General features: G+C 44.9%; 2 protein-coding genes across 3 annotated transcripts; both read right to left on the bottom strand.

Moving 5' to 3' along the window:
• Window positions 1–38,364: 38,364 nt before the first annotated feature.
• XXYLT1 (xyloside xylosyltransferase 1) lies at window positions 38,365–72,947 on the bottom strand. The gene is made up of 4 exons (XM_034064122.1): window positions 72,537–72,947; window positions 65,664–65,811; window positions 52,787–52,919; window positions 38,365–39,405 (listed from the first exon to the last, which is right to left on the bottom strand). The coding sequence occupies exons 1-4, from the start codon at window positions 72,945–72,947 to the stop codon at window positions 39,009–39,011; spliced, it is 1,089 nt and encodes a 362-aa protein (XP_033920013.1). The 3' UTR covers window positions 38,365–39,008.
• Window positions 72,948–73,037: 90 nt separating this feature from the next.
• ACAP2 (ArfGAP with coiled-coil, ankyrin repeat and PH domains 2) lies at window positions 73,038–141,238 on the bottom strand. Of its 2 annotated transcripts, none has more exons than XM_031047206.2 (23): window positions 141,083–141,238; window positions 123,007–123,064; window positions 120,267–120,386; window positions 119,011–119,064; window positions 115,340–115,398; window positions 114,654–114,837; window positions 112,340–112,384; window positions 111,462–111,557; window positions 106,336–106,410; window positions 99,696–99,808; window positions 93,041–93,092; window positions 91,603–91,703; window positions 90,569–90,674; window positions 89,959–90,167; window positions 89,673–89,742; window positions 88,234–88,328; window positions 86,696–86,880; window positions 85,791–85,883; window positions 84,312–84,496; window positions 83,863–83,972; window positions 82,764–82,874; window positions 82,463–82,524; window positions 73,038–77,657 (listed from the first exon to the last, which is right to left on the bottom strand). In XM_031047206.2, exons 1-23 carry the CDS (start codon window positions 141,133–141,135, stop codon window positions 77,554–77,556), a joined length of 2,340 nt encoding a protein of 779 aa, XP_030903066.1. In that variant the 5' UTR covers window positions 141,136–141,238; the 3' UTR covers window positions 73,038–77,553. The 2 variants fall into 2 exon arrangements, with proteins under 2 accessions (XP_030903066.1, XP_030903067.1); XM_031047207.2 differs by lacking the exon at window positions 141,083–141,238 and adding an exon at window positions 124,532–124,624.
• Window positions 141,239–144,179: the final 2,941 nt, after the last annotated feature.

Raw genomic sequence — 144,179 nt, 5'->3', positions numbered from 1 at the left:
TTTTTTAATTAATGAAACTAGAGTTCTATTTGCAAAGTCACAAGCTGCCTGTCCATTATCAGTTCTTGCTCATCCACAGTGTTACTCAAGTACAGGGTTCCAGATCAGCACCATGGGGACCTGAAGACCCAAGAATACAAGGCCTACCAAACTGCTCCCAGAGACAGGGCAGGCACACGCAGCTTGGCTTCTGACCCAGGCTCCAGCATCACAGCAGGGCTCCCTGCCTCAGCCTCCTGTGTGGAGAGCTGGGTTGCCACTATCCAATCCCTCCCTTCCAGACAGAATGCCTTGCTGAACTGCAGCACTCATAGGTTAACTAAAAATGATGTATCTCGTGTTGGGGGGATGTTATTTACACAACAGCTCTTGTTGTCTGACATCTGCAGTGAGATGACAGCATTGCCAGAGGCCAGCGTGGCACGTTTGGCTCACCACTGATGCTGCCTCAGTTTCCGCTTCTTGGTGTCTGAGCCAGGAGCTACCACTCACATCCCTCTGTGCTTCCCTCCATGGGAGCATAGCAAAGACTCTGCTGTTCCTGCAACTGTCCCTTTGGCTTCTGGGGCCCGTCAACCTGCCTGCAGGCAGGGAACCACAACCTGCACCAACCATGATGGCCAGAGCCAGTGGGACCTGCAGGGGTGTGCGTGGAGGCATCCCACAGCAGGCCAATGTCACCCTGCATTGCCACCCTCTGCCAGCCCTTTCCTTGACACGGCCTTGAGGCAGAGAATGCTCTGCCTGGGGCAAGATGCCTGGAGCTGGCATGCAGTGGCAGGTGGAGCTGCTTTAGGTAGCTGGCCATGGGCTGTGCTGGGCAACCAGGCTTCATGAGTTATTTATAAGCTATGGGAGGGAAGCAGCAATAAATAATACATTGGCACTCTCACATTCTGCACGTGTGTGCCTATAGATAAATATTTCATTCTCCCGGAGTACACATAGATGCTTGTTGATAAATAAAAATTGGAAAATGTTCTATTGGATGGGTTTAAATGTGACTCTCAACTTGCATCCAAAGGACAGAATGTACCTTGTGTACAGCACAAAGATGCTGATTTCCCGCAGCAGAGCCTGGCTTAAATGTATCACTGCAGTGTACTGGGCACAGTGCCCAGGGTAGCGTGCACTCACCAGAAACATAGAGCCCCAGCTTTCCCATCCACACCATTATTTTAACATCACTTCCATAACAACAGTATTCAAGCAGTTTTCTAATTATACCTTGTACTGACTGGGCTCAGGACGCAGCTGCCAGCTTTCTAAATACTAGCAGACAGAATCAGAAGGCAGCATGCTTCGTCTTCTAAGTGTCACAGGAGTTTGCAGTGTGCTTTGGCATGGCTAACAATGCTGTTTAATTAGGCAGGTGATTTTTCCCATTGGAAAAGCAGGAGATGCTGAGTGGGATGTGAGCAAATCTGTGTCCCACCAGCCCTGCCACTGGCATGGAGCTGCCATATGCTGCTCCCTGTGCCAGCTTTGGGGATGCTTGGACTCAGGGAGCTCCTGGCCTTGAGGGCAATTTGCAAGGCAATGCAGCCCTCTCCATGGAGAGGGCAGGGAGTTGCCTGCTCTTGGTACTTGCTTCTCAAACCAGGGCCAGCATCCCCACTGCAGCATCAGCCTCCACCAGCCCAGCACCGTCAGCAAGAGCAGCTGAAGGGGTTACTTTTCCCCAGAACATGGGAGGATGGGGTTCCTGGACAGATTGCTGTCAACTGGCCCTGAACACAGCATTGGAAGTGGAAGGATTTAGCGGGGTTGCTGTTGAACTTGGCCTTCACCAAGAAGGCCATGGGCTGCACAGCACCGCTGCCCCTGTGCCAGCCGGCAGCACAGCCAGGTCTGCACAGAGCAGCCAGCCCCAGCCAGCAGCATGCACACTCCCGAGTGCCAATTTGTTGTTCCTGGCCTGGTAGGCGCCGATGTAGCACACTGACATATTTGGACTTTTTCCAGTGGCTGGTTTTGGCTGCACTGACTCAGAAAACTTTTGAGTAACCATTTTTCTGTTCCATGCCCAGTTAGTTATCAATAACTGGGTGCTGTGCCACGCTGGCTCCTGTCCCAGTGGCAAGCAGACAGCTCCCACTGCTCTCTACACTGTGCTTCATGCCACCACCCAGAGCAACAGCAAGGGATTTTCCACCTGGAAATCCCAGGGACTGAGCCAGGCTGCAGCAGCAAAGCTTGGTGGGGAGACTTTGATCGTCAGCCAGAGCTCATCCCCATCAGCCATCCCAAGCAGTGGAGTGCCGCACATCAAAGGGCAAAGAGGAGTAACTCCTGCTGCGCACAGCAAGGCTCTGTGCCATGAGAGACTGCAACAGGCCCCCCAGGAAGGGCAAGGCACAAGGAGCCACTGCCCCAGGGAGGGGAAGGTCCAAGCGGCTCCAAGGGGCTGCAGGGCAGATCCAAGCTCAAGGAGAAAAAGCCAGGTAAGAAGTTCCAGGAAGCAAAGTGAAGCAGCCATGGTGGGAGAAAGCCAGGAAGGAGGCTGGCACTGCATCTCCAAGAGCTTGTCTTTTGCTCCTGCAGCCACAAGACACCAAGCCACTGGGGTCTGACTTCAGCAGCCCTTCTCATCCTCCCCATCCACATGAAGCAGGGAGGCCCTGGGGGGAGCATGACCATCCCAAGGTTTTGGAAGCTGCGCAGCCAAGGTGACACACACACCTGTCAGTATGCCAGGGGATGCACAGAGTGCCCCAGAACCTGCCCAGAACAGATGGTGGTGCAGGATCGCACCGTGCGAAACATGTCAGGCAATGGGGGAAGCACTTTGATGTTGTGTCAGCCAGCTGGAATTAGAGCGTGGTCAGCTCTTCCTTGGTGGGAATCTCTATTGGTGGGAGAAGGTTTTGGGACAGGAAGGCACCACATTGACAGTGCCAGGGGCCATGCTGCTTCCCTGCTCACCCTGCGTATGCACTGCCAGCCCCATTCATGCTGTGCCTTCATCTTCTTCTCCCCGTTGCTGCGTGGCATCACTGCCATCTGCCAGAAGAGGTTAATTTTCCCTCTCCTCCTCCTTTGCAAAACTGTTTGTTCTGCAGCACCTTTTGCTTTCCCCCCCACCTGGTACTTGCATGAAGCACACAAAGAATTTCGTTCAGCCCAAGCAGTCTGAAACCACAGTACATTTATCTCTAATGTAGGAAGTGTGGGAATTTGAGCTACTTTGCTGCAAGTCCCCACTTCTTCCAGTCCCATTAGGACATGTTCAGGCTGTATTATATGGCAAGAAATAAGTTCAGAAGGAAGATACATCACTCCCGTGCCTCATCTCATTCTTTAATACTGGTTTATCACCATGAATAAACTGGAGTAATTGTGCATAAAATTCCTCCATCCATATCATGCCCATGAGGAATTTCTGCTCCAAGTAACTGACTGTGACCAGTGGCCAGAGCCACCCCTGACAGCAGTTTCCTGGGAACATCAGGCAGTGTGAGGGTGCTGAGGGGACCAGGGGCTTTACTCCCCAGGGCAGCAGGGCAGGACCTCACAATGGGCTTGTCCTACTGCCCCAGAGCAGAACACTGGGGGCAGCCCCAACCCCAGGCAACCCCATGGTTGAGGTCAAGGTGGGAAGCCCACCTGTAGGTCTGGACCAGCGGGGCTGGTGGCTGGGCAGGAACAGCATCTGGGTGCTCTCCTGCTCCCTGCTGCTCTGGGAAGTGATGCCATCTCAGGGGTAGGGTGAGGGCAAAAGCACCGTCTCCTCAAAATACATGCCTCTTTGGGCTGGGGTTTGCAGACTGAGCAGGCAGGGCAGCCTCTGAGCTTTGCTCCCTGCAGGACACTGACCCCATGTCCTGTCCCAGTGTGCTGGGCTGGCAGGGGCAGGCACAGGCAGGGCACAAGGACAAGTAGCTGAAATGTCTTACATCACAATGCAAGGGAGGAGAGCCTCTGCCCCAAGGATATTTGTGCTGCCTGTGTCAACCAGAAAGGGAATAAAAATAGTGTCTATTGTAGTGTGCAGGCAGCAGGCTGTGTAGGGTTGTGTAACGGTGCCAGCCAGAGCAGGCTGGCTCTCTCAGGGGTGATGGGACTGCTACAGGGATGTGGGTCACCCAGACACAGCTCAACAGGGGGCCAGGCAGCAGCAGTCCCCAGTGTAGATGAGGGGTGTCATAGCCACTGTCCTTATGGATCCCAGCTGTCTGCCTCAAGCCCCAGCCTGGGGCTGACATCCCTTGCTGTCAGAGGCAGCTGGCTCCATCCTCTACCACCTGCCTGCATCCCCCCAGCCTGCCCTTCCCTGGAGCAGCCCAGCTCCCTCAGCAGCTCCTCCAGCCCTGACCAGTATGCCAGGTCTCCTCCAGATGCTCTCCGGTTCCCCTGCCTTCTCCTGAGCCAGAGAGCCCAAACCTGGCAAGAGCAGCATCGGCAGCTGCCCAAGAGAAGAGACCCTCATTCCTCACTGCATCCTGCACTGCACAGGGACATTTTCTCCTTGTGCTTGTCTGCAAAACTGAGAGAGCATGAAGGGAAAGAGCATTGAGCCCTCCCCAGCAGCCAGCATGGCACTGGCAGGAGCCAGGCAGATTGGACCTGCGGCTGTGCCAGGGCAGCTGTGCTTATGTGTTCTCCCTGCAAGCTGTTGATGTGCCCGATTTTGCAGCTGGTGTGCTGCCATGCTTTGCCAATTGGCTCGCAGATTGCTTTATGATACCATGGGCCTGTCAAGTGTTTCAGCAAAACCTGGATTCTACTTTTTCTATGGATTAAACACAACATCAGCAGGAGCTGGTCTCTGGCAAGACGTGGCTGCAGAGTAAGTGGGTCAGGGAAGTGGTTTTTCAGACACCAGCCAGAGCCAAGAGCTGTGTGCCTGTGAGAGAAAGTGCCCAGCACTCTGCTTTCCTTGCAGAGAGGCTCAGAAATCACTTGCAGACGTGGCTCAGCACAGGCAAGCAGCAACCACTTGGGTATGTGTGTTTTTTGATGTACCACTATGTCTTAACCTGACCATACACAGCCACTGGTGTCAGGCAAGTCCCGAAAAAGGTGCAAAGTAGGTTGGCATGACTGTCACATCCAGCAAGCATCTACCTGACCTGCACTAGGGGCAGTGGAGGGGTGAACACACACATCTGCAAGACAAGGGGGGCTCACCACACCACCCCCACTCTGCAAAGCACAGCTTGGCCAGACTCTCCCTTCTGGCTCCTCCGCTCAGTGGTGGGGGAAAGCAAAGAGCTGAGGTAATAAAAGCAGAAACACCAGTACATGCCTACACAGAGCATCTGAAACACACCTTGACCTGTGGCAAAGAACCCACCAAAAGCCAGCACCAGTGTGGTCAGTGCTTTGCATGTGCTCCCTCCCTAAAGCAAGCGGGGGTTTTAGTGGGAAACAGGGATTGCAGCAAGAGAAAATAAATGGCATATTCTGTGTGGGCAGTGTCCATGTTTCTCACTGCCTCATCCCACCCTTGGGTACACACAAGATCAGACCCAGCCGGAGGAGCATCACTACTTGATGGGGTGGCCATTTACCCCAGCAGCAACCTCCACCTTGCTACTCTGTGACAGCCCTGGCCACAACTTTTCTTGTAAAGCACCAGGAGAGCATCTTGCTGTAAATCCTCACTGTCCTCACCAGCACTTGAAGTTTGTCCCTTCTTAAGCTCTGTGTGGCTCTTTCCCTCCTTCTGGGGAGCATGCAAATACCTTTAGAGTTGATAAGTCCTTTCTATGTCAAGTTTTAGGTTTATTTATACAGCAAAATATCACTTCATTATAATGCAAATGGAGGTATCCCTGGGAAGCAATCAAAGCAAGCAGAGAGGTTTGTTCACACTATTTCATGTCAGACAAGCTGGGATGAAAGGACTAGCTGGCAGGAGCCACTGTCTACAAATGCCACCACGCTTTTGCTGTTCCTGTGCTGATCATGCTCATGCAGGCACAGGGCTGGAGCTCTTCTCGACGCTGGCTCTGCAGATAACCTGCCTTCCCCTTCGCCCATCTGGCTACCTGGTGCCACCAGAACAGATTCCCATCCACTGCAGCACTTTCTGCAGCAGATGCCAGCACACTGCATGCTGCCCATCCAGCTCAGCAGCTGCTGGTATCACCTGAGCACTGTGCAACCCTGTGCCCAGCAGCCACCCAGCCCATTGCCCAACACCTAATCCTGCCCCACAGCCTCATGCTCAGTCCCGTCTCCTCACCCTGCTCTGGCATCTCTATTGCCATTAGAAGAACAAAGCCAGCTGAGCAGCTCACCCTATCCCACACCAGACGAATAAGCAAGAGTACTGGAAAACAGGTCCCCATAGGGGAAGCACTGGGGGCTGTTGCTCCACTGCCTGTGCATGCAGCAGGGCAGCACAGCAGTCAGTGGGAAGGAGGGACAGCAGGAGCAGCACCACCAGTAAAGGAGCTGGCACAGGAGGGCACAATGCATGTCAAGCAGCCACCACAAGCACCAAGCCACTGCCTGTGGAAAAGGGATGGGTACCATGGCCATAATTCCCCAGTGTGGGAGTGCCCAGCTCCCCTCTGGGTGCCCCCAAGAACATACTGGGGCTTGAGGACAGCATCGCCTCCCAAGAGGCACTGTCACCATGGGGACAGCCTGCAAGGCCAGGGGTGTTAGCTGGTGTTGGTAAAGCAGGTAAGCTGGTTCTAGCTGGTAAAGCAGGGTGCAGTCCTGGGCATGGGCACACAGGAAGGGTTCTACCCTCTTTGTGAGCAGGGAGATGGACAGGATCCATGAAGGATCATTTGTGCTGGAGGCTCACAAGCCACAGACCTCATGTGCCATTTGAAGACTGAATATTTGCAGTCTAAGAGGAAAGCCTCTGGCGCAGCTTAGTTCAGCTGAAGCAATTGTGCTTAGATAAAGTCACTAGGTGCAAATGGCTCATAATGAGGGAGTTTAGCTGGATGAATATTTCTGGAGTAATTGCAGCTTTGCCTGATAAAACAGCCTAAATATGTTTGCACTGTCCCATTATACCTGGAGCAGAGAGCTCAGTGCTCAGTGAGAGTGCTCCTGGGCCGGTTTCTACCTGAAGATAAAAAGAGTGGTTTTCCTGGGATTTGATTGTCTCTGCTGTCCAGAGCCCACCACAGGAGTACCAGCCAGGTCATCATCACCTAGGTCCCCACCTGGGCAGCATCAAGCATGCAGCTAGAAAAGGTCCTGGGACACCAGGCCTTGTACCCCTGCCTGCCCTAAGGGGGCTGCACACCCTGCACATGACTGACCTGCTCCAAAGGCCTCCCCCATAGGAAGACACCAACAACCCAGAAATAATCAGCCCATTTTTAAAGGTAAGGAAGGCTCCCAGCAAATGATCCCCTGGGTTTCCTTCCCTCAAGCTTTTTCTCACCCTCTGCCTCTCCCCTGAGATAGCAAACAAAGATACCACAGGTTTAATTAATGTTTTTGACTTCCAGCACAGGGACGTGATTTCTCTTCTGTGCTTTTGCCAGAAGCCATCCTACCCTGCCAAGCAGGCAGGTAATCTGGGCAGGCAAGACTGGCTTCATACCTGCAGCTGCTAACATGGCAAAAGGTTGTGACTTTGGGATCTCTGGGAATGCTGGCAAGGCAGCAGAACCCCAGTGCTTGTGCTGAGCGTCACGTGCGGGTGATGGAAAAGCTGTGAGCTGAGGCGGGACCTCTGTGAGGAGGAGAGGAAGAGGAGGCAGCTGCTGCAGAGGGGCTGCCAAGTGGGGTTTCTCCCAGAAGATGCCCTGGTGCAGGGAGGGCAGTAAGCAAGGTGCTGGCCTTGGAAATGCACACAGGAATGCAGCACAGGGACACCCAAATAGCCCTGATGACAGCTGGCATGTTGCTGTCACCCAAAACTGTTTTGGGGCCTTTCTACTTTTGTCCAAGGTACTCAGACAGTGTAAAATTAGGTTTAGCCTTACTGCTAGAAAGAAATGCTAATAGTATTCAGCCTAAAGGCTAAAGATGGAGCGATGTCTATTAATACACTGGTGCCTTCACCCTCCGGAGTGGGATTTCCAAGCCAGCCTGCTCCAGCACAGCCGAGGACTCCCTGTTGCTCAAGAGCTGGCTTTAGCCACAATTCCCTTCTGTGCAGAGTAGCAAGAACACATGACACAGGTGGCTGCCACTAATTACAGGGAGGATTTTTTCCCTGCAGGTTGTTTAATTAGTGCTGATCAGCAGAGATGTGCCATTAAAGCCAAAGCACCCTCTGTAGGTCAGCATGGTCTGGAAGACCCCTCAGCCCTGGAAACAAGGCAGCAGTGGAGGCAGGAGTGGGTAGCTCATTGCATTGGGTGCACTCAGCAGATGCAGGGGCAGCAGAGGCTTGGACACACCAGTGTCAAGCTGGGAAGGCAACCTCTGCTGGCTGTGGCAGGGAAGGGAAGAGGATCCGATCGATGCACCATGCCATAGGTCTCCTTCCTTTGTGCAATGCATGTGCAGAGGGGAAAGGGAAAGCTCAGACCTGCTCCCTTCCCAGTGGTACTCGCCCTTTCCTAGGTGGAGCAGAGAGACACAGGGTAAGAGGAGGTGATGATCCTGTTTTTCCTGGTCCTGCCTGCATTCCATTGTTACTGCACTTTGAGGTCCAGAAAACCATCATATGGACCACAGGATTTTTTTAAGTCTATATAAAACTATACCTCTTACAGTGAATGAAGAAACTATGGACTGATCACGAATCCCAGGAGCAAAGGCCTGCCTCTTCTCAGCCATAAATCGCCTGAGTGGGCTGTGACATTTCTGCTGTGCTTGTCATCCCCATGATGTGTGGAGCTCTGCTGCAAGCACCCCTGGTTCTGTAGGCTGTGTGAGTACTGCCTCTGGGACAAGCAGGCTGCACCCTGCTTCTCTTATTTTGCTGTCCAGATCCCCAGAGTCCCTGAATTGCTACAGCCTCATGAAGCAGGAGATCAGCTAACCAGCAGTGTCTCCATGCAGAACCAAGGATGGTTTTGCTTGTTCTGCCCCAGCGTGTGTCCCATGACATAACACCTCATGCCCCACAACCACCACACCTCTTCTCCATGGACCTTCTGCTGCTGCAATGTCCACAAAAGCCCCATCTCCCATCACCCTCAGCTGCCTCCTGCCCAAAAAGTGCAGGATGGGAGGGGAGGCTGCTGGTGCCCCAGCCAGTCTGTGGGCAGAGTGGGTGAGTGCTGAGCTCCTGCCTGCCTCTGGGGCCCCCAAAATGAAATATGCCAGAAGACATCCCTGTAAGGAGAGATGATCACCTACGATTGCACAATCCTTGTTTGCTTCGGAAACCAGGACAACAGCAGCCCTATTTCTGCCAGAAGAGATGACAGCAGGGATGTGGCTTACTGGAGTTGGTGGGGAGCAGTGGCAGAGGCAGTCACCTGGTATTGCTGGGAGAGAACAGCCTGCAGTGGCTGCAGCAGCGGAGCCATGCTCTGCAGGCTTGTACTAACCAGGCTCAGCCCCTATGAACACACCTTGGGGATGGTTGTGCTGAACCACAGCCCCTGCCTGCAAGGAGGGGGCTGGCAGCTCTTCCCAGAAGCATCCAGAGCAGTAAATGCTGGGCTGTGGTGACAGCCCTGCTGCACATTCACCCATCCCCACAGTGCTGCTGGGGGTGGTGACTACAGCAAGGCAGTAACTGGAAGTGCTAAACACAGCATGTGCTGCACACCAGCCAGTTTTACACCTCTGATGAGCAAAGGGCTGGAGGGACAGCAGGTTTCTCTGTCCTACCAGCACATGGCCATGCCACACACACGATGATGGGAACCATCAGCTGGGCTGGAGGAAGCTGCAGCTGGGGCTGGGAGGTGAAAGGGAGCAATTTATTAAACACTTGCCATGAAACACTGTGGTTTCTGTGAAGCTTGTAGCAGAGACCTGCTCATTTCCAGTCACACAGCTCAAGTGATCAATGCACACCAACCTTACTGCTCATGAGGCTTTTTGAGCAGTGAGCTCAGCCTGGCTTTGGCTGTTTCCTATCAGCTACTTAACCATTTCCCTTGCAGCATTAGAGGGGCACTGCTAAAGCTGTGGCCAGCAAAGAGAGAGTCATGGACACTGGGGGCTATGCAATCTCTGGGCTGGGTCCCTGCTGCACCGGAGCTGGACTGTCTACATAAGACCAATGCAAGCCTTTAGGAGCATCCTTGGCCCCTGCTTCTGGTGGTATCCAACTCTCCCTGGGGACCTTACCCCAAAGGTAAGCTGATAGGCAGCAGCATTCATCCCCTTGCTCTCCATCCATCATCTGATGGCTGTGCCAGGGGTTTCCTGGGGGAACCTTCTCCAGCCTCCCCTCCTGGCTGGGCAGGGCAGCAGCAGAGCCAAGCCACTGAGCACAAATCCCATTAAATACTCCACATCACTGAGCAGCAGCTCCAAGCCCTGAGCCTCCCAAAGGACATAAGGCTGCTTAGGACACCCTAAGCTTTTCATGCAGATGAATACTTGGGGCCATCAAAGAGATCTTAAAAGCTTAAGGTAGGTAAATGTTTAAACTGCTCTAAGCCCTCAGTGTTGTAGCCAGGTCAGAGGGAAGTCCCCAGGACAAAGCCATCCCTGCATGGCTGCTCTCTGCCCCTGCAGATGCCCCTACATCCTCAGCAGTTTATCCAATCCCTGTCCTCACCATCTCCCCAGACCACATCCACACAGCAAAGGGTTGGGCCGCCACGTCTCTCCCAGCACGGTATTTATTTTCTGTCTAGACACTAGTGGATTTGATATGCAGCTCCCTAAACCCCAGCCATGGCTTCTGCTCCCTCTCATCAGGAGAGCAATAAAACATTTTTTTTTTCTGTGGGCACTTACACACTTAATTCAAGTTCTACCCACTGAAAAGCCTGAATGAAATTGCACAGAGCACAGTCGGTGCCCCAGGAGCATTTTCATAAATAAATCTGGAGGTTTCAGTGGGATCTTTAATACACACTAAATTGGAGTCTGTCACAAACATGTCCTCTTGCTAAGAGACAGCAGAATATATATTGTCCACAACAGCAGATCAATCCACACAGATTTTCCTCAAGTGGTTTCTCAGTGTCACTAATGACTCATTCCTTCTGGTTGCAGAGAACCATATTTGAAGTAATGGGATACCGCAAATTACTTCACTTGCTTCCAAGATGCTGAAGCTGCCCTTAAGCTTAATAATGCAAGTTATTGCAGGTATCTGTTCTTCTTTCCACTGAGGTACCATGAGAAAAGCCTTGCTACCTGCCTCCCTCCCAGATCTTGTGTTCCTACACGTTTATTTTCTGTGTGGGAACAAATCAGGTTCTTCAGTTCAGTCCATGCATCTGCTCTAGAAAGGTCACTGGGTGCAGGGTGCTCCTCAGTTGAGCTTTAGCCCTGCACTCACAGACATTTCTCTCCCCAGACTCCGTTAACTCAGTGAGTGCCACCAACGTAGTGTTTCCAGCCCTACTCACAGAGCAGGAATACCATGTCCCTTCCCAGAGCTGCCTGCCCTGGAGCAGGGCTTGCTTTCAGACTCCCTCTTTACCTTTAGGGATACTTACTCCTACAGCATTAATCTTCAGTTTGCTATTTAACTTTGCTGGGATACACACCACCTGAAGTACACGGGCATTGTAAAACCAAAGCAAAGTAAATTAATGTTTTATTTTGACACAAAGAACATCACATCCAGCCAAGTGATTAGATACCTGCATACATCCTTTTCAGCATCCTCCCCAGCCCAAGCCATCTTCCCACCATAGCATCCCATCCAGTGGACAGCACTTCTGCCACTCCTGCAGCCAGCTGGCTCCCAGTCTAAAATGACCTCATCAAGACCCCTTCTGACCTCCCCAGCTTTTGCAAGGAGATGATACTACTATCAGCTGTGACCTGTGCTTCCTGTAAACACACTGCTCCCTATGAAGTTCAGCCTGGAAAGCACCCCAGCAGCCAGGTCCCCAACACTGTACTGTGGGAGTGAGCAATGGCTGGCAGGTGATGGATCACTACTTTCAGATCTGACAGGCATGGGAATCTACTGTTGGGTCTTTCATAGGTTTTATCACCATGCAGGGCCATATAGAAAGTAGAAAAGGCAGCCAAGCACTTTGATGTGGATCTGCACAGAGAGTTCCCAGCATTCAGGCAGCCAACTCAGACTCCCCATGTTACCAGAGGACTTTTGCTTCTTCCAGACCTCTGAGAAAACCTCACTCCAGCCCCAGGAGCCTGGCATGGGTGAAAATATGTTTGGAGGGAGGAGTGGATTTCCATATGAAAGAAGGAATCGACTTGAGAAGAAATAGGAAGACTGCAGCATGATGCTAACATGAAAAGCACACTCATGAATATGGACTTGGTAGAAGAGCCTGTAAAAACCCTTTCCACACTTTGCTAATGCAGATCTATTTTGCATGTAGGACAAATGCTTGCATGCCCCAGCTCAGTACTGCACTGCCAGAGGGGCTCCAGGCCCTTCCAGCAAAGACCTGCAGCAGCATGCTCAGGATGCTCCTGTGCTGCTGCCACAAGACTCAGACCCTGTGGATATGGATACACCTGCAGGTCTTACCCCAAGAAGAGCTGCTTCTCATGACTTCTGCTGCTGGAATAGGAACTAGGGACCTGCAGCATTCTGCTTACAACACCCCTTATTCCTCCTCTTCCCCTGTCTGAGACCACACTCCCTAATTCACAGTCGCAGTCTGGGAGACCCAGGGACCCCAGCACAGCAACTACTGGGAGGCAAGAGTTCCCTAAGGCTGAAGTACCTTTTGTGCTGAAGGAATTCTTACATGACTTTCACAGTCCCTTTAAATAAAATCCAAGCCCAGGCCAGCAAAATGAATCCTTTACCATGGTGCTAAATTTCACACACATTTCTGAACCTAAAAAAAGCAACTAATTATGATGCTATAACTATGCAATTACAACATGAGGGACAGGAAAATACAGAGAGAACTTATAAAAAAAGCCAGGCTTACTCAGCTTTTAATGTAGCACAAGTGTTCACTCGGGCATCCTTGGAATGAGATTTTTGAATTAAGGTTGATAATAGCCTGCAATAACAACCTCCCTACCATCTATGAGGCTTTCATTCTATTAACTCCTGCATCTGAAGCAGGATGATAAATTCACTCTGTAGTGGTCAATTAGCACTTTTTCTTACAGCTGGTATTTTCTGCAGACACCATCTCCACAGTCCAGCCTGGGCTGGTGCCAAGAGCACTTGCAAAAGGCCTTTCTATTCAGCTACCTTGTAATGACTGAGGAGCTCTGCTGCTGGGGAAGTTCTGGTCCCTGGGATGAAAGTAAGTGGGACATGCCTTTATGTCTATGTGTGACGTGCTTTGCCAGTTTTTCTTGTACAGAAAAATAACCCAAGTGCCCAGCACATTGTTAGCCCCTGTCCTGGGTTCAGCCCCCTGGTCCCTGTGAGCTGCTTCAGCTTTGTTTCTCTTCTTTAGGGTCAGACCCCCTCACATTTTTCAGGAATATCTTGATCCCCTGAACTGTCATTTATATCTTACACCTGGCTTGTCACCAAGTTTGTACCAGCATCGCTGCAGGGGTAACAAGGACACATGCTGACAAGTGAAGCCACTGAGAGAAGGCACCATGAGGCCTTGCTTCATTGCACAACCGCCAGCATCCTGAGAACCCTCTTCTGTATGGTACCCTTGGAAGCTACTGTGAAAAAGAGAGAGAATGACTCACTGTTGAGAGCTACAACAAAATAAGAAATACTCAGCAGAGGAGCAGCTGCTCTGGGTTGCAGAAAGGGGCTGCCTTGCTCAGGACTCCATCTCTCCCAGCATCCCGGCTCCAACTGTAGCACACAGCACATTCAAAGAAGGGTGCAAGAAGAGGCCCAGTTTAATGATATGTCTCAGGATATGAAACCAGGACCAAAAGCTTGCAGTCCTGAGACTTCTTTGAATCAAGGCAGTATCTTGTCTTTATAGTCTCCAGGGGCCAGCAGTGGCAACTGCCTGCCTGGCATTCAGCCCCAGTAAGGGACATCAGCCAATGTCCTTTTGCAAATGGCACAGCTCCTCCAGGAATGCAATCCCCGTGTAAGCAAGCAGCACCATGGAGAGGCACGGAGAGGCTGAGGAAGGAAGACAGATGATTTCAGATAAGCTCTGGATGGGAGCCAAGCACAGCATGGACATCCCCAGTACACCAGTTCCTTTCTCGCAGCACAGGCCACAGCAGCACATCTGCTCCCAGTGTTCCCAGGATGCTTCTCCAACCTCATGTACTGATTTGGTAAATGATCTGGTTAGGAAAAAAGCACAAGTTCCATTTTCAGCTCATCTTCCCCAAGCAGGGACATTCTCTCCCAAAAGGGATGCAATGGAAGATGTAGCAGGGGGACCCTGCAGGGACTGAAAATTGCCTTAGCAGCAATGACTTGAAAGACCAGGGCCACAGGAGATAATAAGTGAGGAGCAGCAGAAAGCCAATGACCTCTATCTGTGGTATAGCATGGAGAGGAGGAACAGGGTAGACTGGTCCCTGGCACTGCTGTGGGAATGTAGACATGACTCAAGCAAAGCTTTGTCTAAAATACTGTGTGTCTTGTGTATGGACAAGGCAGGCAGCAGCAAAGAGCTTTTCTGATTTATACTCAGGACACAGGTACAATAAGCAATTTGGTAAATAAAATGAAATGCCAGTGGAAAGGGCTCAAGCTCTCAGGGAATTTTCCCCTTAGGAAGAGCCAATTCTTCAACAGTCAGACATCTAAGGTGTCCTAAATTCCTCAGACTAGACTCATAACTGGAGAATGCAATGGTGGCTATCATCTCTGTAGTGACAAAGCGGAAAATTGATGTCCTGATTCCCCTGGCCCCTTCCCCTGCCTGGTATTTTTCCATGGCCTGGTTACCCTTTAGACACATCCCAAGTTCCTTCCTGTGGTGGTCTCTGAAATTCATTTAAATCAGGAAATTACCCTGCCTGTTTTTCTCCGTAGATTACATGTGCCCAGGCTGACAAATCACAGCAGGACTGGATGTCAGCCATTATTTAACTCTTCATATCTAGGGCGATGAAGGACCCTGCCTTCTCAGCTCCATAGCACAAGCTATGCCAAAACCACAACTTCTAGGAGAAGCTCATCTCAGTTATACTCTTCTGGATCCTCCCTGACTCCAGTTCATCACCCCTGGGACTGCTCACATCACTCAGGATGTGGGCACATAGTGTTTCTATGTAGGTATATGCTCTACTGCATGGTGGCAGCTGATCCACAGAGCAACACATGGATGCTAATGGCATGCAGGGTCCTGCAGATAGTCCCAGGACATATGGCAGTGGGACCAACAGCACTGCTATTGCAGGCTGTAGCAGGACAGGACATATGTTAGCATGAGTGAAGCCACAAGGCTGTTCAGAGGGCAAGGCTATTTCTCAAAGAAACAAGAAGTACTGCAGGTGTTGCTACAGATCAGGACACAGCATTCTGCAGCCAACAGTCTCATGGGGGCTAACAGATCTCACCTCCCCAGTCAGCGGCTGAGCTACAAGTCTTCAGTAATTAACATCAGCTTCTTACAGCTACATCCTCCTCTCTGGTGCATCAGCTTCAGGGGGAAAACAAGTAAGTCTAGAGCATCCCTGGCAAAGATGCACCTGCAGTGAGCAGAGGTGCCACATGAGCTGCGAGCACTGCCAGCTGTGGAGGCCATGCCTACTTAGCAATGGTAATTTCTGCTTTTTAAAAGCCTTTCCCAGTCCCCACATAGGATCAGATCACATCCATGGTGGGGCACAGCAGCTGTGGCAGATAGCAGGGTACAGAATTGGGTTTGACTGTAGCCTTTAAACTCACATTGGGAATGATTTGGAGATCCAAGGGTCCTGGTGGACAGGAAGATGACCATGAGCCAGCAATGTGCCCTTGTAGCCAAGAAGGCAAATGGCATCCTAGGGTGCATTAGAAAGGGTGTGGTTAGTAGGGCAAGAGAGGTTCTCCTCCCCCTCTACTCTGCCTTGGTGAGGCCACATCTGGAATATTGCATCCAGTTCTGGGCCCCTCAGTTCAAGAAGGACAGGGAATTGCTTGAAAGAGTCCAGCGCAGAGCCAGAAAGATGATGAAGGGAGTGGAACACCTCCCTTATGAGGAGAGGCTGAGGGAGCTGGGTCTCTTTAGCTTGGAGGAGACTGAGGGGTGACCTCATCAGTGTTTACAAATATGTAAAGGGTGGGTGTCAGGATGATGGAGCTAGGCTTTTTTCAATGGTATCCAGTGATAGGACAAGGGGCAATGGGTGTAAACTGGAGCATAGGAGGTTCCACGTTAACATCAGGAAGAACTTCTTTACTGTGAGAGTGATAGAGCACTGGAACAGGTTGCCCAAGGGGGTTGGGGAGTCTCCTGCGTTGGAGATATTCAAGGCCCACCTGGACAAGTTCCTGTGTGATGTACTCTAGGTTACCCTGCTCTTGCAGGGGGGTTGGACTAGATGATCTTTTGAGGTCCCTTCCAACCCTTGGGATTCTGTGATGTTCATTCATTCGGTAAGCTCACATACATGGGAAGCCTTCTGACCTTGAAGCACATTCCAAGGAGAGCAAGTGGCTGGTGCCCAATCCTGTCACCAGCAAGCTGCCCTGATCAGTGGCACACCTCCTGCTTCACAGGATTCTATGCAGAGGACCAGGGTCAGGAGAAGGGAGCTTAATGAGCAGGTCTAGACTAAGGCTAAGCCCAGCCAAAGGTCCCATATACTCCAGCTCAAACAGCCAAGCAGAGGCTGCTGCTGGAAGACAAGAAAAGCTGGAAAAGATGATTAATAGAGGCTTGGAAAATAGCTGGCTTGATTTCTTTTGAAATGGAGAGCAGTTCCTCATACAGCAGCCTGCATGAACCTGCATGGCTTCCAGTAGGAAGGAAGATAAGCATTGGCTGGATGCAGTCCAAATCACTGCAAAAGAGAGATGCACCAAGGAAGCAAGCGTTTCACAAACCAACTTATGGCTCTCCTTCCAAGGTGCTAAGATAGGCTTCCACTTGTGGGACAGCCACATCATCACCCTGCACAAGGGCAGAGGCCTTCAGGAGACAGACCCTTCCAGGAAAGCCAGCTGGGCCAGGAGATACAGGAAGCTGGTTTACAGCCTCTGGCAGAAGCTCGAGGAGCTGTAACAGGAGCTGGCCAGGATGGAGAGCAGAGCTGCTGGCTATTTCAAAGTCTACACTGCAAAGGCCCTCTAAATCAAGTGGGGACATGTAGTAAACTCATCACAGTGGGATTAAATGGATTTCTTATTGGTACTATGCCAATGCCATAGAGCATCTCACTCTCATAGTTCATCTCACTCTCATTTCCAGGGGCTTTAAATAAAGCCTTCTTCCCTGCACTGTTTGTGATGTGAACAGAGCACCAACTCCTGACTGGAAGGATGGAGAAGGCAGCAAGGAGTACCTGTGCTGCACACGACCTTCTGTGAAATGGGGAATAGACCAGGATAAGCTACTCCATGCCAGCAGGAGGAGGGGAGCAATGGCCCCCCTCACCCAGCAGGACTTGCAGAAGACCCGGTGGCCTCCACAGGACTGCTCCAGGTTGCAGCTGAGGCAGGTAGTCCAGCCACAAACCACACAGGCCAAGGGAATGATTTCTTTAATTAGAAATAAACCCCATCTATTAAATAGCCTGCAACACTTAAAGGGCTGTTTAGAAAGAAAATGTTTTATTTCCAGGGAGATGGCTCACTTATGACAGCTGTAAAACCCCATTAATGAGAGGATAAGAGCTCTAGAGCTGTTACAAAATCCACTGGCTCATTTGTTGCTTTTACTGTTGCTTACAATTCAATTAGCACTTGGGAACATTTGTTTAGCAGATGTTAGTACAGCAAAGGTGAGCTAACTGCATCCAGCACTCCTTCAATCCCGAAAGCACACCCAAAGGGTGCAGCTGTGACACCCCTGCTAGGACAGGGCCAGGACAGGGCCAGCACAGAGTCTCTCCCCACCGCAAGCACTGGTGCTTGTGGTCCCAGCCATTATTTGCTGGTCCCTCAGCAAACCCGTGTGACACCAGGCAGCTGTCCCCCTGCAGCCACCTCCACACAGTGCTCATTGGTGCCTGGGGCAGTTCTACAGAGTCCCACCATCGTCTTTTGGGCTTTACTCCACCACCTCCACAGTGCTCAGAGCACCCTGGTTACCCAGCCCATGTGATGAGACATACCTTCTTTGCAATTCCTCTCTTGTGTGGGGCAGCAGCCTGGACTATGGTATGACAGCACTGGGGGTGGGGAGAGCGGGGCAGTGCCCCATCCTAATCCTAGTCCCTCTCCCACAAAGACAATAAAAATTGCATCTATTCCCATAGGAACACCACTCAGTTTTGCACACTGAACAGAGAATCAAACTAGGTAACCTCTCCTGGAGCTTATTCTGTATAGCATAATTAAACACTACCAACAGCTTCACAGCCCCAACTTTAGCAAGGAGGCAGGAAAACTCCACTGCAAAGACTCCCATACAAAGTTACACCAGGGCAGAGGTGCAGACCCAAGTGGTAGGAAATACGTGGGGCAGAAGGGCTGCTGAAGCCACCAGTCCCAGACACCTCCCATCATCAATGCTTTTGTGATACTGAGATTTGACTGTTGCACTGAACTGCAGTGAGCTGTCTCAATTTATTTGATTTGTATTGCCTCAAGGAAAATGCTTTTGCTGTCTTCATGCACTCTAAGCATTTGGCTTCAAAACAGAAGCTCTAGGGACCTGTCATCACACACTTTCCTTCCCATAAAGAAAGGGCAAGATGCAGTCTTTGAGCTGAATCGCAGGAAAGCCCACTGCTGCTGCTGCTTCGCCTTGCTCAGAGATGACCTTGCAAAGGTTGTTTTTGAAAGCAGCTATCTCCTCCTGCTGCAGTTTTACATTAGAGCTGTCATGTCCTGACTTCCTTGCTTTACCTTGAGGACTTCAACAGCCTTTGGAAGAGTCAGAAAAGCAGCAGCATGGCTCAGGCTCTTCCATCCTGCACAAATCCTCTCGGGACTTGATCCGACATACCCACACACATGAATGCCTCTTCCGCTGGCATCACACGGGTGCTCACATGCACAGAGCGGCACTGTGCATCTCTGTGGGATGGGGTCAGGCCATATCTGCTGCAGGTCTGGGTCATTCCCAGTGAGCTCTGGCAGGATTTCCTCCTCTCCAGTTATGCAGAAGGGCACTGGGGAGGTATGTGCTGGTGCTTCTCCTGCTCAGTGCACGTATGCATGACCCAGACTGCAGCTCCCAGGGACAATGGCATGGATGTGAATGGCTTGAGGGAGCCCAGATGAAAAGCAGAGGGCAGAGCTGCTGAGAGAGCTTGTCTCTGCTCTTGGGAATGAGTGGAAATTCAGTTCCTCCATTGCTCCCAGAGCAGGTACTGGTTTCTTCATCATCTTGGACACCTCACTTTTGTGCAATGCACTTTCTGTGGTCCATCTATCCTGAAGCACATCACAGTGGGCATCACTGCCTGCAGGGACACCAGGCAGCTGCAGTGGCCCCTGGGCTCCTCTTGTTTCCACCTTCACACCGCACCTCTACAGCCATGCACACCGAAGCACTCACCCACAGGAGCACAGCCTATAACCAGAGCCAGCCAGAGAGCTCATTCCTTACTCTTTGAGGAAGAAAAAGAAGTATTTGATTTACTTTGCAATTGACCTAGTCCCTCAGATCAGAACAAGTCGGAACAGCAAATCCAACAAATGTTTCTTTAATTCTGCATTACTCCAAAGCACTGTTTTGCTCTAAAATATTTAGCTTGCTCCAACAGCAGTGTTAGTGTTGTATCAGATCTCACTCCTCCTGTCTCTCACTTTATCCTTGCCTCTCCTCCCTCCCCCTCCTGTTTTTCCCATCTGTGTTTGGAGCAGAGGAAGCGGAGATGAAACACAGGCTGCTGACTCTTCCTGCAGGCTCCAAATCACCCAAACCAGTCGACTCAGTTCAAGCTCTGCCTTTCTTTGTCCGCTTCTGACAAGCTCTAGGATCACAATGTATTTACTCTTCTCCTGGTGCACTGAGGAAGATGAAATATGAGTGTTCAGTGTATTGTTACAGAAACCACAGAGAGGCTCTGCAAATGCCATGGTTGGAGGATCCAGAAGGGCTCAGACCTGACCCAGCACAGGGACCTGGTTAAGTAACTTCCCAAGGGGCCACACAAGCATCATGCAGGGCAGCCTGCTGCTGACTGAAGAAATTACCTGCGTATTCCTTTTGTTTGGGTGTCCCCCTAACCCTATAGGAGAGAAAAAAAAGGGTTCTTGAAAGCTCCCACCAACTGCAGTGAATGGCAGCATTAGGGATGCGGACAGAGGTGACCCACCAGACTGCGGCTCATTCAGCAGCAGCCCACTGGTGGTGCTCACTGGCGAGCAGAGCCATCCCTGGCAGCTCCCTGCCCTACTTCTCTTTCAGAATACACAGCAGTGACACTGCTTTACATAATTTATCTTGTTACATCCAGACTGGGGCCGTCCTTGTGCAGCTGATTCTGCTGGGAGTGCCAGCTGCCAGGGAGGAGAGGCAAGAAGGGTTTGCAAGGGGTTTTCTCAGCTGGAGGATTGATTTTGGGAGGCCCCGTGCTGCAGCCCTGGAAACAGCCACTTCTTTGGGAAAGGCTTTTAGAGATCAGAACAGTCTGGGAGACCCTATCCCATGGCACACAAGCAAGAGGAGCTGCACAGAGTCTCAAGTTCAGAGCAGACCTTGGCCCAGCACAAGGATGCATTCGATATCTGCACCACACACATCAGACCTCTCACAGCTCCCTGGCATGCTGCTCTAACCATGGGGTGCAAGAAAGGGCTCCAGTACATCAGCAGAGACTTCCAGCAGCATACACAGTGTTCCCCTCTGTGCTGATCAAGGACACAAGAAAGGCACAAACACTAAGGGGTAAAACCCTCCCCATCTGGGGTGCCTGCAGAGCCAAGCAAGCAGCATTTGCTGGCCCAGCATGCTCCCAGAAGGGGGTTACACACTCACAGCCACAGCCAGGCTCAAACGGCCAGAGCACATCCCTGCGGAGCAACAGGAATTATGGGCAAGGGCTCATCTCCCAGAAGCTGCCAGCACAAGCCGGGGCTCCGGACACCAGCACCTCCCGCGGGACAGGCTGCACACACGCCGTGTCCAACCACCTCCACCGGCCAGAGGACAAGGCTCAGCCTGTCCCAGGACACGCGCTGCCTGCTCCTGGGTCAGCTCTGGAGCCCTGCCGTGCTCTTCCAGGGCAGGCAGCGCAGGCCGGGCTGCAGCTCTCTGTCCTTGGCACATGGGGATTCGCAGGGACTCAGTAACCTCAGTCGGCCTGGGAGCTGCCGCTCTCACCCCACTGGCAGCAGGAGGGTTGGCTCCAGCCTGCATCCCCCCGTGCGGGGCAGCTGGCGCCTCACCTCTCCCCCAGCCTGCTGGGGTGATGAGTTTCACAGGCACAGCAGTACTTCCCGTGTCAACCCACTCAGCGCTGAGCCTGGAAATGAGTCTGTCAGCCCCAACAATGATGACACTGCCCCAGCCTCCAAGCTTCCCCGAGGCAAATCATGTCCAGCTGCAGGACCTACCCATCAGGGAGGGCAGGGCAGAGGTGCTGCTGGCAGTCATTGCTCGTGCTATTTCTTCCAAGGCCACAGCAGTTATGTGTGCACACACCATGAGTGAGCCCTGACACAGCCTTGTAACTACCACCTTACCCCCAGACCTCCTCATGAGACAGGGAGGCTCAGCAAGGCACCACCAGCGACCAATGGCAGACAACAAACAGCCCTTGTTGTCCCCAGAGGGAACTTGCTTCTCCCATTAATATCTTTAACTGACTGCCACTGATTTTTGCTGTGTGGAAGCCTGTACAGCAGAGGAGCCAATGCAGCTGCACACCCAGCACCAAACAGAACCTGGGGCCTTGGCTTGAAGACAGACAGGGCAAGAAACACTCCAGTGCCACCAGTTCCCACCTACAGCCAAACGGCTAAGGTATGGGATGGTATCCAACATAGTTATGCACCTTATCCTCTCTGCCAGCATGGCTCATGAGAGCGAGGTTCAAAGCTGTTGCCCCCTTTTCTGGGGGGTGAAGACTACAGCCCTGTCTGACAAGCTGAGATGCTGCCTTGCAATCCAGTTTCCTTGAGGGTTTTTAATGCCACCTGACATTCTGAACAAAAACATCATGTGCAAACAGATGCTCTGACCAAGTCTGAATTGCAGGAGAGAATTAGAGATGCCATTTCACTGTTACAAGCAGCTCCAAGGGGATCAGCTCCTCAGGTTGCATAATTTAATACTTAAAACAATTGACTAAATGGCTAGAAAAATCTTTCCTGGTAAGACAAGCAGGTGACACAGGCTGGTGGTGCCATAAACAACAAGGAGCTCATGCTGCTAGTGCCAGTGATCTGAATCACTCAGGGAACAGCCACAGCCCCAAATACACCTTGAAACCATGAGCACTAGGTCAGGCTTGGACCTGAGGGCACAGGCAATATGAAGGATGAGGGATTCAGTATGGGGAAGCAGTTGCTGAGGGCATGACCTGGAGGCCACAGCTGATGAAAGCAACCAGGCTGCCCTGCAGTGGTGAGACCACTGATAAATCACTGCCCCGTGCTGGGCACAGCACCCAGAGAAAAATAGAACACAGGTCAGAAAGGACCTCTGGAGGTCTCTGGTCCAACCTACTGCTCCCAGCAGGACCACTGCAAATGCTACACGAAGACATTTGAGTTTTAGAGACCTCCAAGAGCAGAGAATCCCCCCCCCAGCCACTTCTGTAGTGACCTGGTCCAACCCCACAGCAGCCTCCTGGCACAAAAAGTAGGGGAAAGCTGCCTGACCAGCAAACAAACATTCAAAGCAAATGGTATGAAGGACAAGGCATTGCAGGCACAGTTGGTGAACACAGACACAAGGGAAGGAGAACTGAGCCCTCCATCACTGCTGGGGCTACACCATCTCAGGGCTGTAGCCCATGTTGTAACATGACACTCAACAAAAGCCATCTCAAAATCATGAGCAATTTTTCTACAGTAAGATAGGTCAAACACCACCCGGCTTACCAGGAAGACTGACTGCCACTGCAGGTCTTGAGCATGACAAACAGCAAGCACTCCTCCACAAACACAGGAGTGCCAGTATCTGCCTGTATTGCTTAAATAGCCTGAACCAGGCCAGCTGGGGTGCACAAAACCCGTGGATGGCCAATAATAAAGCAAGTGAGGGTGATGCACAGGTGTTTTGTGCTGTGGGATTGTGTTTGGTGTCAGGAGAGCTGTTCATCTTACTCAGCTATCAGAGCCCTCCCAAGGTAGCTGCTGACATGCAGCTGTGAGAAGCCCCTGTACCAGTGAGATCATCATACCTTTTGTCATGCTCATGCTTACAGGCATCTGTCACTGTGGTTTCCCAGGGTGTGGGTGAGCAGGGCAGCAGCTGGGGAGCAGCACCCTGTGCTCTGGGATGCTGCCCTTCCCATGGGCATCTTCCTATTTATTTCCCCCTTCTTGTGACTGAGTCAGTCCCTGTGCAAGCCTGGCATGATGACAGTGAACCAGGCACGTGAGCTCCTGCACAGGACCTGCAGCCCTGCGGGAAGTGCCTCAGGGCTGGGATGGTTGACAAGCCTTTTTGGGGCACAAGGGAGCAAGCTGGGAAACAAGCGATGCTGGACACACAGCCTGGGGACTGCCACACAATTTGGTCCCCACTCTGTGGGTGGGCAGCCCATGCTCTCCTTCTGCATGAGGCTCTGCTTGGAGTAGTGGAAAAAAGCATTTGGGATGCCGAGCAACCCATTAATTTGCTGTGGGTGACCAAGGCAGGATCAAGGGGCTGGAGCAAGGTGGCAGCCGGGGGGGGGGTACTGCTGTTCAGCCTGGCTGAGGAGATCACCATTCCCCAGCCACCAACAACAGTTGCCACACAGCATTTTGGTGATCCACAGGCAGAAATACGTCCCAGACTCCTTCCAAGAGTATACAATTAAAAAGCAAGTTTGCAATTAGATAATTTATAGAGAAGAAATTGCTCCTTTAGAGCATCACCTCTCAGAGTGCTCACATTCCCTCTCCCCATCCCAGTGCTTTGCATGCAAGTAGGTTTTGGGTGGTGGCTCCTGTGCTTTTAAGCACATGGGGAGGTAGCAGGAAAGGCTTATCTGCCTCTCCTGGGGTGTCAGGCAGCCATCACCCCCACCCAGCAGGAACCAGCCCCACAACCCACCTCCATCTCTGCTCTGTCGGGTGCTGCCTTGGTGCGATGGCTGGACAGCCCAAGGGGAGCAGGTTGGTGCTCAACCCGGTGGAGCAGTCAGTGGGTTGGAAAGCTGCATGCGGTGAAATCTGGAAATGATGGGCCAGGAGCAGTGTGAGAGCTGAGAGCTGCCCCAGCACGTGTCAGCCAGCTCCCCAAAGCTGCGGCCTGGAGATGGTGCAGGTCTGTGCAGCACAAGCTTCTCGAGTGATAAGGCAGCTTCAGAAATAAAGACTGGGATAAAAAGACTGAGTTTATGACAAACTGCATGTACATCAGGAGCCCACAGGATTGATGAAAGAAGCAGTTAGCACATGAAGAAATCTCTGCATGTAAATCTCTGCAAATAAAAAGTCAGAGGGTGACAAATCATGTAGGCAACAAGCCAGAAAAGAGAGGTATTTGATAAATATTTCTGTTCAGCATTTGGGAGGCAAAAGCCAAACAATGCAGCTTGTTATAAAATAAAATACAATCATTATAAAACACTTTCCAACCTATGAGGGCTGCAGGAACGTGTTAAACAATAGCCACTGAGGTTAGATTTTTAAACAGCAGGTCTGACACATTGGTGAGTGTAAAGGAGCCGGGTAAGGAGCCATGTAATGAGCTCCTGAAGTTCCCTGGGACTTCCCCAGGGTCCCAGCACTGGCACGCTGCCGTACCTCCATGGAGTAAACAGGATGTCCCAGGACAGTCCAGCTGACATCAGTCCTGTGTCAGGGGGTGAAACGGCCACAGCCAGGTTCAGCCGATAGAAGTTTGAAGTGGGGAATTATCATTAGTGTCAAATAGCACTATGTTATGGGAAGGAGATCTTGGCACATCTATGTTCTTGAGATTGTCCCTATCAGCCAGGCTTGTGACAGTGCTGATGTAAGAAGCTTGCGTAAGGCTTTTGGCACTTCCAGCTGCTTGGAGCAAGCGCAAGGAGTTATTGCATTGGAAATCCAGACACTCCAGCGGTTCCTGAGCCTTGCTGCAAACACGGCACTGCTGCTTAGCCAGGGTGTGTTCAGGGGCCTTCGGCAGGGATTAATTCTCAGCCCTCCATTATTTAACACCTTCTCGGTTTCTCAGCAGAGACAGAAGATGCTCAGGCTCTGTTAAGGTGGTCCTGGCACTGGTACAGCCCCAGGAGCAGGCTATGTCCCTAGCACAGCTCCTGACACCTGAGCAAAGGGGGGCTGCACCCAGGGAGGCTGCAACCCCCCAAAACAAAGATACCTCCCTAAGGAAGGGCTCGAACACAGCCCCGCAGGAGGGGTTTTCAGCCTCCTGCAGAGCAGTGCCCAGTGTGGGTCAGCATTCCAGGAGGAGTCAGGAAGCTGGATTAAGTCCAAAGAGGAAGACAAGGAGCAATGGAGGAACGGGAAGACAGACTTTTCATGGAAAGGAGTTCCCTGGACACCATCCGTGTGGGCCAGAAAAAAAGGTTGAAGGGCTAACTTGATCCCAGCTTATTAAAGCTTTTTCTGATGTGATTAAATCTTTGGCAGTGCCTCTGTTTGGCAGACAGGGATGAAAGAAGGCTGTGGCTGGAAATAAAGCATGGATTTCAATGCATGAAGGTACCTAGCCCCTGAAATGCTCTGCCAAAGCCTGTGGTGAGTTGCCCATCCCTGGCAATGCTTTAACCAAGGTTTGGGTGGGCTCAGTCTGGGTGCCCCTGACCTGGCTGTCCTGCTGGCTCATCTCTGTGCATGAGACAGGTCTGATTGGAAACGGGGGTTGGACTTCAGAGGTCCCTTCCAACCCTCATGGTTCTGTGGGTCTGTGAAATCAGGTGTGAGTCCATTTCCAAACCCTTCTGGGAGCAGCCTGTGGTGCCTGAGCAGGCCCATCCCCCAGTGATGTCTCACTCAGTGCTAAGGCACTGCAGCTTGGATGAAAACTCTGGCCTGTTGCACTGGGGATGCAGCTATTTCTTTGGGGATATATTACATCTGTGTGCTGGGTGATGCGTCCAGAGGGCAGGACCATGGTTGATGTGGGTGCGGTCACCAACACCGGGGCACCATAAGAAGGTGAAACAACCAGATGTGCACAGTGATGAGCTCCCAGGAGATGTGACACCTCTTCCTTGCACCACAGTGGCCCCCAGCATGACTGCTGTCATGGGGCTGAGCTTCGGTTAAACTGGGATGAATGTATTTCAGGTGGGGCAAGGAGGGTGACACAGGCCTGCAGCTCTGCTATGGACAAAATCTGTGTTTACAGACCAGTGCCCTGCCCTGGGGATTGTCCCAGTGCCAGCACTGCTTGGTGGGGTGCACCAGGGCTGCAGGAATGCAGAGAAGCTATTGAGGGGCTTGCATAAGTACTGGCAGAAAGACAGCCTCAGGGAGGTCATGGATTTATGGCTGAGCCCCTCCTTCATCATTTACCTGGTGCAAAAAATCATGGTCCCTATAATTTTGTCACTTGCTGTTTTTTATGGATGCCTCTCCCAGGCAAAACCAGTTGAAAACACTTTGTTGCTCCTTTTGGGAAGATATTTTACTGCTGACAAGAAGCAGTAAAGAAAACTTGGCTGATTAATAGACTGTCTTCCTTGACATGCGTGCTAGAAATAAAGGAGTGGATAAAATGGTCATGATAAGCAGCATGATTAGAGACCCACAAGGGGAAATAAACACATACTTCAAATTGGAGACAGCAGAGCTGAACACCTGAGCCATGATTAAAGATGGATCTGGCAATCTGTCCTCATGTGGAGGTCACCAGCTTCTCTGTAATTTTGGCATTCATTTGGAGTAATTACTCAGAGCTCCCCCTTAGGAGTGTGGGGGAACACCAGGTCAGGTTGTTTCTCTGGTGATGCAGCAGCTCCTTGCAAATAGCTCTGAAGTACAGGGTGTGATGCTGAAGTTGCTGGCCGCAGGCAGGGCAGCTCCATGCCACCGGGGCCACAGCTGAGCAGGGCTGTGCTGGCCTCTGCACCCAGCCTGTGAGAATGGAGCAGGAATCCCTCAGCCCAGCGCACTGGGCAGCAGCAGTTGTGCCCAGAAATTAATTGCTCAGCAATCATTTAATCCATGCTCCTCTTTTCCCCTCAATCCTCCACACCAGCACTGCTCAGCAGGCTGCCCTGCCCATAATCCCTGCTCCGCACTCAGAGCTGCAGCTAATCTCTTCCAGCAGGCAGTCCCCAGTGCACACAAAGGGCCACAGCCCCATCCCTCAGCACAGCACCATGGGGGAATCCACACCCTAGCCAAGAGAACACAGAGAGGTTTGTTTGCCCCCTTGGGAACATCAGCTGAGGAGTGTGCTTTGCAGGAGGCTCTGGGCAGGTCTGACCACTGGCAGCTTGGAGGATGCAATGGCTGGAAGGGATGTTTCTGCCTGTTCACACTGACTGCAACTGGAGCTTTGGCCACACCATAAATCCAGTGGGACAGTGAAGCAGAAACAGAGGGACCTGGCCCAGGTCTGTTCATCCCTGCTCCAGCACAAAGAGCACCACTGACAGGATGAGGATGTGGAAGACCCCAGGAGGACAAGAGGGTGCTGTGCGTATTTTGAAACTCAAAGGGTGGAAGACTGCTCCATGAGCAACAGGGTGCTGGCCATGATCCAGTTTCAGTGGCTCCTCTTCCCAATGGAGGAGCTCTGCAGCACTGGAAATTGGTGGTGTTATGCAAGAGCTGTTCAGGGCTGCTTATCACCTCTTAGAAATACACAGCAACCCCACTCCCTGTGCCCCATGGCATAGCCTGCTGAAAAGCATGTGTGCTGCAAACCATGAGGGCTTTCCTCCCCATGGCTGCTGCTCCAGGGGGACTTGGGACATCATCCTGCAGCAGGCACAGAGTGGGCTCACAAAGTGGAGCTCACTTGGCCGGAGCTGATGGTGCTTCCCAGCACCGGATCAAGTGTAGAGCCCGTTTTCCTGGCTGTGGAGGTGCTCTGCCGGGAGGTGTTGATTAGCTTGGCTGGTTGCTAATTGCCAGGAAGGGCCTGGCGCTGAGGTCTGCACAGCCATTCTCTGGGAAGAGGGGGGCCAGGGCAGCCTCCATATGGGACCAGCTCAGTTAAGCAAGAGGGCCCTATATGGTGGGAAGGGGTCTTACCAGTGCCAGGGCTAGAAAAACCCTGCTGCTGGAGGATAGCTCCCTTCTAAACAACACGGATTGATAAAACACAGTCAAACCCTTCAAGATTTCCATCTGCATCTCACATAACATCTGCACCTCCCACGCTGGAGGAAAACAAAGCCCTCAGTATCCAAGGTGCATTGAGACAGCAGGGCCACAGCTGCGTGGGGAGCTGCTGCTTGCCCCTGTGCATAACTGTGGCTGCCACCTCCCTTCTCCATCTTATTTATTTATCTATCCTCCCCAGTCACCTGCAGCTCTGCCCTAGGGCTCCTGCCTCAGCTTCCACAGAAAAACATCTGCACAGACACAAACACCCACTGTTGTTCTGCAATGCAACCGCATGTGCCCCTGTGCAAGGAGAAGCACTGTCCCACCCTCCGCTGCCTGTGCTTTAAAGGCTGGAGGGGCTGACATCAGAATGCACTCGCCCTCCTCAGACACTCGCTCAGCTTTGCCAAGTGTCCCACAGTGCAGATAAAAGGGACACCCTGTGCCTTCAGCTGGGTGTTGAATGAAGCTGGTCTATGAGAGACGGTGAGAGCGTTTCAAGCTTTTTGCCTATGATGTCTAATAAGCCTCCTAAAAAAGATGAAAGATGCCCTTTGGTGCACTTTGGAAGCAATAATAAGGCAGGAAGGAATGCCAGCCTTAAATTACTGTGAAAGCTGACGCCACCTTTTAACACTCAATGTGCAAAAAGCCTGTGTCCCTCTTGCATTATAAGTGTGAGCAATAATGACTGGAGATACTTCATGCCTCCTCCTGGCAGGTGCAAAAGCTGCCAACAGATATTGTCTTTCATGCTACCTTTTTTCTCTCTGGAGGCATAGGTTTGCAAGGTGTGGATGTAAATCCACACAGAAAGCCTGTTTGATGTTATCCTGATGCAGAATACGCAGCAGAGAACAGAAGCCACTGCTACAGCCTGGCCTGGGAGCAAGGAACAGCCAATGTTAAGGGCTGTCACCAGACCAGGCAGAATAAAGCACCACATCTCAATTCATTTTGCTTTTTGATTTATAGCCAAGGCTCGTGCTGCAAAGTCTCCCATGCAACACACATGGGAAGTCTTTCTTCAGGGCTGAAATTGTTTACTGGACTTAATACGACCAGCAACAGCTTTTTAGCTTCCTCTTGGGTTCTCACAGCTTTAAAGACAACACTGTGGGCAGGTATTTTCACCTGGCATTGTTCTGAAAGAAGAAAAATAGCTGAGGCCTGAGGGATTAACCGCCCTTCCGCCCTGTCTGTTGGAAACATTTATCACTGTTCATATAGCTCTCCTCAATCTTTATTTCTACCAAATGCCTGTGACCAAAGATCTCTGCTCTATCTGAAAGCATTTCTTCCCCATCAAACACAGATTGTGTGGTGCTCCCTGGTGCATACAAATTTCATGTTGCTAGAAAATGACAGTTTCCAGATCAAGTGGACAAGGAGTTCTGCTGGTCCATGTACTCTGTGGAGCATGATATGCTGCTGCCACAGGGGAGGCTGAAGCAAGGGGAGGACACAGGGACAGTGAGGAGTGATGTCTCCATCCTCCTCTGCAGATCCCTGAGGGGGCTGGCTCCAGAAGGGTCCTCAGGCCTTGGGATCTCCCTGGCATTCCCTCAGCCTGGGTTTGCAGCACTCCCCAGCAAGATACATGCCATGGGCCAGGAGGGCATCGTGGGCCTTTCCAAGACATGCTCCTGGTGACCAGGAGCCTATCTGCACCCTTTGCTAGTAGCGGTTCTCGGAAGGGGGCCCACAGGCCTGGCGCTGGTGCCACAGGGCTGGGCATGAGCTGAAAGTGCTGAGATCAGATTTCCTCCTAAACCAGTAAACCACACGCTGCCTGTTCACAAGGGTAAGGGATGGCAGTGACCCATGTTCTTGCCCCGTGGTGGGATGCTGCAGAGGGAAGAGAAGCAGCCCCACAGCCTTCCCCGCACCATGGCAGCCATGGGCTGAGTAGGTGGTGGTGGGGACCCTATCCTACAAATACACCTTTTCTATAATTTGCTTTGTTTTAAGAAGGAGGAATCTGGTGTAAGCAGAGGACCCACCAGAAAGCAGTCCCAAACAGCACCAGTGGACCTCGTGCCTGGCGTGGGAGTCAGGCTGGAAACCCCAAACCCTTCCACCCAAACCCAACACAAACCCCAGCATCAGTTTTCCTTCTGTGTTTTCCTAAGAGCACCCTGAGCCACTCTCCACAGGGAGAGCCCCATGCCAGGATGCTGTGTTCAAGATTGGGCTTACTCAGTGAGGTTACCCCAGGTCTCTGCTCTTCACGCTGCCAATCCAGACAGGGAAATGGCATGGCAAAGATTTAGATTTATTCATAACTATAGGAAAAGCATATATCTGCACTCCTAAATACCCTCTTGCCTTTGTTGCAGAGGGTCATCAAGGGTATGGAAGGCAATAGTAAGCCAGGTTTTGTAGCAGCATTGGGCATGGCTGCTGGTGGCTCTGAGTTGCTGTAGGAGACACTGGAGATGAGCAGCATACACACATTACGTTGTATACAATACCTTCGTTCTTCTTTCATCTGGAAAATAAACTATTACAGATTTGCTTGAAAGGGGCATTTTCTCTGATTGCCATTGATACTTCCAGCTGTAGAAGTATCACAGTATTTCCAACAGTTGTTTGTTATGGCACTTTGAAAGGGGAAGAAATCATCATCTGATTATTTCCGAGGCAGCAATGAGACTGAATTAACAATATTTGGAAATATAAAAAGTAAACTACAAGCAAATGGCTTGAAATTCAACAATATTTGCAGCTGATAATGATAATGTTCAACTGGTGAGACACTACCCTAATGACACACTCACGGAAAACGAGGAATATTTGATTCCAGCTAATTGCTGAGCTTGTATGTTGCGTAATACCACAAAGTGCATTCTAAATAAATCATCATTTGATCTTGAAGGTTGTGCAACAAAATTCCTCAATTGCCTTCTCTCATCATCAAAAGAATTTTGGGATTACAGGGGAGATTTTGTTTTTCCAGCTTTGAGAACATGGAAATGCAGAGGCAAGCCCTGGCAGGATGGTTCTCTTTATGCCGTGCCATCTGCAATGATCTTGAGATGTTTCCCAGGTCAGGCACTTCCTCATGTGTGAAGGGGCTGCTGAGATGGTGGGGACCAGGCAGAGAAGCTGCCACTGCCTCCTCCCCAGCACAGAGCAACTCATGCAGGATGACCCCCAGACCATTGCTAACATCCCAGAACTCTCCCTGCAGCTCACAGGTGTGGGGCAGCCACAAGTGTCCTTTCCTTCAGCCCAGTCCCTGCTGCTGGCCTCAGCACTGATTTAGCTTTGGTCAGGTCCATGCCTGCTCTTGCATTACCAAGGCTGCTATTCTGCAAGCAGCTATAAAGAGCTTGGAGAGTATCAATTACGGTTTTTAGACAACTGATCTGCAGAAAGAAAAGTTATTTTGAGAAGGATAAATGTAGCTGAGACCATTACATATAATTCATGTCTGCCCACAGCATTCCTGCACTGCTGGGCGCAGTGGCACTTCAAACTCCATGTCCTGTCCCAGATGTGACTTTGAGGGCAAGGGGACTTTGCTTTAAAGTGTTGCTGCATGATGACTTCTGACTGCTTTCTCCCCAAAGCCCTCCTTGCCATCCTCCCATGCCACTCTGCATGCCCACCATACCTGGTGCTTTTACATGCACGTCCCCAGCACCCTGGCCCATGTCCTTCCCAGTGAGAATGTGATACTCTAGGTACCTGCTGAACTGGCCCGTCCCAGCCACAGCAAGGGTGGGCATTGCTTCTCTGTGAGGGATATGAAAATGAAACAGAGAAAAGGACCTGCATCACCCCAGGACACCTGGTTCCCAGGTCAGCATCCTGTCTCCTCTAGTCTGGGACATTCAGGACTGGTAGCTGAAAGGACAGGCAGAAAATCCAGCAATTCCCTTCCTATTCCATGTCAGTGGTTTCCCAGTCTCTGATCATTTTTCCCCTTTAAAACCAGGACAATATGGCTCCTTCAAAGGGAGGCTTGGCTAAACAGGGGCTGCAGGAACCCATGGGCAGGAGGAGCTGCAGAACTGCAGACTGGTAACTGGGTACTGGAGAGCACAGAGTCATTTCTCAGGATCTTGATGGGATGCTACTGCACCCACTCAGCCTGCCTGATGCTGCTGCCCAAATTCAGCTGACACATTTACTCATTAAGAACCTGGTACTCTGTTTTTATGACAAGTATATAACTGCCTTGGCACTCCCTCCTCAGCCCAGCATTGTTTAAATAGTACTCCTATTATTATTACTCAGTAATGAATCTTATTACACACAGCTCTTGAGGGAAGGAGAAGATGGAACAACTCTGTGCATTTGATATCCTCATTCTTTCCTGGAGAAACTTCATTGGAGCAATGACTGGCAAAAGAAATTCAGTAGCATCTGCTAAAAAATGTTTGAAGTTTACAAGTATATGGCTCATGGTAGAATACTTCATTACATCTGGTTTAATAGCCCTGACTTCTTGTATTTCCTATTTTTGCAACGTCTGCTGCTTTGAAAATGCAAAACTCTGGTGTGTCAGCACAGGCACATTGCACTGGCCTCCAGTTTCTCACTTTATTACCTACTGCTCCTTATCAACCACATTTTCTGCAGTTCTTCACATTGGCTCTACATTTCCCCCTCCTGAACATCAGTAGCAGGTTCTGCCATGTCACCATTATCCTCCATTTTCCAGATAATGGTTTTAGGCTGGTTTTGCCGCAGGACCATAGGGCCTGACTTTGCAGCTGAGCATTCTTCATCTGACCAGCACTCCATGCCCCTGTTCCATGGCCAAGCCTCAATATCATGTTTTCCTTACTGCTGCTCTTGTTGTTAAGCATTCCATACAAAACTCGTCTCTCTCGCAAGTTCGGCAGATCTTGCTGGAAGGGCACATCTTTTCTGTGTTCCCCAGGTAGCCAGAGCAGTTCTCCAGCATAGAAAAGAGATGAGTTTGAAAGTAAAAAGTATGATGCAGGAAAAAACAAACACATTTTCTTTCTGACACAGTGCTGAAAGCCCCATGTGCCACAGGGCATCTGCGTTTTGTTCCCTAAACTGGGACTGTCCTTAGTACTTCAAAGGGTCTGTTTATCCTGATCAGCTCCAAGGACAGGATACATTATGACAAAGACCCCAGATCTTTCAACAGCCGCAAAATGCGCTTTGAGCAAGTGGTCTATAGGTGGTAAGTGGAGATGCTTCACACAGTGCCTGCCGTGAGCAGGGCTCTGTGTGCAGCCCGTGGCTTGCACAGCTTTAGGATTGTCACCAGCAGGGTCACAAATTGCTGCTAAGCAATGGCCGAGTGGGAGTGGAAGGAGAAGCTGGTGCTGGGGCTGTGCTGGTGATGGCTGTCACCAGGGACAAGTGCCCCCCTGCCAGGGATGCAGGGGGCAAAATCCATCCAGAGTGAGCTGGGAGAGAGCTTGAAGGTACCTCTTTGGAGGGGAGCTGGAGCCACAGGGCACAGTTTCCTACCTCCCACAACAGCAGTGGGATCACGTCTGCCCCAGGAAGAACACTGTCTCTCAGGAGCACCCCTCAAACTGCTGAGCAACCCCTTCCCCAGGAGGACAACACTAAAGCCTCCTGCCAGGGCCAGGCCTAGGGCCCATTCTGGCAGCTCCAGACTGCTTTGCTTCTGCTTTTGTTTCTGACAGGCAAATTGCAGAATTAACATTGAGAATTAACACTGAGGTACAATACAGCTACAGTATTCCTGTGAAATATCTCAACAAGGTAATTTGCTCCCCATTAGCAGCCGGTTAGCCAATAAACGATTTCCAGAGGAGAACTGCACAAACCCAGCCCTAATGGTGCTGAAAGGACCAACAGGACTGGGCAGCAATTTGTTTGCAATTAGTGATTAAAGCCATGGAAGCTCATGATGGTCAGAGGCAGAGCTCCTGAAAACCTGGCTGAAACACTCACAGTTCTATGGAACGTGTCCTCAGCGGCTCTGCAAAGCTTTTGAGGGAGAGCTCACCAAACAATACAGTTGCCTAATAAAACCCTTCATTAAAAGGGAAACGCATCAGTCACTGACCCATGTCCCATGCTCACTGCTCCTCTCATGCCTCTTTTTTATTCTCTGGGGGCAGATTTCTGGGTGGTGCTGCTGCCCGCTCCGCTGCAGCCAGGACACTGCTTAGCAAGGGCAAAATCACAGGTTGGCTTTTTCTGTTGTTCTGCAAAGTCGGGAGCTCCATCTCAGCTCTTAAGGCCGTTGTTATGGTTTGTGTTATTCTTGGCATGCTGGCTGAAGCACGCTCCGAATGAATAGCAGAGAGCTGAAAAGTAAATATTGTACCCTCTGGGAGCAGCAGAGAGGGGAGGGTGGGTCTATTGCTTAATGGAGCACCCCCAGTGCCTGTTTGGGTTAGGCTTACAGTAATTGCTCCCTAGGTGAGTTTATACCAACGATTGTTTCAAATGGGAAAGAAGTACAAACGAGTAAGAGAATAAACACTGGCAGTGTTATGAAATGCAAGAGAGGAGAGCAAAAATCCCATGCAGCTCAAGCATGGGGCTGAAAGCAAAGCTGTCCAGAAAATAGGGGATACTGTTTGCTCTATGTGCAATTTCTCGTGAATGCTGAGTGATACAAGGAAAGAACTTGAATTTTCTATTTAAGCTCAAGCTACAGGAGCTACTTTCCACAGCCTGATCTTTCTTAAAGTGTTCAAGGAGACTCTCATCTCCTTCTCCATTCTGGAAAAACATGGCAAGCTGTGAGCGTGTGGTGAGAAGACAAGGAGCAGGAAGGCAACAGGCATGATAGAGCAGCTCTGGGCTGAGTAACCTCAGTGTAAAACCCACTGTCCCCGTTCATGGGCCCTAGCTGGGCCACTGCAGCTCTCCTGTGGGTGCAATGCCAGTGGGGTACAGCCCCATCCTGCAGCCAGTCTGTGCTGGTGGGGCCTTGCTCCCCCCAGCTGTGTCTCTCCCATCACAGCTGCGCACCTTTCTCCTGCTGCATTTCCAAAAGTGCTCCAACCAATCCCCATCTGGTCTCTGGAGTCTGCAAATCCCTCTGCTAGGCAGGGGACCATCACTGACCCAAGGACACGGTGCCAGCCCTGAGGACTAGGGTCTGCCTGTCCACCCCTGAGCTGCTGCCACAGAGTCACTGCAGCAAACTCAGTGGCAAACCAGTGCTGCTGAATCACAGAATAGTTAGGGTTGGAAAGGACCTTAAGATCATCTGGTTCCAACCCCCCTGCCATGGGCAGGAACACCTCACACTAAACCATATCACCCAAGGCTTCATCCAACCTGGCCTTGAACACTGCCAGGGATGGAGCATTCACAACTTCCTTGGGCAAGCTCTTCCAGTGCTTCACCATCTTCACAGTAAATAACTTCTTCCTTATACCTAACCTAAACTTCCCCTGTTTCGGTTTAAACCTATTACCCCTTGTCCTATCACTACAGTCCTTGAGGAAGAGTCCCTCTCCAGCATCCTTGTAGGCCCCCTTCACATATTGGAAAGCTATGAGTTCCCCACACAGACTTCTCCAGGCTGAACAACCCCAACTTCCTTAGCCTGTCTTCTGAGCATCTTTTGCTGCACTTGTACTAGCAGTAGCTAGTGCTGGCTGCAATGGTTCCAGGAGAGGATCCTCAGGTTTGATTTAGTGTGCCCGGCTTTGGAGTGTGAGAAGAGATGGGGATGGAAAGTCCCCATTCTTCCAGGAATTCCCAGTGAAGGAAGGGCATGGGATGGCTCAGCAGTCCCCAGCTGGCTGAGCACCCAGCGCAGGAATGCCAGCAAGCTCTGAGAAGGGTGCTCCCGGAGGCAGCACCCTTCAAAAAGGCTGAGCTGGCAGCCCCACAGCAGCCAGCCCCAGGCTGCCACAGAGGCTTCTGCAGCTGAGCTCATTAGTGCCTGCAATCAGCAGGGCATGAAGGGGAGGTAATTACACAGGCAGCACAGCCTGGGCTGCGTGCAGGGTCTATATATAACTCTGTACAGGTCTACACTGCCTGTGGTGCTTAGTCATGGCCCTGGGGACTGTGTGGGTCAGGATGGCACAGGCACTGCTGCATGGGGAGCTGCTGTGCTGGGCTGCTTGGGGTGCCTGGGGAAAACCACCCCGAGCTGAATTAAATGCTTCCCTCACTACATCTTTCCCAGCTGAAAAAGTGCTGTGAGTTTCCCAGTCGAATGCGTTTAGAACAAAAGGAAAAAGGGAATGGGTTTTTGGTGTTTGTTTGGTTGTTTCTTTTTAAAACCTAAGCAAAAGGTTTCACCCTGAGGCTACAGTGGCCATATGAAGGTGTACCCCTCACAGCCCCCACAGAAAGGGAAAGGTGCTCCCAAACCTGTGGAGAGCACCCTGCAGCCACAAGGGAAGAGTGCCCAGAGCCTGGCCCAGCTCCAGGGTGGCTGTGGGGCAGGGGGTCACCTGCCCAGGCTCCTGGGGCTAGCAGCCTTGGTGTCACCCTGTGGCAATGCCATCCCAAAACCCATCATGGTCTTTCAGGCCAGCCCCGATACCCAGAGCTATCCTAAAGCTGCTCAACTCCAGAAGAATCCACATTTGCTCATCACCCCACTGCTCCCCAGGACCAGTGACATGAGCTGCCTGGCCTGTATTTCTAGCACAGCTGTTTCCAAACTGATGGCAAGGTCCTGCCCTGGCAGGTGACATCCCGTGTGTTGCTGGTGCCACCAGTGTGCCCTGACTGGCAATCGCAGGGCTGAGTCCCCACAGCAGCATCGCTGGGCACAGCAGGGGCTGTGCATGTGGGGCAGCCCCAGGAGCCACTTGGGGCAGTCACAGGGTCCTCAGGACACACCAGGGTGGTGATGAACCACCAATACCAACCATGGGACTGTGGCACTGCACCAGGAAGCCCTGCCTCCTCTCTGTTTTCCCCAGCAGCCACACAGCATGGGGATGTCCCCTTCCAGCTCACACCTAGACCAGAGGAAGCACTGGCTGAGCAAAACCTGCCTGCCTCTGGAGTGCCAGGGCATAGCAGCAGCTCTGGCTGGTCAAGCCACTGCAAACCCTCCTTGTCCTTCAGGGTGCACCATCACTATGCATTACCCACCTTGAATCCCCCACTGCTGCAGCCTCCAGCACCCTGTCTGACTGCCTTGCCTTGCACAGCACAGCCTGGTCACCTTGGGCTTTGGTGAAAATGGGAATCTAATGCAGCAGGCTACTGCTTCTTTCACTCACCCTCTTATCACCTCTTCCTTCCCTGGGGATCTGAAAATACTTAAAACTGAGCTTTAGTGCTATTTGGAAATGGATAGGCCCAGCAAATGAAAGAAGGCAGTGTTAGGGCTGCAGCCTGTGTTGCAGCCTGACGCTCCCCCGATATCAGAGGGAAGCCTCTCCCTCAGTAAAGATAAATGTTCACGGGCACAGGGAAAGAGCCCAGGAAACTCCTGCCACACACTGAGTGCTGTTATTAGGCTAAGCCATAATTGGGTCTCTGTCCCTCTCTCTTGCATGTGCACATCACACAGATGCACACACAGACACACCTGTCTCGGTGTGAAAACAAGCAGGGCTGAAAGCGGGTTAATGTGCTTGTGCAGCTCCACTGACAGAGACCTGTACAGGAGCCTGCACCCAGCAGCGAGGCCAGCCGAGACAAGATTTACTGAGGGAGCAGAGCACTCTTGCCTGAAGCCCGCTCACTCACAGCAGAGGCACCTCCCAGTGCCTTCCAAACCAGCCCCTGATGATCTTGGTTCAAAATCCAGTTTCTGTGCTGGCCTGTTGAGTTGCATCACTCGTTGGGGACAGATATAGGATAAGTTATGTGGCACACCACATTCAACTGCCCAACAGATATACATCAGCTACTTTTTCATCATTACAAGAAGAGCATGAAACCTCCCATCGCCCAGACAGTTGTGCTGCAGAAAAGCAGCCGAGTGTGTTTCACATCTGCAGCTTTATTCTCATATGAAAGGTTAAAGGCAAAGCTAGAAAAATGAACCTATTGGTACACACTCACTGAACGCTTCTAAGGCAAGATAGGGAGGTAAAACTTTTATTGCTACAAAGAACCAATGGAAGGCTTTAAAGCACATCTAATGTTCAGTTTTTATTTGTAAGTAGCCAAATTTAAAGCAGCTTTTCAGTCTTTAAAACCCTCTCGCCTTTCTGGAATGCGTCAAAAGGAAGATAACCTGAGGATGGTGTCTTCTCTCCAGAGGGATCAGACAGATGCTCTCTATGAGGTGCAGAAATAGACCACCAAGGAATGCCAAATAAAACCCAACTGCCTGGCTGTGGGCTCCTGCTGCTCATCAGGCAAGGCAAGGCTGCACAGCACCCTGCCACATGCAAAAGCAGCAGTCACCTGATGGCCCCTTGGCTGTTCCCATGCCTGAGTGGCTGTGGCACAGATGGGCACCACATACTTGCTCCAAGCAGAGCCAGGAGCTGAGCTTCAGGCACAGTGAGTGTGAAATGTCCTGCTCCAGCTACTGGACTGCACTTCCTCCTGGAGGGGTGCAGTCACAGGCAGTGAGATACTGAACATTCTTGGGATACTAAGGGATCCCTTGGGATGCAATGGATGGGGGCTGGCCACCCTTCCCAAGGGATTGCTGGTGCAGCCACTACAGCTCTGCAGGGCTGGCTGCAGCCCGAGCTGCTCCAGGGGTGGTGGTGCCCTAATCTTCAGGGATTGGAGTGTTGCAGTTCCCATGGTAAATTTTGACCTCACCCTTGCACTGGAAGTACTGGTCGAACACGTCACTGTATCCATGGTCCTTCCACCATGTGCAAAGCTGCCGATTCCACGTACAGTCAAGCACATGGAAAAGCTCTGGGTGCTCCATCCCCACCATGGTGAAGAAATCCTGGTCCCCGAGGTGGCCCTTGAAGTGGTACTTCTCTGTCAGATTTTGCACCATGAAGGGCTCCAGCAGCTGGTTGTAGAGCTTGGACTGCCTCATGGCTTCCAGGTTCAGGAGCAGGACACCACTGTTGAAGCCAGGCAGCCCATCAGGAGGGGGCTCCCCCACTTTGGTCTGGGGGTTCTCGCGGCGGTACTGCCAGAACGTGTGCCTGCAAGGAGAGGAAAAACAAGAACAGGGAGTCAGGGAGTGCAGCTCAAAGAACAGTCATGTCAAGTCTGGGCAGGTCTGGATCACAGCACAGGATCTACCACCTAAGGGATCTCACAATGTTTGTCTTTTGCTGGCTGAAGGTACCCAGAGCAGCCTGTTGCTTCATAGGATGTGTCTCTTTCCAACCCCCTGCACAGGATGCTGCCCAGACCTCAAACCACTACTCCTGGTCTCTCCTAAAGCCCCTTTTGTTTCTAACAGCATCACTCTGGTGAGCCAACTGGACACAGGATCGTGTGACAGCTCACACGGCTGTGCGGGTAGACAAAACCACATCCCCAGTGCCTAGGGGGAACCACCAGAAGTGCCCCCAAGCTGCTACATGCCAGGAAAATGTCCCGCAGTTAATGGGATCTCAGCAGCAGAGCTCACAGAATCATTATTATTTGATTATGGGGAAGCTCCAGATCAGCTTGAGGCTGTGCAAAAAGGCTTGAAGTAAATCTGAGTAGCAGAAACAGTTCTTAAAAATAGAAGAAATCCAATGGCAACAGGTCATTAGCTAAGCGAGCACAGCTGTAGTAGCTCTAGCAGATGCAATCTTTACTAGACGCCATTTTCCAGATGCCAAGGAGAAAAGAGCTGTGCAAGTATAGCAATGCACAAAACTAGCTCCAGAGGGTGATTCAAATGGGAAAAATTGACTACCTGAGCAAGCAGCCCAAAAATGTCTTTGGCTCCTTCCTCAGCCCTGGGGCAGTGAGCACCCCCCACCATACACACACTGGCTGCTCCCACTTGCAGGATTTGAATTCATCCCATGCTATTAACCAAGTGGCTGGGGTTGAATCTGCCCCAAAAGATCACACCCATTCAGACTGAAAGCCTTCTGCCCCAAGCAGCACCCTTTGCTGCAAAGCTGGGCAGCTGAGAGCTGGCTGAGCCTGCGATTCAGAGGACAGGAGGGACCTGTGGTCCTGTCCCACCATTTGACAGCCCAGGCCTGCCAGCACTGAAGTTTTCTTCCAGCCCTAACACTTCAGGTAAAGCTACAGCAGTTTTTGTGTTTGGCTTTTTGCACCTTGCTGTGAAGATGTCAGGAAGAAACACTGTTATAAAGAATAAACCAAGCCTGTCACTGGCTCCTCTCCAAATCTGTCAGGCACTGACCAGAGTCCCCATGCATCTCCCAGGAACAAGAATTTTTTGGTACATGGCATGAATTTAGCACCCAAAGGTTTAAAGTGCTCCCATGCTTGAAAGCTGAAGCTGTGCTAATTCAGATGTAAGAAGATGCAGGGACATTAGCTGCTGGGACACCTCCAGAGTCACAGTAGGCAGTTCCCCACATTTAAATTGAAATCTTTCTTGTAAGAAGCTGTGTTCAGGTCCAACAGGCACTTGCTCAGGAAATTCTACAGTTTGTACAGAGATCGGACTATTAAATCCATCCTTCTGGCCTGTCCCCCAGATGCCCAGCCCAGCACTGCAGGACTGGCCAAGGTTAGAGCCAGGATTCAATAGCCATCAGCAGAATTGTCCCAGCAGAAAATGTGGGTCTATTAATGATGTCAACTACAAACACCTTTTCTATTCCCTGATCTGGAGCACCACAACCATCATGCAGCATTTCTTCCTTACAACTTTCCATTTAGATGCTTTGGAATCAAACCTATGATATTTCTCATTTCAGGAAAGGGTCTTTACACTGCACCCATTCATCCAATTCAGGACAGAAGGGGTTTTTCCAAGAGGCAGTTTTTCATGTAAGGGGGGCTCAGACTTTGAGCAGCCATCTCCAGGCCTCCCAGGGAAGGGGAGTGGAGGATGGCTGCCTCACCAGAGCCCACAGGCAGCAGCTCTCCTTTGATCTAAAGGGCAGGGAAGGGGTAAAAGGGCTCTGCCTCTGCAAAGAGCAGTTATATCTCAGGGAGAAGCACCAGGTCACTGCAAAGACAACTCATGGTTGCTCATGCAAAAAGGAAGGCAAAATGCTCTCCACACTGCATGAGAGGGAAGCTCAATCTGCAAAGACAAGACGCAGCCAGGGGCTAATCAGCTTCCCAGGGTGCTCAGGTCCAGGGGACTGAGTAGAGACTGGCTCAGGCCCACCTCTGCACACTCTGCTCTTTCTGCTTCTCCCTGTCAGTGCCAGGAAAGCCATCACCACATCCATGAATTGATGCTGGAATCTGGCAGGAGGGAGAGTGGGAGCAGTGCTGTGGAAGAATCATAGAATAGTTAGGATTGGAAAGGACCTTAAGATCATCTAGTTCCACCCCCCCTGCCATCGGCAGGGACACCTCACACTAAACCATATCACCCAAGGCTTCATCCAACCTGGTCTTGAACACCGCCAGGGATGGAGCATTCACTACCTCCCTGGGCAACCCATTCCAGTACCTCACCACCCTTACAGTAAAGAATTTCTTCCTTATATCCAGTCTAAACCTCTGCTGTTTAAGTTTCAACCCATTACCCCTGGTCCTATCACTACAGTCCCTAATGAATAGTCTCTCCCCAGCATCCCTGTAGCCCCCCTTCAGATATTGGAAGGCTGCTATGAGGTCTCCACGCTGAACAGCTCCAGGCTGAACAGCTCCAACTTTCTCAGCCTGTCTTCATATGGGAGATGCTCCAGTCCCCTGATCATCCTCGTGGCCCTCCTCTGGACTTGTTCTAACAGTACCATGTCCTTTCTATGTTGAGGACACCAGAACTGCACACAATACTCCAAGTGAGGTCTCACGAGCAGAGTAGAGGGGCAGGATCACCTCCTTCAACCTCCTGGTCACACTTCTTTTGATGCAGCCCAGGATACGGTTGGCTTTCTGGGCTGTGAGAAGACACCCTCCTACCTCCACCACAGCAGAGCTGACTCTTTCCATGTTCTTACCTCTAAAACATGCTGCCCAAGCTGAGGGATGGGATTAAAAGCCCCTTGCAGCTAAGACAGGAAAAACACAAGAGCCCAAGCCCTCAGCATCGCTAGGCCATAGTGGGGTGAAGCAGATCTGCATCAAATGACTCAATTTTTCAGCAGTGCCGTTCCCCAGTGGATTACTCGGTGATGGCTGATAACAAGGAGGGAGTAACGTGCCCTTTTCTGCAGGCAGAGGATACTGATGGAGAAGAAGCAATTGTTCAGCCCTTCCTCCCGGCACTGGCGTGACGGGGCCATCCTCCTCTGGCTGCGCATGGGGACCATGGGGAAGTGGGGCTGGGTGGGGAGGACGGCGATGTCCCCGGGGAGTGATGCCGGGGCAAGATTCAGGATGCGATGAGCTGTGGGCGGCTCTGCAGCACTGATGGCTCGGGAACCTGCCCAGAGCACACTGCAGCCTTGCCTGTACTGGGCTTGGGCCAACCGAGGGAAAGGTATTCTGGCAGGGACATTGGCAGCACCTGGATTTCACTTGTCTTTTGTCCTTCTAATGGAGAGTTTTGGTGCTGTCCTGCTGGGGCCAGGACAGAGAAGAGCATCGAAAAGCATCTCCACCCATTTGGAAGTGAAAAGAGTAGTGGGTACAAGAGCATTGTTTTCTTTGGAGGAGATGGAGCTGGGGAAGCACATCAACGAGCTGAACAACTAACCCAGCCTGTGCCCTTCACTGCTCTGTCCTGCCCAACATCAGCCCTTGGCACCCACCTCAAACTGTGGCACAACATGGGGGAAAATCCCAGGGCTTGATGAGCAAGCTGCCAGGACGCAGGGAGGGGGTGTTTGGGCTAGCCCTAGAGACAACCATTTAGGAACTGAACCCCAACTGGATACAATGGAGATGTCTCCCTGCCCCAAGCCCCTGGAGGAGGGGGGACAGGCAGTTCAGGCAGGGCAGCCTGTCACCAGCCTTGGCTCTGGCGTGCCCTCCTCCCTGCCCTCTGGCAATGAAAACCAGGGCAGGAAAGCAGCCTGGAGATACCGGGATGCAACAGGACCTGGATGTAATGGGGCAGGAAGCTGCTGGCCGGGAGGAGGGGAGGAGAAAGGAAGAGGAGGCATTTCATGCTTTTGTTAACCTCTAGACTGGAGGGGAAAGAGGTGACCCTGGGCTCCAGCCCCTGTAGCATGGTGTGGGGGAGCTGTGCGGGGGGACTGCCGCAAGCACCCGCCTGCAGCCTCAACGGGCTTTACTTTGAGGAGCTGTTTATAAACAGAGCCGGCGTGTGCTAGGAAACATCTGGAGAAGAGCATTTCCAAGCATTCAAATGCCGGGCCCAGGCAGCTCAGATAAAACCCCCTTCTTCCACTGTGACTTCCCTTGCTGCTTGGCGCAGGGCGCTCCCGGCACCTCCCATGCCTCACAGCTCAGTGATCATGAGCCTCAGCTCAGGCAGAGCTGCCATTGCACCCTTTAAAACGGGGGATAGCTGACACAGGCAGATGGGACCGCTCCAGCTGTCAGTTGCATTTTGCCTGTCCTTCCCTTGCTTTTATGCACAGCAAGAGGAAAACACTGGGTGGGTGGAAGACTTTGTCCAAATCCATAGACTTATTTCAGCTCTGAGTTATGGGACAACTTCGTTGGATGACTTGGAAACTGCTGGTAAAGCAGCAGGGTGCTCTTGCTGGAAGGAAACGTAAGGTGCCAGCTGGGTGACCAACAGCAAGCCTGGAGCACTGACCCCATGGACAGCAGACCGGGCTTTTCTGCCTGTACCCATCTGACATATTCAAGAAGCTGCAACCTGGCCACATCGGCTGCATGGCTGCCACTGGCCTTGCTGATGGGGATGTGGATCCTCCGCACACAAGATGGGCGGTAGCAGTGGGACAGCACTTTGAAGACATGCTTTGTTACCAAGTCCCTTTCATGGGGATCAAGGCTGGGAGACCTGGAGCCCCATCCAGCCGGGCGCAGGGCTCCTGGCACAGAAGGGAAGCATGGGCTGCCGGCCGTCCCTCTCTGCGTCACTCTGGCAGCAGCCCTGCCAGCCCAAACACCAACTAAAACAACAGGCGCACGCTCTTGCTACTTCTAAATACGCTTTTTGGTTCCTGAGCCAGAAAACAAAAGTCTGGCGGCATTATCCCCAGCTGCAGCTGCTGGCAAATGCTGCTGTTTCTGTGCAACAAGCATCGAGGCGTGAGCGTGCTGTGCTCCTCACTCCATGGCACTTGCGCTTGCCTGGGAGGGCAGGACGATGAGGCATGTGGCTGCAGTTCTGCCGTGCAAACCCCAGACAAGCTGCCTACCTGCTGGTGCCCAGTGAGCCCGCTGAGACAGTGGATAGTATGGGAAGTATGCAGTGTTCTGAATGGTATGGAGGACATGGCTGAAATGGAGGAGGGGAGAGCAAATAGAAGGGCTAAATAACTGTAAAGGCTTCTGGGGTAACAAATACATGCTTAGAAGCAACCTTGTTCCCTGCAACCTGGATGATGATGTCTTCATCCAGGGGATGATGGTGGCTTTTGCCCCTAGTCATCAGCAAGAAGAGCACAGCCAAGAAGTCTCCCTGTACCTTTCTCATCTTGGCTAAACCTTGCTGTGGCAGGCAGCTGCCTGCCCCTTGCCACCATTCTGCTCAACCAAGACTAACCCTCAGGAAAAGGCTGTTGTCCCTTCCGCCAGATCCCCTCCAAAGGTACTGCTGCAGTGAAGCTGGGCCCTTCTGACTTTCTGCCACAGCTGGAGATAAGCAGCTCCCCCAAGGCTGCATTCAGAGTAACATCTGATCTACACTCCCCCTTCCCACCCCAGCATTGCTGGACTCTGGCTGGGGTGAGCTCAGCCCTGCTGCATACAGAGGCTTTGCAACAAAGCGGCCCTTGTTGCTAATTGCTTATTTCCCATGTGCAAACACTAAACCCCTTAAGGAGCTGGGGTGGCAGGTTCAGTACCAGGCTGGCACAGAGCCTTAGCTGAGGCTGAGCAGCTTGTGTAACCCAGGAAATCTCAGCTCTGTGCTTCTTGGGAGTGATGGCATCACCAACACAGTGATGCCCTTTGCTCTGCAGTGAAAAACATCACCATGGTGCAAACCAACCCCAATTTCCAGCCCAGGACAAAGTGCAGGATGTGTTTGTTGGTGTGCACACCAGGACCACCTTACCCTCCTCTGATGAGTTCATAGCGAGAGCCCAGCTCAGGAAGGACTCCAGCCCTCCCTTGGAAAACGCTGACAAATTGCATTCTTCAATGAAGACATCAATAATTCCTTAATAGATTTCTCACGTAATGCACAAATTATGTCTCAACAGCACTGTTCCCTACTACAGCACCATCTGCATGCCAAGCTTTTAAAAGGCCTGTATTTGGAGCAGCAAATTGATTCTTGATGATTACACGTCTGTGTGAACTTAGCAGTCCAAAAATGGGCACACTTAAATAGATGATCAGTAGCAACTTGTGAATGCAGCTTCCACACAAAACCCATCCTTGGGACATAGATTTACAACTCCCCCCCCCAAATTTTTGCACCCCACACTGGTGCAGAAGTCACCCTCTGAACAGAGGTGCAACCATAAATCCTTGTCTGGGCTGTGGATCTGTTTCCTTTCCTCTATCAAGCATGGCACTAGTGGCAGGGGAGAATGATTGGCTGTGTGCATCAGACCATCTGCTCCTTCAGCACTGGGGAATGATGGGGTCAGCCTGTTCATGAGGCACTTTAAGACACTGTGAGCCTAATTAGTGCCAGAACAGCAGATTTCTGTTAACAACTGTGAATGGACTCTACTCTGGCAGTGCTCTCCTGCCTGACTCAGAGACACAAGGCAGCCTGTCCCGGGCCATCCTTCTCCACCAATGGGTGCCTCAGGAACAGGGAAGATGTTTTCCCTTCACAGATGCTCACCTGGTGCTGTGGGGAGGAGAAATAAAAGGCCTCCATCCCTCCATGCCTGTACAGGAGTCTCAGCCATGGAATGTTGTGCTGCCACTGGAGTTCTGGAGGGAATAGCCACTGAGCTTCAGAGAGCAAGAGGACGTTGTGGGAACAGCTCCAGAGGACTGTTGTGAGCTTTCTCATGTAGCACCAGCACCGTATCACTCCACGAAGCATTCCAGCTATGCACCCAAACCTCTCCACTTCCTGCTGTTTGTTTTTTCCTCCATCAAAAGGCTTCAGCTCTTGGAAGCTCCTTCTCTACTAAGTGCTGGTGAGGAAGCCCTTGGCTGAGAGGCCCCATCCGCTACTCCCTGGCCCACCTCTGGACACTCAGCCCCAGCAGTCACTTTCCAGAGTAGACTCAAGAGCTAAGCTGGTTTGAGATCTCTGCTACCATCTACAGCCCAGGCTCCCCTCTCTACCATGCTGCAAAACCTTCTCTGGGGTGCAAGGAGGTAAGAACAGCTACACTGCAGAGGCCACTGCCCACAAATAATACTTTTTTTAGCAGCCCCAAAACAGGTTGTGACCTCCTTCACAAGCATCATTGCCCAGCATGGACCTGCTCTTTTTTTAGCACATGGTTTCCCATGTCAAAATGTAACTACTGAAGATGACAGCAGTTGTGCAAATACCCAGCTGGATCTAACCATTGGCTCATGTTTTTCAGCATGCAGAGGCTGGTGAGCTACCAGTGCAGCCAGGTATTCCAGCAACCCCAAGATGCCACCAGTATGACATCTACCTCTAGACACTGAAACTGAGATGTTCAGGAACTGAAACTGAGAAGTTCAGGGTTGAAGACAAGTGCAGGTATGGTAACTGATGCATGCTCACCTAATGCACCCTAGACTTGTGCGCTACGGCCAACAAAAAACCTCAAACCAAAACAATGCAGCAAAGTCACAGCAAACTTCTCAGGCAGCCCTTGCAAGTGAAGACCGCCATCCACTTGTGCTCTCTGCAGTACCGCAAAGTCGATGGAAAGAAAGCTTGAACCCATTCTTGGAGAGACCTGACTGCCTCAGCCAAACACACACAGGTGTCCTGGTTACTGGAAAAAAATCGTGGCTGTTGTGTACGTCCAAAGAAACAGTTAACGGTATTATCAATAGCATTCATGCTAACTGATGCAGTTGTGGTTGTCAGATCTTCTCCTATTTATTAATTGGTTTAAAATGACATTTCAAGTTTGCTTGGTAATGGGAGTAAGTGCAGCGGGTGCTATATATTACTGATGTACAGAGATGTAAAACAACAAAACCCTTCACCTTTTTTTTTAATTTATTTTTTTTAATCAGAAAGTAATGCTGCATTCCTGAAATCAGTTCTGCTGCCAGTTCTTTACAGGTTCTGCTTGTTCTGTAATTTTGGCTGCCTCTTGATAGCCATTGCCAAAGAATTCCTAGAACTGTTCCCTGTGCATCAATCAGCAGCACTTGCTACAAATGAAGTCAAAGCCTTGAAATGGTTTCAAATCCAAAGTGTGCAGGGTCTGGCTTGCAGGGCTGTGGGCAGGCAACACTGGCATCACCATGCCTGGTGGGGCACAGGCAAGGCAAATTCCCCTGCCTTCATGGCTTGGGAAACAGCCTGTCATGACAGGCAACTCCCTGTTCCCCAGGGAAGAAGCATTTGGGAAAACAGCAGTCTCCACATCAGGGCAATGTGCCTGAATAAGGAGCCGTGAAACCAGGAGAACTCAGGCAGCAAGACCTGCCTGCTGGAGATGGTTATCTCCAGCTCCGGAAAGCTCCATCCCAGGCAACAGCCCACCTGCACTGCTGTATCGTACAAACACCACCCCTGCTTCAGCTGGTACTCAGGGAATCCAGCTGCTCCCCTTGCCTGCAGCTGTCTACAGCACTTTGGGTTTTATTTAGATCCTAAGAGAAGGTACAGGATGTACTGTCTCAGCCCAGACATGCCGACAGCCCAGCCTTGCTGTAGATTCAGCGTTAGCCTGCTTGTAGCCCAGGATAATTCATTCCTCTTCCAAACATATGACAGACTTAGCACCGCTGCCACTGAGCTCCCAGCAAACACTGAGCATTGAAAGTACCATGCCTCTGGGTCTGCAGGTTGCACAGGCTTGCTTCCACTCATTAATGGACTTCTCTGGGTTATTTTACCAGCTCTCAAACAAACAAACCCCACGTGACAGAGCAGGCAGCACAGCTACAGGAGCTCTCCCATGATCACAAGCAGAAACAAAGCTTTTCCTTTCACAAGATAATGTCTCACGCAAGCTCTCCCTAGGTTTGAGGCAGAAGCAAACACAAATGGCCTTGCAGCCATACAAGGACCAAAGTGTTTCTCCTTTGTAGTCTGTAGCTGTCTCTTTGATATAGATATCCTTTCCTGCAGGACAAACTTACATCAATTCCAGCACTGTGCATTCCCAAGATGCCTCTAGCTTTTATTAGCTTCTTGTCATGCGGGCAGCAGTGAAGATCTCACCCAACATCAGGAAAGGAGGCTGCAGCCACCCTTCCAGCCACAGCTATGTTCATCCTTGGACCTGAGAAGGTCTGAGACCTCTCCTGAGGTCCACCATCACAGCAGTACCTTGCTCCAACCTAGAGCAAGGGGGTAAAAGCAACCACCTGAGGACCTCCTATGGGCGAGGTGCTTTCTGTTGCCAGCAGACCATTGCTCTCCAATGAGAACTCCAAGGGAAGCAATGTAAGGGCAGCACTGAGGGCCTAGGTGGTACCAGAACTAGCAGGCACCCAGAGTTCACCAGCACACGGCAATGCCAGTAACACCACCGGAATCACGTAGGAAGAGGCCAGGATGGCGCTTGGTATGGGATGGAGAGCATGGCAGGGCACACTGGTCCAGGGTCAGCCCGAGGTTGCCAAGAGCAGCTGTGCACTGTTCTGCTTCCCCTCACACACCACCAATGTGACCGGAAGGATCTATAACCAGGAAACCCGGTGAGAAACTCGGTAAGAATAGGGGTTAAGCTCTGTCTTCTGTAATCGGAGAGTTTCCAGGACATTTCTGGGAGTGCCGCAGTATTTCCCCTCTATGTTCAACTGTGGGACTGCTTTGAAATGGGCACACTTCTCCCTTTAACACCTGGCAGTGCTGAGCTCCTGTGTCTGGGGACAAGTGCTGAGCTGAGCCAGGCTGGCAAGGAGGCTGCCAGAGAGATCTGGGCTGCAGCAGCATCTACATGAGGATGCCTAATACAGACCTCTGTCATGCCCCAGGCACAGCCCCTGCTGCTCACGCCTGGTCAGGAGGCTGACCTGCAGCATGCAGGCCATCACCCAGCTCCACTGCAGGGATGACCATGGCCAAGCCACTCTCCAGGCCAGACACACCCTGCATGCACATCGAGGGCCGTGACCTGCCTGTTTGTCTGGTAACAGGCTGGCAGGCTGCATCTGCAGTGCATGTTTCTTAGCAGGGCTAATTGGAAAGGAGGACCTGGATGTCTCCACAGAGCATCATCATTCACCCTCTGTAGTCTGGTGAACAGGACACTGCCAGCACTCCTAAGTAGTTGAAATGCTGCAGGGGACAAGAGGATTTTTAATTAAGGTTACGACTCTGCAGAAGCACTTCATAGCATGGAAAGCCTTTTGGACCAAGCAAACTTAGATGAAGATTTTAATCTTTCCATCAAAATCATTCTCACTGAAGCAGGAGCTTCCAGTCTTGGCTGTGTGTGGATCCTGCGCAGGCAGATACATGAGCAAGCATATGTCAGTGCTGGGAAGAGGCTCTGCCTGCAGGCCAGGATGCAAACATCAACCTGGCAGGAGGCATCCAGTGCTGCCATGGAAAGCCCACAAGTGTCTATGACCCTAGTGCATAGTACCAGTGACCCCAACAACCCTGGCAGTGGGGCAGCCTCTTGTGGGATAAAACTCTGCCTGTGACTCCATTCACAGAGGTGTTGACTGTAACTGGTGTAACACATTGCATCCAGAAGCTGCAGGAAGGACAACACGGCTGACCCACTGACAGAGTGCTGCTGCCCCCACTGCAGCTGAAGAGAAGCAAACCTGATGCCAATGGCTTTGGGCCTCAGAGCAACTCCTGCACCTGACATGGGCTCCTGCAACCTTCCCTTCCCCTCCACACCCAGGACCCTTGCCAGACGTCAGCCTGTGGGACATGGCCAGGAGGTTGATCTGCAGGGCCATCCACATACAGCTTCAGCAGGAGCTACCGCTCTCTGCAGGCTGCTCCAACCCACCCTGAGCAGCCCCACAGGCTGTGCAACAGTTAAACCCCAGAGTTTGCCTTGCAGGAGGGCCAGGAGATCCTGTTGCTCAGAGAAATGCATTTGTCCAAGACAAACAGTGGCCAGGCATTGTTCCAGCATGAGTCAAATTAATGGAAATGCTCCCTTGCCATCCTGTTTTGCTGTTTGGAGGTTTCTCCCTACCTTCAGGATGTTCAAGCAGGCTCCGGGATGTTTCCTATTTGCTGTTCTCTTACTCCTCTGTTTCCTGTAAGCATCTGTGCTCAGTACTGCTCAGTGCACCAGTGCAGCAGCATGGGCCTTGTGCAGTCCCAGCCTGTGCTGGGAAAGTGTAGTCTAAAGCCAGATAGCCAGCGAGCTTCTGCTGAGGACAGCACTGCCTCCAAGAAAACAATGCATTGTCTACAAAATTTGCTGTTCTGCACTTATTTACCTTCTCTCATGTGCCAAGTGGGTAGTAGGGATCCAGCACAGCCAAGTGGACTGACCTCCATATATCTTCTCCATTGCTATAGGGAGAGGACCCAGGCATTTCCCAGCCACCAGCTTACTCTGCCCTGAGTGTGCCAGTCCACAGTTAGGTGAGCAACCTCAAGAAAGCTCTTCTGGCTTACCCCAAGCCTCTGGGGCAAAGTTGGTACTTCAGAGAGGGAGGACAATTTGAGTGCCAATGGGGAGAAAGCACCACTGCTCCATAACCCTCTTCTACCCCACTGCCACTTTTCCAAGTGATGCTCCGAGCCTGTGCATGTGTCAGATCACACATCTCAAGCTGGCACCTCATATTCACATTCACAACACATTGTTATGTTGCCAAAATTATAAAAGTAGTGAATATATATATATATTTTTTTTTTCAAAGATGCTCATGCTTTGTCAGCTCGTGTTTTCATCTGGGAACAATTTTAGTTGCAAGGTGTGAGCCCTGCAGGGCGCAGGCTTGGCAGGAGGGCAGGCTGGCGTTTGCACAGCCTGCCCCACGCCGGGTAATTTGGCAGCAAGAAGTATCAGGAACTTGTTTTCACATGAAGATCAAACAGCACAAGAAGAGAAGCACAACATAGCCCAAAGTGACCCAGAGTGTCAAAACTGCAACAACAGAAAGTTCAGCCCAAAAATGCTGCCTATGAGGGCCGTTACTGCTTGCCTTGTTTGTCCCCACCACAGGCAGCAGGAGGGGGGAGAACACAGCTTCAGCTTGGGTCAGATATTCCGTGCTCAACCCTGCAGTCCTGTGCCTTGTCCCCTGCCGTGCTGGAGAGCTCTCCCGCCAGCTGAGCACCCCAAAGTTTAACTTGGCCTCCTCCAGGCATGCCCAGTCCCACAAATCACATCCAGGCAACAGAACACCATCCCTGCACCCTAGCTATGTGTGGAAATAATGCAAAACCAATCCCTGGAGAGACAGAAACACAGTTATTCTAAAAGTGCTGGTGGACATGTCTTAGGATGTTCTGTTATTGACTTACTATTAAGGCTTCCAGTATGGAAGGAAAAGACATACAGAGCTCTTAAGCCTTTTTATCTTTCTCCAACAACATTTCCATTAGGATTAGTGAATCTAGCCAAGCCATCTCAGATGCTCAAACTCTGCTCAGCTGAGAAACCATTAATGTATCCTGTGTTGATTATATGATTCACCCTACATTAAAACAAAACCTGTGGCCCATTCTTGGAACAATGCAAGTTAAATTAAACCAACTTTTTAAAACATTAACCTGGAACTATCTATGTCCCTGAAGAACATCAGTAGCTCCTGAATGGGAAGAGCTGGGCCCACCCCTCGTGTTTCCCACTACAGTTCACACAGGCTGGTGGACAAAGGGTCTGAAGAGCAAGTGACCATGGGGCTATTCTCATGTTTGCAAGCCCAGGTCACCAACAGAGTGGCTCACTCAGTCTTGGCTGGGGGAATAGTTCTTCAGCAGAAGGTGCATTGACACTCCAGAGACACAGAACCTCACTCTTGCCCAGACTCAACCCCTACTTTCTACAATATTCACAGCCAAAACATCTGAGCCCTGACACACAAACTGATGCTCCAGAATGCAATCACAGCACCTCAGCAGGCATGGCTGGGCAGACACTCCTCTAGCAGATATACTATAACCTAGGTATGGATTCTGGCACTAATGCCCAGGAGCTTGGCTCTGGAAGCACTGTGATGGTGAGGGAGACCAAGGAAATCACAAGGATGCTATACAACTTTGTTCATACCTACAATTTTTAGATTAAGTCTCCCTGCAAGGATTAAAGCAGGAAGATTGCTTCCCCACAGATTTTCTTCCAAAGACCACAGCTTCCCACGGGGAGGGGGCTATACCTGTACACTGGCTGCATTTCCCTGGCAATCCCAATGACTGCTCCCTCTCGAAAGTTGTCAAATTCATCGAACAGGTCTCGGATGTTGGTCTTGTACTTCAGGTCCAAGTCTACCTGAATGACCTGTGTTATTTCTGAAAGCAAAAAGAGGAGAAAATCAGCTATATAAGCCAAAATTATAAGCAGTGATTACCAATGGCTACTTGATGAATTACACCCAATGAGGATTTGGTGCCATGAGCCCCACAGACAAATACAATCCAGCTTCAACCTCTACATGAAGCTACCAACCTTTAACCATCAATGACAGCATTTACCACTGCATATTTTAAGAATTATTTACTTCAGAAACCATTTTTGGCAACCTCCTGCTTCTATTCACTCCCTCCTTCTTCCAGAAGACTGGTTTTCCATATGACTGACAAAAGCAGGAGGTAGCTTCAACCCTGCTTCCTCTCCCTTTCTGAAAGTGCTTCTGCAGGAGCAGCCACACAAAACTTCATGCTCACATTTTGCTACCTACTTCTGGGAAAAGCTACCCACTCTATGTTTCCCATCTCCAGCCTACATAGCACCCATCCCTGGCTTGAAGTACCAGACTGATTCCCATCACAGACAACATCGGTAATTCAGTCAGTCACATAGCACCCTTGGTAACACCTGCACAAGCTCATTAGCTGCCAGCAGTCTGACACGGGCTTCCCTGAGGGCAGAGATAACATCCCCCTGCCTACACAGAACTGCTGACAGTCTGCAGCAGCCTCAAAAACTTTATTATTGCCAGCAGTACTGCTGGAGACAAGGAGGGTCAGGCAGACATGGAAGCATTTTCCACTTGCAGGGGGCAAGTCAAGAGCAAGGGGAGGCTTGATGGCATCATTATGAAGGCCAGGCCTGATCTCATTAACAGGTCAGGCTCCTGCCTGCATTTGTCAGTCTCCTCTGCAGCACATGAGACTGACCAATGGAGATGTTGCTTGGGAGACGGTGCAGGAGATGTCTCATCGAGAGTGTTTGTCCCAGGTGGATCTGGGAATGTTGTACAGACTGCAGCAGGCCAATTGGGATGCAGCAAACAGAAACACTATGAGAGATCAGACCATCAGATGGGTTCCCCAGGCAAAGCCATGGTCACCTCCTGTACAGCCATGCTCAGCCCTCCCTGGGGACCCTGAGCAAAAAAGAGCCATCCCCCACAGCATTACGTAATGCCACGCTATTTATGTGTGTTGTAACAGCCAAGAGCAAGACGGCCAGGTTGCTTAGCCCTCGGCACTAACTGGATTATAAGGGCTGTCAACCTGTCCTGGCCCCACGCATCCTGCACAGCTCCCGTTACAGCTTCCAGCAGGCTGCATGTGCTTGTCACCTCTGCCTTCAAAGCAAACCAGGCCCTCATACTTCCTCCTGCCCTCCAAACCAGCCTGCCCTCATCCACTGCTGCCTGCATCCTCCATGGCTATGGGCAAGGCTTCTCATCAGGCTGGTCTCACTCTCCAGTCTTGACGCCACCACTGTGCTTGGGACAGGCTGCTGGCCACCACAGGTCTGCAATCACTCAGTTTTCAGCCTCCAAAGCCACTGTCAAGACTAGCGACACAGAAGCACTGACAGCAGCCAGGCATGGGCTGCTCTCCTCCGGCACAGGAATGTACCTTTGCCATTTCAAAAGTGCTCATCACCCAGTGTTTGTGCATCAAGCAGTTGCTAGGCTGTACAGCAGCTCTGAATTTTTTGCAGATCCTGCACTACTCTGGGACTCCTGGCAATTGGTTGTATCTACCACACTGTCCTCATTTAGAAGGAAAAAGCTCTGTGAGGTTAAGCAAAAAATATACTGCTTACTCTGCGAAGCATCCAAGCAGAAATATAAATCAAGGAGAAAGAGTATCTGAGCCTCAACCCAGGCTGTATCTCAATTTCTTTTTTTTAACTTTCATCACTCCCTATCTGCGAAGGGAAAGGCCATACTTCTTTCACAGCCAGCAGTATGGCAATCCCCAGGCCTAACTAGTATTTACCACCACCATAATCCTCTGTTTGCAAAGATTTAAACCTAGGCATAGTAATTCACTAGAGGCTAAAGCAGGTCTTGACCTGAAAGCAATTTCCCTCAGCCTTCCTAGATGCCTTAAAAATTGCTAGTACAACTCAAGCAGACGAACCCGCAGAGTGAAGGCTTTATACAATGGAGAACAAGACATGTATTGCAAATACCTCAAACATCCCCAGTGGTCCATGCAACAGTGGTGCAAAATCCTAAAACCTTAATGCTATTGCACTTGAAAACACCCAGACCTGTCACAAAACTCTAGGGTGAAGAGACTTCAGATCTACAGCACAAGCTCAGCCCAAGAGAAGTGGGACTGGGGGGAGCCTGAACCTTCTGAGGTACTGCCAAGGATGAGGAGAGGGGATGGGGCTCCCAGGAGGATCCCAGCATGCTCACCCCAGTGCACAGCAGCCCTCTGATGCCTCATCAGGTTTGAATTAAATCAACCACAACACGTCACCCAATTGTTCTCTAACATTACAGATGAGTGCAAACAGCAATTAATCACAGTGGAGAATGAAAGCTGAGCTTGGGGGACGCTGCAGTCCCACCCCTGCCTCAGTGCCCCAGTGGGCAACAGGCTCAGGAGAGTCCCAGTGCAGCTGCTGGAGCCTTGGGTGCAGCGGGAAGCAGAGCATGTATGCAGCTGCAGTGCTGGGCAGAGATGCCAACACCACAGCACACCCAGCGTGGATAAACATGGCTTTTAAAACAAAGATGCTGGGTTCTCCATCCTGCCCTTCATTACAGGCTCCCTATGCTTGGCTCACCCTCCCTGTGCACTGGCCCCTGCTGTGCTGGCAGAGCCCCTCAGGAAAAACTCATGACAAATTAGACCCAGATAACACAAAGTACTTTTTCCTTCAAGCACAAACTGCAACACTGAGACAAAAACGAGCATGGGTGACATTAAGTGCCACTTTGCCAGATGCAGCTTGCACAGATAGATTAATGGCAAAGATTATTTCTCTGCCTGGGACTGGCAAGAAGCCAGGCACTAATATTTATGATGCATCATTCTTTTTTGCCCTTCTACCAAACACTTTGTCCTGGCTGCCACGTAGGTATGGAGGAATCGTGTGCTCTCTTAGGCACAAACTGCTTGGAGGGGTCCAGCTGGAAATGTGGGAAAGGCTGAGTGTTCTTCTCGGCAAGGAATTTTTCTGACTTTGCCATGCTGCATATTACCCTTTGCTCCTCTGCTCCTTTCAACTCTCTCTCTTTCAGCCATGGTGCATAAAGTGGAGTTATGCCACTCAAAGCGGAGATGATCTCCATTAGCAGTGACAGCTTTATGGCACAGGATGGCCCTGTTTAAAGCTCATAATGTTTTATTGCAGTCTCATACCAGTAGCCGCAGCAGGGCTGCTCTCTGGGCTTGCCTCAAACCCTCCCTCCAGCCACATCCAGAGGAGAAAGACCAGCTTCAGGGATGTGGAATCCTGCAGCAGTGTCTGTGGTGCTGAAAACCAGGAGAGAAAGGCACCACTAGTGCCTAAGCCACCCTGGGCACTGCTGCCAAAGAGAGTGATGCCAGTTGCAGACCCCATCTTGTGCAGCTGCTCCCTCCTTCCTGCAGGAGCCTCAGCCCAGCAAGGGGCACAGGTAGGCAGAGGTCACTTCCCTGTGCCTGCTGCCCAGCATCCTGTGCCAGGACGCAGCAGAGTAAGCAGGCTCCCCAGCTGTGTGCTGAGAGACCCGCCAGGTTGTATGGATGCTCTGAGTGGAACTCAGGACCTCTCTGCAGGGGACAGCTTCTGCAGCAAGTCTGATGGCCCTTCCCAGGAGGCACAGTGGGGACAAGGCGGTACAGGGGCAGGCCCACCCCACCAATATGTGGTGTGACCCTTAGGAACAAATTGTTCTTCTCAAGGCTGGGGAAGTGCTGGCCTCAGCTTCTTCCATACAAAAAAACGCCAGATCTGGGGCAGAGGCATGCCACCACTGGTAGCCACCGTTGCACTATGGAGAGGGGAAAGGAGTGAAAATAACAACTTATGTCAGGGAACAAATAGAACATTTGACAGCCGCCATCACAACACAAAGGGCAGAAGTTGTCCAGCAAATGGTGTGGTCTTAATAATTGTTGATTGAGCAGTGGTTTAACAGCTTGAGAGTAGAAGCAGCATTGGAACCTCCTAGAGGTGGTATAGCTCTCCAGCCCATTGACAAGTTCTGCTCCCTCCTCAGAGTACAAAATCTGCCAGCAGCTGGTCTGGCAGCAGGGACACTGCAGGTGACAGTGGGATGGCAGGAGGGGACAGGCCACCACTTGGCTAGCCTGCTCTATGACCAAATCTCACACACCCTCCTGAGGGCAACTGCTTGTCACCAGTGCTGGTAGTGATTCCACCATTCTCTGCACTAGGGTCTCCATCTATCTCAACAAACCTGTTTTTGAGGACCTAAGCACCCTGATACACCATGCTAAGGAGGAGAGACTCCCTGAACATATAATTATTTAGGTTGAAAAAGGCCTTTAAGATCGAGTCAAAATGTTAACCTGGCACTTGGCATGTATCTTGTGCTTTCCCTGCATCACAGCAGTGACATCTGGGGCCAGAGCCTGGCACCCTGTGCCCATAACAGCAGAAGTGAGATCAAGGAGGACACCGCTGGGACTACCAACCTCGTGTACTGTGGACCTCACCCCACAGAACCACAGCAGTGAGCTCTGCAGCACAAGGAGGCAGGAGCCCCTCCACCCTTTTGGAGATGGCACAGGGGGCAATGGCCTGGATGGGAAGGGACAGATAGCTGCCCATGTGGAGTGAGTGGCTCAGAGACCCTTCTGCAAGTGACAGCAGTAGGTGAGATGGCTGCGTGACACGGCACAGTGAAGGGACAGGAGTGTCCCCTGCTGGCTGCAGCTCTGAGTGTCGTGGGGCTGCTACAGGGGTCTTGGAGGGGCCGGGGGTGGCTGTGCATTTTGCCACTTGATTTGAACTGTCAGAAGGAAGAGGGCTGGGTGGCTCAGGCTCTCCAAGCTGGGGTCAGCAGGACTGGAGAGCTGGAGGTGCACTGGTCTCCAAATGCTGGACATACCTGCACAGCTTCCCCTCCTTCGCTTTGTGTTTAGGTCTGACTACCTGACTTTGGCCAGGTTTTGTAGCTGTCCCCATCACAACAGGACTAGAACCCAAGGAAAACAGGAGCTGTGAAGGCCCAGCAGCCACTTTTGGATCACTGCCTTGGGCAATAAAGCTCCTGGATCAGGGTGGCAGCAACCCTTGCTCCAGTAGGCAGCATGCAGACCAGCAGCAACTCAGAGCACTACAAAGCCGCCCATGCTGGCTGTGAAACCAGGATCCTCTGTCCTCAAGAGAGATGCATGGCCAAGAAAAACACCACTCCCACGGCCAACACCAGGGCTGGGCATGGCTGCGGAGGGGGGAGGTGGGGGGTGGGTGGTAACAGGGTCCAGAGGGTCTCTGTGCAACCCAGGGGATGCTGCTCAGCAGCAGCAGCCAGCCACCCTGAAAAGCCTCTGGTGCAGAGGGGAGTGGAGCACAAGTGGAGCTGCAGTGCTGGGTGGATATGCCTGCACCCCAAGCAGCCTACTGTGGATACACACTGCGTTACACAGACACGCTGGGTTCTCCACACTGCCCTTCCTTAGAGACTCCCTGTGTTTGGCTCACCAACCAAGCGATGCCAGCTGCCCCTGGCAGTTCTCCCTCCTGCTGTCAGCAGGGCTGTGAGCAGCTTCCTCTCTGGCCATGTGCTCCTGCTGCAAGGCCTTATTTCCTCCACAAAGTCTCCCTCTCTACTTCCAAGATTAATCAGTGCTGCCCTGACAGAACCAGAGAGTCTCACCCTGAGAAAGGCAGCCAAGGTAGGAGCATGCACATGTCTGCAAGCACAATTCACACTCCACAGAGCTTGCTGCCAACATGCTGGTGACTGGGGGTGGGGGGACTGCAGTCCCCATCCCAGGGGCTGGTTCTGCTCCAGAACCCACACTCCCAAGAGAATATGATCCTACAGAGCCCTGCACTGGCAGGGCAGACAGCCTGCCTTCCAGCTGCCTGCTTAAACACAGGTCCTTGCCTCTGCTGGGTGGCTAAGGTCCCCCTCTGTTCCTTGGGGCAGTCTGGCAACCTCTTTTCTCTGCAAGCAGGGCACCAGGGGAGGGCAGGCAGTGAGGGTGGATGTGCCCAAGTGCCCCAGCCACTAACCAGGTTTCTGCAGCAGTGATGAGGCACCCAGCAGAGCAGAGCAGCGCTGCTGCACAGCAACCCCAGCCTATCTGCTAATTACAAAATTAGGCTGCCAGCCAGAGACAGATGACAAATCATCACTGCCACCCACAATGGGCAGCACCCAGCTGAACTTGGGGGTCTGGTGCAGTAGCAATGGTCCTGGGTAACAACAGCAGCATTGCTCTGCTTGCCTTGCTCCACACCCTGTAGCCATCTCCAGAGGGACAGGAAAGAATCAGCAGGAGATGGATGTACTTTGTTCCAGGAAATTAATTTTTCCTGTGCATCCTAGTGTCTCCTTGTAATCCATCAAGGTTTGAGGGGCTAATATTTAACAGTGCTCAACACCTTGGCTCTTACCCAGACTCCAAGGCAGTGACACCACTGAGCATGCGACAGCTCTCAGAATGCACAGCTTTCAGGATGGAGCTGAAGGTGTTGCTTGCTATGTATTTAATATACACCGCCGCTGGGGGGAGAGTGGGAAAACACTTTTTGGAGCTGCAGGAAGAGCAGCAGGAATCCTTCTAATCAGAAAAAATAACGTTTAATTCCAGATTGCCATAAATGACAAGGTAATGTGGATGGAAAGCTGTGAAGTATTCTATGGATGAGATGGAAAGGGAAACCAAAAAGAGATACAGCAAAATAAATGTATTAAGGTAGATGAGCTCACATCCCGATTAACTGCACATGGTGGCGGAAGGGGCTGCAGGCAGATTATTCCTTGTCTTTTCCTTCTAAGCATTAATGAGCTACGGCAGCAGGGAGCAAGGCCGTGGGGAGAGCAGCCCCAGAATCGATGCTGGGTGACCCCCAGAAGCTTCACCCTTTAGTGCCAGGGGAGTGGGGCTGGCTGAGGAGGGAGGGGAGCAGTATCCACCGCAGCACGGGGTCCCAAGACCCTGATGCTCCGCATGGAAGGGGGAGCAGCCACATGTGCCTGCCCCCATCTGACAGATCTAGGGCATCCAAAAAGTAATCGATGGTGACACTGCAGCGAGGAGCAGAACGATGAGGAGTGACACCACCCACAGGGGCTGCGGGTCGCACTGGCCCCTCGCAGCAACAGTGCTGCAGGGAAGGGGCCTCTGCTGTGCTGAAGCACCCAGGGGCCTTCCAGGCACCTGCTGAGCAGCACCTGCATCCCCCGCATTACAGCAGCCCTTCCCGAGGGGCTATCCTGCCAGGAGAGACCTGTCCTGCAGGCAGCTGGATGGGGTTATTGTCTCAGTTTGGCAGGTGAGAACCCCCATAACAAGGCAACAGCCTCTGGGGCCTTTACCTGGGGTGAACTTATTTAGAGGTTTGCTGTTGCCTGCTCCCAAAAAGCACCACAAAAATAACTCCTCTGGCACAACAGGCTCGCCCCAGCAAGGAACAATGGCTGGCACCACCCTGTTGCTCACAAATCCATCACTCCAGCCTCTTCTCATCACAGGATCTGACATGAGTGTGTTCAGCCCAGAGACACTGGGGAAGGAATCTAGCAGCTGTGGCTGAGGTGTGAAGCAGGGAGGGAGGTTATGAGAGCACAGCAGAAACCATTAACACCCCCTCCATCCCTGTAACGATGGGAACATTTTTGCCAGAAAATAAACCCTTCAGCTACTGCAGCATCCTGTGGGAACTGTGGCTTGCAAGGATGTGGTTCTGGGGCCAACTCCCATGGCTCCACCACAGACTCCCATTTTCTGTGTCTCTTCACAACATCTCCACTTTGATAGTGTATGATCAGGCCTGGAGCATCTGGGACACAGGCACTCTCCTCCTAGCATTCTCCCAACCTGCTGCATTTCCACATACCCCCAACATGGTGGGCCTCAGCAGTGACAGCAACGTTCAGCCAGCAGGAAAGAATTAGGAGTGATGCACTCAAATGCTCACTTATTATAGAGTAAGTCACTGAGTTTTGTGAGTAGCTGCACCATGCACCAGTAATAGCTCTACACCTAACAGGAGGAAGAAGAAGAGGTGATGCTTCCCCATCTCTCCCTGCCAGGCTCCACCTTATGGACCTCTGAGGCACATTTCCTTGTTCACTGTGTGACACACGATTAGTGCACACAGGTGCTGTTGAGGGGAAACATCACATGTAGTCACCTGGTACCCTGTGGGCAAACAGATCCCAACCTAGGCAATCCCATATTACAGATTCAAATGTTTCAGCTGCAATGGCAAATCCTCCCAGGCAAACACCTCCAAATGCAGCAATGTTTTCAGGATGCTGCATGCCTGCTTTTACAGAGGGCACTAGCAGAAGACAGTTACTTGCCAAGGCACTGTACCAACAATTTTCCTGACACCTTTCTGCTTAACCTATTCCCCTAGCTCCCAGGCTCTCTACCTCTATGGCCAGCAGCAGAAGTGCTCCAGGTGCCCAGCTCCTGAGAAGGCAGATATCAGCTCAGCACTTGCTCCAACATGTCCCCTCCCTGGCCTTTGCCCTCCCTCCAGCTCCGCTCCATGGGAAAGGCATAAACTGATGCTCACAGAGGCCACTGTCTCCAGGCCAGGACTCCAGAGTAGGCAAAGGCTGATACCAGTTTCATGAGAGATCAAGCCAGGGCCAGCAGCTGGAGTCTGCTGCAAGCAGCATCAAAACCCAAGCAGCCTGAGGCTTGGTCATTAACAGGCAGCTTTGACAAAAATCCTTATAATCTGGTCTATGCTTCATAATCAGTCCAGACATTGATAATGAGCTGTAGGAATTGCCCCATTCAGAGCCTGAGCCCAGGGAGACCGCTGGACATCCCATATGATCCTGCTGTGTCACAGATGTTAAGTTTGGACACCCGCTGTGAAGCCAATGGCCCAGCTCCCTGCTGGCAGCCATAAATTTCAGCAACACATAATGATCAGTCTTGCTCTATTCTCCTTCCCTGTCGTTCCTCATCTTCATTTAGTCAAACAGAAACATAGCCACTTCTCCCACCCAACTCCTACTGCTGCAGCTCCCACTGCAACCAGTGATCTTAATAATTTAGTCATATGTCACCTCACCAGTGTCAATAGTGATAATTAGTCCAGTATTTCCTCACCAGATATTTTCTCCCAAATATTTTTCAATGCATCCACTTTCTCACCTGGATTCCTAACACCAGAATAAACCAGACAAGGAATTGTCTCTCTTCCCCTTCTCAGTCTCATGCTTTCAAAGTATTCAAAACAGGCTGAGTGTGAAACAGCATTTGCCTTTCTCCCTAGATGTTAGCTAGACACCTTCTGATGGCTCTTGCCATGTGCTCTCGGACCCTTCAAGCACACAAGTCATCTCTGGGATGAAGCAGGCACCAAAGCACAAGAGAGGCTGGGCACAAGGAGGAATCATCCTGTTGAGCTCCTTTCCTGGAGATCTCTACAACTAACTTTATACATATGCTTGTAAGAGATCCCATTAGCAGAATTAAACACTGCACTCACACCCCTCCTGCTCTGCACTCTTCCCTCCACTGCCTGTGTGAAGACATTAGGCTGAGCCACATTAGCCCAAGCAGGGGGCCATTCCTGCTGGCACTCTCTCTCCTTGACATGTCTGTAAGGAGGGTGATAAAAAGCTTTCCAGGTCCTCTAAAGTTACATGACTAAAAAGACAAGTAATTAGAGGGATCGAAGCCAGTTCGGAAGTGAGAGTTCACTTCTGGATGAGCATACTGAAAAGGAAAGTGAAAAGGTTAGAGTTCTTGTCCTCCTTCATTCTCCTAGCACTGCTCTGAAAGTCCCCAGACCATTTCATGCTGGCATCATCCTCATCCTGGCAGCTCCTCCAAAGCTTGAACTCTGCTCGTCCTCTCCCTGTGTAAATTTCCCATCAATTCTCCCTTGCAGAACCATTGTGATGCATGAAGCCTTCTCCTCCAGCTCCTAAGGCCTGGCCACGCCACATTAAAACAGGATTTATGAGCCTCAAGCAGACAAGTTATGCAGTCTGCACTTCTGCACGCTGCATACCAAGTCCCCAGCTGGTTTAAATCAGATTAACTTCACTGATGTAAGACATTTAAGGCAAGAGTGTTCCATGATTTACACCAGCCAAGAAGCTGTTACATTATAGTTTGGCAGCTGCAGGTTTTAGATCTGAAGCTTTTCGGGTTAGGATCCCAAACAACAGTGAAAGACAGCAGCTGAGTGGCAAAACCCATTTATTCTCGGTGCAATATGCTCGCACAGCACATGTTCCACAAAAGTCCTTAGAAAAAAAAAACAAAAAAACTAAGCCTGGTGTTCGGTTTCTGGTCTGCAAAGTCAGTGCCTGTCACAACCCCAAGTCTCCACACAAATCCCTACATCAAGATACCACGGAAATGCCTCTCTTAAAAAAATGATAAATCTGGGAAACTAAAGCCAGGCAACTTTAATGCAAAGGTTGCCAGCTATTGAAAAAAAAAAACTTATAGACTGATTAATACAAATGCAGACAAACACACAAGAGTTTAATATTCAAATTAGGGCCTTCATTTCTGATGGAGGATGCTTAAGCTTCCAATCAAAACTGGCTTCCACAAAGGAATGGTGCTAACAGTATGGAGGCAGATATACCTGCAGAAGTGCACAAGAAGATGCAGCATTCAGGGCAGGAGAAATGGCACAGAAATGTACCAGGAAACTGCCTGAAAAGGAAGGTTTAGTCCTTTCTCTTCCACTCAGCAAAGTGGGTTTTTTACACCAGCAGAGGATGGTTTGTCAGGGCCAGGAGAGTGGCAGGAACCCAGTGCCCTTTCCACGCTGCTTGCAGCCTGCAAGCGGGCAGCAGAGCTGCAGCCTGTCCTGCTGCCTCCCATCCGGTGCTGGCTATGCAGGGAAGAGGCCAGGGAGCCCCACCAGCTCCATAAATCACCAGGCATCCAGTGCAGCAAACCTGACCGCCCGTGCAAAGGAAATATAAATCAGCTTTACTAGCAGCTTCTGAAACAAAAACTAAGCTCCTCTGACTATAAAAATGCTTTTTTAAACATTGTGTGCCCTGAACAGGCTATTGAAAGCCCCATCAGGCTGAGGGAGAGCAACAAGCTTTCCAAAAGATGAGCCAACTTGCAGATTGACAAACTGAGAAAAGGCACTTCAGACTGAGCAGGTTCTCGCTGGCAGGCAGCACGACATGGATATCTTTAGCACACAGTAAAGACAGGGCAGGGAGTGAATTAGTGAGGAGTGAATTAGCCAGCATTAATGCCATCATTTGTACTCAGCCTACTTCAAGGCACCCAAAATGCAGACAACATCAGACACCAAAATAACCTACCCAAGTCTAACGGAGAGTAAAGTACAGCACATTTGCTGGAGCCCACTGAGTGATTATCAGCAGGGGCTGGACTGGATCCTTAGGGCCACCTCACTGCACAGGCTACCTCCCTGCCTGCTCTTCCTTAATGCCTGCCCGCACAACTTAAACACCACTGCCCCATGGCTTCATAAGCTAGCATGGGATGGTTGTATCAGGAGGACAAGGGTAAGTCCAGAGGAAGCCTCACAACCAGTGCAGAGGCAGGAGCTACTGGGCAGAGCCAAACTGAGACACGGCTCAGCAGGGGCACAAGGGAGTCGCACACCCCACTCATATCTCAGCAAAAGTAAGACTGTGCCTGAGATCCATAGCAGGAAGTCTGCAGGGAATATTATGGGTGGGCTGAGGCTGCAGATGCAGAGGAAGCTGCTGATGCCAGTGGTGCTAGCCATGGGAACACTTATTTCAGCTACACACATGTGGAAGTGAGCCACCACCATGTACCATCCACAGACAGCTTTGAGAGGCTGGTCACCTCCTGAGGTGGGGGCATGGCCAGGCAGGACCCCAGGGCTCTCTGCTGCCACTGTGCCCTGCTGCCGCACAGAAAGGGCACCTGGCTAGCCCAGGAGGGGATGCTACCATCACTGGTGTGTCAGGCCAGGAAGGCAGCCAGCTGTGAGAAACCAGGGACCAGAGCCAGGAAGCAACAGGCAGGGCTGGGGGAGCTCAGGGAAAGGTTTGAAGCCCAGGGATGAAACACTCTCTGCGTGACCTGTACAAGATTAGAGACTATGCTGGTCCCAGTAGAAGCACCAGCGGTACAGCTGGGAAAGGAAAATATGGCATTAACTGAGCCAAGCCCCTGCTACCAGCTGCCTTGTTTTCCTGTGATTTATTGCTGTTTCCACACTCAAAAACAGGCACAATAAGGAAACTTAAGCCATCAGAGGCTGCTAATCAGCAAAGCTTTCCAGGAGTTCACCAAAGCCAAGAGGAAAGGCTCAACAACCACTCTCTGCTGATGCCACACAACAGGCATGTGGCACCTCTTTCTGCTGACACCTCAAGGGGAAGGGGGGCTGTAAACACACAAGAGCAAGCATGCTTGCTCCTGTCTCACCTTCCCTACCATCTCAGGCTACAACACCAGGGCCAGCTGCCGTGTGGCACAAGTAACCTCCTGCTACTTACACCAATGGAGACCTGGATGTGGGCACTCTTGGACTGAAGGGCCTGTTACTCTGCAGGAAGGAGTAGAACCCCAGGAGCCCATCCCCAAAGTTTATTAACCTTCCTTGCATTTCAGATAGCACTGGATAACATCTCCATGTAGAACAAAAGGAGAGACTATGTTGCCAGAGGCACCTGCTGCTGCTGCAGCTCAGCAGTGCCTTACCTTTGGGCATGATGCGATGCATCGCCACCGACAAGAAGAAGATGGAGTCGCTGTAGTAGGTCCCTGATCCAGCGCTGAAGTGTTTCTGCATGGCTTCAACGATTGGAAACAGCTTTTCTGTCAGTTCATTCACATCATGGACAGTTACCTGGGAAAGACACCAGAAACACCACTGAGCTGCTGCTCCTGGGGATGGGCCCAGCTCTGCAGCCTTTGCTCAGCCTGCACCAGCATGGGGCGAGGGGGGAGGCTGTTAAAGCACAAATACAGCTGGTGGCATTCCAGCTGCACAAAGAAGTCTGACCTCCCCCAGTCCCTGCACACGACAGACAGCCAAGCGCAACAGGGGAAGGAGGGAAGGATTTTTACAACCATCTTATAAATGTGAGATGGGCAGAGGCTTGAATCCACTCACACAATCAAGCGTGTTCAATGTCTTGTGTTTTTTTTCCTGGTCTGTTCCCACTGCCTACTGCAACCACGTATCTGGTCTTCCATATGGAGTCTATCAGAAGAGGCGACAGTTTGCTCCAGGCTCTGGCATCCTGCTGTTGTGAAGCAAGCCAGACCACGTCACTTACCCTGAGGACCAAGACTTGCTCCCTGCTCCAAAGGCAGGCTGTGACAGGGACACAGCCCGGATTTCCTGAGCCTCAGTCCAGCATGGAGGCAAGCTTTGCAGCACGTCCCGCCGCAGCTGGAGGGAGAAAGGAAGGATGGGCCACAGCACGCCAAGGAAAATCCAAGCACCAGGAGTTACAGCAGAGCTGAGAAACTTCTCTAGATAGATCTCAGCCCACTTGCGCTCGGGCTTTTGCTCAGCCTTGCTGGAGCCCATGGACCAGCACCAGCCCTGGCATGCCTATGCAGGTCATGGCTATGGGCCACAAATAGGAGCCATTGCAAATGTACCCTTGTCAGCTACTGGAATGTTACAAGCTTAGAATTAATTTTGGTCAAAGTCCAATGAACAGGAACTCTGATGCAGGCTGATGCTCGTTGTACACACAGAAGGACACAGGTCATTGAATCTCATAAGACAACTAGAGGGATTGTCAGGGTAATTAAGAGAGATGAGGGACACGACCCCATTGCAGATAAGGGGGAGTGCAGGAACTCAAATATGGAGGTCACACTGCTTTCTTCAGGCCAGGGAAAGCAGGAAGAGTGCTGCAGGAATGTCAGTGAGGATACAGCTTTGAAGTAGTACTTGAATTTTGGAAAGGGGAGCCTACACCTCCTGTCTGAGGGATACCGAGGCACTGCCCCAAGCTGGCCCTGCCTTCAGCAGGAAACTCAACTCCATGATCTCCATAGGTCCCTTCCAAACTAAACTACTCAATGATTCCTTGGTTTCACACCTTTTCCCTGCTAAAACTTTTAACTCCTTAAGAGAAAGGAGCCCTGCATTATACACTTAAACATGCAGGTCTGTAATGCATGTAAGGCACTTGCCTTAAAAAAAACAATCAAACCAGCAATTAAACCAAATCAAGTGCTTCAGAGGAAAAGGTGGCTCTGAGCTGCGCAATGACCATCCTCTCTATGGGATGCACCAGGGGCTGCTGTGATGCTCAGCAAGTCTGGTGCAGAGATGGAGGCAGTGAACAGTCTGGACCTTATTTCCCCCTGCCCTTCTTGCAGAAAATGTTACCCAGACAAAAGCACTCTCACATTAGAGCAGAGCTCACTGGAGGCAGGGAGTTGCTCATGGCACCCTCAGTATGCCGAACACGGCGAGGTGGTGGGCCTGTCCTGACCATCTGCAGGATGGCAGAGCTCATGGTGGGGTACATACAGCCACAGCAGAGTCCCACAGCCCCTGCCCTCAGGAGAACACCCCAAACACCCGTCATCATCTGGGCGCGATACAAGAGCACTTTGTGCAAGCTCCATGGCCAGGGTGTCCCTTGGTGGGATGGCCACACTGCCAGCGTCCCGGCTGCTGGGCTTGCGGCCAAGCGCCTGCAGGAGGAAAAACACAGAACACCATGTACCAGGAAAATGCATTGGAGAGCTCATCAGCAGCACACCGGGCTTTGGACAGCACAGCATATTCCCCAGGACACCACGGGGGAAGAAACACCGTTACCAGTAACATTACAGCAGCCGTGCCAAGCTGCGCGCCGGCATCACCATCACAGTTAGCATCAGCAGCACCGCAGGAACAGGTGGCAGAGCAGCTCAGCAGCATCAAGCGCGGCCACCAGCAGCGATCCCAGGTGACCAAATACAACAAAACACAACCACTGCCCAGGGGCAAAGGCACTCGCCTATGCACAGAGCTGAGCACCACCAGCACCTCCACCACTGGGATGTACGATGGATGCTCTGCTCCCAGCCCAGCTCAGCAGGGACAGCTTTGGGGCCTGGCCAGACTGGAGAAGCATGGAGGAGAAACACAGCACCTGCACTCAGGAAAGGCAACCTGAGGTCTGCACAGCACATAGAAACAGCTGAGCAGGGGGAAAACAAAGTCAAACTAATACTAGTCATCTCTGAAATAAGCAGTGCCAAGCACCAGCAGACAAAAAACATGGGAAAAATACTCCTGAAACTTCAGACACAGCATTATCTGCCTCCCATCCCCTGCCAATGAAAACAGGAAAATTTGTGCTTTTTGCCCACCCTTTGGTTAGGCACTTCTGCAAAGCAAACTTCTGAGCAGCTGAATTTTCCTTCCGCAGCCACAGGCCAGCCTCTCCAGGACTGTAAGGGCTTCTCCTCTCCCCGCTGCTGACTTCAGCACAGCTTCTTGATCTGCTGCTAATTTTGTACTTTGCTATTTATTTGTGTAGCAGCTTTCAGTAAATCCCTGTGGCTAAATCCAACCATGTTTGCTGAGGGCATTAACGAAAGTTAAGTTCCAGGGGTTTCCTCTGTAAGTAGTTTCATAAACACATGTCCCACACAGAGAAAAGACCTTTTCAATTCATTCACTAGGAAAAACCAATCCCCATTTTGTTTCTCGTCAACTTTCCCTCCTTCTCACACCGGATATCTCTTCAGCTCTCTTGTAAGAGAGCCACAGCAGCTCAGTTACATTCACTTTAGCATCTCTTCTCGCAACACTAGACCCACGGGGAAGTCAGCGTTTGGCAGCATCCTGCACAGGGCTGATCTACACAGGCCTGATCTACACTGGCCACTAGCAAGAGAAGCAAGCAGAGCAGAGTTAATCTTATTCTCGCAGGGGAACGGAATAAATAAGCGATATGAATCAGCACAAGGAGTCAGGAGCACGAAGCCCAGAGCTGCAGGAAACGGGGCGAGTCGGGGCTCTTTGTAAGCACAGTATCGGTCACTGGGACATGCCCATGCTCGCCCCGGGCGTTTCCCACTCGCTGGGAAGCAGGAAAGGCTGCAGGATCACCCGCAATCCACGGGACAGGACATGCTCTCTGCAACAGCCAGCGGAGAAGCTCTGGTAAAAGTCCAGGCTCTCTGAGGCCGAGGCATGGGCAGGAAGACCAGGTGCTGGCTGGGCTCCGGCGTGCGGCAAGTCCTTCGTCGGGCACCGCTGCTCGCAGTGCTTTCCGGCCAACTTCCTCAGTCCGCACCGCTCTCCGCCCCACACCAAGCAACCGCGCAAGCAGCACAGTGCAGAGCAGGAGCTCCATCTGCCGCTCGCCGCTGTCACGCTGCACTCAGAGCTTCGCATCTGGGCCACATCTGTACAGGCACTGCACTTGCCTACGTAAAGCCGTGTCATGACTGCCCCAGGTCTGCCCTGTCCTAGGGCCCAAGCTGCTCCACACACCCTACTGGTGTGCAGCCCAAAGCCCCTCTGCTCTCTTCTCGGCAGGTGGCAGCTGGCTGCTTCCACCTCCAGGTGATTTTGAAGGTTCCTGAACTTCCTTAGGGAAACAGAAGAGCTGGCTCATGACCTTCTCCAAGGGTTGCAATCCAGGTATGATTCCTGGGCTTCACTCCAACAGGGGACGCAATTGATCCCAGCTCTGTTGGGAAGGGGGACAAGGACAGCTCTGAAGGGAAAACCCAAATCACAACCTCATGAGGAAAAAGTTCAGGGATTTTATCAATCCTGCATTTTATCAAGCTTTGTCTCTGGGCCTGCTCTAAGAAAACAACATAAGAACTAGTAAAGCATCCTAGGGACACCAGGTGAACCAGGAAAGGAGAAGTCTCAGGATGGAAATGGGTTGCTACTGAAGCTATGATTCTACCTGAGCATTCAACATTTTAGTGGCACCAAAGGTCCAAGCTAGGGTGATGTTTCCTGCTGCTAAAGAGGAGTAATGATGTAGGCTACACCAAAAATAAAGACCACTGTCGCCCACTCGCCCACCAGAAACTGTGCAAAGTTAGGGGCAAGGCTATATGCTCAAGCATCAGGGAACAGTGTCTGCTCCGCACTAGGAACTCTACCCACAAACACGTAAGTGGATGAACTGCCTGCCAATCACAGGCTAGCTAATGAAACCAGTGCACATCAGGCTCTGCCCAGAGAGAGGAAAGGTGTCCCACTGAGCACATGCCCATGAGATCTCACCTGAGCCCTGCAGATCATACTGCTTGCTTACACCCAGGAGGTCAGCTCTGGCCCAAGACCTAACCACCAAGCTGTCAGCTAGGCTTTGCTGTGAGACCACAGCACCAAAGATGCCCACTCTGGAACAGGCACATTGCTGCATATCCCACCCCATGCACATTCAGCTCACAGGCCTGTGTCCCCCTGGAGAAGCTGTGCTGGCAAGGCTGCCCTCAGAGTAGTAATTTGGTTTCTGAGAAGCACAGACAGCAGTAAGGCAGCCACATGTACCAAGGAGTGTCTGGGAAGGATCTGCACACTGTGGGGGGCTCATGTCCTACTCCATGCACATACAGTATCGCATGGGGATACAGTATCACAACCATGAGGGCACCACATTTTCACTGCACTGTCATGAGGCAGCATGAGTCCACCCAGCTGTGACAGACACACAGAATCACAGAATCAGCTTGTTTGGAAAAGACCACCAAGTCAACTGTTACCCCAGCACTGCCAAACCCACCACTAAACCATGTCACTAAGGGCAAACTGGTTTCCCCTCAAGATCAACCCTTATGACTGCTCTGCATGATCTCCACTTGTAGCCATCCCTCATCTGCCCCCCATAGTGGCCCACATTGTATAGCTGCTGCCCCTACTTCCATCATGGCCATCCCTCACACCCCACAGCTGCCCCTGCTGCTCCCTCATAATGTTCCCTCACGATCTCCGAACTGCCCCTCACCCCTCATGGCCACCCCTCACATCCCATGGCTGCCCTTGCTCTCCCTTCATGATCTCCCCTCATGACTGCCCCTTCTCTCCCTCACCATCTTTCCTCATGGCTGCCCCCCCTTTCCTCTCACCATCTGTCCTCATAGCCAGCCCTCCTTTCCTTTCATGAGCTCTCATGACTGCCCTCCCTCTCTCTACTCATGAGCTCCCCTCACCCTTGATGGCCACCCATCATCTCCCCTCATGACCTCTTCTCATGACAGCCCTTTGCCCCTCATGGCCCACCTTGTCTCCCCTCATGTTCAACAGTGTTTAAATTAATATTGTCCCATTTTTGTACAACAGCCACATGTATGCACTGCAGGGCCTGTTTCCAGCTCCCCACCCATAATGAGGACTAACCATATGCCAGCTACTTTACTGCGTATACTCCCTTCCCCACCCTGTGTACTCCTGCCTCTGCCTCTTTTTGCTTCTCCCACTATACAAACCTCACTAACTCAGCTACAAGGCCAGATCACAGCAGAGCAGACTCCGCTCTGCACTTCATGGGGGTGGGTGTTCAGCACATTCTGGACCAGAATCTGATCCTCTCCAATGCTCACCGCTGTGCACATCCCCTCCCTGCAGACCACTGAGCACAGCCGGCACTGTGCAGGTCACTGGCCATGATATGGGACCTGACTGGGCACAGACACTGCTAAAGTACTGTTTAAAGAAAAGGAGAGGTGGGACTGTTTACCAACGACAAACAATGTAGTATGAACAACACAGTTTACATCTCTAGTTACATCTTGGGAGAGTTCAGCTAATATTAAATACCTGAAAGAAGAGAAATTAAAAGTTGCAGCAGAAGCAGAGGCCACTTCCAAGCAATACTCTGCAGCAGCAGCTGAGGACACGAGTCAAGTTACTAGAGCCTCTGAACTTAATGATCCTCCAGCTTTCAGACACTTTAATGTGAAAGAAAACTTCACTTTGCATGGACTGCACCGACTACATTTTTGGAGGTAGAACTGTATCACTGGCAGGTAGCAGGGTGGAAATCCTTCACCCTTTGCAGGCTCTCCATTCCCTTTATTGAGAGCCTCTAGCAGCAGGACGAAGGCCTTTTCCGAACACACTTCCACAGGACCACTTGGGAAGCTATTTACATGCAAGCATATGTGGAGCTTGTCCTGAGGGGCTGAACTAGGGCTGGGTCTCTGCACTTCTCATAGCCACTGCTGTCCTCCAGCACAAGTGGTTTAGCAGAGACGTTCCCAGGACACGCAGCCAGCAGATCCTGGGTAAGAGAACCCCCCAGCTGCACCAGGCCACCTCTATGCCAGGTGCTCACACAGAACAAGCCCTCCAAAGGCTTCACTGGGGTGGGCACTGAGGAGAGCCGCAGCCGTTCCCAGCACAGACGGGAAGCAAACACCCTCTGTGGGGAGCTGGAGCAAGGGCTGTCAGTGAGAACGTTTGTCTGTGGGGAGCTGCTAGAGTGCTGCTCTCTTCGCCTAACAGGAGCACGAACGCTGCTAGGAGCCCCCTCACGATGACTCCTCGCAGGAAGGCGGCTCAGCAAGAGCCCAGAGAACGCTCCACATCGAGGCATTCCAGCAGTCCGCGGCCGCGCCTCCCCGCCCGCCTTCGCCCCGCACCTGGTGCCGGAAGGCGGCGCCGCGCAGGTCCCGCAGCAGCTCGAGGCCGATGTCGCGGCTGGCGCCGTCGGTGACGAGGTGGATGTGCAGCACGTCTCCGCCGCCCAGCCGGCCGTGCCGCAGCAGCGACCGCAGCGCCGCCTGCCCCTTGGCGCGCAGCGCGGGGCTCCGCTCCGCCTTGGTGAACATCATGAGGAGGTGCAGGTCGCGGCCCGCAGCCTCGCCGCCGCGCTGCGGATGCCGATGCACCGGCGCGGGCGGTGTGGCGCGGAGGCGGCGGGTGGCGCTGGAGAAGGTCTCGCCGCCGCCGCCCAGGTAGTAGAAGGCGCAGACGGCCAGAGCGGCGGCCGCCGCCAGCGCGCACGGCTGCCAGCGGCCCCAGCCGCGCGCCGCGCCGTACAGGGCCGCCATTACGGGGCGGGGCCGCCGCGGCGGGACACAGCCCCTCCCGGTCCGATCCCGCCCCTCCCGGTTCGACACCGCCCCCCGGTCAGAGGCCGCTCACAGCATACAAAGGTTTAATCAAGTCCGGTATTTACAATCGTTACAGGATGTACAGTCGAGTGGCTACAAAGGTAATAAATGCGTCTGCTCTCATTTACAATGACCGGCTACCGGAAACTACGTTCAACTTTTAAATACAAAGTCTACAGCCGGACTGAATGTTTGTAAGTCCTTTACAGCTACGCCTTAAAGGGGAGGAGTGCATAGGAGACCACAAGCATTTTACTGCTGGAATGCTTAAAAACCAAGTACAGAGGAACAGGTGGATAAAGGGGAAAAAATAAAAATGGTTCTTTCAGACAGAGCAACCTCTCAACTCAAGGAAATTATTTCTCAATGATTTCTATCAAAATATGGAAAATCTGGCACTGTAACAGAAAAGCGAGTGTTTTTTTTTTTCTCCTCTGTCATGTCCTTCCATGGGAAGAGAAACAAGAAAATACTGTATGCAGAAAGGTAAAGCAAGCACGTGAAAGGGGCTAACACACAGTGGTATGTTCATCCTTTTCCCCAATATTGCCTTGCTGACGCTGTCCCTGGTTTAAAAATGTGTTTCTGTGCAAGCAAGACCTCGATGGCTCTTCAGGCTGCACAAACAAGTGGCATGAACTGTAATTTGGGAAAAGGCATGCAGCTGTGAATGTGCAGAGGGCAGTTTACGGAACTGACTCTCAAAGTACTTTCAGTGTATTAAGTAATCAGAATATAATGCACTTGGTCCTTTTAACAGCGTAAAAATATGACATTCCTTAGACCTTGCACATCATTTGTCATTCTATCAAAGGGTCCTTTTAGCAGCCATTGTGTCACTTGAGATTTTCATGATGAAGAAGCAGAGTAAATATCCACACTTCAAAACAGATGGCTGCAGAAAAGCACCGAAGTTGTGGGAAACATCACAGCCAACCCTATCCTTAGTCTAGTTCTCCCCCTTTTTTCTTCAGTGCTACAAAGTTTTTGCTTCATCCAGGAGAACTCTGGTAATTTGGGCAACATTTGTCTACTGACAGCATACTGCAAAACAGGAGAAACTTCCTCTTGTATGCGGGTTTGCTGACAGTGATTGAAAGGTCTGGTTGCATTTTCTAGAACTGTTTCAGCTCAGTATAAAAACAGGTAAAACATAAAAAAACCCAAAGTGAAAAATGCAGTATTAATACAGGTCCTTTAATGCACTGACAGAAAAAGCCACAGAAGGTATAATGCTGCCTAAACCAGGCAGAGGACTGACACTTATTTCAGTGACTTCTTGGATTAGGTCCCAGTTGCTAAGGAGACAGAAGTCCACAATGTGCTAATGAACAACCAAAGCAGGAGTTCAGACTGCAATATCTGTAGCTTGTGGAAGCAAAGACAGACTTCTACAATTTAACACCTTCACCCAACTTTATAAGAACATATTCCACCTGTCTTAATATACTTCAGTGGCATAATTCAGTATAACTGTACTGTATTGGCATTAACATAAAATATGAAACCTTGTGAACAATCAAAATAATGCAGACCACTAAGGAGATGCCACAGACACCAACATGCAACAGAAGTAAATTACGCCTCTGAAATCAAGGTGCATTAGAATATATGTTGAGCTCATGGACATCTGTCTTTCCAAGAGACTTTTGGGACACATGATCTAACTCTGGCTGGAAAAAAAAAATAAGAAAGATAAATCATCTTTCAATGGACTATCTGGTAAATCACTAAAAATCCATGTGAAAGCTGATTTTAAACTGTGTCACACATCTACTGCTCTGTATTTCACCAATTATAACCTACTGTATTTCATACCTACATAGAAAAATGAACTGGAATTGAAGCTTTTTAATATCAGGTACAGAGCAGATGTTAACCTAGAAAAGAGCCTATTATTCTAGTTATACTCAGATATATATAGTAATAAAAATGGAAGTTTCCTAATGTTATCGAGTAAAAGATTAACACTTGGGAACTTGATAGGGAATCCAGATCTTCAGCACCCTGGTGATAATCATACTTTGTACTATTATTGGAGGTTTAGTCCTGTGAGTTCAGAGCACTGAGCTGGCCCATGTCTGGTGGGACTAAGCCCTCAATACATTTAATGTAATTTAATGGCATTTTTGCTGATGAGCAACATACTAACATGTATTGCACCTGATCTGGGAAAAAAAATAAAAAATTTTAACTAAATGTAAATAGGACATCCTAGCATTCCCGTAAGGACTGGGGAACAAGGCTGCAGGATTGGAAGTAACACACATACTCCCTGAACCATTAAACTACAGAGCTCCTGACAAGAAGTAATACAACCTGTGGGTCAGGTATGTTAGTAGACTGACACTGCTTCCCAGACAGATGGGATTTGGAAATGAAGCACATTGAACTGCAGAGCTACAGGAAAGAAACTTTTTTGTCTACGGGAAGTCATCCTGCAAAATTTGTCACAGATTTTTGCAGCTGAGAAGTAAAATACTGGTGGAGATTTAAAATAAATATCTCAAGCGTTTTCTAGCAGTATGGCTTGAGATAGTGATTATGGCATTAAGTTTATTTAGCTTTACATTACAGCCAGTCGCACTACATACTGCCTGTCATGCAGGCTGCAAAAGACAAATCTGTAGAAAAAACTATGTCTAAAGTGTATACTATACATAGTTACATTGTCCCATCTGTACACTGGGAATTTTACTTTCTCTAAGGTCTACTAAAACATCCACTGCTGCTAAATACTGCAGATTAGGAAGTATATTATAATTTCAGATAGCTATTTAACTTACTTGAAATTACTACTTACAGCTGATATTCCTACATTTCTTATCATTCAGACTATATGGACTCTTTAAATGGGCAGATTCTGCTTTTCCTAGCACAGTAAGACCACACATGAAGCAACAAGTGGCATGTAATATTCTTCTGCTTGGAAAAAGAATCTATTGGACAATTCTAAAATGCTATTAACTTTGCAGCAATAATAATCCAGATGTGATGAATTATTATATATTTGATGCAAAATTATAAATATTTGAAGTGTCTTGTTAAAATTTAACATGTCAGAAAGTTTAATTTTACCACAGGTTACAGAACTTTTGTACCCAATTTTGCTGATCTTAGCCAGCTTGGAGAAAAAAAAAATTAATTTCCAGACTATATTTAAATAGCAGGTTAGCATAATGCCATGGCTGTTAGGATTATTAAAACCTCACATTGATGCTATGCTGCCTAAAAATTCTCTTTGAGTTGTCCACAAGGCAGACAGAGCATAAACAATTGCATTTGCTAGTTTTGGGCTTCAGGTGACTACCATCCAGGTATTAAATAACCTGACATAAGCATGTATCTAGAGACACCATTTATGCATGCACATTTTCAGAGTGGAGCTCATACCTGAATCAAGCAAGTTGTGTTGCTGTCCTTGGAACACAGCTGGAGACTACGTTCATCATTACTTTACAAAACATGCAGTGAAACTCCTAGGTTTTCTTGTGCATATTTTAGTTTAGAAAACAGATATACATACACATCTTTGCAGATTATATAAAGGATACTGCTTCCTGACATAAATGGCTGATTGCCCTATATATAGGGTGGCTGCATTACATGAGAAATTTTATATATTCAGTCTAGGGCTAGTAGTGAAGACATCAAAAAGTAACACAGGCTTCCTAGGTTTGTTCTACACAAACTCCATTAGCTCAATATTTATTTCTGTGTCTCAAAATTCAAGTCTTGATGTCAAAAGACTACAAATCTCACATCATGTCCAGAGGATAAAGTATTTTTCATTAAAGGTTCCACATACTTATTTAAAAGTATACTTGCTGCGCAGAAAGCTTCATTTAAGAGACAAAAGGTAAATAGACTGCTCTTAAAAGTTTGGTTCTCCAGGATATACATCTATTGTGACTGACCCGCAGCCACTAACATAAAGGCCAGCCCGGTGTAAAAGCTTCCACTGTGAAAGAGCTTGCAAAAGAGCAGGAATTACCACATCTTGTTATTAATAGCCTACCTCTAACCAGGGTCAGCATAGGAACAAGAGAATCTGTTAAGTTACACAAACAGAAGGACAACCAAGTCAGTCATTACCCAATTTCCCTTCCAAACAGTCCCAGAAAATGCAATCCAGACCTTCTTTATAGCACATTCTTTACAGCAACAGGGAGACAGATGACAGTAGGCAGACACTAAATAGCAAAGCTGGTCTGATCATCCTGCCATCCAGAGTCTGCAATGCATGCAGCTTTGCTCTGCTACCTTAAGGTACAAACCACAGACAAGCTTTGCACTTGCTAACAGGTACTGTTTTTATACTGAGCTAGCAGGTATTCCTTTTTATAAATATTTTCTTCAGCTGCTGAGGTATACATACTGTAGAACATAAAACAACTCATACTTTTCCCCCAGCTACCACAATCTAAAGCTACACTGGAATGGTCATTTCATCCAAACTACCTAACAAAACACATATAATTCATTCTGTTAAAGTAAAAAATGACTTGCACTACAAGGATCAGGTTATTTTTCTTCTTGACACTTAAGACTTCTGGGAATCTGACTGCTGGAAACGGTTTAGCTTCTCTGGATTATTTGATGCCATTTGAGAAAAGTCACGGAAAATGTCCTGATAAATTTCATCTCCTGGGTGGAAAAAGAAAAGGAAAAAAATTTTAAATACATTTGTGTTTAAATCACCCACCATTACACAAATGCCCTATTGTGCCACCAATTAGTGTAACACTTATTCATGTCTAAAGATTGCTTAAAGATGGAATGATGCTGATGTGAACTCTTTGGGACTGTTTACTTGCATGCATGTTCTGTAGAAGCAAATTAAACAAAGCCAAACTATACCTGAAAGTGTGTACCTCACAGGCAGCCACACAGAGGAAAGTTCAGAGTTAGAAAGGAAAAAAATGAAAGCATTTTAAAGCAATGTAAAAAGAAAAATGTTTATTAGCTATTAAATAATAAAATCCTTGTTTTTTCAAGGAGGTGCTAACCAAGATTCTCTTCAGAAAAGTTGCATTATAGCATAATTTGTAATGTAAATAAAGTTTACTTGGAAACACAGGTCAGAAGTCTTACAGACAGAACTCTATGAAAAAAAAACAAATCAGCAAGCAACAGTATTGAAAAAAAATCAAACAACAAAACAATCCTAAGAATAGAAATTACTGTTCATATCTCCTTTTGGTCTATTACTTCAGCAAAGATAGATTTTTACATGTATTACTGAACATCCATTACGTCTTTTAGTTTTATCTAAAAGAGTGATTATATTTTCCTTAAACATCTTTACCCTTTGTGCTTAAACACAACTCGACTACCAGGGCATATCACAAAATAAGGGATAGCAGCAATTTCCACCAGGCCTGTCTCCCTCCCCCTTCCTGTCTACACAGGAAAACACATTCAGGAATGATTAATTCTTGAGCTCCTGCCAACTCATTCTTTCGCCACTTTAAAATGGACATTTTTACATTCATCTGCTGCAGCATTTTGGGCCTTGAGTTCATGTTTCACTTTAAAACATTAACCATACCCTATTGCCCTTCAAAGGAAATTAAATGCATAAAACATTTGGTCTGGTCAGGAACTATGCAGCTACCCAAAGTCTACTGTCTTCCCAACGCAGATAATGACAGAGGACACAAGATCCCAGCACTACAGTTTCTTGCTGACAGCTTGATTAATAGCATAACAAAGAAATTAACCCAAAAATCTTTCTCACCTTGTATTTGAACATGAAGATTTTATCTGACACCCCCCCCATATGACTGCAGAAGTATTATTCCAGAACTTTTTTTCCCAAATGGCAGTTTAAAACCCAATATTTTTGTATTTAAAAGTTTGCAGTACAGTGAAAAGCTGCATTGTCTGGATTTTTCCATCTTTTAATGCACATTTCCAACAACAGAACTATTATTCTTTTGGAGATGAGATTCATTCATTTGAAAACACTTTCAGAAATGATAACTGACGTTTCAGATATATTTAATGTGCACGGCATGTGGGTTTATATCAAACTGTAATGACACAATTCTTCCCAGACTTCAAAAGATAAAATTCATTCCATTCTGCTTTACTAGGAAAAGTCAGTTCTAGTGAAATTCCCTTTTGGTTTTCAGATTTAGTTTCAAGTATGTTCTAGAGATGAAGCAGGCACAGGACATGTTTCACCATAATGGTTTCTGGTTAATACTTGCACTGGGAGATAAGCGCAGAATGGAGTTGTAACATTCACCAAGAGAACAGCTATGATGAGCACAAATAATAGTTAAGCTTGTATGATAAAACCAATTATGCTTTTAATACAGAAGTGGGTTCCACTGGTGAACTAGTACTGTAGGTTCAGGTTGCCATATTTGGTTCTTTCAAATTAAGTTGAAATAAAAACAAAAGCTATTTCTGCAAGATAGAGCTAAAACCAGACCCTCCGTGTATTACATAACAAAAATATTACATACAAAAATAGACTAAAATAAAGTGCCCCTTTAGTTTGTATGCTGCATTAAAATACTTAATACTGTAAACCTTATAATTATTTTAAAATCTTACTTTAAAATTGAAATCTGGAAATTCCCTTTCCAAGCAATGTTTTCCCTAAAGTGCGGATTTTACGTACAAAAATACTATAACACTGCTTTACTGTGTAACACCAGAGTAACTCAAAAGGCACACATCATACATTCAAGAAAAGATAGCATTACTAATATCAGTTAGCAGACATACCGTAGCACCAGAAGATGAGCACTCCAGTATTATACAAGAAACAGTACAATGGTGCATATGGCTTCTACCACCAGAAATTAACATTTTTGTGGAACAAGCTGGTTTCAGCTAGCTCCCATTCTAGGAATATTTTGGAAGACCAACTGTACCTTGGAAAGCAATATATAAACATTCTCTCAGTAGCTCCCACGAGATGGGTGTATTTAAATTAGATATGTTGATGCCATTACCTACATTAGTAATTGTTGCTCAACTGCATTACTAAACTGGAGAAATAGGCAGTTGGCTTCACTCTGATGACAGCAAACTCACACATTGGTATTTACCCTCATGTAGCTTCCAGCAAACATACAATTGCCTTGAAAAATCCTTATTTTCATATAGAATCATAATTTTGGAAAACAGGAGTTCTAAAATAAGGGCAGTGCAGATAACTTAACATGTATCTGCAGTGAAAAAGACCTGCCTCCTCTATGACTAGGCAAAGGTATCATACCTCACAAGAGCAGAGACAGGTTTTGTGCTTACACTTACACATTGACACAACTGTTCAATAGCAGGCTAGCAGACATTAACATTTAAAATGCTCAAATATTTGCTTCAACTTTCAGAAGAAACTTCAGCAGTAAGTAAAGAATCAAGCAGTGTAAGAGCTATGCTGTTCAAAGATGCAGCAAGATCTCCTGGCTTGGACACTGTGCTACAGCTTGTGGCCTGAATTTAACAATAATTCTAATGCTACCCTTCCCCTGATTTTGGGTAAGCTTCACCCATTCGGCAGCTCTACTCGCCTTTGTCAATCTCGCCTGTTTACAAGGATCAGATACCATCTGTAAAATACCTGGCTGAGATTGTATCAGCTGCAGTCTCTAGGTTCTGCTGTAATACAAACTGATGAAAAAGTCGCAAAGTTTTGATTGACAGACTTATCCAGGTTTTTATTTCCCCTACCTAATTGAAGCATCTGTCTAAAAAAATATTTTAAGCAAGATGTCAGGGAAAATAGTCTCCACCACCTCCAGTTTAAACACATTCATATTTCCAGGTAAGTACTGCCTGTACTTGTTATGAATGAAACATTTTACTAAATATTTGTAATGCTTACAGACCAACTAAGGCTTTTTGTAGACCACAGTAACACGTTTTCTGGTTTATAATAATTTTGGATTTGTGACAGGTCAATTAAGTGATCTAAAATTTTAATTTATGATTTATCACAGAGCTTTTGAACCAAAATACATACCTCCCTTAAAACAATGGCATCTTACTACTTGAAACTGATAGTTAATAGTTCTACCTCTTAAAATAAAAATAAAAATACTTAAGTATTTGTTATGTTCAGCCTGTCAGCGAAGTAGTACGCATTATATCAAAAAATAGCTCTACATTCAAAATGGCCAAACTGGCAAAAGCCTCTTTCATATACATAGCCTGCTGCATTTTTTGAGTGTGGAATTTTTCCTCATTTAAGCTCATATTCAAGGGGATACTTTTAAGTTATCTGCTGCTTTGTCAAAGAAAGCATTTGAATGTCTGAGTGTCTATAGGACTTTTACTGTTTTAACCTGAATTTTCCAGAAAATCTGTTTAAATTTGAGAAACATCTATTCTTAAGGAGAAACTAAAGAAATTTGGTTTAACAGAGTTAATCTGGGATATCAACATGACACTCAGTGTTGCCCCTTGAATATATTCCAGCCCCAGTCTGGTAACAGGCATAAGCACACAATCCTTATGAATACATAAGGGCTTTATAGGAGTGAGCCAAGAGTACTGAGGATTCAGCCTTCAAAATAAGGCTTGCCTTTTGCTACTGCTAGGTACAGCAGTGTGTTTTTAGCTGTCTAACTTAATAATAAGTGTGCTTTCATTACTGACATTTGTAGGAGATAAAATAAGGTTCCTATGGAAGCATACCATAACGGAAGAAATAGTTTGCATAAATATTGCATCAGAACATAGTGTAAATTGGGACTGAGTGCCTGAGAATACAGTTTGTTTAATTAAATAGTTTGTTACTTTCTTGTAACTGTTGGCTTGAATGTCTGCCAATTTTTATTCTTTTCATCAAATGGCAAGATACTATGCGTACAAAAATACATACTTAAGAATGACTGTTTCGTGTCTTATTTGTATCTTAACAAAAATATTTAAAAATAAAATCTGAGGAAATAATACTTTCATATTTCTGTTTGGAGACATTTTGAAATATTTGATGCACATTATTACATTGGTGTGCAAGCATTTTTTTTTTCTTAAAATAAAGAAAAAAGAGGAGCATTCCACAGGAAGGAAAATGATATCCTGTCATAAGATGAACTCCTCAACTGCCTCTGAGCAACCTGGGTCAGAAGGCTGCTACTGAATAATGTCAGGTAAATCCTAACATGACATGAGTTTCAATGGAACATCAATAGGAGATAACTGTATAGACAACTAGCAGCAAAGAGGATGGTAATGGCTGTAGTAACATACACTACTATAACAATGTACTTTAAACACTCTCCTTTTAGGTCCCCTAAATACTCTGACAAAGTCACACCAGCAAATTTCAATGAAGCTTTAACATGTGTCAGTTGTTGATAAAAAACATTACTGTATGAAGCTATTTTAAATTTCCCTCAGATCCTAAGAATCTAATTGTAAACTGATAAATTCCTGAATACACTTCTTATACTGCATTTCAGTATGGTTATTAGTAGAGTATTGACCTGGCTGTCCATAGAGTCCTTCTGATTCACGCATTTCTTCATTCATCCTTGCTAAACGCAACCTGTGATTTAGAAAACAAGAGAACAGTGTCATATTTGAAGCATGAAGAGACTGCAATTCAAGACCTACAATGCACTTCTGAACCTCACACCAGAGGGGGCATCTATGGATACTGCACCCTCTTTGATTTTTCTTTTGCTCTGCCTGTTTTTACGTAAAGGAATTCTGACATTTCTTTTTAAAGTTGAAACAGAAAAGGAAACTCTAGTTATCCAGCCAAAAACACGAGGTACAACTTACAATGTCACAATATCTGCATTTGCAGCTTCTACTGCTATAGTCAGTGGATCCTTCCCATCTTCATCAGTGGCATGCTGGTTTGCTCCTCGTTTTAGGAATAAACACACTTGTCTGTTTAGAAAAAGCATTTAAAAATAATTTCCACAACATAAAGGAAGAAGGCAAATAAATTCAAGCTGGATGCAATGTATTTGGCTTAAATCACCCAAGTCTCTTGAACAGATCAAATCAGCACTGTTCATCTAGAACAGCTAAGATGTTAACACATTAGTAAGTAAAACCTTACTTATTTAATCCACATTACAAAGAGTAACTCAAATCATGCTAGCACAGCAAGAAGTTGAACCCTTCAGAAGCAAGACTCTACCCTCCTGCATTACCCTCAGGTTGTAGAACCAAAAATCTCATCCCTTTCACCACGACAGACAAGAAGCAATGAGCAAGATAAACCAATACAGGAAAGAATACAGCTCACACATGCCCGATTTACCCAATATAAACTGATTTAATTTTTATTCTGCTATTCTCCATCTTTATAAACGGGCAAACTGACCAAGATTATACTCTGAACTCTCCCAAGCTGTTGCACTGTACTTAGATTTATGAATGCAGTTTGAGCACTGCCAATCAGATTGTTGCCCTCATCTGAGCTGAACTGTTACAGGGTTTCAGTTAAAAGCCATGATTCCAAAACTCAAGACGTAATGCAGTACATTTTGAAATGAGACATACTCTCAGTGCATCACACAAGAAGGATGAGTGAGCAAAAGCTTTGGCTGACGCACACCATTTCTCCTATCTGTACCGTATTTCCTAAGAAACTAAGAAAAATCTCATGAGTCTTCACCAGAAGTTCACGCTATTTAAAAGCATTATTAAATACATGTTTAAAATTAGGCTAGAGTGTGTTTAAAGGTGTGCTTTGCTAGCAATGGGACTGCTAATTCAAAGTGTTATCTCCTCTCTCTTCCCAAAAGTTAAGAAAAATCTAGATCATGAAATATACTAAAATGACAGAATATTTGGGGAAATGAAGAAGCTTCACATTAACAACTATAGTAAAGGATGGCCATGTACAAATCCTGGAGCAGTGAGTTACCCAGTGTGTCCTAGAACTGTGGCGTGGTGCAGAGGTCCCCTTCCCTTCAAGTCCCTGATGTTCACATTGGCCCCGTTCTGCAGCAAAAACTCACAAGTAACCAATGAACCCTACGGAATAAAAGCAAAGAAACAATTCAGCACCAGATCTCTAGAATAAGAGCCAAATCTATTCTGCCTTCTCAACACTGAGTCATGTGGCAAAGGGAACAAAAAGAATTTGCTTCCATATCAAATTTAAACACTGCTAGGTTATACAATTCCTAACAAAGCATTAACAGGAAAAATATAGTTCAGAAACAACTTTGAGAGAACACTGTATAGACAACTTCAGCACCACATTATCATTCATTAGCAAAGAAGGCAGTTCAAAAGAAACAGTGACACAGAAATATCCCTGTTAGTCCACTTCCCCTCCTCCCACATCAGTTAGTGCTGTGCATCACATACCCCTCGCACTGCCTGAATGAGTGGTGTTGCTTTGTTTTCTTCTAGGTTGACCCAGTTTACTTCAGCACCATGAGCCAATGCTTCCGCCATATCAGGAAGATTCTTCTCAAAGGCAGCTCGATACAGCTGCAATCCTGGACTCGGCTGCTTGGAGTCGCAGAACACAGAAGACTCTTGCTTGTCTCCTGGAGGGAAAAAAAGTGCTTATCCAACCTCTGTTCTTATTAGGTACCTCCTGGAATTCTGAGCAAAAAATGTCATTTCTGTGGTGTAAGATAGCTCCAATTTTGCAGAACACTGTGCACTGTTGCCTCAGTCAGCCAGGACAAGTCACAGATGCCTTTAGCTTGTTCCAGCATTCAGACATGGCCACTTCACAGAACTATTACTGCCCAGAAAACTTTATCTCCCACAGTACTGGCATGTGTGCATATCCTTCAACCTACATATTCCATATAATTTTTAAGAAATTATTTCAGGTTATCAGTGTGGTTTACCCTATACAGCAAAATATGAATAGAACTACTTTCCTGCAGATAGTCATACAAATATACCTTGATCTGCAACAGCTGGATAGTCTTGAATATGAGACTAATACTGTTCTGATCTGATTTTTGCTGAAAGATAGCATTGTTATTTACTGATTACTTGTGCTGCTATAATCTTTTGGACTAAAGCATAATCTCTCTTATCATCTTGTTAAGTTATACAGAATGAAGTCTGGGAGATAAAGACTTTGTCATATATAAGCTTTCATGAGCTACAGCATCCTAAGTGTTTTGACAATGCAGTCAAGAAAAGCATCCAAGCCTCATGCTACTTGCCTACAAACCACAGCTGTGAACTACTGGATTTAAAACATACCTCTGAAGAGTGCTTTGATGTAGAAGAGTAAGTTTGCTTTACAAATAAATGTTCTGGATATTTCAGACCATACTCAATACCTCTATCATACCAGAATGCTAATATTAGATAGCAAATAATTTCATCAATAAGTTTATAAAACATTCAGTAACGAGGGAGTAATGCTTAAAGACATTGTTGATTCTACATAAGCACAACACAGAACAATTAAGCAAGAATACTCAAACAACATGCAAAAGCCTGTTATCTGTGACTTAACAACAATTCCATTACCAAAGAATTAACTATTTTAAAAGGATTATGCATTTCTGTGGAGGCTTGTCTATAAAAATGCAGCATTTGCTCTGTCCATGAAAAAATGCAGTTCTGACTCAGTATCATTTGACTGGAAAAAAAATTACTCCTTGAACTCATTTAGAAGGATTCAAAGTCATTGTTACTACCAAGCCCAGAGGGCAGAAAGGTCACTCAAGCAATTACCACCATGGTTAAAAATGTTTCAGCCCACCAGGTAGAAGAGACATGAATTGGATCACCAAGTACTAATCACTTTTACAAGAACATGCTACCAAGAAGTGATTAAATTTTCATTTTACAATACAAAGCTCAACGCACCTGGTTCATACAAGCTGTTGGCTGACATAGTAGAGGCAAGGTGTTCTCTGCTGTCATTAACACTCTGCTGGATGCCACTGTCACTACTTTGCACTGTTTTGGAGAGAAACTGTGATTACTATGCAGACTGCAAGTTGCCTGCTCTTCACAGATACCATGATAATAAAGCAAACTCTTATACTTTGTCCTGAACACATAGTGTTTTTTTAATGACTAGTAATTATTCAATAGTGCATCCACAGAAAAATATGAAGTCACATATTGCAACCATAACATCTGTAATAATAATAAATGTCAAAGATTATTAGAAAGGAAAAGGTCAAGGTAAGTAAAAAAGCTTAAATTATTTCATGAAAACACTAAGCAATGCAGTAGGCTGGAGGAAATAGATTCAAGGCAGGGAGATGGCCACAACACACAATGGATCACTAGTGCAAATACTGAACACGCCATAGCTGTAGTACTTACTACTACGTAGTTTTGAAGAGGTATCAAAGTAGGAGAAGAGTGAATCTAGTTCATCAGGACAGAACAGAGACTCCCGCCTCGCCTCGTCGCTACTTACAGCAACCGCTGGGACATGCAAGTTAGCAAAGCACAAAGCAGGCAGTAAGGAGGGGATAGGGCAGGAAAGAACGTTATTGGAAAAAATAAGAATGAAAATATGGAGGAAAGAAGGTGGTTAATATGTTTCTGAATAAGCATCCCCACTCCAAACTCTTCCCCACCTAAAAATGCACATGCCTGAATAAACCTTTTCTCCCCCATACTTTAGAACTAGGCTATGACCTATTTTAAATCAGATTCTGGTTTCTCTGCAGGAGGCAGGAAATCAATTAATACAAAGATGTGTTACTTAAAAGAGAATGTGGGTAACATAGCTAAGGAGAGAAGTGTGTAAATACCTTTAAGGGCTGCCACACCCTGTTCCCCTGACAAAAGGGATTTTTCAGGGCCACTGTGCCTTTTCTCTTCCTTACTTGGAGGCAAACCTTTTGCTCCAGATTGAGGCAGAGATACTGATGCAGGCTGCTTCTCTACAAACTTTCTTTCCACATATTTTGCTCTGATGTATGCCTCCTTCTCCTGCCTGCCATATAGAAAGACACTAGAGTTCATAAGCTAATATTTTAGTATTAAACCAATGTCTGCTTCATAATAAAGCCAGTATCCAAAACTGTAGTTTGGCATTGCACGTAAGACATATTTTTCAGTACGTTTCAGAAATATGAAAAGCAAGCTGTATAACTCTTTCTGAATTCTCAATTAAATTTTGTGTAAAGCTCAAAAGAAAATAATTTTGTTAAGTTCATATATGTTGGTTTTGTTTTGGTGTTTTGATATTTTTTCTTAGGCAGAGACCTTATAAAGTGGTACCTGAAAGAAATAAGCATTAATTACTGTTTGTTACTTCTCATATTAGTCCTTTATACACGCTTTACATTGTTAATAAACAACTAACACAGCATACATTTAGTTTCTTAGGTAAATATAAAGTGTAACATTTGTTAAAGGAACATCAAGATTGCACAAGAAAACAATAACAATAATAAGCCTCAGGTAGGCACAGCCACCAGTTCCGTAACGTATACAGAAATAGTTTTTCTTGTAACCTGAGGTTATCATCTTACACACACACTACTTGTGACAAACTGATTAAAGGGGCTATATTACTGTAGAAACTCCTGATAAGCAGTTATCCCTAGAAAGAATATATAGCAGATCTCCTACACTATTTATGTTATCGTTGTCTCCTAATTGCCAACACTTTATAAGCCGTTGTTTTCTATACCACAAAACTGCCTGATAGAAAAAAGCACAAAATGGGAAAGCTGGTAAAAAAAAGTTTTAAAAGAAATCTTATGCAGCAGAACAAAACATTAGGAAACCACCTTCAAACACAAATTAGCACCAGAGAGAAAGGGAAGACAAAAGTACAATCATAAGAAGGTTCCTGTAAACCAACAGCACTCATGTGAAATGTAAACAAAGAGAGAGCATTCTGGGGATCAGGGAACAGCAGAAGTTAAACTCAAAGTCACTGTAAACAAACGGCACAGCCACAGGTTCCTTCCAGGAGGGCTCACAGACCAAGTACGGCTGGCTGAGATGGGACAAAGCAGAGGGGAAACAAAAGCAACATGCCCACACTGGTGAGACAGAACAGGATGCTAGAGTTGTCATCAGAAGGAGAGAGCGAGATCAAAACAAACAACCCAAATGAACAGAAACATAAACAGAACATGAAGCAGAAAGGGACCAACAGAAGGAATTCCCAGTAAAGACAAAGTGAGAAAAAGGGGGAAAACAAAATATACTGGTAATAGGGGGAAACAGTAAATCACAGTTAACAGTTAAACACAGTTAACTGACAGTGTCTTTTAAAGCTGGAGGCTGAATGAAGCAATATGAAAAGGAAGAGGCACTGTTAGTAAATTCTTACCTTTGGCTTCCATGTTGTGGCTTCTTTACTCCCACTTTTTCCAACTTGGCTTCATAAATTCTATTTATAACATCATTTCCCAATTCACACATAAGCTATGAAGCAAAATAAATAAATTCAAATACAGTTGCAGAAGGCTTGATCTACTACTTAGTTGTTTTAACCTCACTCAGACTATTTAAAAAAATCAACCAAACTTAGTATTTTCAATGGTAAAAGTACACTTACAAAACTAAACATGGGTTTATATCATAATGAAACAATCATTGAATAGAGAGCCTAAATTCTGAGTAAGACAGCAGAAAAACAATGGTCACCATTCTCTGCTGAAAAAGGACTGCAAAAATTACCATCTGTCGTTCAAGATATTTTTTTGTGCAATCAGAATGACATCTTCAGGCCTCATTAACAAAAGCACTCTTTTCCACCAGCTTTGCTAGTACCTATTCCTATCCCATTAGCAAGGGACAATTAAATCAATTCCATTCCATCTTGTCCCACAGACAGTTTTACTTAACCATAATGTGTTATGTCTACAGAAAAAGACCAAAGGCAGTAAGTAAGCCTGGAGACACTACTTTAAGGAGAACTTGGCCCAAGAAGTTCAACTTACTGACGGCAACAAACAGGCTTCTTGCTTCCAATACCAGGTAGAACATTCCGCTCTGGTATTTACACAAACAGGACAAGGGGTGTCATTTTGGGGTTTGTTTTTTTTTTCTGTCCTCAGCATGAACACATTGATACTAAAATTATTTAAGGTTAAACCACGACAAACACCCCTACTTACATTGTCTTTTAATTATTCAGAATGGAGAAGCAATACCTAAGTACCAGAACATCGCAGCTAGAAACAAATGCTTTGCATTAGTTAGCCAATTGCACACAAGCATCCCATGCATGAGTTCCTATTTTGGTATTTTAAGGTTACTCACTTTCATAACCATGTATTTCAAGCTAGAATTTCGGCACACAGATGCACATGCGCAGTTGCACAGTTGTTCCCCTATAAGCCAGGACAGTATGGAATCAAGATTTCACTGTAAGAGCTGGCATTTGGATTTTCAACTATGACCATGCTTTAGGCTGATGTAACACTTCCAAAATTTTTCAGCCCACTACATTATTTGTCTGTAAACAGATTTCCCTTTTTATATATTGAAGCATCAGATGAAACTTACTACTCAAAGTGCATTTGCAAACCTGAAGGTGTCATAAGTTCATCTGACTTGCAAATTTGTACCAGGAATGACTACTGCTATCGCATGTATTATAAGAAAGTGTGAGCAAAAAAATCCAACTATGAACATTTTCTACTCAAAGGCACAAACATGCACTGGGAAAAAATGCAAGTGTTTCCTGCATTGAACTTTCTGATGCAGAAGCTTTAGAACAACAATTTACGTACCAAACAGAAACTCGTTTCAAAACTATCATACCTTTAGAAGTTCAGGTTCCCATGAATCCAGTGTTAAAGATCTTACTTTTGAAAAGTGGACTCCCAAGCTCCTAAACAGCATGAGAAAAATACTAACCTGTAACTACATGGTATGTCTTACCTCAGACAGCTTTACCATTAATTTACGCAAATAAAGCAGTTACCTTAATTCTGTTTACAAACAGGGGTCTCTAATCTCACTTCAATATACATTTGAAGAGGCAAACACCACCCTTCCTAATTAAGTCAATGCATACATCAAATACAGTTCTGAAATGTTCTCCAACCTGTGTATCCCAGAGCACTCAATGCACAGTGTGATTCCTAAGTTGATACTGGCCCAGCGAGGATCTGCCAAGCCACAATCACAGCAGGCAGCATTACCAGGAATACACTGAACTCGCTGCAGAGCACTTTCTCCCTTTAACAACTTCTCTTTTGTCTCACTCCCAGATTCTAGGCTTCCAGCAGAAGGAGATGATTTCTTTTCCTGTTTCTAAAAAAGGAAACAAACAAAAAAGGAGACACACACCAAATTAAAGAAATAAAAGTCCTATGGATTTTGGGGCACTAGGATCTTAGAAAAGTAACTTCTTGCATTTAAGGCCAAGGAGAGCCAGAGAACTGAAAAAGCTATTTTAGAAGAAATATAGAACTGAATATAGGAGTAGCCTATGAATTTTAATCACACCACAGAAAAATCTCATCAAAACATACAGGCCGAAGTAACATTATTAAGATTAGTAAACACAGCCTTCAAAGTTTCAATGCATTTCCACTGGAAGACAAACAGTGGATTCTTCTTGTTCCTCTCCACTTGTGAAAAGATGTTTTCTCTATTTTAAATTTCCAGGATCTAAAGGGGTGGTTATTGTTTGGTTGATTTTTTAAACTTACCTCAGATTCATCCCCTTTCTCTCTATATGCTGTAGCAATACTGGTCTGAACAGCTTTAATCCATGCCTGTCGCAGCTTTTCCGAGTCTGCCTGAAGCATGCAGCTTCTGTGACAAATCACATGTGTACTCAAGATTCAGAGACTGACCAAGCAGCTAACATCAAACAACAAATTGTTCAATAAAATAGAGAAAGTCTCTTTTATCACAAGTATATTGTTTAGTAGGCATCGTTTAACACACCCATTTATTTTCAGAGAACAAAACAGCTAACCCTTAATAAATGACAAATTCTTTTCAAAACTATTTGCAGGTAGTGCTAAAACATAGATATAACTTTTCAAATAACCCAGAAAATGGGTTAGCTTCCTATTCCTGTTCTTCTTCCAATTTTGTCATTTTTATATGCTCACATGCATTTTACCTCCATGACTAACTACACAAGACACAGGTATCAGTCCTTACATATACAGTTCAATTAATGTAAATCTAATTCATTTACAATTTAATTAATGTAAATATAGTCACATCTCAAAATCATTAATGAGAAATCCACATCCTGCCCTTGCTCTATGCAGCAGAACTGCTGTACTTCTCCAAATACAACTGATAAACTGCACTGCTAAAGCTGAAAGATATTTTTATTTGGTAGCTTCATTTAGCGCATTCTGAAATGTAATTTAACACTATTGAGACAACAACTTATTAATATCCTTCTCTCTCAATACACCAATCAAATCTGGAGAAACAGATCTGTTTTTACATTACTGAGCAGCTCGATACTATCAGCAACTACTAAGTTACAACAGCTCTGCACAAGAATGCATGTTTATTTTAATGTGAAAAGTAAACTAAACACTAGGAACACTTCTCACAGCATCACTTACTGTTAGCCAAAATTTCAGAGAACAGAATTGTTGAGATACTTTTGCTGCTTTGATCTGTCCCAAGAGAAATGTTAATCTCCCATTTCAAGACAACTGAATATAACAACTTTTTTTTTATTTTTAAATAAACATGCTCCATCTCTTCTTACTTTGTTGGAGAAACCACCTCAAAACAGAAACGTCTTTCTATGTCTTCACAGTGTTTAACTGTGCAAAGCCGCAAGTCTTCAACAACTACTGTGGGATTATCCTAAGAGACAAAAATTAACAAAAAAGTCACAGAGGAAAGCTAAAATTGCCAAGAATTCCATATTATCTAGAATTTAATTCTATTTGCTTGTTTGCATATTTTTTTATCCAAAACATAATGTTAATTAGGTGGGATCAGAGGTACTTTGGAGGAAATATTTAGATACATTTTAACGCTTAGTTATATTTAATGAACATTTACTGCAAACTTTGTAAATTCCCTTTTGCCTACAATCCACTCCACTAAATAATCAACACCTTATTAAAAACAACAGTATTAAAAAGAGTTCAAAGATACCTTCCGAGAAATACAATTAACTCACAAAAAATATTATTTTGAAATTTTGAAAATTTTCATTTTGAAAATTTGATTCAGTTCATAAAAATCCTGTTCTAAGCTAACAGCACTTCAAAGGTGTATTAAAAAAGAAAAAGTAATTGGAATTCACAAATACAGAATGCCCAACTCAAATGTGCTCATACAAACTCAGCTGTTTCTTTTCCAACTACAAAATTAAGATCTTTGATTTGTTACCACCAGGTAACAAGGGACAGGCTTTGAACCTGGTCTGTTAAGACTGAAGAGAAATGAACTGTCATAAACTCTTCCTTCCCTTCCCCCCTCCCCACCCCCCCCGGCAGTTCCATGCTTTTTTCCAGCATGGAGAACAGTTACAGCTATGTGGCATAAAAGCAGATTGTAGAACATTGAACAAAGGAGCATAGGCCCAAATGTTGCTTGAAAAGGCTGGCTTTACAGCTTGGGGCAGTGCTACACTTGCTGCTGTAACACACAACTGTACTTTCTCACCAGCAAAAAGACAGATATTCATTGCTGAACCACCTTACATTTTCAGTATTAAATACAAGTATATGGTATTCCTGACTGTTTCATGACAAATGATTTCATGCCATTTTTAACCCTCTGCTCTCTCCCCAGCTGCTAAATTTGGTATGTGAAGCCAGTAAGTACCTGGAGGGAGCAGCTCATGAAAGAGTTAAACACAACTGCTCAAAGAACAGGATGGAGTATTTCCCAGTCAGCAAGTGAGTACAAGCCTTGGGATCAACAACTTTTAAGGCTCTTCAGAAACCTTTTCTGCAACAAGGTAACAAACCCCAAGCCAATAATTATGTGCTTACAAGTCACTACACAGGAATCCCAAAATCTGTAAGCACAGCTATTAATCTAATTTTACAAAGGAGAAACTAATTTAGAAACAGCAGTAGGTTGTTGAAGACCACACAGGATGCCAGCGTCAGCACAGTCTCTCCTTCCCCAATCAATCAGGAAACCCATCACCCAGGCCTCACACTATCCCAACTTTTGATACCTACCTTAAATTTCTTCTGGTACACAAGTTGGTTATTTTGTATTGAGAACCAGCGCCTATTCAAATGAAGAGACATCCAGAGAATACATAACTAATTTTACAGTGCTTATTTGACTGAAATGTGTTAATACACAGTCTACAGGGAGACTGCCTAAAAGAATTCATAAAATTAACGCCATAGTCAGTTTTGCCAAGTATTTCAAGAGGACAATGAAAAAAGGTAAAGCAGAGACAAAACAGAAAAGAGAGCAAGGTTCAGATTATTTAAGTCATAAACAAATACATTCATGTTATGACATTAGTTAAGATACCACACAAAACATTTTCATTTCAAAGAACATGTACTTCTGTATTTCAGCAGCAAATTATATTTTAAAGTAATTGTTTGATAAGACAAATACAGACAGTTTAAATAACAAAAATCCTTTAACTATGTGAACTACTCACTCCTGAATTATTTTTGAGTATAACTAATTAATAAATTACTAAGGCAGTAAAATTCCTACCATTGCTATCCAATGCAGGTTTTATGTCTATCTGTAGTTAGTATTTCTTAAAATTTTAGATGACGAAATAAAAAGATTGCACACAAAACCAAAGCAAAACCAAGAAAACCTTTTAAATAGGATCTTATCTTAAGCCTCAGCTTTATAGAAAAATATCGAACAAAAGATTTAATGAAGGCAGCTTATAAAATCCAAAAGATAATGTAACACAAACTCCTCTGAACTCTATCCTTCCTTGTCAAACTCACTGTCCAGATAGGATACTGTTCATAAAGAACTGAAATACCATTCATGTTTTGAAAAAAAAAATTACAAGTCCCTCAAATCTCTAACAGGGCATTTTATCAGACTGCTAAATATAAAAAAGCGGCAAATATAGCCATACATGTCTCGGTCTTCTGGGGATGAAGAAAATAAAAGCTAAACAATCATCACTGGTTTTGAACTGACAAAAAATGAAAGGGATGTAAAATGTAATTCAGCCCTGAAAAGAAACATACGCTTCTTGGTTTTGTTCAGGTTTATAATGTGAACCTGTGTTTATCACAGCGTACTTCCCCAGTGCCTCAAATACTAGACTTATACCACATTTCACTACACCCTGCAATGCAAATAGTTTGAATGGCAACACTATATAAAATATTGAATGCAACATATCTTGTTATTCTCCACAGGATGTTGAACTTGTAGCTACAGATTACTACAATTAGTAACAAGAAGGGTCCATGTATTTTCTCAACCACCACAAGCCATTCATGAAAAGAAGCAAAGATTAAGAAAAAGTAAGATAAACAAAATTAGATTCAAATCAGAAATTCTAGTATTTGTTAGAAAAGTTAGTATTTCATAGGCAGATGAGATTCTACCTTTTAAGAATCTTTTCAAATGTTGTGCAGATATATTTAAAAAGTAATTTTAAAAGCAACAACAGGATCTTCTTTTAATACTGGATTTCAAACATAACAACATACATCTTTCTGCCTTAAGGTAACTAAACAGAATAATGAAAAAGTTGATTACTTCTTCAATTTATTAACAGCAGTAATTTTGGTCACTGCTACTTAAAAGGTATCACCTTTACCATCTATTTAAAAAAAAAAAAAAAAACAACAAAATCCTACAGATGCAGCAACCAAACCTCAAATATGAGCATAAATTGGGTTGTTGCTAATACTTAAATAGGTAACTTAAAAAGTAGACTAGAAAATAAACTCCAGCTTTTTTATGTGCTTTTGTCAAACAGAACAGCAAATAGAAAAGCATGGAAAGCAGTGCTTAAGTGATAAAGGAAAAAAAAAGAAAATTAAGCCTTGCCCCAAGATAACATGCAACAGAGCAAATACTTAACAATAGCCTTAGGTGGTGTAATTCATTAATGTAATGTTTCATTTATTCTACAGCTAAATATTTAGTGAGTTACTAAAGTAAGAAAGCTCCAATCTGATCAACTGGATAGAAGTGAGCACACAAACTGTAAAACAAATTTGTGTCATCTTTAAATCCTAGTCTAGAAATTTTCGAAGTATTTCAGACCCTTTTTTTCCTAGTAGAGAAATGGAATCTGTTTAAGAGAACTTTCAAGTCCAACCAAAAAAGGGGGGAAATGAGGGGTGGGATGTCGGTATTTATTTGTTTTAAGGAAACATATTGAACAAGATCAACAATTTAGAATATAGTATAACTTGAAGATCACACTTCTGAAGTAGATGTCAAAAGAAAAAAAAATGTAATACATTTTAGTGTATGCTTGAAAGAATAGTGACAGACTGCCCTCCAACACATGAGCACCACAGCAGTTTCATTCAGGCCAAAATCTTCAAGTTATTTCATATTAACTATGTACTATCAATAAATTTCATTAATTACTGTAAGGAAAAAGACTGCTGGGGGTCTACAGAAGTAACAGCCAGGAAGCTTTCAGGTACAATAAATGTACAGAAGGTGCTATTATACAGTATACAACTTCTATCCTGTTGTAAGAATTAATGCTCATAAACGTTTAGGCAACATGTGCGTATTAAGTACTGACCATTGTCAAAGTTTCTTTAAATGTGTCATTCTGTCAGTAACAGGAGAGAAGCATGGTGAAGGAGAAAACATAGCTGGGGAATCTTTGAGTAATTTGCACTGCCTCAGTGGTGCTTAAATATAGCTGTTTGGGTTTAGAAACTGAATGTTTTCCAACATTTGTACCTATATAATTAAAAATTTAAATTAGAAACAATACAAAATTCATTGAAAAACATTTCAATCTTTTGAGAAATTAGAGTAATTAAAAAAAAATCTAAAACCTTACATTTTTACAATTAAAAAAATGAATCATGCTTATTGATTCTCAAAAGGAAATCTTTGTCTTCATTAGTTGCTATCAGCATGCAAATAAACCAGAGCGATTAAGAAAGCACAACATTTAAAAGTCACATCTTTATTTCCAATGCAGTTGATTAAAAAAAAAAAAAATCTCACCAACTTCAATTGGAAAAAGTCAAAACACTGATCTTATACCGCTCACAAGTTTGAGCGCAGAAACTTTAATTCCTTTTCAGTTCTATCTACCTCGATCTTTCTTATTCTTTTAAAGTTGCTGAGCAGCAGGTATACTGGGGCATCCCAGGCAGAATCCTTCTGTTATTTTCTTAGACTGAGCCATTTATACATCCATTGCAAGTAATCAAAATTAAATGCAGGGTTAATGAAGAGCTTTTTGCGTGCCAAAGAAACATTGGGAAGGTAAAAAAGAAGCTGGTTGGTACCTGATGTGATCTGGCTTTTTCCTGTCATGTGAAAAAATGGGGTAGGATTAAAACATAAGGGAAAGAAGAAGGAAATGAAAAATGCAAAATGAGCAAAATAAGCAAAGAATTAGCATGATCTGAAAATACAGCAGAATTTAAAAGGAAAACATTTAACGCATCCAACCTAAACCCTACGCAGACTATAGCAGTGCATGATAAATGTGTTTCTCCCTACACACGTTTATTTATGTATATCTTTGTTCATGATACAGACTTGTTCTTCATTTTCATTTCTAGGAACTAAAACAGCTTTCCACCTGCTGCTCCACAATAATAAACACACCTGATTTCATAACCTGATGCCTTAAGAAAAATGGTATAAGAGATTATTTACAAACAGATGTACTTCCAAAAACCAGGTCTCCATTCCTCTTGCTGTTAAGACCTTCCAGTATAAAGATATGATTTTGATTCCACTAAAGTGTATTATCTGAAATACTCACAAACATTATATGCTACCCATTTAGTCACAGCAAAACGAGCTTGAAAATCTTCAGCTCTTTCAAAACACGGCAACATTGAATTGCAAATAGTTTGTGGTTTACTTTGTAGCCTGTTCAAACACTATTTGTTTCTCAAGCCAGTGTCATGAAGACCTATTCCAAGAACAGGAAATTTGATTCAATAGCCCAAATAACTATAAAGTCTTGAGAAAATGAAACCCAAGATGCCAGCTGATCCAGGAAGAAACTACATCATCCTAGCAAGAAATTAGATTTGATTGAAAACAAACCAGGTCTTCATTTATTCGAACAGATTTGCCCCACTTCAATGGGCTGCATTACATGTTTTTGTTTTTAATTTCATCCCAGCAAGCAGACTTCTCCCAGAATAATCCATTATGGTGTCCATAGATTCATTGACCAAGACATGCACAAAGAATCATAGAATGGTTAGGGTTGGAAAGCATTACAATTCTCTAATTTGTTAGCTAGATCCATACTGATGTGTGTCAAACCCAGACAAAACCCATTGTAACATTTCCTTTTATCTTATGTTTTTAATGCTGGCAAGTATATACTTGCAATGAATTTTGGTATCCTTAATCCTGTCTTAAAAGAGTACCTGATAAGGCCTAGAACCATCAAAATACCAACTGATACCAACAGAGGAAAAAGACAAGCTATGATTTCCAACACACGTTACTACTGACAGTGCAAGAAGCAGTTAGCAAGGAAGATCAGTGCCATCACCCTTGGCTCAGAACATCAGGAAATTCCAGTATTTCTTTCTAGGCTGGTTTTGTTTCAGGTGGTTGATTTTCCACCCACTTCCCAAAAAGACAGGGCATAAAATGAAGCACCAAACTACCCATCCAATAAGAACACTAAAAATATCTTCTCTGTCTTGGGGCCTTTCACTTTAGCTCTGAATTCTCTCACATAAAGTATGTAATTCTCTAAATGTTTCCTCCTTTGGCATGTCATTGTAAATTTTTAAGCACAAAACGGTTTAATGCAATGACACAGTCCTTTCTTCCACTCTGCCTAGTTAAGGGAAAAACACTCCCCTCTAATATATGGTAAACTTTAATCAGCATTATCTCCCAGCAGCTGAAACTGCAACAGTATGTAAGTAAAGCATTCTATCAGTGGAAAGAGGGAGTGGAATGTGGCAATGACCACTTCAGTGCCTACCATGTAGCAAGCAACTACAAATGTATCCAGAAATACGAATAAGATCAAAAAACAACTTTATTTTTAGTAAAATGGGGCTAGATTCAGAAATTAATATAAGTTGTCTTCATTAAGAAAGTCTTAAGCATGTATTTTATGTATTACAATAATTTCACAACAATTAGAAATGGTTTGTGAATGTGAAATACCAAATTAAAATGATTCACTCAATTTCTAAACTGTGTTTATAGATAGCTATTCTCTGCCTAATTCTGAAGCATCCCACTAGCCTATTGCAGTGAGATAAATTATCAAGATTTTACATTAAAAAAAATTAAAGGTTTAGCTTGACTGAGTACTCCTGCAACAAACAGAAGAAAAAACTATAAGCAAATAAAAATTATATAGTAAAAGTAGGTAACCCTGACTCATTACTGAGCTGTTTATCCTGGCTCTCTTAAATATTGTTCTTATATATGTTCAAAGCCATAACTTAACCTGAAAAAATGCCACTGCATATCTTAATTATGACCTTCCCATATTCATTTTGTGTTCATTCACACCAGGGACCTAGGAAGCATATCTCCCAGTTTTTTCCATTCACCATCCTTTGATGTCTAGCAGATTTGTTTTTGGGAATTCTGAATTCTGCTTGGATGAAACTATCCTAGAAAGTACATTACAGATGGATCATCAGACCACAGGACCAAACCAGAAGTAGTCCAAAGCAAAATCCCTTATACTACTTGCACATGATTTTGTAACACAGATACAGTCTTATTGACACCAGTGGCCCTTACATCAGTCTATGGGTTTAACTGAAGCAATCCCAATTTGTCATAGACTTGTGATGTTCCAAGGTGCTCAATGAATTACAGAATAATTAGGATTGGGACAACATACGCAAATGCGTATTCTGGCCTTTGAAACACAGCAAGTAGTTTAACAGAAGCATTGCTGTAAAAATTACAGCAAATAAGATAATAAAAAGACCTCTACATCACAACAAACTAACTTTGAAATTCAAGAACTGTATCCAATTATACTGTAAGTGCTTCAGCATATATATATTTCCTTAAAAAAAAGTTTATACCCTTGGAAGTAAAAATCAAATCCTGTTCAGGGAGAAAAAGATATAAATAATCATAAAATATACATTGTTAAAGAGACATGACTAATAATGTATTTTGAATTGCCAACTGGACATTCAAAACTACTAAGCAGAATTCACTGCACAGGACAGGAATTGTAAAGGATAACAATTATGTGCTTATCTTTCAGGAAAAATAACTTGAGTCTTGAGTCTTTCAAAAGGTTTCCCTGCTTCCAATGGCTATCCAACTTCCATTTTACTTTGTCCTCTGATGCTTATTTTCCAAGCACAGAAATTTGCATAGCTTACTGCATAAAATCATAAGGATTGCTCTGTTTTAATCTCAAAGTAAGGCAAAATGCAATTACAGAGCCGGACTGTACACAAGAAGACAAGCTTTCTATAGACAGGACTTCTCCAGATTAAAGATAACACTTAAAAATGCTTGCAGGCAACTAGGACATAGAACAAACGAAAAAACAAACGAAAAACATTTTTGAAGTATCATCTCTACATTAATTAACAGAGTCATCCAAGTGTTCTGTCAAAACTGTGAAATCAGTGAATTGCATAGGTTATAGTCAGACCAGAGTTTAGCTTAACAAGCAGTATCTTAATAAACTAGTAAATAGAGGTACTGAATAATTACCTGTTCCAAGTCTTGAAGGCATTGCTGGCTCGCTTAAATAGATAGCCTTCCATAACAATACCATTGGCTGCATCTACATTGTATTCTAGTTTAGTATCATCACTGGAATAATCCTAGTACAAAGGAACAAGACAAGAAAGAGACATTGCAGTTTCAAATGGAACTTCCAACTACGGACAGTATTAGTGTCAAAAACAGTAAAAACCTAGGAATAATGTTTTGCTTGCAACACTCATTAGTCAAGCCATGACTCTGAGCCCCAGCATTTGTTTTTTAGGCATTTTTAGCAGATCAGAATGCTAAAGATTTTTACTTTACCTGCACACAAGGGGAATTTCTTGCTCAGGTATGGTGACCTCTATAGCCAAGTACAGGGCAAATATTACTGACAGAGCATTTGATGCTTCAACTGTCTGCTCAAATGGTCTCACATATATTCCAAAGAAAGGCAAAAGTAAGGTAGAAGAAAGCAAGCAAAGAGAGTTAGGAGTCAAAACTGAAGAGCAATTGCAGACAACTGTATAGAACCAGTCATGCTTTAGCATTTTCTTCAGTTCTGTAACCTTGACAAGTGAGCCAGATTGGAACTTAAAAGACAAGCAATCAAATAAAGATGACGCTATCAGTTATCTCTAAATTAAAGTGGTCAGGGTGCTGACAATGACAACAAGTACTTAGCAGGATTTTTTTTTAGATGATCTTTAATAAGAATATGAACCTAGAAGGAGGACAAGGGAATACACCTATCAATCAGTCTAGTAACAATAACAGCTAATAACAGTTAATAACATATGTGGTGATTATTTGCTTTCCTGTTGTCTGAAACAGCATGGACTCTTCCTGCATTGCTACAGCGCTCTGGTATTCAGTGAGTAGGAGGCTAACAGCCACTAGGGGTGCATGAAAAATCCACATGGATTTAATTTATTATAAGCTATGTCCAGAGATAAAAATAATATAATAAATATTTTATTTTATATTATGTAATTATGTAATATTATAACAAATATGCTATTATTTAATTTTACTGTTAGCAAAATATACCCTTAAGGTAAACTAACAATATATGGCTTCTTCCCATTAATTAGGGCAGAATAGACAAATTACTGAAAATTAAGTTTCAGAGCAAAAAACCAAAAAAGACAAACCAAAACAACCACCAACCCCAAACCCCACCAGGTTAAATATAGGACACTTCAGAATGTTACTCTGCCAAACCTTCTGAAGGTGTTTTTTGTAAATTGAAATACTAGCTTTGCATGAAAAGTAAATCTGTGTTTTGTACCTTGCTCCTAAGGAATTTGTCTACAGTAGGGGACAAGAAGCTATACTAAACAAACGTAAGTTTCAAAACCAATGCCATTACCCTATGTAATAGTCCAGCCCCCCCCAACTTTTCTTCTACACACAACATTTATACATGCAGATAGATTGGTCTATCCAAGGTTAATTAAGCAAGACAGCAAAGTGGTTACAAATATCAAAATAGCCCTTTACACTCCTAGGCCAGCACTGCATCAAATTCCATAAATCTACAGTGTTTTCGGCCATTACCAATATCTGAACAGACTAAATTTGAAATGTTAAACCTAGATTTTTATTAATTCACTGGCAGAAGATCAACGCAAAAGTAAGAGTTCCAAAACAAAACAAACTACAGTATCACTGCCATGTAGTGATCTGAACGAACATACAGGCTGCAAATAAAAGCTTCTGAAAACCCACAGATTTTTGCATTTACTATTCAGTATTTAATAACTTTGATTTTCTGCCTGTTTTCTAGATCAGAACATGCTGAACATTAAAGACTTCATGTAAGCACAAACAGCCATATATCACAGTGCAATTTTAACATAAGTATTTCACAACTTAGGGCATACACAAACAGCAAAGTGTTAAAAGTCCTCTTTCTTTCTTACCCACTCAAAAAAAAGAAGAGGGGGGAATCCCTACAAGCACAGACTTAGACATGCTGATGTCACATTCCCTCCCTCTTCCAAAACCTGATAAATTAACTTACCAGCTCCCAAACATAATGAAACCTGCTAAAGATTTGCATCTTCCTGCCTCAATGATGCCTGCAACTCCTTGTCTAGTGAAAGACACCTTACACTCCCACAGTCTTTTCTGTCCAAACAACCATGTAATCACATTTTCCTCCTGCTTTGGAGAACTGCTGCAGAAAACCTAACTTTTTCCAGTGTATTCAGATTTACATGTTGAAGACATACACAAGCACGACAGGAGAACTCCTTTGGATCACCTATCATGCTACGCTCCCAGTCCAAATTGTCTAAAATACTGAGTCTTTCTCATGAAGTACACTCAGTGTCATTTTTAATGGCTCCCGATTGACTTCTACCTTTATACAGCAGATAAAGACACAAGAGTATACAGACAGATGTTTAATATTTTCTTAACTATACACAGCAGACTGCCAAGCGGGGTGAGGTGGTAAAACTTCCATATATTGATAAAGCAGTGGTCAGGAAAAAGACAAACTAAAAAAAAAGAAACAAACAACCCCAAACTTAATTTCAGTTAAAAGGATAAAACTAGAAAAAGGAACTAGATAAGCAGCCTCTGGTATTTTATAATTAAAGAGTAGGAGAAAAGCAGTCACATTATAGTTTATTTTTATCTTGGCGCATGGAAAAGTTCAGTGAATTGTGAAAAATAATCAGGGGGTGGAGAAAAATACATCCATATCTTTCCAGTATCCTGCATAAGAGAATCACATGTTAATAAACCCAGTCACTTTATGTGATTTAGAAATTCGTATTCCTTAGGCAAAAATTCATTAGAAAGACTGCATTTTAAACATTTATTTACTAATTAGATGTCAGTTAGGAGTAAAGTACATTTCACCTAATCAGAACTAAGAAAATTAAAGTATTATTAAAGTTACACTGAAATGCTATACTGCACATTTCATTCAGATTTGAAGGAAGGAATATCTATGGGTTTTATTCCGACAGTTGGTTACCCAGCTCCTGGAAAAGAAACACATAGAAGTGGGCTATATAAGTGAAGGAGACAGCATGCTTTCATGCCTGGTGTTTTCTTCTTTAAATGTCCATGAGGCATAGCAAACTAGCTGGCAATGGAAAAACAACTTTCACTTCCACAATTAATACTAATCTGATGGGTCACAGAATACTTACTAGTCTTGATGGTCTTTCAGTTAATTCATTTTCATACAAACTTATCAATTTATCACACATACTGGATTAATTTCATAGCTTGTATGTTTTCTGTTTCTCTACGTACAATTTTCTTGTGACCAAAACATAAGCCCTAGTACTTTTTCACCAGCAGCAGTTTTCAATTTATTTCAATATGAAGGTTGCTAGCAAGTCATGAAAGCTATTCAAGCCATTTTTCCAGTAAATCTTAGGGACTGTGAGTATCAGCATTTTAATATTGAAAATATATTCAATATGGGGTTTATTTTAGAGAAATAGAGTGCTTTAAATTTTTTAAAGGCAGTAAATGGGGGTGCATAAATACCAAAGAAAAAACTACTCTGAAAAGTTACTCCAGCACATACTAAATAGAAGACACTGTGTGACCTTCCCATTTAGAAAGTTGCTTCCATTCCCTTCCCATCAGCAAAAGAATGTCATGCTTAAGTTGAAAGTCCCTTGAGAAAGGGCTTAAAACAACAACACACACAAATAACAAGGCTTACAGTCCAAGATGAAGTGAAAAAAGCAAGATAGTGACTGAGTATACACACCACTTGAAATACTGGCATATCCTTGCTTTTTGAGACAGGATTTACCTTGCATTATTTCTCAACAGCAGCTCTGGTTTATGCCTGCTTTCTGACTGCAGTAGCATCTGGTTTCCTATCACCTTGTTTATTCAAGATGTTAAAAATTTTCATATCACTCTCACTCCAGCTGTTTCCTGAGCAGCTCTTTGGAAGCAGAATTTTTTTTTAATGACAAAGGGATTTGAATACAACAAAAACTATTTCAATTTCAATGCAAGCATTTTTCCTGTTTCATTTCCCTCATTTTAGAAATATCATCTTTGTCCCCAAATCAAAAGCCATAATGCTGACACCACTCTTTAGATACAAATCTTTCCCTATGAAAATACATGGCAAAACATTCCCAGAATGATCATGACATTTCTATATTAATTCCTAGTATGTGTTGCTCCAGATTAATACAGAAGAATATAATATCTTACAGTAAAAAGTCTCCTGCATATTTGCTGAGCAAGTAAGACCACAAAAGTTAAACAAAAAAATGAGACATCAATTCTCTGAAAACTGAAATCAGACTACAGTGATGACCAAGCCCTTCCATGATTTTTGCATTAGCTTCTCAGACAACGACCTTATTAAATAGGATAATGATTATAAAGAAAAGTGAGATGAGTTAATTAGTGCAACTATTCTGCATGCATATGCACATATATGCAAACACAAGTAGTGTGTGGGTAGGTGTGTGCACACGTGCACTTACCTAACATTTCAGAAAAGGAACTGTTCTTTATCCACACAATGAAGAAAAGGCATCATTCTGAAGCATTAGATTAAAACTCCAGTATATTAAATGCATATATAGCTCATGGAATATTCAAGACAAGAAGCAGAAGTTTCAGTAGTCATAAAACATAGAAGGATTTGGCACTGGGAGATTTGGGAACATATGCCTAAGAGGAAGCCCAGTGGAAAGCAACATGACAAGCTGTGAGAACAGAGAAAAAGGTTGCCATCCTGGTCAGGTTGACCAGATGACAAATAAAGAACAAGATCCAAGGTCTAAAGCAGTTCAAGATTCTGAAATCCTGATGAACTAGAAGCAAATGTGATGGTAAGGTTGGGAAAAGAAGGTTTGAAAAGCCAAAAAACAGACAATATGATCTGAATAAGAAACCAAGAAAATTATTTGACAAGACGTAAGAGGAACCTGCAGTAAAGCATGCCCTCCAAAGCCCAGATACATACATCTAGGCATTGTTATCACAAAAACACATCAGTGACTTCACTGATAAGGACAGGAGACAACATATGTCACTTGAAACACAGAACTTTAGAGGACAACATATAATACAATCTGACTACCCTGATTATATTTTAGAGACAGTGTAAAATTGTCATTCACTCAAAATAAGGAACAATATAGAAATAACTTCAGTCATTACAATTTGTACTAGAAAGCAAGAATACTTGTACTACGCAAAAGATAGAATTTAATTAGTTTCACGAAGCTTAAAAGTTCCAATAACCATTGATACTATTGGGAATATTTTACCTGTAAAGCAGCCTTAAGCAGCATTTGAAGAAAAAAAAAAAAAGACTGTAAACACCACTGGCAACAGCAATTACCATAATTCACAGTAATAAGTTATTACTTCTATGGCCAAAGAAAAGAAAATTGAGTATAATTTGCACCCTTCACCAAGCATCATTGCTCTATAACAGTAAAATCCTCAACTACCTCCCACTCTTGAAATAAGGCCTATTCAGCCCAAACAAATTAAAATTTGAACATTAATTCTCCAGTTCCATCTCTTTCATATTTTATTTCTTTCTTCCCAGTCCTCACCTGTAGTTACTTTCTGTCTGCCTCAAAACAGAGCACATCAGCACTGCCCTAAAATCCATCACCATGTCTGCTCAATTTCACAGCAATCCTGATGCTTCCCACCAACTCCAGCAGGTAGCATGGGATGAAGCAACAAACCCATTTTTAGCAACCAAAAGCATTACCTTTTCCCATCATTATATTGATTCTTACTAAAGCTACCTAAATTATAGTCTTAACAAGTTCTCATTCCTGAATTTACTCATCAGATTTTATTTACATTAGGCTTTTTATTTTTTTTATGCCACCTGCATGGATACAGAATGCACTTCATTGAGAGTAAGAAGTGTTGCATTACCTTTAAACTGGTATCTAATCCCTTTCAAAACTACCTGCAGTATTAGCTCACTAATGGAGAGTTCAGTGGAAATATTTTTAACTTCTAGCATTATACCTGCAAAACCAATACTGATCTAGAGCTTCTGAAACACCCAAACAACAGAAATCACTCCCCTCCCAATATGAATTACCTAAATTGTTCTGAACAAGCAAAAATATTGCACACACAAATCTTCTCAAAGCAGCAATTTACTGTTATCACTTTTCTATAGACAGTTAAACACCATACACTAGACAGCCTTTATGAAAGTTTACTTTTGCTCTTTCTATGCAACAACAGCTGCCACACTACCTCAAAGTGCTGCATTCTTATTTGGCACAGCCCAGAAAGCAATACATGACTGAAGGATTGTGCAGTATATACATCTCTTCTACAGACACACAGGTGGGAAAACCAGCAACTTTTACAACTAAATTCCCATTACAGCTTAGATTGAATAGAGTTCTACTGAAATGTTAGAGTCTCAGCATTCAAATATATTCCACTGTTCTATATATGTTCCATAACTAAGCAATCTTCTGTTCTGTAATACAAAATTAGTATCTGCAATCCAACCCTAAGCTTAATTATGCATAAGTCTCTTTCTCTGCACTAAAGATACCATCCCTCAGAGCACTGATGCAAAGATGCACTGCTGGGGAGAAATGCAAGAGGTAAAAATGTGTGTGCACTCTGCCTTTTACATTCTCTCAAGTACCTTTTGTTGAATAGTGGAGTGCTTTTGCTCCATATCTCTCTTCTCCTTTGCAGCACCTACAGCCAACTGATCCAGCTGTAAAGAGAAACAGAAAATTGTATCTTTAGATATTAAGAGAAATTTGGCTCAGTAGATTTCATAACACTGACAAAAAAAGAACACATTATGTCTAGACACTGCATGACTTTTGTTTTATTTGCATAGTATAATTATGTCTCTGGTCAGAAAGTGTTTACCTTGAATAACCACTGAAGCCTTATTTAACAACGCACTGCACTACCATCCTGAATTAACCTCTACGAAAGGTATACATTTCTTGTAAGCCTTAGAAGAAATGTTTCAAAGAACAGAATGGTGCCAAGCATATGCGACTCTATACCGCATTGGTGCTCAGACTCTGAGGAGAATGACTCATGCTTTAGCTGCTCTGGCTGGCTGGCCTATGCAGCAGCGCTGGCATTAGCAGCAAAAACTAGAGGCAGCAAATGCTAGTGATTTTTCCCCTCCACAAAGTGGAGGGACAGCCCCAACCAGCCTTTTGTACTAATAGTTTTGATCAGGTCACCAGCAGCACTTGAGTAAGTCTCCTTGAAATCTTAGGTAGAGCCATTCAAAGTGTTTCTAATTTCAGAAGAAACCATAATATGATTTTGCACAGGAGACCGTCACAACAGAGAGGGTTTCAGTTAGCATCCTTACAAAGTCTATGTTGATTAAGGAAAACCCAGCCCCACTACCAAAACCTTGCTGTGAGCTTGTCTATAGCACTGTCACATAAACTTTTTCCCTTTAATACCAAAAAGTAAAAAAAAAACCAGCAGGAAATTTAAGATATACTGTAAGAAAGTTGTGTTTGGGGGTTTTTGTGGTTGTTTTGTTTAGGATTTGTTTGCTTGGTTTTGGTGTGGTTTGTATTTTGGGTTTGTTTGGTTTTTTTTTTTGGGGGGGGCGTTTGGTTGATTTTGTAGTTATTTTTGTTGTTGGTTGGTTGGGTTTTGGGTTTGGTTTTTTTTCAGACTTTGATGCTTAAATCAGAAATACAGTGAAGTGAAGGAGCAGATGCTGCCCAAACAATTAGCAATCTTTGTACTTATGTGACATGCTGCAACATCAGATGAACTCCTCTTTATCCAGCCTGTAATACTAGACTGCCATTAACTCAAGTCACTGCATCTTACTGAGTAACAATGTAGGTGCAGTCCTGAACACAGCAGTACTGCCTGAAGCTTTACATCTGTGGGACAGACCTTGCTCCACTCCAGGCCTAAAACAAATAAACCAGGAACAGCACAAGAGCAGCTTTCCAGCTAAAGTGAGTCACATGGCAGAGGGCACAGTATGACTAACAGAACCTCTAATTCGCACACAAATAGCACTGCCTCCACCCACTCTCATAACTACAAGCGAGAACCTCTGCCAACTCTGGTCATTTTCCTGTGTTGAACTTCTCCTACTTGAAATCATAGAACAGAATCACCAGAATACCTCAAGTTGGAAGGTACCCATATGAATCATCGAATCCAACCCCCTGCTCCTCAAAGGACTACCTAAAATTAAACCATGTGACTAAGAGCATTGTCCATACACTCCATGAACTCTAATGGGCAATGATGCCTATGAGACTGAAAAGGGACAATAACTGGCTCTTACACCCTTGTGCTAGACAGTCTCTAACAATTATGGAACCATCAGACAGTCATGATATCTAGATCTAATTCCATATTCTGTCACTTTTCTTCTCTCTCTGATTTCTTCTCTGGCCATTACCAGCACTTTCACGCCTTACAAATATTTGTGAACACAGACATGTTAAAGACTGAAGTGTCCAGGCATCATATTTATGCAGCTACATGACTTCAAAATTATAGAAGAGCCTCTAAAACAGGCTTGTGCTACCACTGTACTCAAAGACAGTTTTGCACCAAGAACCCTGGGAAACACACTTTTTTTGTGATAAAGGTGAGAAGTAGCCTGAGGGATGCTCAAGATTTTACAGGAATCAAGTTTCTTACTAAAACCTCAAATTCAGGAATCTGCACATGGGCCCCAAGAAACTCTTCCTCCTACCTTGCTAGATCAAACAAGATAGCCATGTTAAGATTAGGGTAATGACCTCTAATTTATCTTAAACAGAAGTGTTTGAGGATCCTCATAACACAGCACAAGTGTCAAAACAATGTTCTTAACAGCAGTTCGCTGCATCATTTACTTTTGCTATCAACACAGCATTGCATCATTCCAGTTTCCAAGCTCAGACCAGAATTTCCTCTTCTGAAGTGACCAGCACATCAACTGCCTTAAACAAAAGTGACCAACAGCATACAGTTATCAAGAGCTGTGGCCAATCACGCAACTGGGCAGTCAAACTCCCTGTCATTATACCACTACTGCATAGTCTCCAAAATTAGAGTTTTTTTCAAAATATTGCATTTACCGATATATCATAGATTCATGGAATGGTTTGGGTTCATCCAGTTCCAGCCCCTTCCACAGACAGAGACTCCTTACACTAGATCAAGTTGCACTAAGCCCCATTCAACCCAGCCTTGAACACTGCCAGGGATGGGGGAGCTGCAGCTTCTCTAGGCAACCTGTGCCAGTGTCTCAACACTCTCATAGTAAGGAATTTCTTCCTAATGTCCAATCTAAATCTCCCATCTGTCAGCTTAAAGCCATTTTCTCCTTGTCCTATCACTACATGCTCTTGCAAACGTAATTTTTTTTTCATAAACATATAGTGCTGTAAGGGGTATTCTGTAAAAAACTAAGTCAGACATAGTTTGGCTGTCTGTTTGGCAAATGTTTAGCTTTATGAACAGTCATCTTGGAATGAAAATTCAAGTAAGTTTTCTTTTTAAACTAATACCACATTTCACATGAAAAAAGCCAAATACCATAGTTTCCACGCAAAGGCTTACATTACATTGTGTGCCATTAAAGATTCCCCTACAATGATCTGATTCACAAGTAATCCTACCCTGACCTAAAATATCCAGAAAGCAAAAATTGCTCAATCCTACTTCATCATGTAAACCAGTTACTTTGAAAATGCAAACCAGAAGAGCTACAAAATAACTATCCTCTTTAAAATCACTTCAATTTTAATGTCTTGGGTGCTGTTAAACCTTGTAATTAAGATCATCCACAAAATTTACCTGTGAATGAAAACTCATCAGCAGAAACAATATACCTATATTTTCAGAAAAATCTAGCAAATCCCTGTTTTATGTCACAACATACCTTCTCTCTGACCTGTTAAAGACAGAAGCTTCAACCAGTGCAAACTGCAAAGCCATTAACTGTTAAACTTCCATAAGCTATTTACAAGTCTGCTTCTGTCATGAAAAATATCCAATCCTTAAATGCCAATGTCTGCCACAAAAGAGTACTTCAGCAAGGTGTACAACTCTAGGGTCTTCAGTCTACTTTTGCTCCAATTGTAATGTATTTTAAACATTTTCAGCTCAGGATTTTCTAAATTTAACTCCTTCAGTTGCTATGATACCAACACCAAAATGTGTTACACAATGCTCCTTACTAGTTCAAGGAAAAGGATGCCCAACCACTTGAAAATAACCTTTTGTTCCTTGCTTAAATAATCTCAATTAAATGAAAACATTAATGTGTAGCTGGTCACATAAACCACTACCAACTCCATAGGTTTTGTCTGCTTTCCCCATCCCCTCTTCTGCAGAGGTACAGGACACACATTCTATACTATCAAAACACTACAGTTCAAGAATTACAACCCAAAACGGAAGGATGTGAATGAATAAAAGGCACAACTAAGGACAGTCATGAGCACCTGAACCTTTCAAGTGCCACTATTACACCACAGAGGTCTGCAGCTGTACAGTCACTTCCCTTCTTGATGGCAGTGCCAGCTCAAGCAGCCTGTCTCCTCAGCTCAAACACTTGCCACATGCATGCACACGCACACAAGCACACACTTCCCTGACATGTATTTGTACAACTAATTAAGACCCACAGTAACCTGACTGGGGACTAGTCTAGCAGAAAAATAACTATTTAAACATTTGACTGCTGGAATTATTTCCTACAATTCCCAATCTGCTTCACTGCACAGACACAGTAGAAGACTGAGGGGCACAGATGACAACAGTGCTGTGGCAGGAATTACCAGCTCAGAACAATGTCATTTCTTAGACATTCAATGACATCTACTTAAGATGAATGCAAATAAACAGTTGCTGTCATTTATTTCCTTTTGTATCTGGAGAGAGAATTTGGGCTGGCTTTGTTTTGTGGATCAGGTTCAGAAGTGGCAAAAGAGGGCTTTGCATCAGTGCAGTTGTTGAAAGTCCTTGGATAGAGGGAAAAGGGGGGGAGGAGAAAATGTTGCACATATATTTCCAGGCCCATTCAACTTGCACTGAAAACAAGTCAAGACACCACTGAGTCTTCTTCCTGCACCACAGACAGATCTTCAGTTGAACACTGCATGCTCTTATTCTATTTTGCATAACCATTTTCCATGTCTCCCGTGTGCAGTTGGCTGTGGTCCAACCTTTTAATGAGTCCGTCACTGAACACCCCAAAGCTGAAACTGTGTGTTCTTAAACAACAACACTGGGCAAGAAAAATTCAATGTATGAACTCATTTTCCACTACTTATTAAAATCAGATTTCTGTTTTATGGTCTAAGCTGCTAACATCTTTTTTTTTGTCATATTGTCTAATTTATACAGTAAATAATATACACAATTAGAAGCAAAAAAACCTAATCTACTTCTTAAATTAAATATATTTACATGTCATATACAAAAATTTTAAAAAGAAAATAATCCAATGTTCGAATAGAGTTCCTCAGAATGGCACTACATGGCTATGTTAAGTATGTACTACCTAAACACAGTATTTTAGGAAACAACTTTCAGTTTATAACTACATTCATTTAAACCACAATGTATTTTTAATGTTTTGCCTTTATCACACCACAGCCTGCTTTTTGTTAAAAAGATCTACAATGTACCTGATATATACTAATATATACTAATATATTATTATACTGATATATACTAATATATACTAATATATACTAATATATACTAATATATCAAATTTTCATCCATTATGAATTATGAATTTTTAAAGTAGTTTGTTACCTGTGCACCAAGATCTTTCATGTAAGGCTCAAGTTCACTAAAAAGATCATAGCCTTGATGGAAAAAAGCCAGATGGGCATACATAAATGATAACATCTAGAAAGAAAAAAAGTGTATTTTTTAAAAGGATAAATGTTTATGAGCTATCACATAAATACATCACTTAACAAGTCCACATGAACAAACTTAAAATACAGTTCCAAGCTTAGTTTCTGCTTTCTTGTGTCCTGGCAATTTTACATTAACATCTCACAGAGCTTTTAATGATGTAAGCAAACATGTAAGGTAAAGGCAGCAAAGAACCAAGCCAAAAATCACAGTAGTTAGTTAACAGGATTAACCCCATTAACAGAACAAAACAAATCTACTTGAGGGCAAAAAATTACTTCTAATTTGGGTCCGTTGAAACTGTTATCATCTCCTGTTTAACTAGAGAAGGGCTACAGAATGTATTTACTAATGATCCAAAGCCACAGCCCTTATGAACATAAAGAAGTACCATTCTTGTAGAACGAGCTGAATCCATCTTCAAATAGATTCTAAGTAGTACTTACTGTTTATAAATGAATATAGCAGACCTAAACAGCAGAATTCTTGGCAGACACTGTTTGATTTTAACCATGGAACACATACTAAAGAGTCCACAGCAGTGAAAACCTTAAAGTGTTCAAATCTGAACCAAATGGATTGCCAAAAACATTTAAGCATTAATGCCCACTGACAGTAAAGGCTAAACTGATTGTCACCAAAGGGCCAAATGTATTGATAACGTTTTGATAGGTCAAAAGACTAGATTTTTTAATATACTGCTTTTAATCACATTTTTCATTTCTGATGTATTTAAGTATTTTCTATACAGAAAACAAACTACATCTTACCGATTTCAAGATTTCTGCTCTCCTTTTAGACTGAAGAACATTGATCTGGGGAAAAGAACCCAACAAAATAATAAAAAAAAGGAGCAAACAAGCAACTTATTTTATTCTGCTTTCCCCATATAAATTTCAAATTACTTCCAAATAATTATATCAAAGCTTAGAACACTGAAAAAACATACCTCCATATCAGACCTCACAAAGCATGTTTAGAAGATGCATGCTAGTTTTGTCATGATATTAAATTGATGCAATAGAAAAAGCTTGCAAAGCTAGAATTTCACAGCAGTAGTCACAGCTTTCATATATTAAAAGGGAAAATAAAAGACACCGCTTGCTAGCTAGAAGTAATATAACACACCTTTCAAGAGATTGAATTCAACATGTTTGAAATATCCTTTCTGACAGTATGAGCTAACCCAGCCCCCAGCTTCTTAAAGAAGCTGCACTTCACACGCAGCAGTCTCCTGACAAGAAAGGACAGGACCATATTTATTTTTCCCCTACGCTGACATTGTCTAAAGTATCCCAGAACTGGGATATAACCCCAGCGTCTGAAATAAGCAAGATCATACTAGCTTCAATAAGTAACTTCTCATATATACTTGCACTTTTAAGCTAACTGAAGTCACTGATCAATAGTTTTGCCCTAGTACTTGAAGAATTTCACATTCTATAGAAAACAGTGATATAGTGATATTTTACATTCAGCTAGTCCCTTTATCCTTTTTGGTCCCTAACCCTTAAGGCTGCCATCCAGAACTACAGATTTCACTTTAAAGCCCCATTTAGCAGAAACATGCATGGTGTTGTAATTTAACACCTCTGTATAAGTTTAAAATTCCAGCAAAAGAAGTAAACTTACTGAAGCTCTAATCAAAACCAGATTGTACTTCAAAATGGTCAGTAATTTTGGAAAACCTTCTGCAGCAAAAATAATTAAGATTTGTTTGCACAGAACAAGCCTTCAACTTGCAAGGCAAAAAAATGTTGAAATAAAGTGAACACAAAGGTTCTGAAATACAGTTTAAAGCCAATATATCTACAAAGAAACAATAGTTGTGAAACCACTGTTAGAGAAGAGTCACTGAAGTAGAAAGAATTCCTAAAGCTGAATTAATTTTAGCCCACATTAATTAAGAGATACTGAAACTTTTCCTTGTTATTTTAAATGCATCTTTATCACAGGAACTGCACATCCTTTCAACATACGAATCCCAGGAGGCAAACAATATTGCAGCCCAATGCACACACAAGGAACTGTCCCAAAGTAGTGACTGCCAGCTTCCCCCTCATTATTGTTTGATGTTAGTACAAATAATTAAGTGGTACATAACTCCCATGACTTTTTAAATGTCAGAATAAACTTTGTCCTTAGTGCACAAAAGGCAGGAGTGTAGTGTTGACCACTGACCACCATATCTGTGCACTTGCCTGGGCTGATCCAATCAATTCTGTTTCACTTTACAGGTAATACATACAATTTAAAGAACAGTTAACTAAGTGTTAAGTAACTGACCGGACTGTCACAAATCAAGATGATAAAGTCCAATATAAAACCAACATAATTTTAAAGTGTTGTTCTGTGCTTGATCATAGAAGAAGCCAAGACCCTTTCAGGAGCCCGTAACTCCTCCTACCATCCGAGTTGCAATAACCCTGTTTTGCTGTAGTTGTGGGTAACTACCAAAGAGATGAATTATAACTATCAACAGAAAATATGTCAGTATGTCACAGGATTCAAATTGGTAGTAGGACAAAGAACACCTTCAACACTCTAGGAGATGTGCACAAAAAAGCAAAGGAGTAGCTTGATTTCCTTGATTTCACCTATGGCACAGTGTCAGACTCTGAGGCTTCTAGACAAGTAGGATTTCTTAAAACCCAATGCAAGCAGCTGAAAATGTAGCAGTAGCCAACATTCTACATCAGAATTATTCAGGTAATTCATATTTACTAGGCTAGGTTATATTTTTTAATTCAAAGTTATAAGGAACTACAGCATAGTCAATCGTGAAATACATTAGGTAAGTATCAAACAAAAAACTGCTTTTTTAAAAATAATGTTCAAGTTGAAAATTAAACTGTGTCATTACAGCAATGAATAACAAAGCATTAAACAATAAGAACACACAATGTAAATTAATTTTGCTTAGATTTCATTCAAAAAGAAACTACTTGCAGACAAAGTTACTTCTTTTTCACTTAAATCCCCATAGCTTCCAAGCAGCTTACAGCAAGAACTTCTGAAGGACAGATCTCTTAACTATATGTAAGAGATAGTTTTGAAGAATATAACTTTTATTGCTTCACTTACCTGAAGAACATAATCCAGAGCTATGTGTCGAAAACATTTCCGTGTTGCAGTCAAAATATTGGTTGCTTCCTCTACTTCGTGTTGCTTATTCCTTTGAACTTGTGCATTTTTCACTAGAGCATTCTCTTTTTCTTCACTAACTTTTTCAAACTGTTTCTTAGCATCTTTAAATTTCCTAATATCTCTAAAGAGAAAGGAAAGATGTATAAAAAATTAATTCCAAAGCATGAAAAAAGTGTTTAAAGATGAACTAGACAAACCATGCTCATGACTGTTATAGCTATTTCTTTGTTTTCATACCCTTCAACAAAGGCTTGGATCAAATGGAAATCATACAAAGTATGATGGAAGCTTAGCTGTCTTCCTCTTCTGAGGAAAGGACAAAATTAAAATTCAAATAAATGCATCTCATGAGTACTGGGAAAAAGCTTGGGTAAGCACTTTCTTGCTAAGCTTAGACAACGACAACATGTAATTAAGATCAGTAATTCATACTATTTCAACATCTCTGCAGCTGGAACTAAAGCCTCACTGATTTGGGATGGTTTTTGACAAGCCTCCATATGCACTTCTCAATTTATGGATAGCCATTCTCAGGAAAGATGTTTCACCAACTCACTCATATCAGATGTTTTAAAATTCTATTTTACCTATAATTTTCCCACTATAAGTGCAAATTAACTTACTCTTTAACGAAAGTCTGAAGCTGCGCTTTAATTGATCTTTGGGTTTGGTCAAACAGGATCTGAAAGAAAAGCATTACCATGTAGGTCAGTAACTTTGGGGTATTCATAACTTTCAACTTTAGATATACACAGTTACTATGCAATATTAGATAAGAATTAGAATTAAACCAATGTGTGTCTTATACTAAAAGATAAAGCCCTTCAATGTAATTTTAAATAAATAAATAACAAACAAAATAGGGAAAATAACACAAACCCAACAAGTTTTGCTGGCCTCTTTTAAATGACTGTGGTTATAAGGAGAGAAAATAGCTTCTGGCATCCTATTCTTTAATCCTGACAATGCAGGACATGCCCATTCTCATATAACATGTTTATTATGATTATTAAACAGTCAAGAATATTGCTGTTACTAACAGCCTTGAAGCAACAACTTTGAATATTAAGTAACCACTTTTTTTATTCTTACAGGCTTCCACAATTTAACCAACTACTAAAAGACAAATGAAACCACAGAAAGAACATGCCTTTAAGTCCTGGCAAAAAAACTCAGATTAAAATTAATGCTGAAAATGTAGCATACACAAGTAATTAGTACTAGCTCCTTTACATAATACGTTTGTAAAAAAACCCCAAACCACCCATTGTTGAAGAAGAATGGCTGCTTCTTTTGCTAAGATTAAGTGTTCTAAACCACGTTTCTCAAATTTCTTATGATTTGGCGAGGCTCGGGGGTGGGAGGTAGCACTGAAGATAATCTACTAATTCAAATCATAAAGCATGAGAAATTTGTTGTTTCCAAGGCCAAAGCACACCTGAATGTTAGACAACTTGTATTTTCTCTTATGACCCCAGAAATTCTATTAGAGGAATGAAAACACACATTCCTTCAGCTTCATGTCTGTCCTCTGAGTTACAGGACAGAATGGAAAAGGTCAAGGACCATGGGACAAATCCTTTGCACTTCTTCTTGTGCAGACTACAAAATAACGCCTTAATTTCCAACTCCTCTACACCTCCCATTCTGCATTGTTGAAATATACAAGGCATGATCACAAAAAAAATATTAAGAGAGGAAAGAATATATGTAAGTAGCAATTGGCTCAGCTCTACAGAAGCTCTTCCAAAAGGTGAAGATATTTAAGTATTAAATAATTTTATTCAAAGAGCAAGTCAAGCACTTAAAGCTTCAGGTCAATGCTTTCTTTAAACATTCTGTCTTTTTTTTATATAAAAAATTTGGGAACGACAAGCCATGCAAGGCCAAGCACTGACAGCAAAGCCCTTACCAGCTTGTTTCTCCTTTCTAGAAAGAATGAAGGAAAACATGACTGAGTTTAAGTCAGTCATTAATAGTGGTACTATATCCTCCATCCAGTCTCTATTCTTGGAGGTTTTCAAGACCAAATGGGGTAAAACCCTAAGCAATCTGCTCCAGCCTCAGAGGTGACCCTGATACAGGCAGACAGTTGAGCTAGACATACCCTAAGGTCCATTCTAACCTGAGTCATCCCATATCTAATAGAAACACATGGAAGATCCTGTTTGTATTCCCACTTTGAGAAAACAGAAAAACAGACAACTAGAACAGATAAAGAACTTCTTGACAAGCTGGAAGTCATGCCAGGACTACTCCCACTGCTGACATTTAAGCTTGCCAGTGCCTGAGGAGTACACCAATCAAGATCAATACCAAAAGTGTACAACCAGATGGGAGATGATTAGTGGACTCCCAGAAATACAAGCCTTGAAATTCTGCTTACAGTAATGACAAAGAAAAAAGTGCTAGGCAGAAAAATACATACACAGTTTTCCCCAAGAGAACAGAAAAAAGTACCCAGACCACGATCTGACTAGATTTACAGCCTTTCCAACACATCACCTTTCACATACTCCAAGTCTAAGAAAGTTGCTATTTGACATAAGTTGTCAAAGCTACTCCTCCACTGCTGAATCAGTGAAGATGCTGCATTAGTCTGGTTTCTAGCCTTATTTCATAGAATCATAGAATGGTTTGGATTGGAAGGGACCTTAAAGATCATATAGTTCCAAACCCTCTGCCACGAGCAGGGACAATTTCCACCACGTTGCTCACAGCCCTTGTCCAACCTGGCCTTGGACATTTCCAGGGATGCAGCAGCCACAACCTCTGAGCAACCTCTGCCAGTGCCTCACCACCCTCACAGTGAAGATTTTTTTCCTAGTACCTAATCTAAATCTACCCTCTTTTATTTCTAGCGAAGCTTTCTATGAGAAAGCCGACAGTCATCCAAACCTCAGTGGGACCATCTCCTCCCTCTTCCCACCTTTCTCTGGAGGAAGCCTACGTCTCCTCTTTCTTCCTCTATTTTTTTCTCATGATGGCTCTCCTGCCAACTTGATCAACAACAGAGCTGACATTCTGAGCTAGTGAAGTCCTGCTGAACTAAACAGACTCACAAAAGCAGCACAGGACTGCAATGTGTCTGGCAAAGCTCTACATCAGAATGCTGTAGCATGCCTCACTTCTCATGATTGTGCTTTTTGTAAAGGCTACTGTTCTACTCACTATGCACAGAGCAAGGAAGTACATGGAAGAAAAAAACCAAAAAACTCCCAAACAAACAAAAAAACCCACAAATGATCCTACTTAGATCTGCAAAAAAAATCTTCTTTTAATATGGTTTATTCTTTGCTTTCTGCCTTCAAACTGCCCTGAATGGAGAGCTGTGCTGTGCCAGATTTTACCTAAATACTGCAAGCCACAATCACACAGGACAACAGCAGCAGCAAGAATGCAGAACTTTGGTCAGATGTGTCAAAGAGCATATCATATAGCAAAGATATGGTTAAGAGGATAACCATCAACAAGAACTGTTTGAACTGCATTCTCTGAATCTCATTACATTTTAAACTCCTAGAAATATACTAAACAAACAGACAACAAAGTTAAGTGCCCTCTATATTCTCAGCACTTTGAAGACATTTCAGTTGGTTTCTAACAATTTGCTGGAAAATGGAAGAAAAGCAGTAGGGGCAAAAAGAAAAGGAATAAAATAGAATGACGAACACATCCCTTTGCCTCTCAGGATACAAGACTGAAGTTTTCAGGGCAGGGAATAAATTTAAAAAATAAAAAAAATTAAGAAAATTCAGTTTTCCATCCAGGCAAAACTGAGTTTTCTGCTTATGTCTGACATGCTAGACATGTCTTTAACTCCAGCATTTTCTCCTTTCTCTACACTTGTCTAAATCTGTCACATTTCCAAAGAGAAAACTACACATAGATCAGAGGTGCTCCATTTTGTTCATCATAAAGGATGAGATAAAAGTAGAAATCATGGAAAAGATAATCATTATTTCAGTCCAGCAAAGAAGTAGGCTCATAGTTTGTCTCTGCTGCCCATCAGTTTGATTAAAACTGATAAACCAACCCAGTATTTACCCTGCCTTACAGCACTGGGTTTTAGCAAAGCTTATAAACTCCAAGCAAAAAAAAAAAAACCTGCAGAAAAGGGGATATTTATAAATATTTAGTAATCAAAATATAAACAAAATATTTACAAGTATAAAATGAGAGGTACTCAATACCGCTTAAACCATGACTTTGTAAATACTGTCAACATTGATTTTGGCATTATTCTCTTAGCAAATATAACTGAACGTGTCACATTTCAACTAGAAATACTTACATTGTGATAATTGATCATTTCCTGTAAGGTATCAGAGAACTTTGTCAAGCTGGTCTGTAAAGAGAAAACCAAAGTGGTTAAAGTTAAACCCTACCAAACACACAGCACAAAAGCAACATTGCAGAGGTTTACAGCTTTAATGAAAAGAACCTGGGAAATGGTTTCCCTTAGCATGACTGCAAACTAAAACCATTGTGCTAGAAGGAGAATATAGGGGTAATATCAAGTAAATCCATTAAAGCTATAAGCTTTAACTTACCTAAAATAAAGGGCTAAGCAGAAGCACAACAGGAAAAATTCAAATTAAGTTGACTAAACTACAGGAAATTCACATAATTTAACATATTAGTTTAAAATATTCAATATTACAGTACTTATTATTCATTAATGTTTAATACTCTAATTTCAAAAACCTGGTTAACATCTTGTAATAAACATACACATGTATTTACTGTAGGAACTACTGCCCCACAGCTGATGTGCTTAGCAACATCAATCTGTAGAATCAATGTCTTAAACACCGTTAGAAAACAAAGATCCCTAATACGTTCAGAAAACTGCTTAAGCTGCATTTCTAGCAAGTAAATTTCCAGACAAAAGCAGTTTCAGTTGCACACAGACTAAATTGAAGTTTGCACCATACCTATTCCAACTAACATAAAGATGCATACATGTCTTTGATGTTCTATTACAGAACATGCATTAAATATAGATTATATACACCAAAAATTGCACATAATTGTACCTGCATATTACATAATTTCATACCTCATTTAAAGTAATACACATAATATTAGGTGTTCCAAATTAGCCTAACAACATCAGGTTACACCATCAAAGTGGGCTCTGTACATTTAAAAATTTGAATTTCAGTTTATTAGAGATTGCCACTGCTAGGACCCAAGTGATCAGCTGAGGAAATTTCATTGCAGAGAACCACAACTAGAACTTCAGCAAAATCAGGGCAGAAGTTCATAGCTTCAACGTTTCTCCTCCCAAGATGACTATTCCTAACCTAAAACACATTTTCTGGAATTTGGAGAACCCCTGCCATCACAGGTTAAAGCTGAAATTAAACTTTCATTTCAATAAATAAGACACCTGCTGTGCACCATAGTCAAAAGGCATTGCAAAGAAAAAGGAATAAAAAGGCAAGTAACAGTATAAACTTCAAATACTTCTCTTCCAAAATGCTGTATTTCATCCCTTTTAAGTTCCACTTTTCTCCTTCCATTTTCATCTCTTAAAGAACTTACCTCAACCAATGCATCTTTACAGGAATATTGTGCAAGGTCTCGAATTCCATTCATGAACTGCTTGTTGGCTGTACAGAATGCTTTCCCGGTATCGATCATTGCAATACAAAGCTTCACCAGCTAAAAAGAGGAAAAAAAAAAGACAAAGTGGAAGTTTGTTAGTTTTGTTTGATACACCACCATATAAACATGAGATACATTGAGCTTAGGTAAGAAACAAAGATTTCGAAAGTTAAATTCTAGAAATACAGAGCCCCACATTTATGAAAAGCTTTATATGTACAACGATAGCTATGAAAATACTATTCTAGGTCAACTCCTATGCCACTGAGGAGGTTACTACTTTTTTTATTCTTTTTCATTAAGTTTTATTTGTTTTATTGTTAACATATTGCACATACTTCAAGAGGGTACTATATGAAGGCGAAGAGCACAGCAACTAAAACATAACTGTTTTATGTGTTCGTGGCTTCTCAGCCAAAAAAACAAAACAACAAACCAAACCAAAAACCCAAACAAAACAAGCCCAAACCACTTGTTTCATTCGGAACACAGGCACAGGAAAGCAAAACATTGTGCACAAAGCACAGCTGAAGAGATATGGTTACATCTCAGAAAGTGAAATAATCATGTTTTCACTCATACAACAGACTAGACTTTTTGTGATGGGTTTCCATCGTTACCACTCATTGCTTTGGTCAGTACCTTGGCACATTAGACTTTAGCCATGAGTATTTTGTAATGGATGTTTTCCCACTTTTTGAACCACTTCTGCATAGGCCATTAATGAAAGAATGATTACTGCAAACACTTGGATGCTTTCTTCAGAGAGGGCATATTACCAAGCTCCCCAACCCTAAACCAAACTGAGAATAAAATCAGAAGGTTGAACTTCTCTCTCTGAAGGATTTTTCAAGGATGTAGAAAAGCTCTCATGAATAACAACACCGAAGTACTTGATCCTATGTTGGGACAAAGAAACCACCCAAGTGACCATTGTGCCTTATTTACCCAGTAATTTTTCCTATGAGAATCTGTGTCAATGTAAGAGGAAATCTGAGCATCTCCCACATTCTGACAAATGGCCAAGTTGATTGACCAATGGACAGAAAAATCACTGACAATGTGATCCTTTTTCCTTCACTTTTGCTTACAGTTCACCATCCTGAACCCAGTGTCCTTTCTTCCAGAGTGAAAAAAAAGGCAGATAATATAGCTTAAAGTCACAGCTGTGGGATAATAAAACAAAGTTTAGTATGAATAACTGCGCAGAAAGTTACCAGCCAAGTCTAGACAAATCACTACCCTCGGGCCATAGTTACTTCAGCTCACACAAGAAGCCTGGCTTTCAACTTAAGCATTAAACTAGAACACTTATACATCACATTACAATTAAACTACTTAAATACTTACCTTGTGCATTCGCTCTCTTGTCAAGGGAGCAAAGATGTTTGGGTGATTTTGTTTTAAAGAGTACTAGGATAGTCTCTCAGGCAAAGAGTAATACTACAATTATAGCTTTTACATGCTGAAATGGTATATTTGGTACAGGCCTGCTGCAAGAACCTGGGGGCAAGGCACTGAATAACACCCTTTAAGGAACTTCAGAATTCTTTTCCCCAAAAATTACCCTTTTAGACTGGTGAAAAACACAAACTTCCAAGACAGACTTTTCAGATACATGGTTTAATCTACCAAAACAGACTCATCACACAGTAAAAATGTGTCTTAAACCCATCAGTTTCACCAAAATTCACACCAAATCAAAGAACCTTAAATTTATTTTTAAAAAGCACATTGTTATGTTAATACAAAAGCTAGAAATATTATTAGAAGCAGTAACAAAAAGTCTTCAGACTTAACACTGAAGCGGACACTGACTTTGTCTATCTTTCTGCAGCCAACTCACTGCTGCAAGAACAAAAGCTTGTATTCAAAAAGTAGCTAAGAAGGTAAACAAATTACATCTGCCTCCCACATTAACACACTGGCAAAAATAATTTTAAACGTTTAGCATACAATGCTAAGGAGAGGAGACTTTCTACAGATGTAAAACAAAAAATGCCACCTTCAAGATACTATCAAAGAAAGAACTAAAGCCTCCAAACACTACTGGTTCAGGAACCAGTAAATGGATTGTAATGCACTAAAAAGATGCTACATAAAACCTTTTATATACATGCACAAAGCATGACACAAAGCTTGATGAATTTTACAGGAGGTCGGTCCTCCAGACAAAAGTGTATATACACACACACCCACCCCCATCCTGCTGTGACTGTGCTGCAAACTACCAAAGACAGAAAGTATTGACTTTAAATCTCTAAAAGACAGAGTATCCAGATGTGCTTGCAGTATGCTGCTGTCGTCATACAATATAAGCTCTCACTGCAGGGATGGCTAGCCCTTGGCTTTTAACTCACATGAAAACTGAATTAGTCTGCATACAGCTCCCACTGTGGGACTGGACCACGTGACTGCAAAGGGGCCACGAACTCAGGAGGGTATTGCACAATCCCAACCCTCAGCTGGTGGAGAAAGGGAATTCACACTGGATCTTGCTGCTCTTATGAAAGCTTGGCCCTCTGAGGCCCAGCTGTGCACTGGACCCAGATCTATTTCCTCTCCAAGATCTGAATGTTTTGTTGGCCGCTGCCACTTTTCAGCTGTGAACTTTAAAACAAAACCTAAACACATCTTTATATATTTTTCAAAACAGACATTACTGAATTAAGCTTACCTTGTCAAGTTTCAATTCCAATTCTGTCACATCTCCTTCTACTTCTTCTAAAGCTGCCCTGCATAGATGAAAATTTTTTCCATTAAAATTCTTCTTTAAAACTTTACACAAAAATAGTCTGGGACTGAAGAGAAGGAGAATTAATTTAATTAATTTAACACATTAATTTAACCCATATATTGCTATCATAGTTTCACTTAAATTTCAACTATAAGACAGCACAGATTTTAGAGAACCACAAGAAGTGCAGAAAATTTGATGGTAAAAAGAAGGAAAACTACATCATTGATAAAACAAATAGCTTAGTAATAAAAGCTTTCAGATGAAATTTTATTAGTCCTAGCGTTTGTCACATTGAAATAGTTTTTCTCTGTTCCTACAGAGCTGACAGTCTGTATGTTTGAAGGTAATAAAAAAAGGAAAGAAACTAAAAGTCTGAGTGAATTTTCTTAAGTAATTCTTCGGTGACTCTCCTGGCTCAAAACTGCAAACCTAAAAACCTACAGCTATTTGAAAAATTACCTTGTCATTAGATTATGAAAAAACATAGCATTTGCCATGAGTCAACTGACTTATCAGTAACTTCAGATGCCACACTTGATTACATCATTTGCCTCTAGTCTAGATTGGTTGCAACTTTCAGGCCACATTTTACTTGCCACTATAAAAGTTGCTTTCCTAAAGCATTTCTAAAACATAACTTAGCTTGAGAGCTGATGTTTCCTTTGACACCTCCTTCCTTGCTTTTGGCTACCTGAAGAAAATAGGGAAAGACTAAGAAAGGATAACACTTTGTTCAGGGAGTTTATGAACACTGGTGTTCCATCACACCATTGCCTTCATAGCTTGAATATACTAATTTCTGGCAACGAATGCCCTTGCTCCCATCAGAGGGTACCTCATTCTTTCAGTCATTCCAGCATAACTGCTCATAGAGCCACACTGCTCACCAGTACTAGTCAGCCTTGTAAAAAAAACTAATAGGAAGTTTTCTGTAATGCTTTCTGGAAAATTGGATCAGATGCATTTCACTCCTACAAAAAACTCTTTCCTGGAAAAAGTGAGACAAAAGGGAAGTACAATTTGGACCAGCAATTTCTTAAGCCAGCTTTACTGCTGAGGAGAGAGTACACAGCCCACAGCTTTACTGGCCGTCTCTTGCTAATTCCATTCTAGTTCACATGAGTTCAAGCCAAGAACAAAAAATTAAAAAAAAAAAAAAAAAAAAAAAGACTGGATCAGGCCCCACACTCAGGAGAAGCAGTTTTTACAAGAATAGTTCTGAAAAACACTGCCAATTGCCCGCAGTTCTCAAACAACAGGCATGACATTCCCAGCTTTTGCAGATTTCATTACACATAGTTGCATTCCAGCTTTTGTATCTAAAGGCATTCCCACAGTTACATCCTAGGTTTTGTATCTAAGCACATTCCTGCGCAGATGCATTTTGGCTTCTACCTCTTCTCTTGCTTCAGACCATGAAATAGGAAGGAATTCAGGCAACATCTATTTCTCTTTTACTTACTTTGTTTTCTTCCATATTCAATTAACTTCCATTTAATTAAATTGAAGTATTGTGTGCAGTTCTGGTGTCCTCAACATAAAAAGGACATGGAACTGTTGGAACAAGTCCAGAGGAGGGCCACAAGGATGATCAGGGGACTGGAGCACCTCCTGTATGAAGACAGGCTGAGAAAGTTGGGTCTGTTCAACCTGGAGAAGAGAAGGCTCCATAGAGACATCATAGCAGCCTCCCAGTATCTGAAGGGGGCTTATAAGAATGCTGGGGAGGGACACTTCATTAGGGACTGTAGTGATAGGAGAAGAGGTAAGAGGTTAGAACTTAAACAGGGGAGGTTGATTTGCTATAAGGAAGAAGTTCTTTACTGTGAGGATGGTGAAGAACTGGAAGAGGTTGCCCAAGGAAGTTGCGAATGCTCCATCTCTGGCAGTGTTCAAGGCCAGGTTGGACAGAGCCTTGGGTGACATGGTTTAGTGTGAGGTGTCCCTGCCCATGGCAGGGGGTTTGGAACTAGATGACCTTAAGGTCTTTTCTAACCCAACTATCCTATGATTCTGTCTCTAAAGTTAAATCTTATTTTTCCAGAGAGCATTATGGAGAATAAAAAAAACCCAATCCAACACACACAAAGGAAGGAAAAGTATCTCAATATTCAGACTGCAGTTTTTATTTATTTGCTTTTAATCACAGTGCAACAAGGTTTTGTTTGTTTCTTTAGTGTTAACATAAAAGCATGATTAAGTAGTTTGTTTACAGAACTGCAGCAAGATCTGATAAGAACTGGGTTTTTTTAGTGTCTTTAACTAGCAGAGAGCTCCAGCTCCACAGGAATTAATGAGCTAAAAAGTCAGATTCATGATGAAGATGAGAGAGAGGCAGTTAGAGCAGGCAGAATGACACATCTGCTCCGTAATTAAAGCTCTGTTACAAGGGGAAAATTTTAAGAGAGAATAAGCTCAACCAAAAGAGAAGTAACAACAGAACAACAAAAGACTGAAAAGATGAGGGGCAGGCCAAGAAAGAAGGATAAAGCAAAGTAGGAAGAGATATCATGTGAGAAGGGACACACAGACCCTCCACCACCAAATTCATTGCATATCATGTCTGAACCACAGGCCCCTGAAGCACCAGGCTGGTTCTCCAAGGTATTTCCCAATGCTGTCACATGATGGAGGGAAGACACATTTGGCTGGCCCTTACAGCTGGATATGGATCAAATGGCTGTTAGGTTCCAGCCAAATCCTGTTTAAGCTCCTTGTTCCTTTGCATAGAACTTTCTACTTTCACTATTTCCATTAGAAACTAGAAGAAAAGTTGTTCTCATGCAAACAAATTCACAGTGTTAGACCAACACTGGATTACAAGCATATGAACAATGGAGAGATTGCCCTCAGACTATCGGAATACAGTTAGATACCTGTAGCTAATAATTTATTAACTCCAACTAGTCACAAAGATGGTTTTCATACTGGGTTAGGAAACAAATTAGGAACAGCTGATCTGAGCTATGCTATGTTAACATTATCCTTGTTTTTCTTAGTACTTTTTGAAGCCACGGAATACAAAAGTTCATTTTTTTTCTCCAAAACATCTGCGTCAGGAATTACTTAAAGCTCACAGAAAATTGTCACAATTCCGAGTAAAACTCACTTCCATAGCCAAGACCCAATGTCCAGCTATAAACACAGGAAGTGGTCATAAAACAGCTGAGGACCAAGTCCAGACCTGACATGTACCAAAAATGTTGCTCCTTAGTGAAGTGGGAGCTGGGGACAGGGTTTGCATCAGAGTAATCTTGGCCAGAAGGCTCTGGCACTGGGAATAGAATCCAATCTGCCTCAGTACATGCATCAAACATCTGTGGCTTCCCAAGATTTTCAAACACTGCATGGCAACGCACAGAATCAGAACAGCTGCTCAAGGGTGGAGGACAGCTTTTATAAATGACCAGTCTCCCATACTCTTCACACTCCGTAATGCAGACTCTCAGGAATGTGTTTCTCCCCTCTGCTGCTCCTCCTCTCCTGCATGTCCCCTCCTAAAACACAGTTAAGTTTGCTAGACAGAGCTTCCTGAAGAACCACAGCTGCGGCACAGTAGGAATACAGAACATGATGGAAGAAAACTCAAGACAACTTCACAGTCTTTTAAAAGGAGGATAATGTCACCAGTTGGCTAGTCCAGCATAACAAAGGAAAGCTGAACTCTAGTGTCCATCACATCACTCCCCTCAACTGATCAGTGAAAGTCCTTCCTCCACCTTAAGGTGCAAGGGGGCTTTAAGAACCCCAGGAACCAAAGAGAAAGATGACAGCTAAACTCTCATCTAGAAAGAGAACTGGTCCCTCTTAGGCCACAAGTTGTGGACACATGCTAAGGAAATAACTTAGTCTGGACTAAACCGCTACAGGCTGCTGATCATAATGCCAAGCATACTAAGGCCACTGACCAGTGTCTGCATAAAAGGTGGCAACGGTGAATGCTTTTAAAGTCAGCTGTTCTTCAACTGTTACCTAACTGCCATTGAAGCCACCTCCTGGCTTTAGTCTTTCACTCATTCATCATGTTCACAATGTGTTCCTGAAAGTGAGGAGGCTGGAATCAGTAGTCATTATAAATTAGATGCTGACAAGCAGCCAATTGGAGAAGTCAAAGGTGATATGGATAATTATCAATTAGTTATTGTTAATTCTCAAGTTAACACATCTCTCTATAAAAAAAAAAAACATATTCAAACTAACAGAAGTCCATTAATGAAGTATTTTTCCATAGGCTTTTTTTGTTTCTTTTTTGTTGTAGTTATTGTTTTAATATTTTTATTTTTTATTTTAATTGAGGAACTCTTAAAGCCTAAATCTTCAATCCACCTCTTAAATATACTTTCAGAAGAATAGGAACAAGTACACAAAATCAACTGCCATTCAGACTGGGACTTCTGAATACATTCAGGAATTGGACTCATAAAATGGGAGTAACAGATTCTCACCATCACACTTCAAATAACGTTAAAGTCTTGACTTGAACTTGGAAAGACAAAGCTCTCCTACTTGCATGTATTCTATTCACAACCTGATGCACAACTTGGATTTCACTGCAGGTGACACGTCCTTTCAGTTATCATCTACTGCAGTTCAACAGCATAAAGCTCACATTCAAGACTAGCCATATACTATCAATAGTTAAATCAAAGTATCTGAGTAGTCATATTCAAATATGACTACGTTCACTTTTTCTTTCATTTACTGCCGTATCTTTTCATGAGACCAGCTGTGTATCAGAATAGTACATAGAGAAGCACTACTGTGCCAGTGGAGAACAATCCAGCCTTGGAGGAACAGAGAACACTAAACATGAACCAAGAAGCAAATGGTACTGTGATTAACTCCCCTTTGTTCTCTTCAATTGCATTTAATTTTAAACTTTAGGGACAGTAGGAAAACTGAAAAGCAGTTACAAAGAAATGTACAACTTCCTAATTGCAAAGGTCAAAGCTGGATAAAGCTGGTATATAACTGGCTGAAGTAAAAGAATTGATCATTCTAACTCTCATGTTAAACACACACCCCATACAGACACTGGTAGAAATTAGCTGCAAGCTGCCTGTGCTTCCCACAGTGGTATCACAGATTAAGATGGGTGGAAAAAAAAAAATAATCAAACTATCAAAATTACCAAGCACTCATGCTATAGCTTTACATGATACCAGACTTAGGTTTCAACCTGTGCTGCCCAAATTCAGACGAAAACGACAAGAAGATAATCACTTCTAATCCTCTTGATCCCAATTAGCAGACTGAAATGAAATCAGACATGGAGCTGCTTATGAACCACTCCTGGCAGTGACTGTATTCAGCACTCTCAGTAACATAGGGAAACAGGAGTAAATCAGTCACTAAGTTTCTTAGTGATACAAGAGCAGGCTAACTTCAGAACATCTTAAAGACAACTTGGGGAGGGGAAAAAAAAAAGTAATACTGAATGTGAAAAACTGGATATAAGACAAAATACAGAAGTGCAAGATAAGAATATGCACCTGATGATATACAGCAATGTCTCCTCTATGCCAGAGCCTATCAGGGAACAGACAGCTGAAAGACTAGTAGACATTAATCAGAGGAGGACTATAAGGTGTAAGTATGATGCGAAGCCAAATTAACATGCAGGTATACCACACAAGTTATTATTATTGGCTCACCTACTGTTCTGCTCACTTGCTCACTCTTTCTCCACACACATAGCAGTTGTACCTTCAGATCCTAAGCAACTAGTTACAGATTTGTTTAGAAACAGCCACAGGCTAACTGCTGTGGGTAAAGTCAGGCCAGGGCAAAACACATACCATGACTACTGCCACTGTACAGAGAAAGACAACACTGACAGCAAAGTCCTCTAAATAGAAATCTATTGTGAATGTCATGGAAAAGGCAAAATAGCAATATCATACCAAACAAGTAAACAGTCAGCTCTACTTGAGACACGTTTCAAGCCCCTCTGCCTGATGTGCCCTCTATTAAAACACCCACGGAACAACACACACTTCACCTATAAGAGATTGTAACATAATGCTGCTATGACAAAAGCACTTTTCAGTGGTATAATGTGATGACATTATTCCACCCAAAATAAGTTGTGAGTGCTTTTCTTCATTTTAGTAATATTTTTCTTTTACCAGCAGGGCCCCAAATTGGTTGTAACACTCCAGACTTAGCTTTGTGACAACTAAATACAGTGTAATCGTCTCTTCCCTCCACTCGCCAGCTATGCTCTTGCTAATGCAGCCCAAGATACTGCCAGTTTTCACGGCTGCACAGGCATGCTGCTGACAGATGGTTCATTTGCTGTTGACTAGGATGCAAAGGCCCTATCTGCTAGTCCAGCTGCATGGGGTCTTTCCTTTTCAGAGGAAGTCTTCACATTTGTCTTGGTTAAACTTCAGGAGCTTTCTACTTTCATTTTCTTCTACCCTGCTGAGGTCCCTATGAATGACAGACCTACCCTGCAGCATATCAACTGCTCCCTTCAGTTGCTGTGTGCTTTAAATGATTTTCTTCATCTATAGGCAGATATAAAAAGATATCTATAGGCATCTTAACCAGCACGCTGACAAGGATTACATTTGGTACATGTATAATAGCATCAGACAACCACAGATCAAAAAAGAAGTCACACACTGAAAAAATAAGACTTAGTAACTTTGGATAATAGCACAAATACATACAAGAAGAGTTTTATAACTTATGAGATGTGTCATATGGTCTGAAGAACGTATACTATTGCAGCCTGTCACAGAACCCATTGAAGCCCTGGTTTGGCACCACAAAGATTTTTCCCTGCTGGCACAGAGCCCCTCCACACTGAGGAGAAGATGATGAATGCTCCTTGACATGCCGAGATAAACTTCCTCATTCATGCTAGTACTCCTTGCATTATTAATTCTTCAGTCATTGCCACAAAACATTTTACCAATAGCTTGGAAAAACCTCATAACATGAACAGTAGGACTTTCAATCAGAAATGTGACATTTGCTTCATCCCTACTATGAAATCATAGACACTTTCTATGAGCTTGGTGGACTGAAGTACAGAAATGCATTTCCTGAACCGAAGATTATCATGTTGATGAATAAGACAAGTCTTCTTGGGCCTATAGCAAGCACTATCCACATTTCAAATTTCCCCAGAGAAAATAAATAAGAATCAAGGCCTCAGTATTAGAAAAGCCATTCTTCACTCCTCACAAGTCAGACTTCTTTTATAAAATAATCAGATTAAGTAAGACAAGGGTATTTACTGAATTCACCTAATCATTAAAGCAAAAGTCTGTTTGTAGATACCAGTTCTTAAGGGCTTCTTCACCTACAAAATTTAATTAATCCTAAATCAGTCTCTGCTATAACAAACCAAGAAACAGGACAAATCCCTTTAAGATGCATGCTTCACTTGATTAATTCTTTAATGCAAGACTACACATGGCTCAAAAGATAACGAACGTTATAAACAAAATCAGTCTTCATAAAGGAAGAAGTTCTATTGCATTTAATATACATGGCTGAAAGTCAAAGTGATTACCACTAAACTTGCAGCAGAATTTAATGATCATACACAGCCTGCAAGGACATCTGCGCTACCTGTTGGCCCTGAATCATCAAGCTTTTTTTCCCATTACTCTTTTGCAGTAAATTGCCAGAAATGCCCAACAGTATTTTTTTTCCCTAATAGTTTTGCCTAATATTTTTCCACTAAACTTCTTTACCTCATGAGAGCCTGACAGTAAGCCTATCTAGGAAACCAGCAAGCCTTCCACAAAGATTCCGATAAGCAGGATTTTCTTCATCATTCAACTTAAATCTTTTGCTCCTGGTGGGACAGTTTCTAACAAGATGAGGACACAATACTGACCATGAAAGCTTCAGAGACAAGAGGTTGATTACATTGCTAAATGTAAATACAGATAAGAATCAACACATCACAATGCCTGTCCTGAACAACTAGTAATTCCAACACCTCAAGAATGAGTCAAAAGCTTTTTAGGAGGCCTTACTCTCAGAGAGGGAAGCAGGACTATAGTATCAAGACATTGCAACAAAAAAAGAGCAGCAGAAACAAGCTGAAGAAACTAATAGTGCAGTGCAGAAACTTCTTGTTGCTGAAAACTCGCAAACATCACAGGACTCCTTTAATCTTAAAGCTCAGAAAGCACCCAGGAGCTTGAACACGGAAGCAGCAGAAGGAATGTAGGATTTCAACATTTGAAAACTCAAATATGTAGTAAGATCAGGAAGTGGAACCACAAATATAACCATCAAGCAACCCAACCGCAAAAGATACAAGGTAGGACATCCCTCCATCTAAACGCTACACCCTAACTATTAGCCTCAACAACTAGAGTTACCCAGTCAGATGCTAAGGAGGCAACCTTTCTTTTAAAAGCTACAAGTAACAAAATCTGTGGAAGAATGATGAAATTAATCCCTGATTGGGAAAGATACCTCTTATTTATCTCAAATGCAAGCAATATAAAAAACAGGGTAGCAATACTTGGAAACTTAGAGAGAGTGACTCCCCCAGTACATGTTTCTCAGTATCAGTATGTTCCAAACTGATACAGCAAGACTTAACCACCTGCAGAGGAAACTGAAGATCAGAGTACCCTATAATTATCTAAGAGCATACTTTGCAGGTATTATATAGTCTTAAAATGAGCTCTGTGTTTACTCTGATTTCAGAAAAATAAGGCAGTATCTGTCCCTTCTGTCATTTCACAGAATCATAGAATATTTAGGGTTGGAAAGGACCTTAAGATCATCTAAGGCCAACCCCTCTGCCATGGGCAGGGACACCTCACACTAAACCATGTCATAATTTATACCTACTACAGTTAGAAAAGTACTGTTGTGTCCAAACCACCATAAGACAGCAAAGACTTTAATACTGATCACCATGTTTCAGAGGACCTAAAGTTCAATAGTTTTCTACAATTACATCAGGTGGGTCTTCTCTACCAAAACCAGAGGAGAGTTTCAGATTTGCTATGAAGACAGTCCTCAGCAAGTATTTACTTTTTTTGTCCATTTCAGAAGCTGAGTATTTTGGTAATACACTTTCATAAAATCAGAATGCTCTATTTGACAGTCAGAGGCAAAGTTGCAGCTTTGTTGCAATAGACAAATTCTGGATTTGATTTGTTTAGCTATTAGGTGCATACACAGATGTGTATCTCGCAGCTTAAATTCTGCACCTCTGTTTTGCCAGGCAGAAGGGATGACATTCATGGCCAAAAGTCAGATTCTGAATACAACAGGCCTTCCCTTAGTGCTAAAGGGGTGAATTCAATTCAAACATCAATCCACAAAATGTCATTTTAAACATCAGTACACAAAAATCTGCTACATGATATACAGCACTACTTAAGTTATGCATCTTTTTAAAAAAAGTTACAAGATCACTAACAATCGAAGAATTGTATTTTAAATGCATAGAAACACTGAGTGTGTTCGATACACATGTTTTCCTACTTAAATTAACGTCTGGCACCTAGAAAGATGGAAATCTGAAACTCTTGCACAGAACTTTTTTTTCCTCCCCCCTCCCTCCCCAATTTTGACAGAATATATTTCACTACATATGGCTTATCCAATTTCCTCTTTATCAAGCTTAAAATAAAAGAAAAAAATACATTTTGGAACTTTAGAAACTTAAAAAATCACAACATGCAAACTAATCACTAGCTCTGCTTTATGTTTATTCATGCAAAATTGCCAACTGAGGTCTTCCCTGAATGACTGTTATGGAAGTTGTATCAAAAACTCATGAAAAAAGGTAGTTTGTGCACTGACTGCTGCTTGTGCAAAGCCACAATACGACTATTTATATCCCCATTACTACTGATATATGAACTCTAAAAATTATTGAAGAGCATCATGTCTGCATATTGTAGAGTCTTAGAATTTCAAACATAAAACTTGCAAGTATCAAGCAGGAAGCCTGATTTACAGCAAGATTCTTGCCACACAAGTCAGTCTGCCAATGACCTTTTTCTTAGTCTATTCTTGCATCTTGTCAGTTTCAAAATGTATACAGGACTTCATCCCGTAAATTAGTTATTTACAGTGCATCGAAACAACAGTTTGCCAATGACACCAAGCTGTGTGGTTCAGTTGATACGCTGGAGGGAAGGAATGCCATCCAGAGGGACCTTGACACGCTTGTGAGGTGGGCTGATGCCAACCTCATGAAGTTTAACCATGCCAAGTGCAAGGTCCTACACCTGGGTCAGAGCAATCCCAGGCACAGATACAGGATGGACGGAGAAGAGATTCAGAGCAGTCCTGCTGAAAAGGGCTTGGGGGTGTTGGTTGATGAGAAAGTGAACATGAGCCAGCTTCAGTGTGCACTTGCAGCCCAGAAAGCCAGCCGTACCCTGGGCTGCTTCAAACGGAGCGTGACCAGCAGGTGGAAGGAGGTGATCCTGCCCCTCTACTCTGCTCTCAGGAGACCTCACTTGGAGCACTGTGTGCAGTTCTGGTATCCTCAACATAAAAAGGACATGGAACTATTGGAACAAGTCCAGAGGAGGGCCACGAGGATGATTAGGGGACTGGAGCACCTCCTGTATGAAGACAGGCTGAGAATGTTGTGGCTGTTCAGCTTGGAGAAGAGAAGGCTGCGTTGAGACCTCTTAGCAGCCTCCCAGTATCTGAAGGGGGCCTACAGGGATGCTGGGGAGGGACTATTCATTAGGGAGTGTAGTGATAGGACAAGGGGTAACGGGTTGAAACTTAAACAGCAGAGGTTTAGACTGGATATAAGGAAGAAATTCTTTACTGTGAGGGTGGTGAGGTACTGGAATGGGTTGCCCAGGGAGGTTGTGAATGCTTCATCCCTGGCAGTGTTCAGGGCCAGGCTGGAAGAAGCCTTGGGTGGCATGGTTTAGTGTGGGGTGTCCCTGCCGATGGCAGGGGGGTTGGAACTAGATGATCTTGAGGTCCTTTCCAATCCTAACTATGCTATAATTCTATGATTTACCCTAGGTCTGAGGTCTGGCTACTTTTAATATTCACAAAGTAAATGTTATCCATAAAGTAACTATTCTGCCACACATGCAATGACTTCTCTTGAAGGGATCAGTAGCATGGAAAAAGTGATGTTTTAATCTATTTTACTGGACTTCTTAAAATTGTTTAGTTTATGATCGTAAAGATAAGGTCTACTATTTCTCATGTTCTTGATCTAATCTTTTAGTTATACGAAAGAGTGGCAACAAAACCAGGACTTACCTTGTCACACAGAGAAGTAGCAAAAACTCCTACAATATACTAAAAATCATGTTACAGTCCATACGCTCCTCTGTATTTCCTCATAATGGTCTTTCATTGCATACAGCTATTTTAGCTGTTGTTTTTGTTACAAATCTGCCACTATCAAAAAGCAAACCACATCATTCATCACCTAAACTCACAGGGTTATCTAAACCTCAAACAAACAGCACAGTATCTGCTCAAAAAGGTCACAGATGCACATACACAGTTTAAGCTTCTATATATGTTTTTAAACTGAATTCTACATTACAAGTGAGAGACAGAAAAAAAAACCCAAGTAACTAAAACAGTCAGAATTTATTCTTCTATTTCCTACCCACGTAAACCTAAAGTGCTGTAAGACATAACATTAAGTAACCACATGGGGTTTTTGGTGGGGTTTTTTTTGCACTCCCTCATGATACTTCTGCATTTGCACCTCCTTGAAATACTAAATTAATTGATTTAGTCAGAAAGGCCTGCATGAAGACCCAAGCAAAGAGTTCTTGTCTCTCTAAGCTGTAATTTCAGTGGGAACATTTCTTTAGTCAATGAAAATTAGATATTTTCCTTTCTTTTTTGTCCCAAAGCAGGTTTGATTTTCTCCCAGATCATGACAGATTTCGCTTTGGAGACTTTTCAGAATAATTTTCTATAGTAAAAAATTACCAATAACTGAAGTCATATTGTTCACTGCATGAAGTAAGAAGAGGAAATAATGCTGACTCCACATAAACCAGTTCTGAGTACAAGGCTGTCAAGAAGCTAGGTCTGAAAGAAGATCACAGGATACTGCTAACAGAGCCAAATCAGCACATTTGCTATTCAGTCGCCAACGATTTGACAGATGCGTACAGGAAAAAAAACAAAGCTACCCCAGCCCCATCTAGACCAAGATAGACAGACTATTTTATAGTTGCCTCCAACTTAATCAATACTCTGCTCAGTAACCCTGCTTTCCAGAGATTTTAATATTGATATTCCCCCCCCCAAACATAAGACTGTCATCTCCATAACTTTAGTTCATAATGTAATTACACGGGATGAGCTTAACTGACATAAATGAGACACTCCAGGCTAAAGAACCAAACCTCTTAAAAATCTATATTTAAAACCTGAATCACTGTATGAGCTTGTATAATTACAGTTACATTGTACACATATAAATAAGCTGTCCTTCTAATACCGCAAGTAATCATTAAAGATCAGTTGCACATGCTTAATTAATATCAGTTCTTCAGCAACTGATGCTGAGCTACAGCAACATTATGAAAGCTGGCAGATTTTGTTACTGCTTCCACTGTAAGTACCCTTCTCACTGTGGTTTTTTTTTTTAAATATGCCTAGAGAAAAACTTAAAAAGACCAAACCCAAGGAAATTAACATTTTAAGTTCCTATTAGCAATCTGAGATACAGTTAACATTTTTTAGTTTGCTGCTAATTCAGGTAACTCATAATCAAACAACAAAGAAATAGAATCAGATTCATCATTAAAACCCCCAACCTTGGTAATTTATTTATAACAGCCAACTTTGTTATAATTAATAAATTAGGTGCTCCAGACGACCTGATTTCAGGACACATTTATCCAACTTCCATTTGAAAGGACTGCAACAACTTCATGTTAATATGAAAAGTCTTTAAAAGGCTTCAGTATGATAGATTATGATAAAATTTCTTTAGTACAATTGGTGTAAAAGAAAACATTCTAACATTGGGTTCTATTTTCCAATACACCCTCCTTTCCTAGATCAATTATTTTCTTAATGAACTTATGAAAGAGATAGTCACAGATTTAAAATAAAAAAAAAATCAGTGACTAGAGTCTGAGTAGAACAGCACATTCACTGTAACATCCACAGAAGTGAAGAAATGGAATTCTAGAAGCACTCTGTTTAACTAACTCCATCAGACTCCTAGCAGTGTGGACTGACATGGTACACGTGTAACTCACCAGCATCCTGCCAAGACAGCCCTCCACGTCACTACACTTCAGCTATGAAAAGAGCTGCTCTACAATCACCTACTGGGAATTATAAACTTAACCACAAGTATGAAAAATGGTAAATGCAAACTTATAAGCAAATGCTTGGCAGCTTTCCCTTTAAACTTACTGTATCTTTCTTTTCCTCTTCTTCAGCAATACTTTCCACCCTGCTTTGCCAAGTAAGTTACAAACTTGCTTTTCAGCCCCAAACACCAAGGGCAGAAAGCCCAGACCAAACATTTCTTTGGAAAATCCTCCTAAAACTGCTAGGTAAGCCGCAGGAAAGCAGATTTTGCATGCAGGAACAGTTCTTGGTCACATACCTCTTAACACCTTAAATGCCGCTGAGTTTACCCATGTGAGCAGCCTCAGTGATTTCAGCAGCACCATCACCACACATATATTATGTGTGCTATAACCCATGCTGAATAAGAGGGATTTATTTGCTACTTGCAGTACTGCAACGAAGCAGGTTCAGAAGCAGCCTGCACTGCACCACTGGACCCACTGGAAGTCATTGAAAAAGGGGCAAGTTTACTGATATTTCAATTCCTATGTTTTCTTCAGACAGAAAGAAGCAGACCAAAGCATATGGGTTATGCACATATGGTAATTTCTCTAACTACTGGACAAGCTCTATCCCAAATAGGCTAAATAAATTGCTTTCTTATATTATTTATGCTTTAGAGTGAAAAACACTTCCTGTTACCTGGGAAACAGATGCTTAATGACTAAACTTTGGTTACACAGTACTGAAGAAGAAAGAAAGAAAAACAAATCCTATGTCTAGAAAGCTATAAAGTGGCATGAGTGCGTTATTCAGCCTGCATCCCCTACATAACCCTGAGGTACATCTCAGCTGGCCCCATTTAGGTAGGCCAGGATCAAAGCCACAGAAAACCAACACACACACCAGGGAACTTCAGTAACAAGCCAGTCAGTGGAGGCCTGCCTACAGAAATCAGTACTTCAGTTCAGTATTAATGGAAGACTCCTCAGACAAGTCCCCTTGAACGAATACACTAGAACCACCATTTCTACACATAAGTGATCCATGATATACTAAGAATGGCAATTTGCACCAGTTTCATTTTATATTTTCACCTACTTCATTCCTCCATCATCTGCTCTGCAGCTGGGATTTCAGGAAGTGAACACAAAATCAAATTAAAATAACTTAAACTTCAGCAACAGTAACAGATAAGGACAAAAAAATGATCTCAAAAATGCACAGCTTTTTACTGATGCTTATTTAAAGACTGGAAGATACTGAAGGTTCTTCTGTAGAGTTCTTACAATTGCACACATCTCAAGCAACAGAACTTTGCTTTTCTATTTGTTGTTTATCAAGATTGTTCACTGCTGCCCTCAAGCTGATGTATTTCCACAGCACTTAAACTTGCTTCTCCTTTCTAAAAATTTAGGTTCAGAGCGATTCATGTGGCTGCTACAGTGCATACCTCATTAGGAGAAAACGTTCTTTTAGTACAAGAAGAAAAAACGAGAATGAAACACCAATACAAAATCCTCCTCCATTAAGCACTGAAACTTAAATGCTCATGGTTTAAAGATAAGGAGAAAACATACTTTCACAATACTATTTGTATAACAAAAAAAAAAAAACTCCCGGAATTCCTAGTTATATACATAGCTGTGCTGGCAAGTTCTTAGTACGCAAAGACTTCTCCAAGGCCCCTCCCCAGGCAACTTCTTCATTTGATGGGAAGTTATGGACACACATTTGAACTGCTTTTTTCTAGCATTTCTAGCATTTCCTTTCTAGATCTTTGGTCTGTTCATACTTTAAGAGGGGAGTCATGAGGGGAGAGCATGTGATTTCAGTGAGATTATATTTCAAAGTGGGTTTAAAACAAACATGACTGCAAACTTGCAACAGTGTGCCTGAATTCATACCCTTTTCAAAAGCGATTTCTAAATATCAAGTTTCCAATCCCAAACTGATCTGGTATAAACCTAGTGATGCAATAGGCCATCATTGCTTCAGGTTTTATAATTCAAATTTCTTTACCTATGGGGGGAGGGAAGCAGAGCATGCCTTACTGTTAAACAGCCCACCATACTTCTGACATGAATCTTTATGGCCATTATTATCTAATCATGTACCAGCAACTCAACAGCAACAACCCATGCTCCCTCTATATGCACTTCAAGCAAGCAAACAAACCATTATTTCTTTGATTCAGGCAACTACAATATTCCCAATTACATCTCAACTTCACAGGAAGCAGATAAGCAAAGAGGCCATGTGTCTGAAGGTGTATGTAGTGATATGTTTTAAAAGACTTAAATTGTTCCCTGTGAAAACAGCGATTTGGTGACTCATGAACTCCGACTCACCCATGTCCTCTTAGTTGTCTCCACAACCATAAGAAACTAAACCATGACATTTCTATACACTCTGTGCTTCCCAACAGGTTTATTTAACTGCTCCAACAGGTATGTTGATGGAAAGGACAAAGACTACACCCACCTGCTCAGCAAGATCAGGAGGAAGCTGCAGCTCTGCTTTGTTATGAGGAGCACAGCATGAGAAGGTGCTTTATGTCCACACTACTCCCTGCAAGAATGCCAGGACATAATGACCTTGTTCTACATTAGTGTCTCTACCATCCTTTAACAAAAACACTGCAGTAAAATTCAGTTGGAAGGTTTCTAGTATTTGATTTAGGTACATGAAAAATACTACAGGATGTTTACTTCACGGTTGTAGCCACTTCCCGTTAATGGTTGGAAGGATATTTCAGTGCCATCAATTAATTACAGCATAACGTTTTCTTCAATTTCTTCAAAGGCAATAGTATCAGAGACTGTCAGAAAGACCATAATGCACTATATGACCCCAACAAAAGGTTTTCCTTAGTTTCTCTCCTTGCAGTAAAAGAATCAAGAGGGGCAAAAGGAGAATGATACAAAATGAGTTCAAAGTAACTAGTATGTCTTAACTTGAAAAGACAGCAGTGTGCTTCTGCTCACAAGTTTTAGTAGCTATTTCTTGCTTTCAAACATGTATTCCACACTTCAGAAGGTACTGATAATTTAAAGAAATTATACTTAACGGTATAACTCTATGGTTAAGCTAAACCAACCTAAGACTGCATGGTCACCACAGTGGACCCAAATTAAACATACTTGTGACAGAAAGTACATAAACTAGCGAGTATGTCCAACTCAGGGCAAAATTTTGTGGATCTGCTAAACCAATATAAAAGCTGCCTGCTGCCTCAGGGGAGGTCTCACTCCCCACTGCCTTCACCTAGTCTTGCTTCTGGCAGTGAAGTTTCCTCTTCCTCCTCCCAGTAAGCTTTAGTAGGTCTCACACCCTTCGCAAGGCTGACTCAACTCACTAGCCTAGCCGATAACCATCCAGCTCCTCTGTAAGGGCAGCAAGCTCACAGAGAGGTCCAACAATACAAGTCATCAGGGAAGCCTGTGTCAGAAGCAGCATGGAACAAGCTGGCACAGAGACAGAATGAAAAGAGGGAAGAACAGGAAGTCCACCTTCTGCCAGGGTAAGCCATTCAAACCTTCTCCAACTTCCTCCACATCCCAGAACCACGCGATTGCTAAAGCTGACACAAAGAGGAGGCGTGAACATACAGTCAGACACCAGAGGAAGCGCAAGACTATTTCCTTCAACAGCCAGAGCTTACTCAGCCTGTGCAAACCACAGAGCCACAGCCGCTCCAAACATGGGCTCAGCATGGGACAGCAGGCCACAGCAGTGACAGCCCTCATCAAGTCACAGAGCTGTTTGCCTCTCCATCAGCTAGAAGAGCGATACCAGGCATGGACAATGGGTCTGTGCGCACAGACCAGCAACACATCCAACAGAATTGAGTAGACACAATGGTGCAAAATACAGGGAGAAAATGGCTAAAAGTACAAGGACAGGTAAAGGAGAAAGTTGCCTAACACAAGCAGAAACAAACCTACAGGACTGACAGTCACTTGAGCGGGGAAAAACAAAAGAGCACATGCCTTGGTCTGACAACAGGAAGTAAGATTATACCGAGTTTGTTTAGTACTGGTACCCCAGTAGTGGGCAGATTGAGCATGGACAGATGCAGTAGATGCAGACAGGAGACATTGGGAGCTGAAGTGTAAGCACAACTACGAAGAACTGGAGATAGACCAACAGGAGTCCACGCTCTTGAGCTGGATCAGGCATTGCTTCAGCTACTAATCATTTCCCGCACCAGCTGCCTACCACCCTCCATCTGCTCAAAGGCGTGTGACCCCAGCAGCGGTCACTGCAGACTGTGCTGCCGCTGCCACAACCCCAGTCCCACGTACCACAGATGCTGCCCCTCTCCTTGAACCTCCCAACACCCTCCTCAGAGCGCCCTCACACTCCAGCAACGCCCTCCTTCTACAGAGCTCCACACCAGATCCCTTTTGACCGCCACACACCGCCCCTCACAGTCACCCCCTCTACACCCGCTGCCCCTGCACTTCCACCCTACACTCCCCAAACCCTGCCCCTCACCGGTCCCAGATAACACCGCTCCACACAACCCCAGCCCCATCTTGCCACTCTCCAAGGAGCCGGGGACACAATCTCGCCGCCACCTGTCACCCCCAGGGTCCTCAAGCTCCCGGCCCGCCCCGCAGCCCCCTCCCCACCCCGCTGCGCGGCCTTGCCACCCGGAGACACCCACCCCGCTTCCTGCCCTCCCTACGCGGCCCCCGCCGCTCCACCGCGACCTGTACCCCCACACAACCCCGGCCCGGCCCCTTCCCGGCGGCACCTGAAGCGCGGTGAATCCTTCAGGCACTCCTCGAAGTCCACGGTCACCTTCATCCTCTCCTGCCGCGGGGCGCGTCGCTGCCTCCGCTGCCGCTGGTGGCGGTTGTGGTGGTGGCAGGGAGAGCCCGAGCCGAGGCCGGCCGCCGGGCGGGGCTAGGCGGAGGCGGCGCTCATGGAGGGGCGGTGAGACCCGGCGGCGGGACGGCTGCTGCGGGAACGCCGCGCCGAGCACCCCTCTGCCCGCCTCGCACGCCCAACCGCGACCGACGGCCCGGCCAGCCAATGGGCGGCAGCAAGCACAAGAAACAGCCAACGAGGCGCCGGCGCAGGCGGGGCTTCCTTCAAATCATCGTGGGGCCGCTGAAGGGCAGCCTGCCCCCAGTCGCAACAGCAGGGAAGCGCTCTGGCCAACCACAAAGCGAGAGAGGCGGGCATAACAGGACGACCGCCCTCCTCTGAGCTCCGTTCAGAGGAGCAGCCAACAGCCGGGTGCCGCAGGGATTACTTCCTCGCACTGTGTCCGTAAGAGTGACAGCCTGGTAAGCCAACGGGAAAACTGCTTTTGGCCTCCCACCAATTGGCAAGTCCCACTGCCAGGGCGGTCCTGAAGACCAATCCCATAGCTAATGAACACTGAGGGGGGCCGGTCCAGCGCTGCGATAGGCTGCCCCCTTGTCACTCTCTCTGCCCAGGGGCGGGTCGCGGCGGGGTGCTTGGTGCCGGTGCTGCCGGGCCGGGCAGGGCCGCTCGGCTCCTCCGGATTAACCATGAGCAGGTGAATCCCAGGCACTCGGCCGCCTGCCTGGGGAAGCCGGGCCGGCTGTAGAGAGCAGCTGGCCCCGCCGGGCCTCGGCGGGGGCAGGCATCCGCTGCGCTGGGAGCTCCCCCTCGCTCCCGCGGGGAGCCGGTGTCGCTGCCGAGGATGCAGCAGCAAGTGCTGAGCCACCGAGAAGCGGCAGTTCAGATGCTCTCCGGGGTGTTGCAGGTCCCGATCCTGGCGGTGGCCGGAGATCCGTGCTGCTCTTCAGGAGGAAGGCAAGGAGCAGGGCTTTCTGTACAAGGAATGTCAAGTGTGCGTACGTAGTTTTTGCACGGAACGTTTGCCTGGGAATACTTTCTGAAGGATTTTCGGGCAGCAAAGGGGCTGTATCATAGAGTGGAAAGGACCAGGTTGGTCCTCTCTTGCTTCATAGGGAAGGACAGCAGAACATTGTAGATTACTGATCCCTTACGAAAAAAAAAAAAAGAGAAAGATCGGCTCTGGCACTGCTTAGTGTTCCCAGCTGTAAAAATGACAAAGGCACGTCAGCCATCCCTGCTCATCCTAGAAGACAGTGACCGAGGAGGATAACTTACTGCTCAACTTAAACTCCGCAAAAATGAAGCAATGTCACACCAAGTCGCGGGCTCTGTCCAGCAGGATGCAGTGCTGGGAAGCAGACACGAGTTGATGACGCTCCCTCTCGGCTCCTTCAGGAACGTGGAGCCGCAGTACCTGCTCTCATGGAGCCTACTCACCCCCTGCTGTGTTCAGAGTCCATCCCTCCAATGCCCCATCACCTGCATCAGGCTTCACCTGTTTTTTTAACCTTTTTTCTCCTCCCACCCTTTCTAGCTCCAGTGATGCCCCCTTGGTATCACAAGAGAAACGATGAACATGGAAGGATGGAGGGAAATTTAAGACTTCTTTCATTTCCAAGAGGTTGAATGCCTGCTACACTCTTACTCCCTCAGTTACAATGTCCTTTCAGAGAAGCAAAGGGAAATGTTTCAGTTCAGTCAGTTGTGGCTTAGAGGTTTGGGGTTTGTTGCTGGGTTTTTTTCCCCCAAGACTGGTGAAACATCAGATGTAAACTGAGTTACACAGGTGCAATGATTGTATAGTCTTGTGAGCTGCCCTCACCAAAACTAACCACGCTACCATTCCTTTTGGTTAAGAGGTGAGTGCCTCTGTCATACCCACAAAGCAAAAGCAGCAAGTTAACAAATGTTTTATCACTTGGGCTGCAAGTGTTGTGAAATTCACTTTTCAAATAAAGCATGCCATTGGAAAGAGAGCCCAGCTCTTTTTTTCCTTTTTTTCTTTTTTTCTTTTAGGAATAGTTTTACTTCCCAAGGAGTAGTTGGTGTTAAAGTCATTTTCCATTACTCAAGGTCAGTAAGCAATTACTCAAAGCTGACCATGAAGAGGCAGTTCAGTCTTGCTTTAAATCCTACAACACACAAAGAAAACTACCTTGGAAAACGCAACCTATTCTGTGGTGCTGCTGCCTTAAATTCATGATTCAGGTCCCAGGATCTACTCTTACGTCGCTGTAGCCAAGCATGTACAAACTGATGCACATCAGTTACACTAAAGAATACTTCCTTCTTTGCAGTGATGAGGAAACTGCAATATTGTTTTAAGTATTTGCCCATTAACACACCTGAGGACCTTACAGAGGCTGCTAGTTTCTCCAGAAAAGCTCCAAGTCAAACCAATACACCTAGTGTTAGTGCCATAAAGCAGAAGTGAAAACAATGGTTTTATTTACACTGTGACATTTAACACCGGTTTCAAACAGGACAATTACATTGGTGAGGTGATATCACAATGAACACCACAAAAAGCACATTACAGAAAGAAAGTTCTAGTAAGATACACAGGTTTAACATGAGAGCAAGCTGTGGAAAAAAGTATTTGCAGTTTCTATGAACTGCAACTTTTCACACAAGTGTGTGAAAGAAACTTTAAGGACAGGGAAGAAAAACTTTTAAAAGGCAGAGTTAAGGCTCTTATTTGCAAGTTATCTTGCTACTGGAAGCATATTGAAATTACTTTCTCCAAACAGGATGCAGCCTGGAGACTTACCCCTGTGCATGAAGCTTTATAATTATGATGCTGTGGAACTCAGTCTCCATATTAGTAAGGGCTGCATGTGTTGTCCTTCCTCTTTACTGTATGAATGAGCTTTTACCATAGGCTCCTCAAGACGAAGACATGCAAGCAACCTGAGTCCCCATCTAATGTAAAAAGAGAAAAGGCATTTCCTTTCTTGTCCCCATTCACCAGGGTGCTATATATTTCCAGAATAGAAGGAAATAAAATATCCCTTTGT

Source organism: Melopsittacus undulatus, chromosome 6, assembly GCF_012275295.1.
Source record: "Melopsittacus undulatus isolate bMelUnd1 chromosome 6, bMelUnd1.mat.Z, whole genome shotgun sequence".
In the NCBI taxonomy this organism is placed as follows: domain Eukaryota; kingdom Metazoa; phylum Chordata; class Aves; order Psittaciformes; family Psittaculidae; genus Melopsittacus; species Melopsittacus undulatus.
This window is presented reverse-complemented; position numbering and strand designations above follow the sequence as displayed.

Coding starts and splice junctions, on each gene's coding strand:
- XXYLT1 (XM_034064122.1), bottom strand. CDS start 72,947: ATGGCGGCCCTGTACGGCGCGGCGCGCGGCTGGGGCCGCTGGCAGCCG. Junction 65,812..72,536: donor GCGCCGCCTTCCGGCACCAG/GTGCGGGGCGAA, acceptor TGTCTTTCCCAG/GTAACTGTCCATGATGTGAA. Junction 39,406..52,786: donor GAAATGCAGCCAGTGTACAG/GTATAGCCCCCT, acceptor CTCTCCTTGCAG/GCACACGTTCTGGCAGTACC.
- ACAP2 (XM_031047206.2), bottom strand. CDS start 141,135: ATGAAGGTGACCGTGGACTTCGAGGAGTGCCTGAAGGATTCACCGCGC. Junction 112,385..114,653: donor CTCTGGATTATGTTCTTCAG/GTAAGTGAAGCA, acceptor TCTTTTCCCCAG/ATCAATGTTCTTCAGTCTAA. Junction 90,168..90,568: donor AGAAAGGGGATGAATCTGAG/GTAAGTTTAAAA, acceptor TTCCTTTTTTAG/AAACAGGAAAAGAAATCATC.